Source organism: Callospermophilus lateralis, chromosome X, assembly GCF_048772815.1.
Source record: "Callospermophilus lateralis isolate mCalLat2 chromosome X, mCalLat2.hap1, whole genome shotgun sequence".
Taxonomy (NCBI): domain Eukaryota; kingdom Metazoa; phylum Chordata; class Mammalia; order Rodentia; family Sciuridae; genus Callospermophilus; species Callospermophilus lateralis.
In genome coordinates, this window is record NC_135325.1 from 86,392,523 (window position 1) to 86,536,701 (window position 144,179).

Sequence of the window (144,179 nt, forward strand, 5' to 3'; positions counted from 1 at the left end):
ACTTCTGGTTACATAGGAGGAATTAATGCAATGTTTCAGATTGTTTATCCTGTGTCTCCATGCATCCATCTCATCTTCCCCCACCTCCCACATAGAGGCTGTGCCATTCACTAGCTGTATGACTTTGGGCAAGCTACTTAACCTCTCTGTGCCATAAATGCTTTCATTTTCTGTAAAATGAGGATTTTAATAGAATATTTCTCATATGTTTGTGGAGAGGAGTTAAAGAGTCAAGAGATGTAAAAAGCTTAGAACTATGTCTGGCATCAATTAAGTGCCTTGTAAGTGATAGCTAGCATTATTGGAAACAATTTTTTGTGGTACTGGGGATGGAACCCAGGGCCTCATATATGTTAGGCAAGTGCTCCACTACTGAGTGATACCCCTAGCCCAGATAGCTATCATAATTAATTATTGTGATCATTGCTCCTTCTAGCCAGCTCCTCTTTGGAAACCATTCTGCTTGGAATAGCTAACTGATGGGGTTCTCTGTTAATCCTTTCATGATCTAGTGGAGGTAGTTAAATATTGTTTGTATTCCAACAAGCTTCTCTGTATGAGAAAACCTGAGGACCTGAGCTGTCTACAAAGCTCTAATTAGGCCATTAACTTCTAACCCACTAGGAGGAGAAATGAGATTTAAAAGCAATATTTTCTAGACTAAGTAGGATGATGTTAAGATAACTTCCAAATACCAGAGGGTCATGCATCTTCCTTCCTATGGCCTTTCCAGAGGTTCTTCTCCTTTCACTCCTGGCCCCAATGGCCCTGTCTCCTCATCTGCTCTCTCCATGACTTCTCTCTCAGGAGTATCTTCTCCTGTGGTTGTCTCCAGCCTAAAAGTCCTTTTTTTTTTTAAAAAAAAAAATATTTTTTAGTTGTAGATGAACACATAACTTTATTTAGTTTATTTTTATGTGGTGCTGAGGATGGAACCCAGTGCCTCACACATGCTAGGCAAGTGCCCTGCCACTGAGCCCAGCCCTGGTCCTTTTTTTTTTTACACAAATATTCTATCCCCGGATTTCTGTTCTAGCTTTGTCTTAAAAAAAAAAAAAAAAAAAAACTATTAAAATTGTATGTATTTATTTAAAACATCATGTAATCTAAAACATCATGTATACAACATGTTTTGAAATTGTGTGTGTACACACACATATAGCTAATGAACATATGCATTACTGTTTTAGTTTTCAAACCCATGTCTATATTTTTGTGACAAATGCAATCAATTCTTTTAAAAGTCCAACTGAATTCAGTCACTTTTTGTCACGATGTTCTCTCTCTCTCAAAAAACACTAAAAGTTCTACTATCATGGAGTTGGGGGAAGTCTGAGGATATTTTTGACATTCAAAAGAGGAACCATTGCCCCATGGGATCTGTGGGAACGATGGATTCTGGCTCTCAGTTTTCTTGTCTGTCAAATGGAGGTAAATCATAACTGCCTCATTCGAAGGGCAGGAAACAGAATGTTCCACATTGGGGGTGGGCTGCAGAGTGGTGCTCTTTCCATCCTTGTCGCTATGCTTGGAGGGGCTGCCTTTGAGATCCTATGAGGCAGTAGATTAGAGGGCACAAAGTGAGGTGGCATGCCCAGTCAGGGGATGATTACTGCTACAGGTCTCATTGTTCTTTTTCTTGTTCTGGGTCCAGCAGAACCAGCGAGCCCAGAACCCCAAAGGCCACAAAAGTCCAAGAACAATATGTTTTTTTGGCCTTTCTCCATGCCTAGTCATTTTGTGTGGAAAAACAACAACAAGGACTTGCTTCTATACGTGAACAACAAACATCTGAAGTTCCTCTTATCTAGTCATGTAACCGCTGTGGCCTCAGAAGTCACAGTGTTTGTCTCTGTTTGGTCGGGGTTACCTAGGAAACAAAATTGTTCTCTCTTTACCACTATGTGACTATGGGACATGTTTTTTCCCCTTTTTTGTACAGAAAGGACTTGATGTCCAGAGAGGTTTGGAGTATTGCTGAGTTATTTTCTGGGTTTCCTTTTTTCATCTGTTCATTGTTCAGCTGGAAACCAGGTGTAAACAGTGCACAGATCCCTGATCTTAGTTGGGGGTGGGTGGGTACTGGGAGAACCTGGGCAGGTTGGGCGTGGCTGCCTGGGGGATTCCAGTGCACTAGGCCAAAGTTGGTGAACTTTCAGTAGCTGTGCAATCTGCATGCCGTGATCAAATTTGCAGGTGTAGATGACGAACTTGGCATCATGAGTAGCAGCAATGGAAATGGGTAGGGAAACTGGGATTTGATAGGCCAGCAACCAAGGGTTTGCAAAATACTAAAGGGTCTTGGTGATTGGAAAAGAAAAGGCCATGTGGATGAACCTGACAGGAGAAAAAAAAAAACAAAACACAACGTGACATTTTGATTACATTTAGGCAATGACTGGTGAAAGGGAGGGGGCCAAGAAATCTTGGTTACCTTGAGGTTTATGCTTGAGGAAAATCAAGGAGTGCTGATCAGTCAAGTGGCCAAGGGTTAGGTAGCAGGCTCATGCTACAGGAAGCTCAGATTGAAGGGAGTCACTAATAGGGGTGATGGTCTCCCCTGGGAACACAGTGGACTTACAAAGCTCAGGGACCAGGGTGGGTCCATTTTGAAGCACGATAGAGGAGACACTAAATGCTCATCCACAGCCAATCATAGAAACAGCAAGAAATGGTAGAGAAGTAGGGCCGGGAAATGGTGGTGGGTGATCATGAACCCCAAAAAGAGGTGAAAGAGGGAAGCTGGGGTCAGAAGCTACTCTTCCAACACTGCCTATGCATTTGGTCAATGAATTTTCACAGTGGAGAATCAGGGATTGAAGGATTCTTTCTTTGGGCAGGGTGGGAGAAGCAGGGAACAGCAATGTGGCTTTGTCACCTCCCAATTCCCTGTCTTTTTCTAAGACCCTCTAGCCAAGATCAAATGTCATGTGTGGATTGATATTAAGGAGAATGCACTGTGGTATGGTGATTTTAGAAGGAAATCCAGTCATTATTTATTTGGTTCCTCTCTTCTTGCTCTTTCACACATATATCCTGCTCTTTTCTTTGGGCCCTTCTTGGGGGATATCCTTCCTCCCAAATCACTCCCTGAAGCTGAGTTTGGGTATCAGTAGACACCTGAACACTCACTCTGAAGCTCTAATATGAAAGCTAGACCAGGACAGAGGGACAGCTGGGAGTTTGAGACAAATTTGCATAGCAGCTGTGTTAACTTTGGGCAAGTAAGTCACTTCAACTCACCAAGTCTTAGCTTCCTTACCAACAGTGAGAACATGTCCTTTATATGGAGGCTATGTGGATGACACATGACCATGAACATAGCATAGGCCTGGCCCTTAGGGGTGCTCAAGAAATATTGCTTGATCAGAAAAACAGCCTCCCCCACCCCCACTGGATGAGGGCCTCCATTGCCCTGTCTCTTTATACTCAGTCAGACACCAAGTTTATTTTTAGAAAAAAAAAGAGCAAAGTTTATTGAAACTTCAAGCTACATTTGAAAAATCCAAATCCAAATCCTGGAGACATATATCAGGATAAGGTGTCAGAAAGTGGAAAATTCACTGTCACAGAACCCCTTTGGAAACAAATTTCCTGGGCACATCCCTCAGGCCCCAATGGGATCAAAGTCATTCCCTCATCCACCCCTCATCCACAGCAGGATGCCATCTATCTGTTCAATTGAAAGTGTTCCACCAGAATTAAAAAAAAAAAAAAAAAAAAGTTCTCAAATGACAATGTGAAGTCCAAGCTGATCTTCTCTCAACCCCATTCTATGTAGTCAGCACCAGTGAATGGTGGGTTTGGCATTCGAAAAAGGATTTCACATGTCTTCAGTGGAGAGTTGGGGAAAGAAAGGGTACAGCAGCAAGGCATCTGTGGCCGCATTCTGAGGGCTGGCCCTCCTCTCCCTGCCTTTACTCTTGAGTTTTACTTAATCTAAAGGACAAACTGAATCGACGTGGTAAATGAGCACAGTCAAAGAATTAGCTTTAAGAGATAAGGGACCAGTCAATACTCCCAAAGCTGGTCAGGCCCTTCAACATGTAGGTGTATGTATATATGGATACATCGCTACACTAGGATATAGATCTAGCCCTATAGGTATATATACGCATTTATGGCTATATAGAAAAACTATGCCAATACTAACCAAACAGAACTTTGTAAGCGCTCATCCCAAAGCTGTAATCCCACACAGGGCTGTGCACAAAGCCATGCATTAGACCATATTAACTGACAGAAGGCTGACTTGGCTCAATCTCTCCCATCTGTGCCCCCTGCCTTGGCGAGGCAGGGGAGAAGGGAGAGGTTGCCTCTGCTTAAAACACAAGTGGCTTCTTCATAGAACAGTCATCAGGTGAAGCTGTTGAAGATGTCCATGGAAATGAAAAACAGACCCCTTTATACATTCTGGAGCAAACTGGCATCACATGTCAAACTACCTTTCTCCTTTGCCAGTTGCAGCTAAGTTGCCCAGGCCCTGGGAGCCCCCAGGGCGCAGTGGCATTAGAGGCTCACTGGCTTGGGGTTTTGAAGCCCCATGCAACTCAGCCTCCAGAGACCTGCTCTTTGTCAGGGGTCTGTCACTGGAGTGGACCCAGGTGGCCATGTCCTTGGGACATCTCTTGGCACCAGCTATGCTAGGTGTAAAGTTCTCCACGTGAGATGATGCTTGGGGAGCCAAAAACAAACCGGAAAGAACTAGGTAGAACAGGTTTCGTGGCTCTGCCCACCCTAAGGACAGAGCCACTTACACCGCAGAACCACCGGGGGCTTCAGGTGCTTGTGGGGATTCGGCAGCTGGCTCTTCAGGACTCAGCCGAGACTGGAACTTCTCCAGCTGTTCGGGGCTCGCCAGGGTCTTCAGGAGGGTGTTCTCACGCTCCAGCTGGGAGTTTTTCTCCACCAGCTCTCGGATCTGCTCCTTCAGTATCTCCACCTCCTCTCTCACAGCATACATCAGGTGATTCTTCACCAGATCCTGCCAAGGAGGAAACCACACAAAGAGATTCTTCAGCTACTGAGGCCCCTCTGCAGCACCTTCACCCTGCCACGGGGCTGCCTGCCCTAGCTTTCATGTTACTGCCTTGAGGCCTCCCCTCAGCATGCTGCTCCTGTAGCCCAATTCCTCATAGCTCCTCTCTGAAGCACTTAAACCTTCACACAGGAGTACCGTAGAATTTGGGCCTTGCCAGAGTTGGGAGCCAGGTTTTGAACAAGAAAGATCCACCTTCCTGCAAGTTCCTAAAGATTTTCAAGTCTGGCTGTTGTAGGGACTTTTGGAGTGAGAATTCTACTGGTTGCTGGTTTGCCCAGCTGCTGGTCTAAATCAGGGGTCCACGGGGACCTGCAGCACACCCCATCTTGTCGGTCTCCTTTACAAATCTTCACCAAAGAAATAAAATTGGCTATTTGGGAGTCTCTTCCCCTTCACAGGACCCAGCATACTAGAGTCACAGCTGGCCTGCAACCTGGTTGGACAGGCATTTGCTGGTGTGGGGTGTAGAGATTGCTCCATCCTCTCTGAATTTGATGACTGATTACACTAGGGGTGGGAAAGTGTGTCATTTAGGCTTCAGAGCACAATTAAGGGGCTTCTAATTGTGAGAAGCCCCGAGCCCCTATAGCCATTTTGCTTGCTCAGTGAAGTCTGACCTCTACCTGGTAAGCAGAGGGAGATGGTGTGGGGTGCTTGGCTTTCTATTTCCTCCCAACTTCTGACCCCAGCCCAGTCTCTGCAGAGGCACTGCAGTGCAGTTGCATCCAATGAGCTCTGGCCCCTGCCAATTGCAGGATACAAATACAAGAGTCTCAGCTCCCTGCCCTGCAGCAGCCCAGGAGGGAGCCAGAGGCTGCAGCAAAGCCCTGGGATGAAGGAGGGGGAGGGGAAAGGGAGCCCAGCAAGGGTAGACTGCTGTTACTCTAACCAGACTTTACCAAATGTCTCCAGGGAGGATAGGAATCTGGCTTTGGCTTTCTCAGGCCTTTGGCTAACAGCTTTTGTGCCCACCCCCTCAGTTCTGCCCAGAGTTACATAAGCAGCAGCTAAGTCTGGGGATGGGAATGACGCAGTGATGCCACTCACCATTGCCTGCTCAATCTTGTTGTCTATGGCCACCACGCTGGCTCCGGAGGCACTGTCAAGACAAAAGCAAAGCGACCCGTTACCCTCTCGGTTCCACTCTGAGTACCTGGCAGTTGTGACCAAAGTCTTCCATCTGCCCTGGGTCTTCCTCTCCCCTGCCTCCCTGGCCTGGAGTTCCAGGCAGTTTGGCAGCGGGTCCTTCTCTGGCCCCTGCAGGAAGCTGCACCTCCCCACCCAGGCTAGCTCAGCGCTGCCGCCCTGAGTTCCTTGAGTTCCTACCGACTCGAGCAGCCCGGGTCCTGGGGCCCATGGGCCAGCGTGGCCTGCCCAGGGATACACAAACAATGAGGGCGCCAGGTCTAGGAAGGCCCCCGCCGCAGGCCCAAAAGGTCCCAGGCAAACCTACCGGGCTGAGAACCTAGCTAAGAATTTCTTCTCTGCTCAGAAGCTTCCGGCCTTCTCCCCGGTGGTGCACCCCTGCCTGCCCGCGATCCCTATGCCTCTGGCTGCCTCTGCGGCTGCAGCAGCTGTTTCTCACCGCGCAGCAGCCGCAGGGACGCTCCGACGGCGGATCCCAGCGCGGTGGTGACCCCCCCTTCCTGCGTCCCCTACCCCCGCCCCTTCCCAGGATGCTGCACCACAGGGAACTGGGGCCGGCAGCGCAGGGCTCGCTCAGAGATCCAGCTCCCAGCCCAGCCCAGCCCCCGCCAGCGCCAGGCTGGAGCTGGGGCCAGTCGTTACCTGTTATCCAGCTTAACGGAAACCACATCCCCTCCAAGCAGGGAAGAGAAGAAGGAGATGGAGAAATTGTGCAGCTGATAGACCGCCACCTCCATGGGGGTCTGATACATTTCGGTGTTCATTGCTCAGATTGCCGGGGGAGCTCGGGCAGTGCTTCGGGCCTGCCTGGGCGGGCTGGGCAGCCGCTGGCTGCTGGCAAGCTGTACCGGGCTGGGCTCCGCGCTGGAGTCTGGCCCTGGAGCTAGGAGGGGGGTGAAGGCAGCGGAGCGGACCCAAAGCCAGACAGGCGCTCCAGCTGGAGTTGAAGGGAAGTGCCTGGAGGGGTGTCACCTAGTGTGTCACAAACTCCACTGCCTCCAGTCCAACCCAGACTCAGAGATATTTCGGCTCCTGCTTCTTTATATAGGAGGAGCTGGCTGCGTCACATGGCGTCAGGGGCCATGCAAATGAGTCCTGTACCCGGCTTTGTGGCCCAGTAAAACCACATCCCCTCCCTGAACCTTCGACTGGGACTCTAAACAGTTCAGCACTTTCTTGTGCCAACTGGCATCTCCAAAGAGGACTCTGGAGATTGGTAAAAACCAAACTGGAGCTGTTTTGCAAAGAAATGAGAAACAACAGCCTAACAGGAGGCAGAAAGCACTCAGTAGAGGGCGGTGCTGCTTTTAAAAGCACTTCTCCAGGTGTCAGCCACAGTACCCTGATGGTTTTGCAATGCTCTCATTGTCACACTCCACGCACGCACGCCCACCCTCACCATCAGAAGCCTCACTTTCTCCTTCTGGCTGCTCTCTCAGTCTCCCCCCAGCACATATACTGTGTCACCTGCACACTCACTCTTACTAATGCAGCTGTCCCCTGACTTGGCTACCAGCCTGCTCCAAACTCCAAAACCCATCCGCCCATTTCTTCCTTAGAATTTACAGGTGTGGGAGTATCTACCTGTGTACTGACAGGTTCACAGATTGGTGACATACAAGGAATGCACACAGAGGTTTGCATTAATCTGTTTATGCATGTGTATGGAGGAGAGGGTGTACAAGAGTGGATGAACATGTATGGGGGAGCTGCTAGGTTGGCAATAGAGGAGGTGGAGAAGAGATAGGATATGAGAGAGGGCACAGGAATGACCACAGATACCACTCCTTTTCTCTTCAGTCTTCCCATCTTACTCTGTAAATAAAATACACTCAACATAACCCGGGATCTCTCTCTTTTTTTTTTTAATTGATAACCCAGGATCTCATGTCCCTATTTTTAAAAAGTAAATCTCACCATTATGTATATCTACGAGGCACTAATTTTAAAAATTAAGTAAAGGGAACAGGGTGAGTGTATAAGGGAACAGAGGGAGGGTATAAGGGAGGGAAAAGGGAAGTACTAGGGACTGAATTGGAGCAAATTATATTCCATGCTTGTATAATTATGTCAAAATGAATCCTAATGTTATGTATAACTAAAAGGAAACAATTTTTTGTTACTTTCCTCCACCATATATCAGAATGAACCTCAATATTATGTATAACTATAATGCACAATAAAAACATAAGAAAATTTGTTACTTTCCTATGAAGAGCAAAGGACAAGAAAACTACTATATAAACCACCCAGGAAAACACCTGCCATGTGATGGATCCAGCCATGCATATAGCAGTAGAAGGTATTTCATGGAAAGAGGACTCTGGGCCACAAGGAAAATGATATGATTATTGCCTAATAAGAGTTATATATGTTTCCATCAAAACATATTTTCATTCTTTTCAGCCTCAAACTTAAAAAAAAAAAAAAAAGGCATGGGAGACTTGAGGTATTTCTAGCTCCTTTCGCTCCTACCTAAGTGAGGCCACCTGGTGGACAGAAGCAGAATTACATCTACAAGGGCAACCTAGGCAGGAAAAGGGATAGGTGATGCAACAGCACATGTTATTTATACAAACAGGGGACCACAAGGAGAACACTGGGTTCCACCAAATATACAATAGTTTGGATAAAGTTAAGGCTAGTACCCATAAATCAGTGTTCCACAGGCTGTGGTCCAAAGAAATATCCTAATGCAATCACGCTCCTGGAAAAGTACTGGGCCCTCTTATCAGCAAAGAAGGTAATTATTATTTGCTTCAGGATATTTCTCTTAACCAGGTACCTGGCACCAACACCCTAGCCAAAGCTCCAGCCAAACCCAGTCTGAAGGCCTTGATTGCATCTGGGTTTCCAGTACAGTTATGCCACCAAATAGCCAACATCTCTGGCTATGGCATGGGGCTCCACCTGTGGATTTCAGTGGTGGTAACATGTATACAATGCCCATTATTATTTTCAAAGGTCTAGCCAATAAAACTATCCAAGAAAACCCACTGCCTTAGCCCACTTTTTCCTACTTTAGGTGGGAGATGATCCTCATCAATGTATATTGTTAACTTTAGGACACAGGCTCTCTGAACCTGGTGTTTGCACTAAGCTGTGTGCAGTAGACTGAACAAAGGACAGACTATATTTATAGGTCATCAGAAAAGTTATCCGAGAAAAAAATACTTGAATCAATAGCTTAACTGATATTGGAATTCCCTGAAATATTAATCTGCTCTTTGTGCCACCCAGAGCTTTCTTGGTCCAGGAAGAGTCTGGGTTGATCTTTCATTGCCTTGTTAATTTTTTTCTAAACTATTGTTACCCATCCCAAGATTCCAAGGGAGGGTGAGGTAAAAAGGGGAGAGAAATAAGCTGGGTTGGCCAGGATTGGGAGAACACTGCTGGGAAAACAAGGTATAGGGCAGAAGTAAAACAGCTCTTTTGATGGGTGAGTCCCTTAGGTGAAAACAGAGGCAGAGAAATCCAGGCAGTTTGAAGAGGGACAGGAAAAAGGATTAAGATTACTATCAGAGCTGTGTTTGAATTGTTCACTTATTATACTTCAATTAAAAAACAAGCTGAAGCTGGGCATGATGGTACACGCCTGTAATCCCAGCAGCTTCAGAGGCTGAGGCAGGAGGATCATGAGTTCAAAACCAGCCTCAGCAACGTAGTGAGGCACTCAACTGAGCAAGATCCTGTCTCTAAATAAAATATTAAAAAGAGGCTAGGGATGTGTCCCAGTGGCTAAGTACCTCTGGGTTCAATCCCTGGTTCAAAACCAAAAAACAGAAAAAGCTGAAGCTGGGTGAAGTGGTGCAGGCCTGCAATCCCAGGGACTTGGGGAGGCTGAGGCAGGAGGATTGTAAGTTTGGGGCCAGCCTCAGCAACTTACTGAGATCCTAAGAAACTTAGCAAGACCTTGTCTCAAAATTAAAAAAAAAAAAATAAAAATGACTGGGGGTATAGCTTAGTAGTAAAGTACCCTTTGATTCAATCCCCAATACCAAATAAATAAGAAAAGAAAAAGAAAAACCAAGCTTAATTTGAGACACACTGACCATAATTGCTACAATTAATGGAGCATCAGTTGTAGGCAGACACTGTGCTGGCTGCGCCATCATTTCACTTATGAAGAAACAGGGTCTGAGAGGCTACCTTGCCCAAGGTGGCAGATCTAATAAATTGCAGACAGGTGTAGTGGTGCATGCCTGTAATCTCAGTGACTCAGGAAGCTGGAGACAGGAGGATCACAAGTTTGAGAACAGCCTGGGAAGCTTACCAAGACCCTATCTGATAATAAAAAATAAAAAAGCTGGGATATAGCTCTCTGGTAGAGTATCTCTGGGTTCAATCCCCAGTATCTATTTCTGTCTGTCTCTCACTGTCTGTCTCTCTGTCTCTCTGTCTCTCTGTCTCTCTCTCTCTCTCTCTCTCTCTCTCACACACACACACACACACACACACACACAGAGCTAATAAATTGCAGATATGGGACTTCAGTTCATGTCTTCCTGATCATAGTACACTGTTCATAGTACACCCACTTGTGTAGTATTTTAAACCCACTTGTGTAGTATTTTAAACAAGGAACCATGCTAAGAAGCATCAAGAATTTCCCAAACGGAACATCTTAAGTCAAAACATAAATTATCAGCACAGTGGAGCAGGGAATTGATTTTTTGAATGAGGGGAGACTTGAATGAATGAGTAGAGGCAGTTGGGGGATGGGTTGGAGGTGTCAAAGAGTGGCATGGAGGAAGAAAGGGTGAGGGGCAGGGGAAGTGTCCCTAGGATGCTGGCTGCACTAGTATTTGAGAGGCCAGAGGTTGACTTTGAATTCTGTAAGCACAGATAGTTTTCTGACCAGTTGGGGACTGAAGAATATCTAAACTGTCCCATTGGGCTTTAGAAAAGGCACAAGTTCACTCACATTCATTCAAAAGGCAGTCAAATAGTCCTCAAAGAAAGCTATCTCTCTAGGAAATATTCACCCAAATTCCAGAATGGATATATAGTCTTGGGGAATACCCAGTATTCCAAATAAGGTGTGCAGTCTTGGAATAACAACCACAGTGCAGTCAAACCTCGAGTTCTTTAGGCCCTACTCACGGAACCCTTAACTAATTCATCCCTGCCTTTTTTTTCTTTTCTTTTCTTTTCTTTTTTTTTTGGTGGCAGGGATTGAACCCAGGAGCATTTTACACCGAACCACATCCCCAGCCATTTTGATTTTTGATTTTCAGACAGAGACAGTTGCTTAGGGCCTCTCTAAGTCGCTGAGGCTGGCTTTGAACTTGCAATTTTCCTGCCTCAAACTCCAAATCTTCTGGGATTACAGGCATGTGTTACTGCTCCCAGATACCACCCTCTCTTCTTGCTATGCTCAACTTTTGGGAGAAGATCAACAAGAAAATAAGTTCATATCTGGGATTTAGTTAAAGAAAAAACAAACTTCAAAAAGATGCCTGGTCCCAGTCCAATTAGGGCCAATCTCTAATCCACATATCTACCTTTAATTCTGTTATGTGAGAAATGATCACCCTGAGGCCTTATGATCCTCTATTACTAAAATGACTAGATCCCAGAATCCAATAGAAGATGACAATGGACTTAAATGTCTCTGTACAAAGATTTTCTAACAATAAGAACAAGGGAGATAGAGATAGTTAGTAGGGGTAGGAGGAGGAAGAGGAACCCAAAGTTTTTTTTTTGTTTTTTTTTTTAACCCTTGGCACATCAGAAAATTCCTCTGCCCTTGGCTGTGGTGCACACCTGTAATCCTAGTGGCTGGGGAGGCTGAGGTGGGAGGATCATGAGTTCAAACCCAGTCTCAGCAAAGGTGAGGCACTAAGCAACTCAGTGAGACCCTGACTCTAAATGAAATACAAAAATAGGGCTGGGAATGTGGCTCAATAGTTGAGCACCCCCGAGTTCAATCCCCGGTACCAAAAAAAAAAAAAAAAAATTCCTCTGCCTAGAAGGATGATTTGAAGTTCAAAGCCAGCCTCAGTAACTTAGTGAGGCCCTAAGCAACTTTGCGAGACCTTGTTTCAAAATAAAAATAAAATAAAAAAGGGCTGGGGATGTGGCTCAGTGGTTAAGTGCCCTTCAGTTCAGTATCTGGAACTAAAAAAAAAAAAAAAAGAGAAAAGAAAGAAAATTCCTCTGCCCAGACAGCTGCACTAAACCTTAGAGAGTATAGAAGTTTGTGTTCTACGTGATATCTATTATCCAATCTAATATTTCTGAGTAATGTGCTGATCCTTGAAACTTTAAGTGTCCTTGTGTCCTATGAAGGTGGGCCACATACAGGAAGCAGTGGCCTAGCTTCAATAGCCCTGCAACAGCCAGGCATGGTGGTGCATGCCTGTAATCCCAACAGCTCTGGTGACTGAGGCAGGAGGATTGCAAGTTCAAAGCCAGCCTCAGCAATTTAGTGAAGCTCTAAGCAACTTGGCGAGACCCTGTTTCTAAATAAAATATAAAATAGGGCTGGAGAGGTGGCTCAGTAGTCAAGTGCCCCTGAATTCAATCCCTGGTACCCTCCTGAAAAAAAGGCCTGGGATATGGCTCAATGGTTAAATACCCCTGGGTTTAATCGCTGGTACACTCTCCCCCCTGCAAAAAAAAAAAAAAAAAAAAAAATCAAAAAATCAAAAAATAAACAAACAAAAAATAGCTCTGCAACAGTAACATTCATAAATATTGTCAAACTCTCCTTCTTACATCCCAGAATTTACAACACAGGCTAGATCCAGAGTCAGTGTAGCAAAAAGCGCCTAACTGATGAGCGAGGCCCTTCACTGTCTCTTGGTTCTAGCTTTAATGCCATGGGACTTTGTGACAAAACAGACACTGCTGACTCTCTCTCAGGGGCAACCTTCTAGCGGAGGAGAACATAATGAGGATGGAGCCAACTCCCCCCATTTCAGGAGATTCTAGAAGCCAACTTATTCTCTTTGAGCTGGAAGAAGAGTCTAAGCATCCCTGCTGGTCTCTTCTACTTCAAAAGCCACCTTCTTCAGGACAAGATCTCTTCTAACTCCCGGTTCCCACAGGACAGGGAAAGGGTGATTGGGCAAAGTCTGAGCAGCAGAAGCTTCAGGAAGATTCTCAACATGCTGACAAGGGGTGGCGAGCAGGCTCAGGGAGGGTGCGGTTGGATGGGGGAGGCAGTGAGGAGGAACATCTCACTTCCCCTTTTGTCACATTTGAAGCATTGTGTACCACACAGCCAAAAGGAAATTATTTATAGGCAAGTCTTCCTTATTTTCTAGAGGGAATGTTCCACCCAAGGATTCAGAAACATTGCCAGCAAAATACAGGGTCCTATGTCGAGAAGTGGAAAAAGATACCATGCAAGAGGTGTGGGACAAGCCACAAAGCAAACACTGGGTTAGGAGCTGGAAAAGGAAATACAAAAAGGATATTGAGCCCTACAGAGCACAGTGCTGATGAGACAGGTTGAAAAACACCCCCCACACATCCTGCGGCCCCCTTCCATCTGAGACTATGTCTAATTCTCATTACTTACTTGTCCCTTTTTCTGAAGAGGCTTGGGGAATAAGGAGGCTGAAATGCCATGGTTTAATTTTTCCTTCCTTCTCTCTTCTCTCTTCCCCTCTGGTTCCACTCCAATGTGGGAGACTACAGACAGGAAGGCCACTGCCACTTACATAGTTATTTTGTCTTCATGGAAAATCCCCAAAGTCCAGAAGAAGGGAAGCAAGAAGGAAAGACGATGACAGAGAAAGTGCCTTGTTCTCTGTGGATCATGTGAAGTGCCCTGCATGGACACAGCTGGGAGTTCCGACTTTGTAGGGGGCAAGAAAATGGGGAGGAGGGTATAGAAAGTGATGGGGGATGGGAGGGAGCCCAAGGAGAATCCTCATAGAGAGATGGATACTCTCTTGGAGAAGCAGCTCTAGCAAATGATTTTGGGCACACCCTGGTACTAGATGATGGCAAGAGCAATGAATTGTGCCTTTCAGCTTCCTCCTGGACAGGGTCCCGTGTGAGCTTCACAAACAATCTCTGAGTGACACTAGGATGGCAGGCAGCAGAGCCATACCCTGTTTTAGCAAGAAATTCTACCCCACCCGCCCATATTCAGAGAAACCCAAAACTACTCTTCAAATCATCTTTATTACCCCAACTTTGATGATTTACCATGGTAGGGGGCTGTCCAGGCATCTCATCTGGACTAGAAGTATTAGTGATTTATCCAGGAATTTAGTCAAAAGCTTAGTGGATCTTAAATTTCATGAACCTGTGTCAATTTTTATGCCTGTCTCCTTTCCTCTTATGTGTTTCAGCTGGGAAAATTTACCTCCATAATTTTTCTAAACCTTCTCATTTTTAACCTCCCCATTATCCAGCTACAAGTACAAAACAGATATTCCTAAAAAAGAGGTTTGTAAAATTAACCCTGGTAAATGGAATCACATTCCTTTCTCTTCCCCACACTCATTGTCATTAATATTCAATTCAATTAAGTTGACTGAATACGTATTCAAAGCCCAAGGCACATTTCAGAAAAGCATTAAAAAGTAAACCAGGAATACAAGCCCCGAATTGTGCATCCTTCCAAAATATCCTGAGTTTGTGGCGAGTTCAGAAAGATTTCCCTACTTGTTAGACCTCAGTGAAAGGCTTGCTTCAGGAAAAAAATCTGGGGCTCCAAGGTACACAGTACAGTAGCTTGGAGTTCAGGAGGATTACACCACTCCCATCCCTGAACACTACTTCACTCCAAAAGATGGGGTGTGTTTTTCTTCTTCCCACTGTGTCCTTTGGCCAATGCCTTCCTGACTGGGAGTAAAGCAGCAGTCATGAAGCTTAGGGTTTCTATAGGACCTACACCCAGGGGTGCTTAACCACGGAGCCAATCCTCAGTCCTTTTTATTTTTATTTAGAGTTAGGGTATCACTGACTTGCTTAGAGCCTTGCTAAATTGCTGAGGCTGGCTTTGAACTTTTGACCCCCTACCTCAGCCTCAGAGTTGCTGTGATTATAGGCATGTGCCACTGCACCTGACTCAACACCAATGGTTTGTAAAGCAAGGGAATAAGGTACAGGTGTTTGTTTTCTGAGTTGCCAGCCTGTCCTTCTGAGAAGGGGCTCTTGGCTTTCCTCCTTTGGTCAGCTATCTTACCCTTGTGCCATCTCCTTAGAAGCAGATGATAAAGTTCCTTATCCTTCCTTACAGACCAGTAAGCATTGTCAGGTATGCAAAAAGCCCCCTTCTATGGGCTGGGGATATAGCTCAGTTGGTAGAGTGCTTGCCTCACATGCACAAGGCCCTGGGTTCAATCCCTAGCACCACCACAAAAAAAAAAGAAAGAAAAAAAGCCCCCTTCTCACAGACCACCCTCTGGAAATCCTGGTACACTGCCTTTCTGGGGCTGGGAAAGAAAGTAGCAAAAACATGGCCACTATCCACATTAACTGTTCTGCAGAAGCCCTCTGCCAGCCTATCAACACTGGCAGGGCCTCTTCCCATCCCCTCTGCTCTTCCTATTTCCCACTGGCCAAAATTCTAAGTAATTTTCTCCGGCAGTTGCCAGTTACTTTGAGGAAAGACTTAGGGCTATGGGCAGTGCTTGGAAAAAGCCAGGAGAGTCTTGTCAGGGAGGCAGAGCCAGCAGACAAGGGGCCTGTGGAGAGAGCAGGGGCCCTGAGGTGGAGCACCTGGCTCTCCACTATGGGCCCCACTGTAGAATGTGTGACCTTTTAAGTGGTACAGGTTCACTAAGGAACAAAAGGATGGTTAATAATGCTGGGCCTCTTCAGGGGCTCCAGCTCCTCAGCCACTACGGGTAAGCATTATGAGCATCACAGGGCCCTCATATTGTGCTCTTGAGGCCTTGCTTACCTCACAGTAACACTCTTCATTGTGGGCTCACTTGAGGTGCTCCTTGATCCTGTGTTGCAGTACTCTATGACTTGTGAAGAACAGCTCTGCTGATTGCAAAGGGCCTCTGGCTCTGCAGATTCCCCCCCACCCCTTCCTTGATGAGAGAAGACCGCCCACCTCAGGTGGGGGGCAGGGGGAACACTACTCCCAAAACAGAAAAAAAAAAAAAAAAAGGAGAGAAACAGGGTGAGCTTCTCTCTGGGCAGGGCCCTCCAACCATGGGAACAGCGCCAGGGAACTCAAAAAGAGTAGTGGGCGGGGTTAAGGAAAGCCTCCTGCCTGGTTTAAGAATTGCTGACAAGGAATTACATACACCTTATCAGGAAGAAAGGGAAGCACAAAGCACTCACACATTTATGCAAACACCTTCTCCAGCCTTTCACACAGTCTGATTCTCAGAGATAGTGAGACAGGCCATCATATCTCTTTCTCTCTCTTTTTGCTGTTGCCAGCTTCCCCGTGACCCCAAAGGGGCAGTAATGCCACAAGGTGTGGCAAGATGGCAAGGCAGGATACTTTAGTTTAAGCTAGAGTGTCGAAAGTCATGGCCTCTGCTTTCTGTAACATCCAGAGTTGGCTGCATGTTGTACAGGGGTCATAGGTGGCAAGGTCTTAAAGGGAAACTTGGGGTGGCAATCAGGTGGGCACAAGGAGAACCAGCTTGAACAGTCACACTGCACCCTGGGAACAGGAAGTCCTGGAACTGCAGTTTTCAAAGACGTCAATCATACATTATAATGGACTCTTTTAAATGAGGGAGAATAAAAGACAAGCACCATTTGTACACAATCAATCACATGGATGCCTAAGGCAACCCAGAGACTCCTCCTGAGGACAGTTCTAACTAGAGCCAGTCCTGGAAAAGGTGCCCTCTGTGTCTGGCTACCTCAGAAGTATGATCTCAAGGGTATTGAGAAAAAAAAAATCCCTCTCAGTCAGAGCTGTTTCCCAGACTTGCTACTGAGGTACCTAGAAAGGTCACCACCAAAGTCATGACTTTGAGTTCCAGTGATCTGTCCTGCAATTCTATACACTAAGAGGAAGAAAAGTTTCTTTTTCAATGCAAAAGCCTTGAGAAGGTGCCACATTCAGTCACTAACAGTTCAAGCACTTCAGTATGAATTAAATTATCATATTACTTTCAACAGGGTAGTGAGTGATGAATCAGGGTCAGAAGATAACTGGACACACAGCAAGTAAACCTTGAGAGTGGATTGGGGAGAGAAAGAAATGGATCTGGATGAGATTCTTAAAACTAGAATCACCTGAGAAGGTTTGTACAGGGCTCTAGCTCTAGCAAGTCATGTGGGATGGGTCTGGAGCTGGGGGAGGGTATTTTTCAGGTGATTTCAATATAGCTCTTTTTGCACCAGTCTACAGAACTCCTTTTAAGAATTGCTGACAAGAGGGGGTGGGATGTAGCTCAGTGGTAAAGCACTTGCTTAGCGTGCACAAGGGCTCGGGTTCAATATCCAACAAACCCACCCCCATCCCCTGCAAAGAAGGCCGGGCATGGCAGTGCACACCTGTAATCTCAGCAATTTGGCAGGCTGAGGTAGGATGATTGCAAGTTCGAGGCCAGCCTCAGCAACTTAGTGTAGCCCCTAACTCAAAATAAGAAAAAGGGCTGGAGATGTAGATCAGTGGTAAAGTGCCCCTGGGTTCAATTCTCAGCACCCTACCCCCCCCACACACACAAAGGAACTGCTGACAACAAATACACACACCTCTTCAGGAAGAAAGAGAAGCACAGGGCACAGGGCACAGTCTTTTCATTGAACCTACTCTGATTTATATCCAAATCTTTGGCAAAATTTGCCTCTCTCTTATGACAAACAAATTTCTTCTAAGACACTTCACAGTTGTCAGTGGGAACTCTCCACCTGGGAGGTTGGGGTTTGGGGGCACATCTCAGTAGAAAAGAACCCAGGCCAGAGAACAGAAAGGGGCTAATATTTTTCTTGTGTTTCAGCCCTATCTCCTTCTACAGAAGCCAGCTTTCCTGTAGCCCAGTGACTGTCACCACCCAGTCAAATATGGGTTGATTCCCAGGTTAACTGGAGGGGTGTGACTCATTCCCCATCAGGAACCTGCTGAGGCTGACTACAAACATACCTATCACCACCTGATCCAAGCTTGGAGCTCACCTGCCCCTTCCATGATCACCCCATTCCATGGCTTGTGAGCTTCTCCCTGGCAATGAGGCTGCCTCTACCGCTCACAACTCCCTTCTGCCAAGGGGGATTGAGAAGGGAATTCACTGTTCTTTGTGGTACCATCTGACCTGTGCTTGGGTATTTTATGTTTAAATTACACTGCCTGCTAGGTTTGGGGCTTATAAATAAACAAAGGCTATGCTTCCCTCCAAAGCCTGAACTGCCTAGCTCCCTACCAGCAGCACAGTGACCCTTTTAACCCCTTCTCTCACTCCTTGAGTCAGTTCATGTTGTGGGTAGGGTTGGAAAAAAAAAAGATATTTTGAGTTAGGTCAAAAGCCTGGAAATTCTTACTACCAGCCTAAACTATCATCGCCGAACCATTCCTGATGACATGAATACTAAGCACTGAAGTCACCTTACCAAGTACAAACTTCTTTGAAAAGCCATACATGACTATGAAGATAAAGCACAAAAATGGAAAATTCCAAGTATCAGAGTTGATTATTTTTGAAAAAATCTACTTACAGATGTCTTTATGCCACCAAGTAAAGACCGAAGTGCTCAGGTCTTTGTGGGTGGAAACTTTGTGAGCATGAGAGGCACTAAAGACCTATGGACAGCAGAGCATGGTGGGCCTGACCAGGAAAAGCTTCTTGCCAATGCTCATACACCTTAAAAAATAAGAGGAACACTAGCTCCTATGTCCTGGGATAGGACTCTAACAGCAAACTACCAAATCCTGGTCAACAGTTCTGACATCCTGTTATTTGCTAAAACTAATAATACTGTGGAGTTTGTTGACAGAGTTGCAAAACAGCTAAAGTAAATATGGAAACTGAGGAACAGCCAACTGTAGACAGTTACTAGCTCAGCAGTTGGGAAGAAAGGAGTCTTAGAGATCTTCCTTGGACATCTTGGGGAACCAAGGCCTGAGCACAGTTGGGAGATAACCTAGAGGCATCTGTCATGTCACCAGGTGAGTTCTCTCCAACAATAGGCTGCTGCAATGATGAGTTTGATTCATGTGGCTGATACTGATCCTTCAGACAAATAGTTGTGATAAGGAGAACTGAGAGGGACTCTCCTGATGCATATGTGAAGGGAGGGACTCCTTGAGGACTGCCCTAGCACCCATTCTAGATGAACTTGATCAAGTGAGAATTAAATTAAGTCAGGAGGCCAGAATTCTTTTTCCACATTGGCCATTAACTAGTTGGAGGACTGCACAGAAGCTTCAAAACATCCTACAGGGTTTGATCCTCATCCCTGAAATGAAAATCATGCTCTTTCTCTCCTATAACATATACATACATGCATGGTATACATGTTTATAGATGCTCTAAGTTTTGGAAACATAGGTAATTGCATTTTATGTTTTTAACAGATTAAAGATTATTTTTATGGACCTAGTACCTTTACTTTATTTATTTATTTAATTATTTTTATGTGACGCTGAGGATGGAACCCAGTGCCTCAAACATGCTACACAAGTGCTTTACCACTGAGCCACAATACCAGCACAGATAAAAGATGTTCTTGATGGCATTATATATATTTGGTTTATGTTTCCAAACTTATGGATACCCTGTAGGCGGCATTCTTGAGTTCTTTGGAGAGTGAAAAAGGGCCATATTAATATGATACACTTTGTGATGAGTAAGGGTCCTGATCCCCTAATCACCCCTGGTAAAATGGCTCTCCAAATGTGTAGCACTTTCAAAGCTGTTTGAAAGTCTAACACTTCTAAACTTTTGTCCAGTTGTGATTTTTGTTACCATAGTTTCACAAATTATCCAAACTACCTATGGGGAAGGGTGGTTTGTGGAATTAATGTTAACATGAATCAGTATTTAAATTATTCTTTTGGAGTTCATAGCAATCTTTCCAGTACAAAGGACTTCTAACTTGCACATTTTTTTCTGTACTGGGGATTGAACCCAGGAGTACTCTACCCCTAAGCTATTTCCCCAGCCCTTTTTATATTTTGAGACAAGGCCTCACTAAGTTGCTGAGGCTAGCCTCAAACTTTGAGATCCTCTTGCATCAGCCTCCTGAGTTGCTGGGATTACAGCAACTCAGGTGTGTGCCACCATTGCCTGTCCTGACTTATACAACTTTTTGACCTTGAGAGCCTCTTTGATGGCAAAGTCAGTCATCAGAAGGACCTCTATTGCTTCAGGCACAGCCAGAGAGGCCCATGATTAAAAGTGGGCAACAGGCAACAAAAAGACTCAAGTAAGCATCCATTGGCTTCCTAGATTAGAATATATGTTCTGTGAGAGCAGGGGCTTGTCTTATCTATCATTGTACTCCCATGGCATGGACACAGGGCAAATGTGGTTAATAAATGAAAAAAAAAGAACTGGCTAAGTGTTAAAATTTTGCTAAGAGCCCCAGTGGAGAAGAACTAGGCAAATTCATGTATTAGCGTTTTGTTAACACTTGAATTTGGGAACAGTCATTGTTTGAGAGAAATTCTGCAGTTAAAATACGAAAGACCTGTGAAAATCAAACATACTTGGAAAACCCAAACACAGTTCAATTGAATAAGTGGTCACTAATGACCTGAAAGCAAGGCCCTACCTCTTAAATAAAAGGGATAATTTACCCAGCTATGTGCTCCTGATTCTCCAGTAATGCTGTGACTTTGGTCACTTTCCATCTTTAGCTAAAGGGGCTGGGTCACTTGCGAACAGGTCACACACAGGGAGCAGTAGAGGGTGATAAAGCCCAGGAGCAGGGCAGCCAAGTCTCAGCTGGCACCAATATCAAAGAGGGATTTAGGGCTAGCAGGCCTGATTCTCTGAGTGACAGCCATGTAACTAGAATGATGGGGCAGGGGTGGGGAATGACAAAATAATCCCAGATAAAAATATCCTGATGCTTACCAAGAGAAAGGAAATCCTAATCATTAGTGTCATCCTTGGGTTTGAAATCTTGAGGTGCCCTATTAAAATGAAAGGTCTTTCTCAGAGGGGGAACTATTTAGTTTTTCTCAGGGAAGGAACATGATGACCTCTTCAGCTTGGTCTGAACAGTAGGGGGCTTCTGGGAGAAGTGACTCAGACTTGCTAAATATAGATTGGTGGTGTGCTGGGGGCTTATCACAATGGGTACTTGTTACCTGGCGGCCTTGGGCTTTCTGGTAACATGCAAATACTCCCAAATAGCTGTCAAAAAAACCAAATTGCTTGTGAATGGGCAGCTTTAAGAGTAATAGAGTTTCTGGGGCTGTGGTTGTAGCTCAGTGGTAGAGTGCTTGCCTAGCATATGTGAGGCACTGAGTTCGATTCTCAGCACCACATAAAAATAAATAAATAAATAAATAAAATAAAGGTATTAAAAAAAAGAGTAATAGAATTTATGGCTCCTGAGCACAGTTGGGAGATAACCTAGAGACATCTGTCATGTCACCAGGTGAGTTCTCTCAACAATAGGCTGCTGCAATGATGGGTTTCACCCATGTGGCTGATACTGATCCTTCAGACAAATAGTTGTGATAAGGAGAATTGAGAGGGACTCTCCTGATGCATATGAGAAGGGAGGGACTCCCTGAGGACTGCTCTAGCACCATTCTAGATGAACTTGATCAATTAAGAATTAAATTAAGTCAGGAGGCCAGAATTCTTTTTCCACATTGGCCATTAGCTAGCTGGAAGACTGCATAGAAGGTTTCCAGATCCTCATGACTGAAATGGCAATCATACTATTCCTCTCCTATAACATATACACCATGCAAGGTGATTGCTTTTTCCTTCTCTTCTTGGTAAATAAAAACAAACTGTTATGCTGGGCACAGAGATGGGCAACTATAATCCTGGTAACTTGGGAGGTTGAGGCAGGAGGATCATTTAAGTTTGAGGCTAGCCTCAGCAACTTAATGAGACACTATCTCAAATATTCAAAAGGACTTAGGGTCTGAGTTTGTGTTCAGTGGTAAAGTGCTTGTCTACCATGTGTGAGGCACTGGGTTTGAGCCTCAGCACCACATAAAAAATAAATACATAAAATAAAGTTTAAAAAAAGGGCTCAGGATGTAGCTCAGTGGTAAAGCACCCTTGAGTTCAAACTCAAGTACTGAAAAAAATAAAAATAAAAAGAGCAAGTTGTTATGAAGATGCTGTGCAAAGCAGCAATGCTGCCTTGGCCATGTTGGGGACATTTATCTGCCTGGGAGACCCCATTTGCTTGCTCACCAAAACATCCTTCCTGGATGAGTCCTCCTCAAACTCTACTACCTCATTTATAAGGTGGCATAGCTGAGAAATTGACCCTGGGAAAGTCTATGGCTGAGAGGTTAGATGGATTCTCCTTCCCTGGGGCAATTTCCTTCTACCAAGAGCCTCCGGATAACCTAAAGGAATGAGTCCAGTGAGGGAAATTCCAAGCAGAAGGGCAGGGGAGCTTTGTTTGGCCATTTTCTGCCATTCTCTGTTAGCTGTGGTCTTCTATACCTGTGCACCAGGTGGCCCTGGAAGGAGACATACTCACAATAGAGCTGGTGAGGGCAGCCCTTGTCCCTCATTCTCTCTCCTTCTTGCCCTTGTAAAACTCTGGAAAATCCTCAGCCCTGGGGCTCCCTCTAGCTTGACCAGGTGACAGCCACCTGCCTGACACCAAGCAGAGCTAGCCTCAAGAGGGTGAGGGGAGTAGGACTGGGCATCCCCCCACCCCTGTGGTCCTGTTCTGAGGTGCTGACAGCTGGGAGAGGACCTGAAACCAGTTAGCCTGGGGCTTCCAGCCAGCAGTGTATTTTCATCTTGTTTTGACTGGGACTGACCTCCCCTGTGTAAACACATCCACATCAGGAGGGAGAAAATGTAGAACAGCTTAAAATAGGTGCATGGAATGAATCCCACCCATGAATCACCAGAGCAGGGAATGCCCAGCAGGTGGGCCTCGCTTTAAGCAAAACTGACATATGAAAATCTCCATTTAACAAGAGGGCAAGGATGGATAACTGTGAGGTCTTGACCTTCCACTGGGAGATCTCAAAGCCTCATCTGGTACAAATAACAGCAGCAGCTCCCAAGTACTGAATGTTTAGAGGGCACTTGGCTAAGAATAATATATACATTAGCTTTTTAAATTTTGTCCACAGTCTTAGGAATTAGATATCAGGTTTGAAAGGAAAGTGACCACAACACTCGGAGCAACCAAAAGATCTTTATTGCAGCAGTGCAACAAAGAGAAAGGAAAGAAGGGGGGAGAGAGGGGGGGGGGAGGGAGGGAGGAAGAGGGGAGATGAAGAGGGAGAGAGCAAGAGCAAGAGAGAGACAGCGCACGCAAGAAAGATAAAGAGCAAGAGAGATAGAGCAAGAGAGAGAGCAAGAGAGAGGGGGGCCTGGCAGGAGGGAGTTTTTATACCCCAAATCTAATGGGGCCTCTGGGTCTGCAAGCTGCCTTGTTGGCCCAAGGGGGGGTTAAGTGTTCAGCCTTGAGCAGGGCTGAATGTTCAGACTTGAGCCAAACAGGTGATAAAGGACCAGATAGAGGGACGTTTGAGTGTGTGGGCTATCTTGCAGCCAGCATCTGTTCAGCCTGCCCTGCAGACAACACAGTTCAGCCTGCTCTGCACCCAACAGGGTTATCATCAGGCCATAGTATGGATGAGGAAACTGAGGCACAGAGATGTTCAATGACTTACCTGGGGCTGCACAACTAGTAAGGAGCAGAGGCCAGATGAGAACCCCTGGTCTATGACTCCAAAGTGCTGTCTGTCTCTAGCTGGGTATTGCACTTTGTTTTGAGTTCCAGGCACAACTTCATTCTAGGCAATGACTGGAACTTGCATCATTGTGACTTCTCACTGAATGCCCCTTCACAGCAGCTGCAGCTGAATCTGATGAGTCCTTAGCAGGGTCATGGTAGGGAAGACCTTGGTTGGAAGCTGGCCCTTTCCACTGACTAAAGCAACATCAAGTTAGATAATTTCCCTGAAGAGTGAGCACCCTCTGGAATTCTATGATGGGATTAATCTGCATTTCAATTTAGGGATTGGCAGATTTTTGAAGGGCAGCTTCTTGCCCATTCTTAGGGATGGGCCCTTCAGAAAGGGCAAATAGGTACAAACTACCCAGACATCAGGCTGGAGAAGGGACAAAAGACTCAGTATAATCCAGTATAAGGAAAGACCAAATGTAAACATGTATTTTGAAACAAAATGTCACCCATCACTGTGTCTGTGCAGGACAGGCCTCCAGGCTAAACTGTGAAGTAGGAGCCTGTCTTCAGAACCTTCCTGCTTCCTTTTGGTACCTTCCTCCTACCTGTCCCCTTAGGCAACCAGTGCCCTCCTGTTGTCTGGAGTTTCAGGGGGCCCACTGATGCAGAGGTGGGGGGGTTACTTGCCTCTCCAGCAATGCCCTCTTTAAGTGACACTCCCAGTTTCCCTCCCACAAATCAAATGTATCTGGGCCAGCCCTGAAGCACAGATCGAAGAAATTTGTGTAAATGGCAGGTAATGGCTTAACAGGTTTTCCTTAGTCAGATCACAGGGGCTTTAATCTAAAGGATTCAATCAATGATATAATTTTAGTCATAGGTGGGGGGTGGCAATTGTGGGGGGAGATTGCTTATCAATGCTCTTCAAAGCTTGCCAAGAAGATCACCCTCTACTCTACTGGTATGTCTGATTCTATGTATGGGGTAAATATTACCCTCTTTCACCCATGCTGTATTCTTTTAAGAACACAGAGGAGCTTGGAGTGGTGGTGCACACCTGTAATCCTAGTGGCTCAGGAAGCTGAGGCAGGAGGATTGTGAGTTTAAAGCCAGCCTTAGCAACTTAATGAATCCCTAAGCAACTCAGTGAGACCCTGTCTCTAAGTAAAATATAAAAAAGGGCTGGGGATGTGGCTTAGTGGTTAAGTGCTCCTGGGTTCAATTCCCTGTACCAAAACCAAAAACAAAAATACAGACAAGCCAGGTACAGTGGCACATGCCTGTAATCTCAGCTACTCAGGAAGCTGAGGCAGAAGGATTACAAGATCAAGGCCAGTCTGGGCAACTTAATAAGACCCTGCCTCAAAATAAAAAATAAAAAGGGCTGGGGTGTCACTTAGTAGTAGAGTGCTTGCCTAGCATGTGTGAAGCCATGGGGTTCAATCCCCAGGACTAAAATCAAGGAAAAAAAGAACATAGTGGAAAGAACACTGGAATAGTAATTAGGAAGCCTGGGTTCTGGCCTGCTTTTGCCACTGGCTACCAGAACAACCTTGAAAATCCCCATAAGCATTCTGTCCCTAGTTCCCCCTAATTGTAAGATGAGAAGATTGGGGATGGAAATATATATTTTTTTGGGTGCTTCTTTGAAGAAAGATACAGTTATTCAAACTGAGAGCTTCATGAAGCCAGGAACATGTCTCAAGTGTCTGGTACAGGTATGTTGAATAGCTGAATTGAATGAATGGACAGCAAAAGTGACTTCTAAAGTTGATGCCAGTTTTAATAGGCTCTGCCATGATCTTCTGAGACACAGCTATTTGCAGCTCTATCTCAGAGTCAAGAGGCCTAGGCCAAGGGATAAGTTAGAACTTCAGGCCCTTGTCCTTAGGTCCAGGATGTGTCTGCACCACCAGGTGCAGGGGCACCCTGCAATGGGGAGGGGCAGATTTGAGACCAAAGGCAGAAAGCAAGCTTCCATGAGACCCAGGAGGTTTGCAGGATGCTGGATTGGGGTGGGGGCAAGAGGTTTGTAGGAAGGGCAGGATTGGTCAGGAGGAGGAGCCAGTAACATTTACACAGTTTTCTGTAAAACGGGAAGCCCATATAACAGAGACCTGATGGGTGTCTGGGCTGAGGTAGGAAAAGTGCCGAGTTGCATGGTGACTCAAGGTCAGGAGCTGGAATGGGGCCCAGAGCTCTCAAGCCTCCCCTCACCCCCTTGGGACTGGCCCCTGGCTCCAGGCCAGCTCCATGAATAGCTTCCCCCACCCCCACTCCACCCCTCCACAAGTCCAGCTTCCTTCTCCAGCCACCACCATGGCCCTCCCCCTCCCTGTTCTCCCAAGGCTATATGGAATTCCTTCCCTAACCTCCCTCCAAGGACTTAGCTGGTGTAGTCACCCACTAGAGTTGTCCAACTTCACTTCTGGGTAGAGCTGCCCCCCTTACCAGGGTTGCCCACATTCGCCCTGACATCACTCCTTTCCTCCTTATGCAAAAGGGTGGAGGTTTGCCAGCTTTGGGTCCCTCCCCCTCTTACATACCCCCTGCCATGCTCCATTGCCCAGGCCTTCTCCTAGGAACACTCCCAGATTGTATTCTGAGTTACTGAGACATTCTCTCCTGCCCTCTCTACTCTTGCCTTAAGTAGCACCTTTTGTTTGTTTGGTACCAAGGATTGAGCCCAGGGGTACTTAACCACTGAGCCACATCCCCAGCCCTTGTTTTATATATATTTATATTTTGATACAGGGTCTCTATAAGTTGCTTAGGGCCTTGCTAAGTTACTGAGGCTGGTTTTGAATTTGAGATCCTCCTGCCTCAACTTCCTTGGGTTTCTGGGCAGCAGCACCCTTTCACATTATAAGAGGGCCACAGTTTCAGTTCCCCCACAAAAAATCTCTTAAGAGTAAAGTTGTAGACATTAGTGAGTAGGGAGAGAGAGATTTTTGAGGGCAATGGGCTTTCTTAGCATTCCTGAAATAATGCCATGGAAGGGGTTACCTACTCTGGACATTCATTAGGCCAATTCAGGCCTTCATCTGACCAAAGTTCTGGTCCCATCTCAGCCATTAAAACAGTCTCTAAAACTCTGGGTAAATTACTTAATCTCTCTGTGTCTAAGTTTCTTCATCAGTCAAATGGAGGTAATTATACCTCCCCTACCATGCCAGGGCTGTTAGGAAAATTAGAGACTCTGTGTGTGTGTGTGTGTGTGTGTGTGTGTGTGTGTGTGTGTGTGAGAGAGAGAGAGAGAGAGAGAGAGAGAGAGAGAGAGAGAGGTGGGTGCTTTCCAAATGGCAGAGGGAGGCTTTCCAAATGGCAATCAGGAATTATGATGCCTCTCCCTGCCCTGCTGTTCTTGAAGGACTCATTCAGGTTCTATGGCAGTATATTTACCAAAAATGTCCACATACCCTAGGCCTGCCCCTTTCCTCTCTCCTAACTTGTCTCTTCTCCAGGGCTTGGCCCTTAGCCACATTCGATCTCCTGTGCATCTCCACCCTTCTTTAAGAACATCTCCTGCCCCGCCCTTGTCCTCCCCCCCCCCACCACCCATCCTGCCACCCTCAGGCCTTCCTTCACCATGCAAGGGCCTCCTGCCATGCTCTCTCCCTCTCCAGCTTGTCCATGACCCTCTCCCAGCCCTGACTTCATTCAGGCTCTCCCCATCAAAGCAGTAAAGAGAAAGGGACTCCGGAGGTAATACTGGACTTGACAATTTTCTCCAAAGGCTAAGGACGTTGCAGAATACTCAACATGTGTTCAAGAGACACACCATTGTTTGGTTACATGTTCTGGAGGAGATGTTTGGGGTGGAGTCTGCTTTGGGGGCCCTGAAATCTTGCCAGGTAGACAATTGCCTGCTCCACCTCTAGGTTCTGCAGGCCCTGCCTGTCTACTCTTCCCTCCCATCTTCTCCTTCACCTCTCAACCCAGAAAATGGGCTAGGCCATTTGATCTCTAGGACCTGCATGCTACAGTGTGATTTCAATCCTCCCTGGCCTAGTGCCATTGAGTTTCTCTGATGCCCCCACTTTTCCCTCAGGGAAGAGAGGCTGGGAAGCAGTTTGGGAAACCTTCTAAATATCCCAGCACTGACAATCAGCTCCATCTGCAGAGCCACACCTGAGTATTCACATCTGAAGAAACCTGGTATTCTACCCCAGAATTAAGAGCACTGGGGCTTTGGCCTAGGGGTGGGAGAATGAGGCCCACCATAGCATAGCATGGACCTTTTAGTTCCGCCCTCTGTGCAAGGTGACACCATTCCTCTTGTCTGGAACATCTCTTGGTCTAGAAAATATTAGAGAGGGAGTTTCTCCCAAATTGTGAAGACAAAGCTTTTGCTTTTATCTAAATGCTCCCTCCAGGGCTAGGGATGTAACTCAGTGGTAAAGCATTTGTCTAGCATGCACAAGGCCCTGGGTTTAATCCCCAATAACACAAAAAATAAAAATGTTCCCTTGTGTTGTGTCTCAACCCTCCTCTCTCCAAAGGAGGAAATTAGAAGCAAAAGGTGACCTTGGGTAGGCCTTACCAGGGAACTGGTGACAAAGTGGTAATGCATGGCTTCGTTTTGTTAGCCCCTGCCACCTGTCTCCCTCTTTCTGCTTGCTGCTGGGGCCCTTTACTGGCAGACAGATTGGGGAAAGCTGGGACTTCATCTTAGAAAGAGGCCATCTTAGAAAGCTGCTCTTGTAATGGAGCTAAGGAAGGTGATCTTGGAGGTCCAAGGCTCCACAGATGTACTTTTGGCATGGCAGGACTCTGAAGTCAAAGAGGGAACAGGGAAATGGGAAGCTGGCAAGAAAAGTGGCAAACTGTCATATTTATTACCAGTAGTGGTAATAGTAATAATAATCACAATAATGACAGGTGCCATTTACTGAGAGTTTATTATGTACCAGGAACTGTGCCAAGTATTCTTCATGCATTATTTCAGTTATTCTTCATAACAATGTTATGTTTTTAAAAAATGACATGCCAGATGCCAGACAAGGAAGGAGAAACCCAGGGAAGTTGTGATCAGTTCAAGGTCACACAGTAGGAACTGGGATTTGAGGATTCAGATGACTCTCAGATCATACTCTTCCCCCCTCACCCAGCCTGCACTGCCTGTGCCTTAAGCATGGGCCCTGCCATCAAAGGTCCCATAAGATACCAGAAAGTAGGGTTTGGCCTCCTAAGCCCTTAGAGCTCAGTTTCATGGGATTGTTTTTCCCCTCTAAGGGGCCAACATTACAACTAGGGATTTGTTTAAGATCATACAGAGGCAGAGGTCACATAGCAGACAGACCAACCTTTGCTCTTGGCCCTGACAAGAAATTGTCATGTCACTTCTGGCAAGATGACTCTACGCCTGCATGGACTCTATCTCTGGTCCTGGGCAAGGATCAATAATGTGTCAAATCCAAGAGCATCAAACACTTAGTGGTGGGCCCTTGACCACACTTCCCAATGGAAGAATGTCTGATAGTTTGAAGGTGTTCTAGTTCCCTACATTCCATGTGGGGGTCATTGTTTGGCCAGTCTGTTGGAGCTCTCACCACCTTCCTCAAAATCTTATTTTGAGACCTGCTTAAGATCTCCATGCTGCAGGGTGCAGTAATGCACACCTGTAATTCCAGTGACTTGCGGAGGTTGAGGCAGGAGGATCACAAGTTCAAGACCAAACTTGGCAACTTAGTAAGACTCTGTCTCAAAATAAAAAAATAAAAAAGGACTGGGAGCCAGGTATGGTGGCACATGGCTGTAATCCCAGCAGCTCAGGAGGCTGAGGCAGGAGGATGGCAAGTTCAAAGCCAGCCTCAGCAATGGTGAGTGATCCTGTCTCAAAAAACAACAACAACAAAACAAACAAACAAACAAAAAATCCACAAAATAGGGCTGGGATATAGCTCATTAGTTGAGTGCCCCTGAGTTCAATCTCTGGTATCCCCCCCTAAAATGGAAGGACCAGGGATGTGGCTCAATGGCAAAATACAAAAATTTCCATTCCATGGTGGCTCCTCACCAGCATGCCCTCCAGCCAAGCCTTCTCTCACCAAATATTCATGAATGCCCTTTCTAATCACTACTTTGAAATGACCTTGCCTTGCCTTTTCCTTATCCTCCTTCCTCTCTGTCTCTATAATTGCTCTGAGCATGCCATCCTTCTTTGCTTCTGTCATAAATGCCCGATCCACACTGACTGGCTTCTTCCCTGAACACACAATTCTTCCCTTTGGTTGATTTGGCATCTTCTAGCTTCTTTTTCATTGTGCTTTGTTTTCTCATATATTCAAAGAGATGAAAGGAACCTTAACCTGCCAATCACCATTACCTTCCCCATCTCCAGATGTATCTATTATCCATGTCACACTACTACTTGTTTGCCATGTTTATATCTATTTTCTCCAAATACAAAGTAGTCCAGGTGGCAGGGGGCTAAATCCTTCCTCCCACTTGAATGACGTACACAGGGGAGAAGTTACCTGCCTTTTGTCATATAGCTTATTAGTGATAGAATTGGGAATAAAATCTAGGCCACAAAATCTCCAATCAAGGCCTCACTTGACCAAGACGCAACACACTTCTTTCCCAGTATTCCCCTTCTGTACTGCCTGTAATTTTTCATTTTTGTCCCTTCTTCTCTTTTTCATATTCTTCTCCTTCTTAATGTCTGCATTTTCATAAGTCTGATGGATTTTATTTATTTATTTATTTATTTATTTAGGTACCAGGGATTGAACCCAGATGCACTTAACCACTTAGTCACATCCCTAGTCCTTCTTTTAAATATTTTAGAGATAGGGTCTCACTGAGTTGCTTAGGGTCTTGCTAAATTGCTGAGGCTTGGTTTGAACTTATAATCCTCCTGCCTTAGCCTCCTGAGCCACTGGGAATATAGGTGTGCACCACCTTGCCTGGTCATAGATCTGCTGGATTTTCAAACCTCTCTACCTATCACTTAACAGATGAGAAAACTGAGGCCCAGAGAGGAGAAATTGATGGCCTGAATTCAGATGGCTAGTTCATGTCAGAGCTGGGATGCAAGCCCAAAGTCACCAACTCCTAGTTCAGTGCTCTTTCCACCACTTTCTTCCTACCTGTGTTTTATTTCTCTGGTCATTCTTGATTGAAAAGCCTCCTTCCTCTAACAACTAGGTCCTGGAAAACCTGAGAGTGTATGAGCTCAGGGTCATATAATGTCCCTGGGGAAAGGTAGAAGTTGCTGAGAGGCCTGGAACCACCCACATCCTCCCGCATCCCACATCGGGAGGCCCAGCTTGGCCTTCCAGAGAGTGGTGACTATCAAGTATGTGTTGAGATAAAGCCATAGCCTCTCAGATTCTCAGTTCATGGCCTAGACAGTGGCGTCAGAGTCCAAGCCTGCTGCAAAACGAGGTCAGTTCACTGTCCTCTTGGTGGAAATATTTTGTACAATCAATAGCACTTATAACGTCAACAGACCCTGGGACCTTTCCTCTGTTTGTTTTTCCCTCCTGGGCCACTCTTTCTTACCCACCCTGCTGTGAAGGCACAGACAACACAGTAATCCAGCAAGGGAAGCTGCAAAGTCCAGACTTTTAGAGTTCCTGAACCAACCAGAGACAGGAGGCATACTGAAGTGAGTGATTTGTGAAGACCCTGGCCAAGGCCCTCCCAGTTCCCTCTAGCAATGCTCTTCAGATTCAAGGTGCTCCCTGGCAACTGGCACCTAGTTGGTAACAACCAGGAGCTGCCCAAAGTTCACTAGACATTCTAGAAGCTCAGTCCTGACCCTGCTTTGCCACACAGGTTCTTTTCACTCAGAGAGCAACCCAAAAGCCAATTAGACACCACTATGGGGCCTTCCTGTGCTAGGAAGTGTCTGAGGCTCTCAGACTAGAGTAGATATTGGCCCTTTGCCCAGACATTCTCCCCCTTTGCACACCATGGGTGTATCCCACCTTCCCTCCATGCACACAGAGGGTGACTGCCCCCATGCTGTTTCTTGGATGGTCTCAAACAGGCTTCTTCTTCCTGCCCCTGAACTGGTCCTACCACAGACCTTGGAATCTGCTGTTAAATGTGGTCCTTTATATAAGAATATTATGAGTTCAGTCAAGCCTGGATTCATTTGACAAATATATATTGAGCATCAACTCAGAGTCAGACACTGGTGGCTTCTATTAATGGTGTTTTGTGTGATTGAATGCTACTATGCCCCATGAGTTCCCATTGAGCACCCAGGGCCAGATAAATAGGAGATTTGTTGCTACCAGGCAGAGGAAGTCCAGGAATGATAAGTGAGATGGGTCCTGAGAGTAAGCGTGTGTCATGGTGTGGATCCCTGAACATCAAGGTATTGAGGCATGGGTACCTCATGTTGTAAGCCTTTTTCTTCTATAAAAACTCCTAGGACTAGGGACAAACTTCACATTCCCAGAGAAGTTGTGCTGGGTGGCTGCAAGGGGCAGAAGTGAGAACAATCCCATAGACTTTTATAGCTAATGGTCAACTTTGCTCTCTGCTCTCAGTCTTGGCAGCAGGGATTCCCTGCCTGTTGGTCTCCCAAGCAAATCAAAGGAAAGGCTTTTGGAAGAAGCCACCTTCTTTCTTCTAATATGTCCTCTGGGCACCTAAGCTTGGTTCCATTACTGGTCAAAATGCATCCAAGGCATTTAAAGGCAGTGAGGTAGGTGTTCGGTGAAAAGTTTTCCTGGTTAAACACCCCACCCCCAACTCCCAAGTATATGAACAAGATTTTGCAGCTCATCTTCTAGGCAAGGTCTTGGCCCCGTGCCTGCTCCCCCAACCCTGCCCTCTGGGTGATCTTGCTCAAGGACGCCAAGGGAGTTGGTGGCAGAGGCTGGGAGCAGAGCCCAGGTTTCCTGGATCCTGGCCTGGCACTCTTGCCACCAGACCCTGCTGCCACTCCCTCTGTTTCCTTGCCCTTTGTGCTCAGTCTGCACCCCCTGGAGGCACACGTCCCATACCCCACTAACATTCACTGGCTAGATGTTTCTGTCCAACACCCGTCAGAAGTCTAGCCATATGGGACATAGGGAGTCTGGCTGGCTGTTGCCCATGGGGCCAGGACTAGGGCAGGAGAGGGGGGATAGCCAGCAGCTTTGCTGGGCTGAGACCAGCAAATCTGGATCCCCGAGGCTGTCATTTTACCCAGGGGTCCTAAGGGCGGCCCTTGAGCTTGGCTTACCGGAGCTAGGACTGGGTCACTGTGGGGGCCCCCACCCCCAGTCTTGTTGCTATGACACATGGCTCTACAAGTGCTGAGTGGCATTGTCGGGGCCGGATGCAAATGGCACGCAGCAGGGTCTAGCTGTGAGCCAGTTGGCCAGCTGACATTTCAGGGCCCAAAGAGCTTGTGTGTACTGGACAAGCTGTTTATTGTGGTGTTGGCACTGCCCAGCCCTTCAAACAGCAACAAATGCTCCCAAACTGGGAAAGGAGAGGAAATAAGGAATCAGTCATAGCCAAAGAAGACCTGGAATCTCTTCCCTCTCACCATTTGCTCCCTGCAGCTGACGTGCTGCTGGTGCCAACCATCGGAAGTGCCCCTGTGAGGGAACTGGAGGGGGCAAACCCTACAAACCTCCATTCGTGAAGACCTAGATCACAAATCGTGTCGATACCCACGTCAGCCTCCTTCTGACTGCCCAGTGTTCAGAGGCCACTGCTGATGGCAGGTTGAACAATCTGTATTTGGACTAGGAATGAGAAATCTTGATGCCACAAAGTTTAACATACAGAGGAACTGGCACCCTAAGGCTGCAGGTTCTACATTAACATGCACACACATACAAACACACACACACACACACACACACACACACACACACATCCTCAAGGAGAAGAAGGTCATAAACAGGCCATGAGAGAAGCAGTCCTTTCAAGTTCTAGCCTGGTCTTTTAAGATATACTGAGGGTTGACCACACACTAAGAAAAATGTGGCAAGGACATGTGTGTTAGAGCATGGGGTAGGGAAGAGAGGTGGGACAAAGAAGACCCCAAATAAGGGAAGTCAGGAAATCAGAGTCCAGAGAAGTTGGGGAAGGTGGAACTTTCCAGAAGACATATGGCCCATGCCCAGGAGCCAGTCTGGTGTGTACTATGGTCTGAGAGGAAGCTCTGCTTGGGAAGGATAGATGTAGGAATAAAGGGTTGAGTTGTGCCTGTCTCTTGACTTCTACACCTTGTTCTACTCAGGATTGTGGCTGTTAGGGCTAGACAACCAGAATCACTAAGAGGTTTTCTGAGAGTCCTGGTCAGGATCTCTAGTCTTTCTATGGTTTATCACATAGTCACTCTTATCAGCTCAGTTGTATGTGACAGATACCCTTAACTATCACACAGACACAGGGCTACAATAATGGACTCTAGCAGCTAACAGACATTGTGTGCCTACTTTGTGCCAAACAGTGCTCAAAGCACTTCACATACAATAGGTATGTTATCTCAACTAACCTTCCTCAAATCATGGGATTCATATTATCCGTATCATTATCAAGTTTACAGAGGGGAAATCTGAGGCTCAGAGAAGTGGAACAACTTAAGTATACCATCAGTGATAGGAAGAGGCTGACTAGGGATTCAAATTGAGGTCTCTCTGGCTCCAAAGCCTGTACTCATTATACTTCAGGGCCACCCACATGTGACAAAGTGCATGAGTGCACCCATTTGTACAAGAAGCCTCAGGGAAGGAAGGAAGAGAGTGCTAAGAGGGAAGATCCAAGAGCTCAGCCAGGAGAGAAGAACCACCTGGTAAGAGAGTGGGAGTGAAAGAGAATGAGGGTGGGTAGCAGGGTGCCCACCAGATGCCAGAAGCTAAGATGATCTAAGTTTTTGATCTCACCCCTCTTGGAAATCCCCATAGCAACCAGCATGGTGCCTGCCATGTCATCAGTAGAACTCTGTTAAAGAAGAAATAAGTACTGGGCCTGATGGCACACACCTATAATCCCAGTGACTCGGGAGGCACCACAGTGACAGGAGGACCACAAGTTTGAGGCCAGTCTTGGCAACTTAGTGAGATCCTATCACAAAATAAAAAAATTAAAAAGTGGTAAAGCACCCTGGGTTCAATCTCCAGTACACAAAACAAACAAACAAACAAACAAAAGCAAAATAAGCTCAACATGGCAACCTTGGGGAATACACATGACCAAATTTTGCCTCCCATTCATTGAGACCCAAACTTCAAAGTTTCTCCAAATCCAGATCAGCAGATAATATTTAAGCCCCTGGAACAAGGCAACCCTTGGGGATATAGAGATGAACATAGTAAGGATCCTGCCCTTGACATATGGCCAGGCTCTTAAGGGAAATGTTAGCTTTGCCTAGGCCATCCCCAAGGGGCTGGCTGAGGCAAGGGGTGAAGGTTATTTGTTCAGGGAATAGAAAGAAGCCCTTGGATCTCTTCAGGGATGGGACTGTTGCCTTCAGCTCCTTGAGTCCAGTCCACTGACCTGGGCAGCCTCTGCTGGCCCCATTCTCCATTCCATTGGGTTGCTTCTACAAACATGGTTCAGGGCAGCCTTACAGGGCTGTGCTGGCCACTTTAGCTGGAAAACCAGGAGCCTTAAGTGGATGCAGGCTGGAAGAAGGAATGAAGCCACAGGAGGTCCCCCTTGCCCTTTCTCTCCTCAGTGTCTTGCGGTAGACCTGCCATCCCCAGGAAAGAGAGAACACTTTTCTTCAGAGCTCTCCCCTGTCCCCACATTGTCTCCTCCCCCATTGGGAAGCCCAAGGCTTAGGGAAATGAATCCAAGTAATTAACTAATTAATGAATATGGATGGCAAAGTTGCTGACGTTGCTGGAAAACACCCTGCTGCTGCCAACACACTGCCCAGCCAGGTACCCGCCTCCCATGGTGGGTGACAGGAAGGCTAAGGAGAGACTCTTGGACTGTATCTCCCCAGTGATCCAGTTGCAGCAGAAGTGCCTGAGACCCAGCACCCCTTACTCAATGCCTAGAGCCCAGATTTTGGGCAACATATCCCCTCACAAGGCAGCCTCCCCCATTCAGCTGGGACAACAATTGACTCAACTTATTTAGCATCAAGGGTATTCTCTGTGGTCCAAGGAAGTCTGTCTGTGGGCTCAAGAGATGGATGGATGGAGATAGGAGAAGGGGAGAGAAAAGGAGAAGGAGAGACTGAGAGGCACACACAGCTGGCAAGAGCCCATCTCCAGCTGTTGGGCGGGCTGTTTCCTTTGATAAAGCACTTGGCAGTACTCCCAGTTCTGTAGTTTCTGGCCTGCGAAAGCACACCCGGAGCACGAGCCTGCCTGTGGGAGGACTTCAGCCTTGCTTTGTTTTCTTTCTTTTCTTTTTTCTTTCTCTCTTTCTCTCTTTCCCTCCTTCCCTCCTTCCTTCCCTCCCTCCCTCCCTCCCTCCTTCCTTCCTTCCTTCCTTCCTTCCCTCCTTCCTTCCCTCCCTCCCTCCCTCCTTCCTTCCTTCCTTCCTTCCTTCCTTCCTTCCTTCCTTCCTTCCTTCCAGTTTTCAAAAATGCTCCTCCCCTTCCAAGGAATCTTGTCCCTCCCCCAGACCTGAACAAAGTGAAGTTGTACCTGCAGGTGGTATGGGCTGGGCCACTGGCATCGCCACAGAAAGTCAGTGTCACAGAGCCATGTTTGAGGGCCTGGGATGAGTGTACAGTGAGGCTTCTGTGTTTGTGAGGCCTCTGTGTTTGTGAGCACATGTATGTAAGTGTGTGTGTGTGTGTGTGCATGTGTACATGCACACATGCATGCACATACACACGGATGGGAGAGAGAAAGACAGAATGTGTTCTCAATACTGTGTTTATTTGTCTGAGGTTGTGCTTGTTTGTTGTAGCCAACACTGTCTTCTGTGTGGCACATCATCACTGTTCTGCCTGCTTAGGCTGTTTCCAACTCACTAATGCTTCCCTGGAAAAGGCTGGAAATAGGGGGGAGTCCCAGGATCACATAATCAGATAGAACAACAAGCTCTCCCTTCTTCTAACCCCTTGTCCCATGTATTTATGAAGGCCTTTCTCCCCTCCTTTACTCCCCACCCCCAGAAAAAGAAGAGCCAGGCCTGTGGAAGAACCCGAGTGTATAACGTCTGGGGTCCCCTGCCCAGACTTATTTACAGTTTAATGAAAAGACCCTCCAATCCCACAGTTTGACCAGCTCCCACGGGGCCTCCATGTGAGTTTCCCAGATTCCTGAGGAGAACCTGATCCTACCCTGGGATCAACACTGGCTCTTTGCATCATCCCCGAGAAATCCCCACTCATCAGGAGCCCCAAGAACAGTGTCTGTTCCCACATGGAATCAGCCCCACAACACTGTCTGCCTGCCTGCGAGGGGCTCCACATGACCTCTTGGGGTCAGTGGCAATGTTATTGAAGTAGGGGGCTCCAGAAGCTGAGCTAAAGCAATAGTATTCCCCTGCTAGCCCAGGCTTCCAGGGCCTTGAACCACTGACCTAGTGGACATTCTGCCCTGCCACACCCACCCACAGCCCAAACCAGAGTGGCCCTTAGCCCTAAGCAATGCAAGAAGCCAGTTGGGAAGAAGCAGACACGACGGAAAAACAAACACAGCCTGGGAACTTTGCCCCAGCTTCCAAACTGGAAGTCCTCTAATGTCCCTTACTCCCCCCAAAATGTTTACCTCATAAAAAAAGGGAAGGCACTTAGACCCAGAACAGACATCAGAGCCAGAAGGACACCTTAGGGATTATCTAGTCCAACCCTTTTATCTTACAGATGACAAAACTGAGGCTCATGGTGAAGAAGAGATTTCTAGTTAGCAGAAGAATTGACACTAGAAGTCAGGGCCCTGCCTCAAACACTTCTAGGTCCTGACCATGGTTGGAAGAAAACATGCCGATCCAAGGCCCAAGCCAGAATTTCAGGAACCAAAAGCAGTAGACCCAGCTCCAGAGTTGAGGTGCACAGCATATCCTGGCAAGCTGAGGTTGACCAAGATGTCAGGGTGGGGCTGGGGATACTCTAGACCACTTCATTTGTAAACCAACATGTCTGTTGACACTACTAGGCCAGGTGAGCAGCACACTCTGGGCTTGATGTCAAGCCTGAGTGGAAATGTGGACCCTTGCCCTTTCTTGCCTTGACCATTTCTGGACAATTCCTACTCAGGGCTCAAGCTCTAGAAGAAAGGAGAAGCTCAGCCCTAGTTTTCCACTGGTTGGCAGTGGGAGCAATGTGGGGGCAAACCCAGGTATACAGCCCTTAGTACTCCTTTGGGATTCAGAGCCCACCTTTCTCCTTCCCATGTATTACTCCAGTTGAGGACTATATATGTAGCTGAAAATTACACAGAAAAGGAAGTGGGTGGGTGGGAGTGCCTACCAGCTTTGAAAAGGTGATAAGCCATAGAGAACTTCTTCAACTTTGAGCAAATTCTGGAGTCAGATTATAGGCAGATGGCAAAGTCCACAAGGCTGACCCCAGTATTCCCAGGCCAAAATTAAATCAATTAGGTTTGTGCTCAAGTCAAGGACTGGGCTGCATCAGAGGTCAATGGTACCATTGCCCTGCTCTCTCTGATATGGCCAACCTTCCATTATTGTAAGCTGTCAACCCTTCACTTTGGCCAGTGGGGAAATTTTGCATACTGTTTTCTGAGATATGTTGACCTGGATATCTGGGAGACATTCCATTGAAATAAAGAGCTCAGCATGAAAGAAAACCATGCCAACTTCATGGCTATTTCAGTTTAAACACATGCTATGGAACCCACCCTAGCCACTTCTATTCTCCTTGTTCTTGCTTGGGACTGTGGTGCACATATAAGAGTTAGAACAAGGTCTTCCTTAACCTTCCACTAATGAAGTTCTGTACTGGGATCCTAGACAGCTGTAACTGGCACCTAATTTCACCTAACACAAAAGCCCATCATTTTGGCTCGTACTATTTTGCATCTGCAGACATATACCTTTGTAATTGTCCTTGAGTGACTTTTCTGCATGTATCCCATCTCCCCAACATGACCCATAGATTCAGAAAGGTGGGGAGCAGGCCTTTGCATTTTTTTCTCCCCCCTCCTCCCTCCTCCTGTAGCAACCAGTACAGTGGTGTGGGCAAGAGGATGGTTTCAATAGTGCTTGTTCAACTCACTAACAACAATTGGGGAGGCCAGTATAATTTCTGAATTCATCTGCAAGTGTGGCCAGTGATGACGGAAATTTGCAGCTGGATGTATCCGATGCAGCAAAGAAAGAGCTATTCTTGCAGGGAGGGCCACCCAAAGCCAGCATGTCAGTTGACTTAACCAACCCCTCCCTGTCCCATCTTGATGAAATAACAAATAAGCAGTTGGGACAAGGATGGGTGCCTCACACCAAGCAATGATTAAGCCCAGGAGCTGGACATTCCATTTTCCAGCACTCTGCTTTATTCATCTCTTTGGCAATAGAGCTTTAGGTCGCTCTTTAGGTTTCTTTCCAGAAGTGGCAGTCTATCTGAATTTAGTCATGTGACTACACTGAATCCACAGTGTATTTTTGATAGGAAATAATTTGAAATTAGATGCCTAATCATTAAAGTGCATTAACATATACCTTGTTTGTGAGTTTACCTATGAGAAGTTATAAAGGGACTGTTTTGTTTTGTTTTAGTATGGGGGATTGAACCTAGAGGTACTTTAGCACTGAGCCACATCCCTAGCACTTTATTTTTATTCTACTTTTTAAAATTTTGAGACAGGGTCTCACTAAGTTGCTATGGCTGGCCTCAAATTTGTGATCCTCCTGTCTCATCGGGATTATAGGTGTGCACCACTGTGCCTAGCAAGGGACTGGTTTTGATAATGGCATACATTTATGGATAGGGACCCTGAGTATTTAGGAATCCTTTTCCTAAAATATACTTCAAATCAGAACTGTCTCTAGGTTTTACTTCTTGCCTGCTTTTCCAGCTAATCACAGACTGAATAGCTAAAATTTTTAAATTTCTTAACAGAATCCAAAGGTAGCCTGGAGACACAAATAATAGCTAAAGGCTGAGAATTTAGCTAATATCTCTAAAGACTGAACAACTTATTATTAACCAAGACATTAATTAAGGGTCATGTTTGCACTTCAATTGTCAGCTCCAAACATCTGTTTGTTTAAATGGAGGTCACTCTAGTTTATTACAGTTATAGCCACTGGTGAGATAATCTGCTTAGATTTCACAAGTACATGTGAATTGCCTACCTCAGCTCTTATTTTCACAGAATAAGAGTTCCTTGAAGGCACAGGGTCAGACTAAAGATAACAAATGATTTTCCTTCTGAATAGAACTAAAAACAAGGCTTTAATTAATTCACCAAAATTCAAGGATTGAATATCTATATTACGTTTCTTGATGATGTTAATCTGTCCAAGGGTGACCCGCAGGATTCCCACTGATCCAAGAACAATCTTTAAGCAGACATTTCATTGGCTTGGAGATTGTTTCCCAATTGTTGAGTGCTGCCTTTCCCCCTGGTGTAGTTACCCCCACTTTGTTGGAAGACTGCAAGAGGCCTGGAAGAAAAGGTGCTAAGGGGGATGATAGAGATCATGAAACAGAGAAATGGGGAAACGTGGTAGAAAACATCTCCCTAAGAAGGAGAAAGAAGAGGCAAAGAACTAAGAGGTCTGGGAGTGCAGAAAAGCCAAGATGGTTCTCTCAGGTAGGCCTACAATTTGAAGATAGTCCAGACACATACACCCTCATAGATGGACAGGCAGGCAGGCAGACAGACAGACACATGCTCACACATAGACTCAGGCAGGCAAGCACATATACCTCCTTCACATATACCCTCGCTATCCTGGCTGTCAAGTCTCATACAGGAGTAGACTCAGATGGAGTTACATGCATATATCACTCACACTAGAACACCAACCCTCCCAGATGATATCCTTCTAGCTGTCCCTTCATGAATACAGGTAACTTCCAACATAAATGTTTACCATAAATTTTTCTAACCTTTTGCATATAATGTAAACAGATGTTGCTTTTTACATCCATCCATATTCCTCAAGTCCTGACACAGTATATAGTTACATATACATTCTTTCCCAAAAAAGGCAAAAATAGTCCATGCTTAATAAAATTCTTAGTGCTTTCTTCTTTGATAGACTGGATTTGAAGAAACAAGGGATAGCTAGGTGAATTGGATAAGTACTTTTACTAATGTTACTTAGCATGGCAGAAAAGTCCACAAGGACATTTGAAATCCCTTGCCGAGTTCACTCCCTTGGCCTATAGACAAGACACCAGTGGTAACCTTTAGTGGCTGCCAAAAGCTTCTACAATTCTCTTAGTCTTGCTATGTTAGCTGACCTTTGCAAGGAATCCTGGGTATTTTGAACTAGGAACATTTAGTATAAGAAACAAAGCAAAACAAAAACAAAAATCTTTCCCTGACATTTAAGAACAATATGAAAGTGCCTATCCAAATGAACCTGGCAGGCGTGTGCTATGGCAAGATGGTGAAGAAGAAAAAATTGATTTTAAAGCCCACTTCCCCCCCCCCCAAAAAAAAAGCCACTAGAACTGGAAAAAAGACTTTTAGATTCAACTAGATGGAAGTCATGGGCAAGCTCAGAGGGAGCAGTGAGTCTCCTCCACCCAAGCAGAAAGTAATGCAACATCTAAGCAGTGGGTGCTGTGATCTGCACAGTGTAGTCTGCATAGGAAATCTAGACTCTGGTGAGTTTTTCCCTATGTCCCGCCAGCCTGCCCATTAAAAAGTTCAAATGTGGCTCAGCTGAAAAGCAATCAGATCTGTTATTGACACTGTTTCATTTTGAATAGCACAGAGGACTAAAGGCTTTCTTTACTTAGTTCATTAGTTAGCTAACAAGCATTTTTCAAGCACCTACTGTGCATGAAGCACTGTCCCAGACACTCGGCTCTTGCCGTTGCTGCTCCTGCTATTGAATTTCTGAATACAGACTGTTGCCAGACATCCAATTTTCTGAGTGCTTGCTCTGACAGGGAACAATGACTAATGAACCAAACATCAGGGAGGGCCCTCTGATCTCCAGCACAGAACATGCCCATAAAGGCAGAGTCTAATTTGTTCAGCAAGCAGCTGCCAATTCTTCTGGGATCTTAATTACCTGGAGCAGTTTATAAGGGTGAATCCCCTTGGGAGAGAAACCCTGAACCCTGTCTTTCTCACACCCTATCATACCCCAGGCCCTATAAATGGCTTTAACCCCTAGTCACTGCATATGTATACAAGGTCCAGGCCACATCAGCTTACCAGACAGGCATTCTGGGCACTGCCCATGGGTCTTCTTCACACCCCTGCACATATAGTGCCCCCACCCACATGCACACATACAAACACAAACACAAACACAGAGCAGTGTGTTATAGAGGAAAACTCTCTAGAATGCCAAGTTAGGAGATGCCTCTGCTTTTCTGTGTGACATTGGGCAAGCTTTTTTTGATGTCTCTGGCTTTCTATTTCCTCTCCTAAAAAGTGAAGGGCTAGACTAGATGATCTCTGTTGGCCTTTCCAGTTCTAGAACTTGAAATTCTGCCCCACAAGCTGCTAGAGAGCTGTGTGACAAGATCATGTTTGTGGAGTGGGGATGAGACAAGGTGGGTTAGTGGCCTGTTCCAGAGCCCCATCAACCACTGTCATGAAGAAGAAATCTTTGCTCCCTCCAGTTGGTTCCTTACTGCTTCTGAAATGATTTGCAAACAGGATTGATGGATCCAGGGCACTGTAGGCTCTTCCTCCCTTCTGCCTCATCTCCCCCCTTGTCATTCCTTTCATAACCCTTGTTCCAACTCTTGTTCCTTTTAACCAGCCCTTTAGCTCCCCCAACTAGTCCCCTTTAGCGAGCTCTTCAGAGAAGCCAATGATTAAATGGTCTCAAGAGTCTCTGTGTCTGTAAAATGTAAATAACAGTCCCTGCCCTGGCGGCCTTCACAGGCTTTCCAGAGGATCAAATATGATAAAGTCTGTGAAAGTGCTTTGGAAATTGTCAAGTGCTATGCAAATGTGAGGAATTATTATTAATGATGGGTGGGGAGGCAGCCACATGATGTGAGAAGCAGAGTGCCAATCTGCCTGCTCTCCTCACCATCTTAACTGGATAAAAGTATTGGCATTGTCAGCCAGCCTCAGCCAGAAAGCCCATTGGCAGGGATTGTTATTTGATTAGCATTACCCCCACTGTCCGCTAGCAGAGTTCAAAGCCAGAGGGGAAACAAGAGGTAGGTTAATTTTGATAAGCAGAGAGAAAGACCAAGAGTAGTGGCTTTAAAAAAATTAAGAAACACCTTCTTTTGAACAGAATCTCACATGGAAAATTAAAATTATAAAAGAGACCAAAGCAGGGCTACTTAGGTTGACATTGGGGGAAAGGGCCTAGGTCCCTCTGGCTAGGCTCTCTACTTGCCCTTGAGATCAATCCAGTGGCTCCCTAAGGCTCCAAAGGAGCATACCTATCAATTGGGAGTACAGAGCAGAGCCCTTGCTTAGTACCTGATGCTCTTGGGCATCCAGCCTCAGCCTAGGCACTGGAGGAGGTGGAAGACAGGGCATGGAGAAGAGGGGTGAGAGAATGTTGCAGAAGACAAAAGAGTTGGGTACGACACTTTTTGTCTACTCAGACACTTTGTAGCTTTGTATGGAGTACAGTCCTGCATTCTCAGTCACTGTAGAATGGGGCTGAAGCTTTGGCAATTCAAGTCAGAGGCTTATTAGAAATGTAGACCCAGGTCTGGTGCCGTGGTGCACACCTGTAATCCCAGTGGCTCAGGAGGCTGAGGCAAGAGGATAATGAGTTCAAAGTTAGCCTCAACAAATTATTGCGGCCCTAAGCAATTTAGCAAGACCTCTTGTTAAATAAAATATTTTTTAAAAGGCTGGGGATGTGGCTCAGTGGTTAAGCACCTGTGGGTTCAATCCCTGGTATAAATAAATAACAAATAAATAAACAATTACATAAATGAAAAGAAAGAAAAAAAAAGAAATATAGGCCCAGAAATGGGTTTTAAAAAGCTGTGGACCAAGTGAATGTAAGCGGTATCACTGATTTTACACATACATTTCAGAAGGAAGCAGTTATTCCCTAAGGTCTCCTAAAGCAATGCCTTCCAACCATGGTCCCACCATGAATCCCTGTCATGGTGAGGAGAAAAAAACCAAGAGGAACTGGCCAAACGTCTTTAGGTGGGCTCAGTGGCCAAGCAGGCAGAAACCTGCTACCAGCCCAGAGGCTAAGCCAAAGAAAGTAGTGAAAGTGGCGGAGGAGATGGCAGACTGAGTATGGCAAGGAAAACTGCAAACCCAGCATTACAGGCAAGAGGGATTGGGCCTGACCAGGATGGAAGCCCAGAAACAGGAGACACATAACAAGAAGAAAGAGCTGGAGAATCAGGGGTGGGGAAACAGAATCTCTCTCTCCTGGAGTACTTGGCCCCATTTTCCCATCCTCCCCAACCAAACAGGCTCAGCAACAGGGCACATCTGACTGACTAGGCATAAACTGATCAGATACTGCAGGGACAAGCTGGAGGCTCCAAGACAGATAGGGGTATGTGTGCCCAAAGACTTTCACGAAGCCAAGAGATGGGTGGTAGCTGACTCTTTGAGGCAGATGGAATAGTGTCAGGGATTTTGTTAAAATCCCTGAAACTGGGAGAATATAATAATCATTTAAAAATCACCTTAGAGTAAATTATGCTGGCATCCTAGAAACATCCGGTGCTGGCATTTCTATATTATTAGAGTCACTGACAAAAGCCCAGCATCTTTTCTCTAGGAGACTCTTATTCCACATGTGTCTTCCCCTGATTCCTTTTCCACATGTGGTAGCCTCGAACTGCTTCTCAAATTACCCCGAGGTAGCTGCTACAGAGACATGTTTGCTGTGCCAGGGCTGAGCAGGAAATGGGTAACCCAGAGCAGAGGATCAGCAGCAAAAGTCATTTGTGCTAGAAGGAAACAAGAGCATTTGAAATTCCGGTGTGCTTGGGCGGAGGGGAAGAGGTCGTTATGTCGGCCCAGACAATCTTTGTCCCTGCTTTTCTGGAAGGAGCAGTGGGACCATCTCGGAAAATGTGTTGGATGAGAGAATCACTTGGCTAGGGGTTACTTCCCCTGCGTAAGCCGTGTGAGCACAGTCACCGGGAAGGAGGTGGAGAGAGAGGCTCCTGAGGGGCCTAGAAGGGAACAGAACTCAAGGAGGAAAGAAGAGCAAATGAGCCAAAAATAGATTCAGAGCAGACCCTTCGGAAGGAGTGTAACCCTTGCTCTGTGTACGTGGTAAGAGCTCCTCCCTGCAAGCAAGAATGTTTTTGCTATTACAAGTAATTGACTTACTCTTGTGTTCTCAGATATTTAAAAAGTCAATGGAGTCAGGTATGCATGAGGGAGAATTTTTGGTCTCTTTCCTGCGTCTTCTAAAAGTGTCTACCTGGCTGGCCAGAGGAGTGACCAGAGGCCTAAGCAAGATCCAGCTACCCCCTTCACTGGTTAAACTGGGAACTTTACCTATTCAGGTTTTCCCAGTTCCTTCTATTAAGGTCAACTGCAATATCTCTGTTTAAGCCCATCAGGGATGGCCTTATGCACAGATGGTAATGGTGGCTGCCCACATAGTCTGATTTGAGGAGACAAAGGTCAGAGGGACTATGACCCAAAAGCTCAATTCACTTGCCCTCCACTGAACATATGACTCACTCTGCTTACTCTTTCTGAAGGTCCACGCTTAAGCAGAATTGTGATCTGGGAGGGAAAGCATATTCGGCTACTGTCAGCTGTTCACACCTTACCTGGTGTCATTGTGTCAAGTAGTATTAGCAGAAAGCAAGGCCAGGAAGGCCCTGGTTAACAGGACAGGGGATGAGGGAATTTTGGTACCATCAGCAATATTTCATTCCAGAGTTGACAGCCCTGAGTAGCAGAGGGTTGTTTGAGTGAAGGTAGAACAGAGCAGAAGGGAGAATGGGGGTAGAAGGGAGAAAAGACAGTATCAAAAACAAATACTATGCAGTTCAATGTTTTCTGAGGGATGGGCCTGCTTCTTCTACCTGGGCTGGAAATGATTGTGATTTAGCAACCAAGTTTACAGTAAGGGAGATAAAATCTCTTCTCGACACTGAGACATTTCTCCAGTATTTACACTCAAATCTTCCCATGTCATATAGGGGCCATGTGCTGGTAAGGAGAAACTAGATCTGGAACCTGGGTAGCACTGACTTTCTCTACTGAGCTTCAAGGCCTGGAATGGCCCACCCCTTGCTTCTGTGAAGAGGAGAGGTAAAAATAGTCATTAGAATAAAGAATAGACATGGATTACACAAAAGCTGTGCCTGAAATCCTGGGCTTTTTCTTGTCTATCTCTATCAGTTCAGGTCACAGACCTAAACAGAGTGGGTGCTCCCCAAGACAGCTGGATGCAACTTTTCAGGTGGGGGTACCTTTGCATTAAAGAGATCAGAAGCCACCAAATAATGATAAAATCCTGAAGATGAGTGCTGCTGCCCAGCTTAGATTCCCAGAGACACCACTGGAGTCTAATGAGGTTGCCAAAAGGGCAGGTCTGGCAACCTCACAACAGGGGGAAAGGAACTGGAGCAAAGATTCAGTTCCTGGCACAGCAGAGGGCCCAGAGCCATGATATGCATGGCAGGCTGAAATGCAAAAATCAATTCACAAAGAGGGCAAGAATTAAGACTAGATAGAGCCCAACTAAGTGAGCTGAATGGTTGCTGTGGGCTCTAGGAAATGTAGGAACCCCATCCACTCAAGTTGCCATTAGTGCCAGCCCTGGTGACATGGCATCAGCCACAAGCCTGCTGTGGCTGGCTCAAGGGTCTGGGGTCTGTTCCCTTGGTCTCTAACTGCCAGGCAAAAAGCAGCAAAAGCCCTTCTGTCCTTTCTTCACTGTCCTTCCTTCACCTATTGCTTGGCTGCTGGCAGAATACACCTGGCCAACTCTGCTGTTTTTTTTTTTTTTTTTTTTTTTAAGTGAGTGCTGAGCCAGAGAGGAGAGATGGAGGGAGGAAGGGAAAGAGAAGGGAGCATGGACTTGAGGAAGGGAGGAAGGGCCAGGATGCTGGTCTCCTGAGATACCATGGATTCCCAATGAATACACCACTGACCGTGAAAGGTAGCAGTGCTGCCTCTTCCAATTCTAGCACTTCTGGGAGTCATTTCTCAGCTCACACTTCCCTCCTGTGACAGATACATAAATCCTTAGCTGAAGAGGCTGCCTTGCCCCTTCCTGTCTCAGACATGATTTTCCTCAGACAAATTGCACCATCTCCTGCAGACTCACACAAGCCAGTTGATCAGACCAGGCATAGTGATACAGCCATTGGGCTGTGGTGAGGAGGGCAAAGGGAACTACTGATTTCCTGGGAACTCCTTGGCTCTGCCTCCTCAAGTCAAACTAGGTCCCAGTGGGCAGGCCCCTTAGACTTTTGTGTACAAATCCATGGTGTAAACAACCATATGACACATTCCAAAGATACACAGAAATGGCTTCTTGGTGTTGGAAAATCAACTCCCAAGTGTTTCTGGGTGGCTTTTCTACTTTGCGAAATATCCTTGGCAATGCTTGGTGTCAGTTTAGCTTCTCCTCACATCCAGTTTCTCCTCCTAGTTTCTCTATACTCCAGGGATAAAAGCTCATTTTTCTATCAGCCAAAAAAGGAGGAAGGCAAAACTGCTGAAAGAAATAGGTAGCTATACATGATATCCCCCATATTAATCTTATACTTTTGATTATCTATGACATATATCCTACATTACTGCAGCCACATGAAACTCAAACATACTTGGGTTTGGAATCCATATGTGAGTGGGTAATTGAATTTCACAAGATCTTTCTTTATTTGTGTTTTGCTTAGACTGGTGTTAAAGTGATCTTGTACCCCTGAGTTCCAAGAAACTACCTAGAAAGTATGGGGGGATTTTGTGATTGCCATGGATGATCCACAAAGTAGATAATGAATATAGGGATAATGCAAATGTGATTCTACTCAGATGTAAGAAGGGAATCTGAAATCTGACATAACTTTCCTATATTTACATATGAATACACAACCAGTGAAACTCCATGACATGTACAACCACAAGAATGGGATCCTGATTAGAATAAGTTATACTCCATATATGTATAATATGTCAAAATATGTTCTACTGTCATGTCTATCTAAAGGAACAACAACAAAAAGAATGAGACCCTGTGGATGGGCAGCTAAAAGGCAGAAGCTGCAATGAATTGCTAGCACACAATTTAATATCATTAAGAAATAATCATTATCTTGGATGCTCTAAATAGAAAAAAAGCATGTAGAAACCATGAGGTCATCTTCCTTCTCTATTCCATGATCATCAGCCACTAATGAAACCCTACACAGCTCCAGTTTCCTATAGTATAGCTTGCTGAGGGTGTTAGGACAGGTGACCAGGTCCTCCACTATCCAGTTACTCTTGCTCCTTTCTTAACCTGCTGTCTTACAAATGTGTGTCACTGATCAGAGGTGGGATTGGGATGACTGGCTAAAGGCAAAGCTGTTCATGCTATGCTGTCAGCTTTTATAGAAGATGGAATGAAATCTCTGATGGGAAATTTGGAGAGTATTTAAAGGATGAAGAAACAAAACCTGGTTCAAAGTTTTCTTTAAAAAATAGATTTAGCTAATTTTTTTTTAAAAAAAAAGGTCAATGAGGTAATTAATGACTAAGCATATATGGGAGAGCTGGAAGACTCTAGAGAACTAGGAGGAACAATCTCAGGGAACAGCGGTTGTCAACCATTGGAATGTATGGCCAAAGGACACTGTGCAATTTCCTTTCTTAGAGATGTTTGAAGATTAAACTGTGTGCTAAAGCCAGTTCAAGGGAGTGGACCATATAGGAAAAACACACAATATGTCTTGAAAAATACAACCAAGCCAGAAGGCAGGAGACCAGTCCCATGATGTTCATTACCTGCTGCTTCCCCTCAGAGTTCTCCCTCCTAATTCACTAGGTGAGTCCCAAGAGGAGGCAGGACTAAGAAACATGTTTTCTACTGTGGGCAACAGAAGGAGGAAGTGGACCGAACTGATTTACACTGGCTCATCAAAAACTCTCAGCAGAATTGGGAAGCCTCTTTTACAGTTTGATGTTATGCACATTTCCCATGAAATCTTGTCCCAGTCTGTCTGGAAATAGGTGCACGTCCATGCAAAATTGGTGCAGTGATTTATTTCCTATCCTTCTCCTCTAGTTTTGTTCATTCAGAGAAAGATTGGAACTTCTTGCCTTGCTTCCCAGAAACATCTCCTTAAATTTGAATTGAATATGCCCATGAACAATGCTGAGAAGAAATCAGTGGAGGCTGGTGGGGCGCGGCCCCACTGATTCTCCAGCACCTATTTCCTCATGTCTGACTAAGTGTGGTAGAGACAGTGCCCTCGACCAAGAGAAGGGCCTGCTGCTAATCTGGAGTGTTGAGTGTCAAGGGGCAGAGCAGGACACCAGGGATATAAAAATAGCAGGTTGTTCTTACACTTGGAATAAGGCTGTCAGAGGAGGACTTCAAGCTAGGTACACATGAAAAAGACAATCTCAAACCATACTGTATGACTCCTGTCACTTATCCTCTGGCTCTTCTTGCCCCACCCCTGCTTACACACAATGCAATGGCATGTCCCTAATTCCAGTTATTTGGTCAAGATATTTTCTCTAAATTAACTTTAAGTAGAGTCACCTTTTAAAAATGCCTCATCCTTAGAAATAATATTTTTAAAATCATAGGGTGTATATGCTAGCCACATTTTTCCCTAATACATGTTAAATAAATAAATAGCTATAAAAATAGAAAAACAAAGTTAGTCCACATGCCACCTAAAATCATCTTGCACACCCCAGTGTATGTTTACCACACTCAGCGAAACAGTGCTCTCTGTATAGCATGTGCAGATGGTTCCTGCCACCAACAAGCCCAGCTTTATTTTCTTCTCTAACGTAAAGCTGTCAGAGCTTTAGACTGCCCCAAATGGCCAGGATACCATCCTGAGCCTAGCTCCCTTCCTCTTTCCTTCCAGGGACAGGGTCCTGGCTGTTATTATTTTTCTCCTTTCAGGTGACAGCCCCAGCCAAAGCTGGATTCGGCAATAGAACACTGGGCCCTTATTCCTGGTCAAGTGTTCCTTCCCTCGAGCTATTTCCCCTGCCCAGAATTCCACACTAGACTTCACTTAACTCCGCCAGTGCCCTTGGTGGAGTGGACTTCCTCTGCCTTGGCCCCAGGGGCTGCATAGGCTGGAGTGCTGCAAGCCCACATCAGTAGCCTGCCTGTCTGGCCCTGCGCACACAGAGGCCACACAGAGCACGTGGTACCCTTAGCAGGGAACACCGTATTCCCCCAGGCAGCCAGGGCCACCCCTCCCCTAAGTCTGCTCCCCGGGTGGTCAAAAGACAAAGGAGGCCCGCAGCAGGAACATGAGAGGAGGGGCCAAAGCATTTTGCAAGCAAGAAAGATGTGTGCTGATTTGGTCTGGACTAAACAGATGGACTGTGGATCAACCAGGGAACCAGTTCATACTAGATGCCTTTAAGCCCAGGCAGCATGTCTACTTCCTGGGGATGTTTCAGACAGAATTCCTGTTCAGCTGGGGGGCTGGGGAGTTAAGGTCCTTCAGTACTTTACAACATTTGTTGTTGTTGTTAAACAATAATCTTCTCCATCCTTACTTCCCTGCCCTGCCCCCACCAATCTAACCTAAAAGCTCTTGTGGTCTTTGGACACAAAGTAAGGAGGAGCAGGACTTCTCTAAGGGAGGCTGAATTGAGGCTGTGAGCTCTGCCTCCCTAGCTCCCCTGGGGGTCCATTCACCTCCTAATATGTACCATCTATGTGGAGACACCTTCTAGTTTAGTGGAACTCAGCTTCAAAACCTTTTGGTGAAGAAATGTAAGTAGATTGAGGACTAAAACCCTAAAAACTTTAAAACAACACACGTAGATTCTTATTTGTGACCTTTTTTTGGGGGGGGTGTACTGGGGATTAAACCCAGGGCACTTAACCAATGAGCAATATTCCAGCCCTTTTTATATTTTATTTAGAGACAGGGTCTCACTAAATTGCTTAGGGTCTCCCTATGTTGCTGAGGCTGACTTTGAACTTTTGATCCTCCTACCTCAGCCTCCCTGCCGCTGGATCACAGGTATACACCACTGCACCCAGCTATGACCTTATTTTGAAGTGTAATCTCTATTTGGTGAGAGTGGTGGTATAATCTACCTCTCCTCTTTCTTTTTGTCCTCCTCCAGTCTCTCTCTTCCTCTTCTTTGCTCCCTCAAAGTCACCTCTGCCCTTACCTCTCTTTTCCTCCCTTCTCCACAGTCTCTAAGGTGCAAGAAGACTCTATATCTTGCAGTAATCTTTGAAAACGATTATCCTGTGGAAATATTAAGATCCCTTCCAATCTCAGGAATCTATGATTGATTAAGATTACCTATGTGGCCAGAAATCTGTCAGGAAATTATTGTTGAACAAATAAATGGAACCAAGTAGGGGGGTGGGCAGCAGCAAGGGCACAGTCTGTGTGATAATAAGGGCACTAGGACTGTGGGCAGGTGTCTGAACAGGTGGAGAGAGGTTCCTCTTCTACTCACTGTCTCCACTGTAGTTTCCCTTGCAGTGGAGACACTGGTGGAGATTGGCAGAGGACATCTTAGATGATCTGCCACTTAGGGAGCCCCAAGTATCATGGCTGGCCTGGCAAGAGCTCTTTGGTTAGTGAAACTCCACCTGCTATGGCTTACAGGCATTCATCCTATAACCCAGGGAGGGATAAACACAAAGTTAAAGGAATCTGAATGCAATGTTATGTATCAAACACTAACACCCACCAAGCATATTGGAAGCATATCTGCACACTATTGGTGGGGATAGCCATATATATTGGCCTTCAGATTTCCAAAAGGATCTGAAATGAGTCATGCAGCAGTGGGTCTCATTTCAAGAAAGTAGGTTTTTAAGACAGGTGGTCAGTTTCATCTCTCAGGCTGTCTTTTAGATCTGGCTGTGAACATCTAAAAATCACCCGCATCCCAGCATTCAATTGAGAATTTATGCAAAGACACACATGAAGAACTCAAGAAATGCAATTTGGTTCAGCAACTGCATTTGGGGACTGATGGGGTCACTGGGAGACATTTGGTTGAGGGGTTCATTAGCAACTGCATATTAATGAAATCCCCACACTCTAGTTCTCATCACTAACCTGCTTAAAGTGTATCATCCTTGAATTCTGGAAATCCAAACTAATACTCTGTTCATTAATACTCTGCCTGGATCCCCATTTGAAGCTCATGATTCTTATACATTTATTGCCTTCTTCTTTTTGTTTTTTGTTTGATCTTGTTTACGTGAACCTTTGCCCCCGTAAAACTATTCTGACATTCAGGTGTTCAACAGGTAATTCCAAATTTCTGTGCACCCCATTCCCACACATCAAGATTTTTTAAAAATATATTTTTAGTTGTAGATGGACACAATACCTTTATTTTGTTTATTTAGTTTTTATTTTATGTGGTGCTGGGGATCGAACCCAGTGCCCCATGCATGCTAGGCAAGCACTCTATCATTGAGCCACAACCCCAGCCCACACATCAAGATTTTAGAGGCATAGTGTTCCCAAATGAATATCTGAGTTGGAAGAAACCCTACAGACCATCTTGCCTCTCCCTCCCCCATTTTTAAGGAGGAAAATCAGCCCACAGAAGGGCAGGGAGTTACTTACTCAAGCTCAAGCATCAGATTGGTGGCAAAGTCTGGACTCGAACCCAGATCTTCTGGATCCAAATCTGACCCACTCTCTACCACCTCGAGCTGTAACTCCTCCAGGAACTGTGCCTCCTCCCCAGGCTCTGGGTCTTCCCCGAGCTGGGGCTCCTCAAGGAGCTGGGGCTCCTCCAGCCTTTCCACCTTCATCTCACCGCTGCAGAGGGACACCTTGATTGTCTGGCTGGCTGGGGTTGGTTCTTTCCTCTCTCTTACTTGAATGAGATCTCTCTCTCTCTCTCTCTCTCTCTCTCTCTCTCTCTTTTTCTCTCCCTCCCTCCCTCCCTCTTTCCCTTCTTCCCTCCCTCTTTCCCTTCTTCCCTCCCTCTTTCCCTTCTTCCCTCCCTCCCTTCTTGTAGCTGCCGGGCTAGGGCGGGAGCAATTGAAAACTCTTTCCCAGGCTTTAAAGAAAAAGTGCTCAGGGAACCTCAGGGCCAGCCTGGGCTGGCTCGCCAGTGGAGGCGGGAGGAAGTTCCTGGCCCTGAGTGCCTTCGGGGGCTCCCAGGCTCTGAGTGAAAGCTGGAGCTCCTGGGGCGAGTGCTGCCCTGGGGATCTTCTGCCGAGGCCGGGCCAGCTTCCTAAACTAACTCCCAGACTGAAGGGGAGGGCCGGATCCTCTGGGGGAGCCCAGACAGCAGCTCTGCCAGCCAGCCCCTGTGGTTGGAACTTTCAAAAAGACCAATGTTTCAGCAACTGATTTCTTTTCCAACCCGAACAGCAGGCCTTTCTATCCCCCTCGCATGACTGTGGCTGTGGCATGCAGCCCCAGCCTGAGCAGAAGCAGGATTCCAGGGCTGGGGCTCCACAACACCAAAACCACTGGTCAATTCCATTAAATAAAATCAAATAAAACACTGTTTTTGGCATCAGGTGGGCCTGAAGCTGGTCTCCTGGCATGGAGATGTTGTGTACCTACTGGGATGGGATGTGCACAGCCATGGGAAGTTGGAACACCATTGGATCAGAGAATCAGGAGACATGGTTTCTCTTTCTAGCTGCTCACTAATTGGCTGTTTGGTTTGGGCAGATACAAACCCCACTTTGAGCCTCAGTTTCCTCATCTGTAGTAGGAAGGGTTCAGACCAGATGACTAAGAAAGTTTCTACCAGTTCTGAGCCTCCATGTCTCTGTCAAGGTGCATGCCCAGGCAGCCAACTTTGGGAGGAGAGAAGCTCAGGTCTTGAAGAGGCCTTCCCCACCCGCATTGCCCTTAGAAATCCTTTCCCATTTGCTAGCAATACCAGTAGGACACCCTTATGTGTACATAGGTTTTGATCTTTGGTAAGAACGTAAAAGCTCTTTCCAGTTCACCTCCTTCCCCAGCAGGAGGGAAACACAAAGTGTTCTCAGTCATTTATAACTGAGTGTGAACGCAGAAGGTTCAGAGTGCAAGCATTGATAGGGGAAAGTCTTGCCAAATGGGTTTTCAGGCCTGGGCTGGCTTGAGGCTGGAGAGGGTATGCGATTGACGCAAAAGGGAAGGTGTCAGAGGAGTAAGGATTTAGGGAGAGAGGCAAGCCAGATAAGGTGTTCTGGCACTAAATGTGACTTGCCTAATGATAATCTAAGGATGCTGTATACTTTCTAGAAGTTTCCTCTCACTTAACTTTCCCAGCCACATTGCCATCAATTTCTGGATGAGGAGACTGAGATGCAGAAATGCTATCACTTGCCAAGGCCACTGAGTCTATCAATGGTTGTCCAACAGATGTGAAGCCCCCGTGCTTCATGCTAATGCCCTATGAGCCACTTTGTGGCCCCTCCAGGTCCTTTCAAGGGCAGAGAAGCCCATCGCAGCTCCTCACAAGTACCAGAACCCTTCATCCCTCTGAGAGAGGGACAGGGAAAAACAGTTGGGCCCTACCTCTCTAAGATCCTGACTTGCCAGGACCAGGCTCAAGAGCACCAGATACAACTTGTAGTTAAAATTAGAAGATACCAGCAAAACCTCCCATATTTAAAGAGGAGACTTGAGGACACAGCATTTTGGAGACATGGTCATTTCTAAGGGCCAATTTCAAATGTAATTTTCTGCACATTAGTTCTTTATTCTCTTCATTGACCTCCATCCTGTTCATCTGGCAGGTGATAAGCTCTTCAAAGTCTTCCTGATCTGGACTTTCAGATGATAGGCCATTATGGCCCTTAGAGAATCACTCTGCCTAAATTGAGGCTGCCTGATTTTGGCAGTAAGAAAATTTCCTTGGGGGTTTGCTCCTATCTGACAGGGCTTCAGTCAGCTGGAAGAGTTTCAAAATCTACATATGAGGGCATTAGTAGTTACTGGGCTCAGGTTTCCTTTTCTTGCTACTGATTTTGGGCAAGACTCACTCACAGTGGGTCACATGTAGTGCCCAAGGTATCAATAAAGTGAGTTTTCTTTCACAGATTCTTTAATCCCAGGTGAAGCTCCTTAGCCTATGTTCTCCCAGCTTCCTGCACTTTTCCTTCACTACAATCAATTATCATGATATTGTTATTTGTGAAACTATTATTTGACATCTGTTTATGCCATTGAATTGTAAGTTTCTGGTGGCAGAGATTGCCCATGGTTTGTGTTTCCCATTGTATCCTTTGTGTTTCCCATTGTGTCTAATCTTTGTTGTGTGCATTAAAGAGAAATGTTTTTCCCCACAAGTAGCTGGGGTGAGAAGTCTTACTCTACTGTTTCCAGCATAGGGGTGCTCCCCAAAAATGTTAGAGTAGGGCTTGAGGTGCCCTGTTGAGACAAAGTCTATGGATTCTGGGGAAGACCTAATGAGTTTACTCCATTCCCCCACACCATTCAGAGAAGAGTGCATGCTAGCTTTAATGACTTGCCTCCCAAGGAAATTTCATTGACATTTTTATTATGAAAGTATTTTCATCATCTTTCACACATGTACTTGCCTTTTCCTTATAAGTACTTGTTCCTGACCCTTTTGTTTTCCCAACTGCCTGCCCCTTTCTGTCCATGGTCCTTATAAAACCAGTCCCCTCACTCTTTTATCCAATTATTAATGGCTACTGTCACCATCTTTCCCATATTTTAAAATTACATATAATATTCCTTGGTAATTTTGTCTAGTTTCTCTGAACGCTTGAGTCAGGAAGTTCTTTCTGCTATCTAATCTCAGTTCTTCATGCTACTGTGTAGGCCCATTTCCTCTTGTTCTGTTCCTAGTGTGGCTGGGAAATAGCTAGTCACCCTCTCTGAGTCGTGACTTTTTTTATATTTGAAAATCAACCTCTCTTCTCTCTCTACACCATCCCCATTCCCCACCATGCCCCAGGAACCCTAAATTTTTCTATAATCTTAGTTTCTTTAGCTTTGCCCAACATGTCCCTCAAGCCCAGGCTTACCTCCTCTTGGCTAAACAAGTCCCATTTCCTTTATCTGCACCCATCACAATTAGATTCACTTGGATCATGCTGAGATCTCAGCTCTCACCTGCTTTGCCTGTGTGGGGGTTCCTCAATCAATTTCTCTGCTCTTCTCAGAGTGTAGTCTCCCCTTCCCTTCCATATTCAGGCTCTTTTTCAGCCTGGCCAAATATTTGACATGTGCAGTCCAGAGAATTTGCACATTGGGCCCCAGAAAGGAGTGCAGCCTGAAGTTCTGTGCCCTACTGCTTCTGTCCAATGAGAAACATTCATTGCTCAGAAGGGAGCCCCGAAGGGGAAAGAAAACCCAGCCCACCTCCCCCTTTCTTTTATTCTGAACAGAAAATAATTTATAAAACCAAACTTTCCTCCCCACAGGCTATACCCACTTTATCACTGATCCCCAGGGCCAGCCTTTACACATTTCCATACTGTCACAGACTATTTTTAGCATAGAATGACATTGAATACAAGTTGCCCCATGGGCTTCAAACTTATCTCTTGTCAGAATGTTTTTAGTCCTTTCCCTTTGGACCTGCTGGTTACTTCGGTCCTAGAGATATTTCCAGAGGAGAGAGAGCTACCTACTCGGCATGACTTGATGGATCCCTTAGAAAGTCCTCTGTCTGAAAGTGTCTTCTCTAGTCTGGGTTTGATGATCAAAATTTCAGCATTAGAGATTCATTTCTTTAGTTCAGATATCACTTCCTTAGGAAATCTCTTTGCTATATTCTTTGACAACGATTATTCCTTTTCCCTCTTGGCACTTAGTTTGTGACTATACATTCATTAATGGGACCATTTGGTTAGTGACTATTTCCTCCACTCCACAACCATTCTAAGATGGCTTAAACCACACCTTTTGTACACTTCCTATCGTATCCCCAGTGCCTAACACTGAGCCTGGCACATGGAAAATGTGTAATGAATATTTGTTGTTGATTGAAACTGATATTGAACCTGAATATGAATTCTGTAGACCACTTGTAAGAAAGGATTATGGGCACGTGAATCCAAGACACTAACTGAGGGAGAGGATACCAGACAGCAAAGATGGAACACTTTAACCTTAGACAGCACACTCTTTCCCTAATTTACCTGAAGTAGTCCCTTTTGCTACCCTACCTCCCTCCCACTCCCTGCAAGCTTGAGTTTTCCCACTTTTCTTAGCCCTACCTCAGGAACTTCACTTAGAGGGCATCAGGGAATAAGGGTTTGACCAAGTTGCAATCAAGACTAAAAGAACATCCTATGGGACCACCAGCACCCCCGCCCCCCAAGCATCCTGACATTGCCATACTTCTGTTATCCACCTCAGAAGGGGCCTTGCAGAAACTGAGGACAGAGATGCACAGACATGAAGCCACAGTATCTTCTGGAGTGCCCACCTTTAACTATACCCCCAAGCTCATCTTCTCCTGGTTCCAAGGAACTTTCTTCCTGTTCCCAGGCCCTGAAGACCTCCATTTATGCAGGAAAAGCCCAGGTTCCTGAGGAGAGGATATAGAGTAAATCTGCCCCAAGGCAGAGAGGACATCGAGGAAGAGGACTGGTTCTCTTGTTCCTGAAGCTTGGTGACATTGGGTTCATCCCAGAAAGAATCAAAAGTGTTCCCACCCCAGGCCAGCACCTTCCTACCAGGAATCCTGCTGGACTGGAAAGATTCTTCTCCCCTCTCCCAACCAGAAAGTCTCTCAGCCAGCTAGTCAGCCAGCCAGCTGCTTCCCACCTGCCAAAGCCAACCCATTCTTTAAGGCTCTGCTGGAAGCCGCCGCCATAAAGAGACTCTCCCTTCCTAGTTTGCTTTGGCACCGCCCAAGTTCCACTAAGCTTAAGGTCTTTCCCTCAAGAAGAAGGAGCCCCAACTTGGCTCTCAGAGACCTGTGGCTGCTCCAGTGCTCTGTTCCCCATGGGCCTTGGGTGCAGCTGCTCCACTCCCCTCAGCTACACCCTCAGCTCCTCACACTCTCATCTAGCCTCTGATGTTCCCAGGGTCCTCTAGAGTGCTTAGCACGGTAGGTAGGTATTCAATAGATCCACGGTCAGCGCTCCATAAATAGCAGACCCTTGGTCAATAAATGATGGATTGATTAATTGAAGTGTTTGGTGGCTCAGTACAAGGCCAAATGAGGTGCTGCCATCATTCATTTCTCTGTGCATCTGGCTAGGAAGACTAAGTTGCCTAAAAACTGAGCAGTTCTTTTTCTTATTCTTTCTTTTCTCTTGTTTTTTTTTCCTTCTCCTCCTCCTTCTCCTTTTTTCCCTGCAAATTGACTATGATGAACCAAAAGGGCAAAGGGACAGGGAGAAGTAAGGTGCTAGAGCCTAGGAGGACTCCCCAAAGGGAAAATTCTGTACCTCTATCTCAGAGACTTGGGGTGCCCAGCTCTCTTAAGTCCTGGGATGGTGATCTTGAGCTTGTTCAAGGACTCAGGAGTTGGGCTACAAACTATATCTACTGATAATTACCAAATCACTTTTTTTTTTGCTTTTTACTATCTTCTCCTTTTTTTCTCTCTTTCTCAGACTACAGAGCAGTGTCCCCACCTACCCTCATGGTGTTAGCCACTTATGGAAACATAGCAGAACAGGCTAGGGCAAAGACAAGAGCTTAGTCACAAGCTTTGAGCCCAGTGGGATATTTGATGGGAATATTGTGTGTTGTAGATAGTCAGATTAGTTTATTAGAGAAATATGTCAGAGACTCCAGTAATCCTGGCTTCATGGGGGCCTCAGCTGCATCAAGCTGGTGACGTAACTGTGAATAGGAAAAGCTAAGAATCATTGTGAATTCCAATCGGCCTTGGGACTTTGAGATTCATGACGAATGGATTTGGAATTGGCTGCTGGTGCAGAATTGAACCCAAGGCCTCACACATACTAGGCAAGTACTCTACCACTGACCTTTATCCCCAGCCCCTTGAAGTGCCTTCCTTTAAACAGGCTGTTCTAACTTCCAGTAAACCCTTCCACCTGCTGTCAGTCATCCTGGGGTCCCTAAAACAGTACCTGAATCAACAAACAAAAGGAAGAGGGACTCCACAGACCTGTTCTGGGGCCCCTCCATGCACTAGGCTGGCTCTTTAGTGGTGCACTATTGGGTCAAAGAAGAGCACCTACCAACCCCACAATAAAAATGCCTCAAGCCAAACTAAGTCCACTCTAGTTCACCAGTATGCTTATATTTGTTGCTCAATGGGGGCTGAGGAGCTCACCTTTGCTGTCTGGCACTTATTCTGAGCAGATTGTTTGCCTGACAATGGGGATAGTAGGCTTTTCCTTGGAAAGTATGAGCTCCACATAGACCCTCAGCAGGCTTCTGACTGCCTGGCCTCAGGGAAGCCAGCCACTGAGCAAGCAGAAGCTTGATGCCTCAGTAACCTGGCTGTTACATAAGGCACTGCGTGTGAGATATGAGTCAGGGCCCTCAGGCTGATATAGGCTAGGAGCAAGGCTAAATGGCAGCCTTGAAGGAGGGGTTTCTGTGGGAGGGTGAGCCAGGAAGGAGCTACTGGAGCCACTTTCCTTCCTCTCATTTCTTACTCCCTTCTTCTTCAGGGCTAGCTGGAACCAATCACATGCCTAGATAGCACTGAACAGTGGCAATACAGGCAGACCCCTAAACTGTGAGCAGCTGCTCTCCATCTCTCCTGAAGAGAAGACACGAGGAAGTGGATTAAATACTAAGGCTGTTTTGTGAGAAAATTCTTCCTTCAAGGAAGGATGGGGAATGTCCCTGTGATGCTTTGTCTATAGGCTGGGGCCTGATTTCAAGCTGGACCTATTTGAGGAAAGCAGCTCCCAGGAGAGGAAGGCTGATAGCATGCCTGGGTCATCACTGACCAAGCCTGCTTCTAGCTTTTTTTCCCCCTTGGGCTGGCATCTGCACAGTGGGAAGCTTCCCATTCATTCTCCTATGTTGGGTGGGATCTTATACCTCCTAGATGGATTCCGGAAGTTCGACAGCTACTTGGGGGCAGGGATTTCTAGCTGGAAGGTCCAAGCAAACTTGCCTTGTCTACTGATAAGATTTACTCCTTCCTGAAAAGTTTGCTTTCTGCTCTTAAAGACCACACTTTATTCCCACTCCAACTCCTTAGCTAAGCCGGATTTTGGCATGGGAGACAGTGGCATCCAGAAGCCATTTTCTCCATGCTGAGTCATCATCAACCTAGGTTTCTCTAAAGCTAGGCTCTCTCCTTCTGGCTTTCCCAGGGCTCCTGTTAGCCCATGGGGTTCTTTGGAGGGTTTGTCTGAGAAAGTTGTGGCATTACAGTGAAGCCCTAACCCTGTCCCATAACTGTAGGCAATGGGACAGCACAATATGTCCTGGGCCATTATTGCTCTCTTCATCTAAAAGGGACATCTTTCATCTTTCTGACCCCTATGGTCATGAAATGCTCTCCTCCCTCGAGTACACTGAGCACACAAAGTGCCCCACCAAATGAGCCCAAGCTTTAGTCTCATTCGGCACATTGGTTTCTTCAGGGCTCAAGAGGCTATTGCATGACACAAACCAATTTGTTATGTAAACCCAGCCAACCATGGCAGATTATGGCTTTGCAGTTATCTTGAGAGATGCCTTACATAAGAGGAGAAAGTTCGAGTAGCAGCAGAATCACGATGAGCAAATAATGCAACTGCCACTACCAGGTGCAAACACAGTGGCCTTGGTTCTCTCAACCAACCCAGCAGGTGGGGGCAAGTATTCTGCTGGGCTCCATCACTCAGGGGGCCTGGAGACCCTGGCAGCCTTGGCCAGACACATCAATCTCCATTTACCCAGACTCTTCAGGGCCAGGTCTGGAAAGAAGCCAACACTCCACCTGGAATTGAGAGCTTGTCAGTTTATCTGGAAGTGTAAATATAAGCAGGAGTGTAAAACCTTCTCTTCAGTCAGGGAAGAAAAATAAGGTCACCATGGAAAGTGTTATTTTCTAAGTTTTTGGCTCATAGGGTCCACTCTGGGCTAAACTGAGGAGTAGATGAAGTTCATGTTCTGTTCTTACCACCTTTCTTTATGAATCTTCTAGCCAGGCCTCTTGAGCTCTTGTACTGCCCAGGGCCCCATGCTGCAGCCTACCCAAGCTAGGCCTTTCATGGTCTCCAGCTGTCGCCCTACCTCTCTTCTCTAAATTTTGCTCTCCCGTGTTCCATTCCCAAAGAACCCTACTCCCAGTGAGCTGGTACCCTATCTGAAATTCTGAAAAAAAAAATCACACAAAGTAGTTAATGGCCAGTCATGGTGTTCCATGTTTCTTTTTAAAATGTATACCAGATCCTGGCCATTCATGAGAGATGCACACTAAAACTTTTTACCAGTCCCTGACTCATGAATATTCTGAAAGATTATCATTTCCCCAGCTGGCACCATCACTTCATGAAACTTGTAGGTTCCCTTTCATTGTCATCGCTAGTACCAGCAGATGACTCAGGGTGGGGGTATTCTTCCCAAGGAAACAGACATTTCTTCATTTCACTGAGAGTTATTACATATGTGTAGGCCGACTATGAGCAGAGGACCAAAAGTTGCATCAAAAGTGACATTGCTGGGCAACATCACTCTATACCTAAAAGAATTGAAAACGGTGACTGGAACACATACTTGTACACCAGTGTTCATATCAACATTCTTTTTTTTGGAGGGGACATGGTGGATTGAACCCAGGGGTGCTTTGCCAATATGCTACATCCCCAGATCTTTTTATATTACGTTTTTGACTGGGTCTCACTAAGTTGCTGAGGTTGGCCTTAAACTTGCTATCTTCCTGCCTTAGCTTCCTGAGTTGCTAGGATTACAGACCTATGCCACCATGGCTGGCCGTAGTAGCAATCTTCACAATAGCTAAAAGGTAAAAACAACCAAAAAGTGCTCACTGATGGATAAATGGATAAACAAAATGCATTATATCCACACAATGGAATATTAATTGGTCTTAAAAAGCATGTTACATGCTACAACATGGAAGAACCTTGAAAACATCATGCTGAGTCAAAGAAGCAAGACACAAAGGCCATATATTGTATTACTCCACTTATGTGAAATATCTACAATAGGAAAATTCATACAGACTGAAGGTAAAATAGAGGTTTCCAGGGACTGGGAGGAAAGGGGAATTGGTTTTCATTTTAATGGGTACAGAGGTATGTTGGATGATAAGAAGATTCTGGAAATGGTGATGGTTGTACAACACTGTGGATGTACCTGATGCCACTGAACTGTAAAATTAAACATTATTAAAATGGCAAATTTTATATTATATATGTACATACACATATATATAAATTATTGTCTATAATATGTATGCAGTAGTAATGTATAGTGGTTATATATACTTAATATATACATAAGTATAATATATATATTAAAGACAATATGTACATATATAACACACACCCAGATATAACAGTAGGTGCTATAGGGTATCAGACTCATCAACAACAAAAAGGACTGCCCCCACCATCCTAGCCTCCTAGCATATGCACTTCCACGTTGCCTTAGGAAAAGGAGAATTTCTTAGACATTGGGGTTCACATGAGGAATCCAAATCATGAATGTTAAGTTTGTTAAGTTTGCAAAGGCATTTGTGTTTTCAAAAGAAACTGTCCCTTAATCCAAGAGTGCCTATTCTTTGTCAGACCACTAGACGCTCAGGAAATAGTTATTTTAAATTACCTTGGGCTAAAGAGGACTTTTGAAGCTTGATACCAAAACTAAAAATCACAAAGGCAAAGAATGACAGGCTTAACCACATAGAAACCCAAAACCTCTCTATGGCAAAGAATTCCATCCTCGAAATCAAATGGTAAATTAGTTGACAAAGGGTTGCAATCTCTAATTCAGGGTTTCTCACGGTGTGGTCCACATACAACTGACGCTATGGGAGAGGAGTTTTAGATAGTGTGGGTACAGAGAACTGAATCTTAAATAGTATGAATGTATGCACTATAGCAAGCAGCCCCTCATATCACACCACATAAGTGGCTACTTTCTCAGAATCCAGGTCCGGGAATATGTGTTATGAAATTATTAGTATCTGTGGAGAGAGTGGGGATGGAACCCAGGGACACTCTAGCACTGAGCTACACCTCCAGCCTTTTAAAAATATTTTGAGCTGGGCACAGTGTTACATGCCTGTAATCCCGATTGCAAATTTAAGGCCAGCCTTAATGAGACCCTGTCTCAAAATAAAAAAATAAAAAGGGCTTGGGATGTAGCTCAGTGATACAGCACCCCTGAGTTCAATCCCTAGAAAAACACACACACATATTTTGAGACAGGGTCTCATTAAGTTGCTTTAGACTGGCCTCAAACTTACAAACCTCCTGCATCAGCCTCTTAAATTGCCAGGATTACAGGCACGCAACAATGTGTCCAGCTTCAAATTGTTAATTTTAAGACTCAATTAAAGCACAAATATTCTTATGTAAAATTTTCTTGAAAGCCTAATCTCTAAATTTATTTCTTTCCCCATGCTACTATATATTAGCATTATAGGGAATATTAAATAAATTAGCACACATAAAGCAACCAGAAATATATGCTACCTTTTAAGAAATATTTTTAGCAGTAGATGGACACAATAACTTTATTTATTTTTGTGTGGTGCTGAGGATCAAACCCAGTGTCCCCCATGTGTTAGGCAAGCATTCTACCACTGAGCCACAACCCCAACTCAAGATATGCTATTATTATTATTATTATTATTTTAGCATCTATGTGTGAGAACCAGTTGGTGCTAGGTCAGAAGCTTAAAGATAGAATACTAAGACTTCAGGAACTGAAGGGAAATTCATGTACATAATATTTTAGATTACACTGGGGAAGGATTCTCTGGGATCGAAGGCAGAATGGAGTTGATTTTAAAGTTTTGGGTAAAATCCTAGAAATAAATTTGAGGTTACAATAACAACAATCACAACAGCAGACTATTGCCAAACCTCTCATTCTAGCTTGGTATATCACATCGGTGGAAGAATTAAAGTTCTTGAAATTTCAAATTAGCAAGGGTTTTCATGTGTTTATGCTACATTTAAACTGGAATTTACAGCTAGGCCTGGAGGGGGGCACATATCTGTAATACTGGTGGCTCTGGAGGCTGAGGCAGGAGGATCACAGATTTAAGGCCAGCCTGAGTAATTTATGGAGACCTTGTCTCAAAATAAAATAAAATAAGCCAGGCACGATGTCACACACCTGTAATCCCAGCAACTCTGGAGGCTGAGGCAGGAGGATTACAAATTCAAAGCCAGATTCAGCAATTTAGTGAGACCCTCAGAAACACAGCCCCTTTCTCAAAATAAAAAATAGAAAGGTCTGGAGTATGGGTTAGTGGTTAAGCATTTCTGGTACCAAAAAAAAAAAAAAAAAGAATAAATAAGGAATGCATTAGTTGAAAACTTCAGTTGTTCCCAGCTTATTTTGTCTCCCTCCTAAGTTTTCCAGCAGTAGAAGCATACTCAAATCACAAGGTAAAATCCCCTAATAATAGGGTAACCAACTGTCCCAGTTTTCCTAGATTTGTCCCAGTGGGATCAATGAAAGTCCTGTGTTCCAGGACCAAGACTGTTGGTCCCCTTACCCAACAAGGACATGTTGCCCATTTGGAAAAGTTGTGTGCTCACATTTACCTCTTCTTCATAGACCCATCTTTAGTGTTTTAACAAAGTCTCTAGTGTTAGTTTATTAAGTTTTTTTTTTAAATTGTACACAATACCTTTATTTCACTTATTTATTTTTATGTGGTGCTGAGGATCAAACCCAGGATTTTGCACATGTGAGGCAAGCACTCTACTGCTGAGCCACAACCCCAGCCTGAGCTTATTCTTCTTTAGTGTTTTTTGTACTGGAGATTGAACTCAGGGCCACTTGACCACTGAGCCACATCCCCAGCCCTATTTTGTATTTTATTTAGAGATAGGGTCTCACTGAGTTACTTAGCACCTCGATTTTGCTGAGGCTGGCTTTGAACTCATGATCCTCCTGCCTCAGCCTCCAAAGCTGCTGGGATTACAGGCATGTGCACCCAGCTTCTTTAGTGTTCTTAACAATTCTTTCTTCATAGACAGCACATAGACCCTAGAATTCATGCTCTCAGTCACAGTCTAGGTTCTACTCTTCATTGTGAAGCACTGGGCAAGTTACTTAATTTTTCTGAGTCTCAATTTTGTTCTTTTTAAACATATTTTGTTTTAGCTGTAGTTGGACACAATACCTTACTTTATTTTTATGTGGTGCTGAAGATCAAACCCAGCACCCTGCACATGCTAGGCAAGCGTTCTACCGCTGAGCCACAACCCCAGCCTTCACTTTGTTCTTTATAGAATGAAATAATAGTGACCATTTCATTGGGTTGGTATAAATATTAACTGAAATTATGCAGATATGATATTTAGTACACATTATAAAATATGAAATAAACATTAGCTATTAAACCTTTATAGTTGTTAGTTACATAATAAAAGACTGAGGGAATGGTGTTTAAAATACACATCTTCCACCCAATAGTATAGAGGCACCATTTACAGACCAAAAGGCTATATACCCATTACCACAGATTTATATGTGTATACACAGAAGCGTCTATCAGGACTTCTACCAGGGTACTAGAGGCATTGCATGTGGTGTTAAAAAATGGGGAAAAAAAGAACAACCATATTTAAACTTTAATAAGGATTTTCCAGGACAAATTTAAAGTTGTAAAATCTTCACATGGGACTGCACCAACAATTAAGTAGTCACTTCCCCACAAAAAAAAAAAAAAAAAAAAAAAAAAAAAAAAAAAACAACCACTTTATTAAGTACAGGCTGTATAAGTAGAAGCTGAGGGAATCCAAGTGAGTCAAATACAGCCCTACCTGCAAATTTCTTACACTCTTTTGTTCCAAGGAAACCAAGGGCTAAGCTGGGAAGCAGGGACAGGTCAAAGGAGACAAACAAGATATAAATCAGGAGTGTGCCCTGCCCTCTTCCTAAGAATGCGGGAGCCCTCATAGCAAGGGAATAGGCTATGGGATGAGGGATGTGGAGCATACTTTCTCCAGCAGGACAGGCAGTCTTGAAAGTTGGCTAAGGAAAAAGACACTGAAACAGGAACCTGAAATGTCTAATCACGAAAAGGAACAGGAGTGAAAATGGCAGCTGAAGTATGGTGATAGAAACCCAGGGAATGAAATGAAGTAATAAAGGAAATGTTCACTTAGGAGAAGACTGTCCAATCCAGACATTGGAAAAGCCTCATGACTAGAAATAATGGTCTCCTGGTTTGCTAATGAGCATGTCATTCTGGGCAAAGCCTAAACTGAATTCAGTCCTCACCCCACCCCCATTTCTTTCCAGTGCTGGGGATGGAACTCAGGGTCTCTTGAATGCTAGGCATGTTCTCTACCACTAAGCTATACCCCCAGCCCAGTATCTGTGCTGTCCTAGTTGTCAAGAAAAATGAGAGAGAGACTATAAGATTGTTACCACAGGACCCTGCCATTCAATCCTCAAACTCAAGGATGACTGACAACTTGCTGGTTTGCTCCTCATCAGTTTAGGCCACTGAGTTGCTCTGTTTCCAGGAGACAGGGTGCTCAGGTGCACCTTCCTAATAGTTCACTCTCCTTTCTCAACGAGCACCATCAACACCTCCCCTCTTCCCCAACTTGTAGCATTTCCAGGTTTTACCAAGAATCAAACATCAATAATGTGGATAACAAAGGAGGTCTTTCCATTCAAGAAACCCAAACAACCAGGACACACTGAGGTGTGGCACAGGTGAAAATTTTGATCCTCAGGCTCCCAACTTCACACCTTGCTCACTTAAATTCAATCCTCCTAGGCCCAGAACCAGAGGAAGTGCCCCCTTTCATGCTTTACCAAAGCCCTGGAGGGGCAGTTTCTCTCCCAGCTGAAAGAACACAAATGCTGCAGACACAATTCCAGGTTTCTGCACCACCCCTCCCCCTCTGCCACTCTCCAACAGAGATGAGTGGATCCTTAGGAGCCAGTTAGGGATTTTGCTCTGCAGGGTTTCAACGTCTGTGGAATGAATATACTTGCAGTAATCTTTCACCAGAAATGAAGATTCTCTCAAAACCTGTTCCATCCATGGCCTGGTTTATTTTAGAAAATGAGATAATTTGACACCTAAAGTGAAATAATAGATGACAAAGGGCTTGAATGGCATCACAAATGCCTGAGAAACACAACTTGTTACAGTGATACTAACGAAGTTGGCAGCCTTGCTTGTCCCCCTCTGGAACCATTGGGAATAGAGTGAGGGAGAGATGATGGTGGATTTGTCTTGGGACAGGGGAGGCAAAACTGATCTTAGCATTAAGTGAGGGTCGCTCCTGCCTTTCTCTATTGTTTTTTAAAATTTCTCCTTTCAGCCTCACAGGCACCCAAGCATTTTGTGAGTGCTCAGTATTTCTTATCACTTTGTCTGTGCACACCACCTACCCATGACCTAGAACCTCAGAGCTAGAAGGAGCCTTAGAGACCAGAGAGGTAAGGCAACTTGTTCAGGCTCATACAGAAAGGTAGAACCATAACTTGTACTACCATCCAGTCTCGCACAACAGGGATGGCTTTCACTTACATAACCTGTGTCATTGAGCAAGAATAAAATTCATCCCTGTACATACACACACAGCCTGCCACTAAGAATGCCAAACCCATGGCAAGGTTTCCTAAAGTTGCCTTCCTTGTCTTGAAATTAGCTCAGTTGTATTGGGAGTGGGAACAGGAACAGGAAAGACAGTGGAATGAACCTCACATAACTTTCCTAAGTATATATATGAATACAGCATAGTGAATCTCAACATTGTGTACGTCTACAAGACTGGAATCATAATTAGAATACCATATACTCCATGTTTGTATAAATATGACAAAATAGACTCTCCTGTCATGTATAAATAAAAGAACAAATACAAATTTTAAAAAAAATGACCTCAGTTGTTAAGTCATTGTTACCAGATCATCTCAGATTGGGGGACAACAGCTGCCTTGGGTATGCCCACTGTGTTTCTCTCCTCTCCTCTCTCTTCCTTTCCTCCCCAACAGGATTTCTAGAAAGTCTAACCTACCCTCTCAAACACTGCTTGCATGGATATGGATTCATCCACCTTACTGCCACATGCAATTCTTGAGGCACTCAAGGAGATGTCCTAGGGTGCTCTCTGGGGTTCCTTTTGCCTACATTTGGAATCAAAGGCTGTGATCCATGGAGGGGGTGGAGTCCCCCCATCCAGAGTGTCAAGAAAACCTAACCTGTCTCTGGTTTTTCTTATTCCCAACTGTCCACCTTCTGCCACCAGCTGCAGCCTAATTTGTCTTGACATTTTGCTTGTCCTCACTGCCAGTTAGGGCCACTCAGTCATTTAAAAGCCCTTGCAGTTTCAATCCAAGCTTGTACATTTAGAAATGGGCTTTTGGGTAGGGTAGAACTCATATACCAAGAGGACCTCACAGCAGAATGTCCTAAGGGGTCTGCGGAAATGTATGCACTTGTGAAAATGGGTACTGAGAGCTCTCTCCATACCTATGGGGTCTGCAGACCTTCTGGGCCCCAGAGATGTCCTGGTGAGCCTTTGTAGGCCCCTTCAAAATATTCGCACCTGCCAGTCCTCCCCTGAGTTCTGTGGGATTCCAAATAGCCTCAAAGTCCAGTTACCAAAGCCAGTGAGCCTGATCTCCCCCGTGCCCCTAATGAACTTCCTGATTGCCCCTTTTGTCAGAGGTGAAGGTCCAGCAGAGGCTGGTGTGAACCTGGATTCGCACCCACCCGTGTGCCCAGCCACCCACCTGTGGAAGAAGAGCAGGATGGAGAGCATGGTTTGGTCGATGTTGCGGTTGCAGATGCCCTCATTAATCAGGTAGCAGGGGTCCCGCAGCACTGGCTCTAGCGAATCCTGCCGCATTATGCTGTTGAGCTTGTCAGTGTTGAGGTTCTCAAAGATTAGCTTCTCCTGCAACTGCCGAAAGTTGCTCACTGTAGGGCTGCCCGGGTTGTTGTTCTCCCCGCTACTGTCGCGCTGGAGCCCGCTCCGGTGGGCCAGGTCCAGGCAGCAGTTGCAGCAATCGAGGCCGACAGGTGAACGGCAGTCGGTCTTGGACTGGGCCATCTTCTCAGGCTCGGGGGCCGCCTGGCCTTGGAGGTCAGGGGCGGCTGGCAGGTGCGCGCCCTCCGGGCTGGCCTTAGGGGACTCCAGGGTGCCTGGAAAAGAAAAGCTGTGAGGAGAAGAGTTGGAAATTAGCGCCCAAAGCCAGCCACCCTAGGCTCGGCCCCCTTCTGGTTGTAACTGCTAGGGGTGCGAATAGAAACAGCTGGACAAACAGCTCTGAGCGGATCCTTCGGGCTCACTTCCTCCTCCTCCTCCTCCTCCTCCTCCTCCTCCTCTAGTGGCCGGGGCCGCCCCCTCTGAGGTGCCACACACGGGCCCCAGCGCAGTCCCAAGTTTCCCAAGTGTGAGCAGGGCTCGGGGCGGACCTGTGGCGGCAGGAAGGGCGGGCAACAGGGCAAGAGGGAGAACCGGGGCGCGCCCTCGCTCCCTCCCTCCTTGCTCCCTCCCACCCTGGCTCACAGGCTCTCAGGCTCTTGGGCTCTCTTGGGCTGTGCTGGCTGAGCGGTGGCAGGAGCGGAGAAAGCGAGCGAGCGAGCCAGCCGCACGCCTTGGAGTCAGCACCCGGCTATGACAGCATGTAAATGACCCCAGCTGGGCCGGCGGAGCACGCTCCGCCGTCGCTTCCCTGGCAGGCGCTAGCTCCAGGTCGGGCTCAGTCTGGCCCCCTCGCCCCGCCCCGCCCTCACCCTAGCGCCCACGCAGCCGCTCGCACTCCTATGGAACCCGTTCCGGCTCTCCCTTTCTCCGAGCGCCTAGCGCCTCGATTCGGGCTCCCTCAACGCTCATGGCGCATCCTCCGCCAGAAATCTGCCAGCACTCCTTCTAGAGCGCCGCGCCTCCCCTGTCACCCCGCCTAGCGGGTCTGGAGCTTGGCGGGAGGGCAAATGTTTCTAGTCCCACCGCGGAGGAGTCCCCCTACAGGAGAAACGCCGCGTTTGGGAGCCCCCGCGTGTCGTGGCTTTCAACCGTCGCTCTCCACAAACCCTATTTGGGGGGTGCGGAGAACAGGTCGTCTCTGCAGAGTCAGAGAGCGCCAGACACACGTCAGGGATACTCAATAAATGTCTTAAGCCAAACTCAAAGAAGCACGGTCAAACTCGTCCTCAGTTTCTGTCCCTTTCTTCTCACTTCACTTGTCTTCTCCCCCACCCCCCTTACTCTCTCCCCTCTCTCCTGAATCCTATTTGAATAACCTCTCCTGTTTTTCTGGAACGCCAGCTGGCTAGCGGACTTACCTCTGCTCTAACCCTTCTCCCTCTCCACAGTCACATACTTTCTTTGAACCTTCCACGCTTTCCAGTTTTTCGCTAATTTTTCTCTTTTAGTTTTTCTTTATCTGTTTGTTTCCTCTATCTCCCTTCCAACCCCAGTTCCTCTCTTTCCCGTCTCTCTCATTTCTTTTTCTCCACTTTTCTCCACTTCTACATTTCCCCTTTCCTCTTTTTTCTCTTTCTGAATTATTTCAGCTCCCTTAATTTCCCCCTCACTTCCTTGACTTCAGCACCCCCTCTTTCCTCTCATTTATCTCCCTCTGTTTTGTAAACTTGCTCTCCTCAATCTTTTCTCACTCCTACCTGCCACCTTGGAAAATCTCCGGCCTTCTTACCCTTTTCAGAGATGTGGTGATTAAATGTTCACGGGCCTGAGGGGCACTGGGGAAGCAATGCGTTCGGAAACTGCCGGCGGAGGGATCTGAGAGGATGAATCCAGTGCTGAGGTACAGTGAAAGGGCAGATATGTGGAGAGGGGGCAGTCTGGTGCCCTGGGTCATACCCCAGCTTTGTGAGATGTAGGGATGTGCTGGGTGGGCAAGTGGTAGGCTTCTAAGGTGTCTCAGGACTTGGAGACTTGAAATATATTGAACGTGTAAGATTCAAAAATTACTGGTTCCTGGAAAAATTAAAAAATATTCGCAATGTTCAGTTTCCATATAAAACTCAAATAGATTTCAATTTCAGTCCCACTCCCCACCCCCTTTCCACTCGATTCATTCACAAGCCCATGACTTTTGAAATAAAGCAGTATATACTGCCATCTTGTGCTCTAGACATGAAATAGTCTATGTCTTCGTCACCAAGTTAGATGTTTGGCAGACGCCAGGGGTGCCTCCTGGTGGAATCCACAGTGCTTTGGTTCTCAGTAACAGACATTGGAGGAGGAGGAAGAGGTGGAGGAGGAGGCAGAGCTCCTGCACCAAGAGAGTGCCCAGCCCAGCCCGCCATTGCAAATCTGTAGACAGGGACCCCAGTCAGGGTCAGAACCATATCTTTTTGTAGTAGCTGCAGATTGGATTTCATGGATTTGAATTTTCTTCCAGGTGCCATAACCTACACCTGTGATTAAGAGCAAACGGTGGTCAATAAATTAATTCCTGTTCCTAAAGCCCTGTGAGTCTTATTTGGAGTCCCCAAATTTAGGGAAATAAGAATGGGGAAGGTGTACTCTGTATAGTGGCCAGAAAACCAAAAACAATGTATACCTCTGCTCCTGATAGGATTCTAAGGTCAGGGATGATTGATGGTCACTGACAAGACCAGCAGAACTGAGTATGATCCCTGTGTTCTTCTCACAGACTGCTAAGAAGTCTCCATTTCTTCCCTCAAAAGCCAATCCTTTAGATGAATTATTTTCCCTTTTTCTTCTTCCTTGTCTTTTTTTTTTTTTTAATGTTCTTGGGTAAAAGCCAGAGGAAGTAGTAGAATATGAAATTTCATCTGCATTGTGTAGACTTTTAGCCTACTGAATTTTTAAAAAAGTATTTATTTTCTAGTTATAGGTGGACACAATATCTTTATTTTTATGTGGTGCTGAGGATCAAATATGCTTCACACATGCTAAGCGAGTGCTCTATCTTTGAGCCACACCCCAGCCCCCTGGATTTTTTTTTAAGAGAGAGAGAGAGAGAGAATTTTAATATTTATTTTTTTTTAGTTTTCGATGGACACAACATCTTTGTTTGTATGTAGTAGCTGAGGATCGAACCCGGGCCGCACACATGCCAGGTGAGCGCGCTACCACATGAGCCACATCCCCAGCCCCTGAATTTTTTAAATTATTGTTTTTTAGTTGTAGTTGGATACAATACCTTTATTTTATTTATTTATTTTATGTGGTGCTGAGGATTGAACCCAGGGCCTTGCCAGTGCTAGGTGAGTGCTCTACCACTGAGCCACAACCCCAGCCCCCTGAATTGTTTTTTAATTACAGTGTTTATGATTTTTCCTCTTGTTTATAATTATTTTATGTTAAATGTTATAACAAAATATATTAGATCCATAAATGTTTACTTAAATTGTGTTTTGAGAACTGCTAGACCTTTTGCTTCTAATATTTGCCTGAGTCCTCTTATCTTTGTGCATAACCTTGGGAAAAGGCCCCAGTAGAAGTATTTACTTCTTGGCATTTGGCACCATTAAATTCAAGATTTTGTCCCCTTGACATTTTCCTTGTTGTGGTCCTTGTTCTCAAGCAGCATTGTTAATAATTCAGTACAGCTTTGCATACCATATCTAGGCTGATCAAGAAAAAATATAATAGAGATATAGAAAAATCTAGATAGTTCAGAGATAAAGTTCAGAGAACTGTCATGTGTTTGCATACAAGTCCAGCTCATATTGACATACTGCATACCTCTGCAAGGGAATGCTGACTGGGCAGGGCCACCTGGCTCCCCTCTGTGGAACCTTGCTTTGCTGACATATATTGTGTTAAATGGAAAAACTCCAAGCAGAAAAATGTTATTGCATAAACTCAGAAAGCAGAGAGAGAACTCACTTCTAGAAAGAGCTAGTGGCTTTCTGAGTGGAACAGAGAGGGAATAGCAGGAGTACCTCCTTTCACGCTTGCCCTGTGCCAGGTACTATGTTAGTGGGAATTCAGACACAGCCTTAGACCCCAAAGAATTTGTGGTATAACTGAAAGAACACATTCATAGACAAAATTCATAGGCAAAAAGAATAAGGACTGGGAGCCAGGCGTGGTGGTACACACCTGTAATCCCAGAGACTTGGGAGGCTGAAGCAGGAGGATCTTGAGTTCAAAGTCAGCCTCAACAACAGTGTGGCTCAGTGGTCAATTGTCCCTGAGTTCAATCCCCAGTAAACCCCCTAAAAAAGAATAAGGACTGGAGATGTAGCTCAGTAGAGTACTTGCCTAGCATGCATAAGGACTTAGGTTCTATCCCCAGCACCGCAAAAAAGAGAAAATAAATTAAAAATATATGTGTGTGTGTGTGTGTGTGTGTGTGTGTGTGTGTGTGTGTATATATATATATAAAATTTATTGAATCCCTATTGTGTGCCAGGCACTTACATATATTGTCTCATTTACTCTTCACAACAATGCTATGAATTAGGTATTATGATTCCAGGGATGACATGGGCTTGGGAAACATAAAGAAGCTCTCAGGTAACAAAGAGTAAGTGGTGAAATCTGGATTTCAACCCATAACTTTCTGTCTTTGGAGCTTGTGCCTTTACCCTTTAGGTGACATTTTAAATGATGGATTTATCAAACATTTACAAAGTGTAGCATCTATTTTAACAAGATCACATATTCAAAAAAAATCCATGTAATCAATGATTTACTAATATGTTTAAAGATTTTCATTTGTACTGTAGAGAACCAAGAAGGAAATTGACACCACAAGCATAATAGCTGAATTTTTGTTAACCTACCATGTGCCAGGCACTGTGCTAAGTGGTTTGCACGACATCGTGCCATTAAATTATCACAACAGCCCTGTGAGTTAGATACTATCATCATCCCCATTAATACACAAGGAAACTGAGATTCAGAGAGGGCATATAGCATGTCTAGAGGATATGTAGCTGCCCTTTAAGCATTTACCAATAGTTAGGTTTAAAACAAGGCACACAAGTGATTTTTAGGCAAGTTTGTTTCTATATCACTGATCCTCAATTTTGTTAGCCTTTTTTTTTTGAATAGGGGATTGAAAACAGGGGCACTTAAACACTGAGCCACATCCCCTGCCCCCCCTTTTAAATTTTCTTTAATTTATTTTTTGGTGTAGATGGACACAACACAATGCCTTTATTTTTATGTGGTGCTGAGGATTGAACTTGAGTCCCGCTAGTGCTAGGCGAGCGCTCTACTGCTGAGCCACAATCCCAGCCCCAGCCCCCACCTTTAAATTTTTTTTTCCGTAGTTGTAGATGGACAGCATGCCTTTATTTTATTTGTTAATTTTTATGTGGTGCTGAGGATCAAACCCAGTGCCTCACTCATGTTAGGCAAGTGCTCTGCCACTGAGCTACAACCCCAGCCCTCCCCAGCCTCTTTTTTGTATTTTTTTTTAGAGACAGAGCCTCACTAAGTTTCTTGAGACTTGCTAAATTGCTCAGGCTGGCTTTAAATTTGCAATCCTCCTGCTGTAGCCTCTCAAGCCACTGGGATTACAGGTATGAACCACCATACCCAGCTATTAGGCTTTCTTAACTGGGTGAATGAGATTAACTTTCTCAAACACTTTCAAAAGTGCTCATCACAGATTTGTAGACTGTTAAAGCTGGCAAAGTTATAAAATCTAGATGAGTGGTTCATAATCCTTCTTTTGTGCCTTGGGCCTTTTTGACATATAGGGAAGTTTATGGATCCTTTCTCAGAATAATGGTTTTAAATAACACAAAATAAAATATTTAGTTTTACAGAAGAAAGCAATTACATTGAAGTGTAGTTATCAAAATATAGAAACAAGAAAATTGTGGCATAGTTACATAAGTGCTTATTATTAATACAGTAAATAGCAAGATTTAGAGGCAGCTTTGATAACCATGGTAACTTCAAAGTAACAAGTGTACTTATTAATATATTTTAAAATACTGGTATTAACGATATTATGTCATAAAGCTGTTAGTGATTTCTATTGATGGCAAAGTCACAGGTACTTTTAATATTACTGTGATCTGTTATCTGCATTTTTAATTGAAGGAAAATAAATTTCACTTACAGTATGGTGAAAATAATGATGTAATATTTTTCCATCTAAGTTCATTTGTTCCCTGAAATTTTAAGAGTCCCCATTTTAGACCAGTCCCTTAAAATATTAATAATAATAGCTCACATGAATACACCTTTGCTATATGCCAAGTATTGTGCTAAAGCCTTTACAATGATTTTCCATTTATTCCTAAGGAAGCTGTCTGTGAGGCAGCCTTGTTTTATAGCTTTCAGAGATATGAAATGTCTTCCAAGGTTACAGCTGGCAAATGGAAGAGATGAGACTTGACCCTAAGTCAGTGTGATTTTAAGCCCCACCCTTGCTCTTAACCAAACTTCAGACATTTAGATTGGCACTGGAATGGTTATATTAGAACCACCCGGGAAGGTTATTTTGAAAACCCAGGTATTTTGGACCCTGTGTTAGTTTATTAGGACTGCCATAACAAACTACCACAGACTGGATTATGTAAAAAAAATTATGTTTTTATAGTTCCAGAAGCTAAAAGTCCAAGATCAAGATGCCGGTAGAGCAAGTTTCTATTGAGGCCTCTCTCTTTGGCTTGTAGATGTCTGTCTTTTGTGTTTTCACATGGTCTCCTGTCTGTATGTCTATGTCCATTCTTCTTCTTGTAAGGACATAATCATATTTACTAGGGCCCCACCCTAATGAGCTCATTTTAACTGAATTGACTCTTTAAAGACCATCTCTAAATATAGTCACATTCTGAGGTACTTGGGGGTTAGGATTTCAAAATATTAATTTTGGGGGTGAGGACACCATTTATAAGTTATCCCATATTAGACCCCAACCACAAGAATTCTGAGTCAGTACGTTTGGGGTAGGGATCAAGGAACTATATTTTTAAACACTCCCCCAGGTGATTCTGACATATAGCCAGGTTTGGGAGCTATAACGTCCCCAACCACAAGTTTCTTTTAAAAATTATACATATTTAAAGCATATAGTGTGAAGTTTTGATGTACACATACATAGAATAGAGTTATGCTAACACATCCATCTCTTCACATAGTTACCTTCCTTTGTGTGCATGGTGAGAAGTATACAATACAGTTTTATTAACTATAGTCACCATTCTACAAAACTGAAGTTTTTTACACTTTGACCAACATCTCCCCTTTCCCCCACTCCACTTCCCACTGGTAACCACCATGCTACTCTTTGCTTCTATGAATTCACCTTTTTTAGATTCAACATATAAGCAAGATCGTGTGGTATTTTTATTGTTGTATCTGGATTATTTTACTTAGCATAGTATTATTGGGGTTCATCCATGTTGTCTTAAGTGGCAGGATTTCCTCATTTTAAAAGGCTGGATGATATTCCATTTTGTGTATACACACACAGAACATTTTTTTCTATCCATTAATGGACAAGCAGATAATTTTTGCAAGCTTTCTTAGCCCAGTCCTTGAGCATGATGAATGTTCAATACTTTTTTGGTAATAGTGGGTATTGAACCCAGGGTGCTCTAACACTGAGTTATATCCCTAGACCTTTTCTTCCTTCCTTCCTTCCTTCCTTCCTTCCTTCCTTCCTTCCTTCCTTCCTTCCTTTCTTTTTTAAAAATATTGAGACAAGGTCTTGCTAAATTGCTGAGGCTGACATTGAACTTGTGATCTTCCTGTCTCAGCTCCCAAGTAGTTGGGATTATAGGCATGTGCCATCACACCAGCAGTAAATGTTTGTTGAGTGATTGACCAAAGGAAAATAAAATGTGGAGATGGGCAAGTGGAGGAAAATTTTTAAGTTGTCCATGGGGGCCATCAAATAAAAAATAAGTCAAAGATCTCAAATAGAATAAAAACCTCTGCAGATGGAAGGCTGAACCAGATGGTCTCAATGTCCAACCTTCTTCTTTTCATGTTTTCTTAATACAGTTCTTTTTAAAATTTTTTTATTTGTTCTAATTAGTTGTACTTAACAGTAGAATGCATTTGATACACTTTTATACATAAATGGAGTATAACTTCTCATTCTTCTGGTTGTACATGATATAGAGTTACACCAGTCATGTAGTCATATATGCATATAGGGTAATAATGTCTGATTCATTTTACTCTCCTTCCTACCCCTATGCTCCCTCCCCTCCCTTCACCCTCTATACCTAATCTAAAGTAACTCTGTTCTTCCCTATGAACCACCACCCCTTATTGTGGATTAACATCTGCATATCAGAGAAAACATTTGGCCTTTGACTTTTCTTTAGATACAAAAATGACAGGGGGCCAGGGTTGTGGCTCAGGGGTAGAGCGCTTGCCTAGCATGTGTGAGGCACTGGGTTTGATATCCAGCACCACATAAAAATAAACAAATAAAATAAAGGTATTGAGTACATCTACACTAAAAAATATATATTAAAAAATGACAGGGTACAAACTTACTAGGAACGGATTTAAATGGGATAGAGTTAATGAGAAAACAAGGGTAAAATTTTTGTACATAAAGGATATATACATTTTTGTGATTGTGAATTTATTTCTATGTGGAGCTTTGGCTGAGAGTGGATATTGTATATGTGGGGGATGGTTTGAGGGGGAATTGTATGGAGGACATGTAAATGAGCAGTTGTAATAGGTTTCTTCATCTCTATCGAGGCCCACTTTCTCTTCATTTTCCTAATGGGGATCAATAAATGGTTACCATTATGATATTTTAAAAATGACAAACATAACAGTACTAGTAGCAGCAGTATTAATCATGTTCTTATCTTTAAGAATCTCTACATTTTCTAGATCTTCCTTTTTTCTTCTCATTTTCTCCCTCTTCCTCCTGTTCTCAAGGAAAAGTAGACTCTGGAGAAGTCACAAAGTCTCAGAGAGGTCAGTCCTCATATAGCCCACAAGCCTAGATCTTCTATAAACACGATTTTATTTTAACTAAAGTTGGGGTTTTCATTCTTCTACCAAATCTGAGATTTTAGCCAGGCATGATGGAGCACACCTGTAATCCCATTTCTGGAGGCTGAGGCAGGAGGATTACAAATTCAAAGCCAGCCTCAGCATTGTAGTCCTAAGCAACTCAGAAAGACCCTGGGGGTCTGGAGATGTGGCTTAAGCGGTAACGAACTGGCCTGGCATGCGTGTGGCCCAGGTTCAATCCTCAGTACCACATACAAACAAAGATGTTGTGTCCACCAAAAAATAAAAATAAATATTAAAACTCTCTCTCTCTCTCTAAAAAAAAAAAGGGGGGGGTTGCTGGGGATGTGGCTAGTGGTTAAGCATCCCTGAATTCAATCCCTGGTACACAAAACAAAAACCAAACAACAACAGCAGCAGCAAAAAACCCTGAGATTTTACTCTATTCAGAATTCACACATTTTTCTGTTGCTTAAATTAAAATAGATCCTCCTGGGCTGGGGTTGTGGTTCAGTGGTAGAACGCTTGCCTGGCATGTGTGAGGCCCTGGATTCAATCCTCAGCACCACATGTAAATAAATAAAACAAAAGATCCATTAACAAATAGAAAAAATAAATAAATACATAAAAAATAAAATAGATCCCCCTGTGGAGGGATTCCACTTAAAGTGTTGATAGTGCTTACCTCCAGGGAAGGGAGGAATGAGGTGTCCAAGGAAAAGAGTGAAGGAGGGGGACTTTCTAGTTTTCACATTTGCTAAAAAATTAACATGTTTTACTGTAAAAAAATTAAAAAAATATTTTTTAGTGAAGATGGACACAATACCTTTATTTGTTTGTTTATTTTTATGTGGTGCTCGGGATCAAACCCAGTGCCTCATGCATGCTAGGCATGCACTGAGCCCCCAACCCCAGCACAAATATATATATATATATAATAAATATATATATATATTTATTATACAAGTAACAAAGATTGAGACTAGGGCTGTAGCTCAGTGGCAGAGCACTTGCCTAGCATGAGTGGAGGCACTGGGTTCGATCCTTAGCATCACATAGAAATACACAAATAAAATAAAGGCATTCTGTCCATCTACAACTACCAAATTTTTTTTTTCAAAAACTAACAAAGATCATTTTAAAAAATTGATGATGCGGGAAGATGTGATGAAGTTTTATGACTTACCCACAATTCTGCCACCCAAGAGCAGGTTTCATCTCAGTTTTCCCCTTTTTATATGTGCCTATTCATGGTACAGACATAAGAGCACAGAGAAAATTACTTACCCCTCTGCTTCAGGTAATCATTGTTGACATCCTGGTGCCTATAGTTCCAGCTCTCTTTTTCTTCTCTGTAGATTATGTAGAAGCCACTCCTTTGGTGACAAAGTGCTGAGACTCCACCAGTAGGTTAGCAAAACTCAAGTCACCTCAGAGCTTCAACTCCAATGCCTGGGGCTGATGCAAGAGACCATACTATATCTGCCTTTTGTTAAGTACAGGATGAGTGCCTGGAACTGTGCACTCCCTTTGATAGATACTGCAAGAGTGAGGAGACAGGCTGTTAGAATAAGCTGCTTGAAGAAGCAGCCTACACATTTGGAGACTTGGGATAGCTGGGTCCCTAAAGGCTCAGAGCTCATATCCCCACAGAGACTTCCAAGGACAGGATTCAGAAAAAGTTTTCTTTTGTGTTTTTCTTATTTTAGTTCTCCTTTTATTTATTTATTTTCTCTAGCTTTATTTTGGTATGATTGACAAATAAAAATTGTTATGTAACGTGTACAAAGTGATGTTTTGATATACATGTTCCTTGTGAAATGATTACCATAATCAAGTGAATTAATACATCTACCAGGTTCTCTCTTTATAGAACTAACTATGGAGGTCATATGTTGTTGCATGGTAATAATTAAAGAGTTCCCTCTTCTGGAGTAAACAGTCCAGTTGTGTGTGTGTGTGTGTGTGTGTGTGTGTAGTGTGTGTGTGTGTGTGTGTGTGTAGTGTGTGGTGTGTGTGTGTGTGTATGTGTGTGTGTTAGGGGTGGGAGTACCATCAAATAAACAATCACATTATCTCTCTCTCTCTCTCTCTCTCTCTCTCTCTCTCTCTCTATATATATATATATATATATATATATATATATATATATATATATTGTGAAAGACAGAAGCACAGGATGCTGGAAGAAAGAACACATACCCAACCTAGGCTCACCTAACTCATACTGGAAGGGTCAGGAAGGCTTCCTGGAAGAGATTATGACTTGAATTGAGCCTTAAAGGATGAATTGAGAAGGCCATAGTGTTTACCTTAGCCAATTTTCTAGTGCCTAGTTGGCATTCACCTAATAAGATGATGGATGTGTAACACTTAATGTTAGAATATAGTAAGTGTTCAATAAATGGTAGATGTCATTATCACTTGACCTTTTCAAACAACTTCAATAACAATTTCTGTTTGCTATGAGGAATAAATGAGACAGTGCGTGATATGTAAAGTACTCAATATAGTTCTTGGCATATGATCATTGCACAACAAATGGTGGCAGTTGATCGTGTCGTCACTGCTATTATTATTTTTAGGTTCTATGGGACTGAGATGAAATCTTGTCTCTAACCTTCTGGGTTGTCTGACTCTGCAGTTGATTGTATTACATTATTTCAGATATGATGTCTCCAAGCATGCATACGTTTGGAGCTTTTCCTGATGATGATCTCTGTCCCTGACCACCAGTTCCACCAATACTAGACACATGGTATGCTCAAGTTCTAGTCTCCAAAAGCATATGGAAAATAAAGCAGGTGATAATGGAAGAAGTGGAGCAGAACTCTGGTTGTCTCCAAAAATATCTTTGGTACAGCGAAGGCACGACTGCTTTTCTCATCAGTGCAGTCTCTATATTGCAAAGCTGAAGAAAGTTGGTAGAAGTGAATCAGGAGCTATCTCCATTTTTCTTGGGCAGTTTAACTATTCTGATCAAAGGGTAGAGTTCTATGTAGACCATAAGTATGCTCCTAAATCTAACCCCATCTCCCATGACAGTTGGCCCAAATGCCTTCCCCACTAGCAATTGGTGGTTATTCCCCCCCAAGTTCCCTAAGCTAGTGCATATTTTAATGTTTTTGCAGATCTCTGTGGATATTTTAATGGGAACTTATAATGTTGCCATAATAACCCAGAGTTCCCTTGGACACAGTTGATCCTCTTGCTAATGACTTCCATAAGAAGGCACAAAAATCCTTTTCTTTTTCCTCCTCCTCCTTCTCCTCCTCCTCTTTTTCATCATCATCTTCTTCTTCTTCCTCCTCCTCCTCCTCCTCCCTCTCCTCCTCCTCCTCCTCCTTCTTCTTCTTCCTCTTTTTTTTTTTTTTTTTTGTACCAGGATTGAACCCGGAGGTGCTTAACCAATGAGCCACATCCCCAGGCCCCTTTTTATTTTTTATTTTGAGACAGGGTCTCACTAAATTGTTTACAGACCTGCTAAGTTGCTGAGGCTGGCCTTAAACTTATGATCCTCCTGAATCACTGGGTTACAGGCATGCACTACTGTCCTGGCCATCCTTTGCTTTTTCGTGGTCTTTTGGTTCTAACTTTCCATATCTCTCCATCCTGGGGACCTTGTCTTCATTGGTCATCTTATTTTATCTTCCCTTTTGTGTATAAAAAACTATGTTGTACTTTTTGACACCATGATTCCTTTAGGAAAAGGGAGGAGGTTATTATGTTTGGGATCTGGAATGATTTACAAAGTCTCATGTTTTGAAGACTTGGTCCTTAATGCAGCAATGTTCAGAGGTTGAGATTTTAGGAAATAATTGAATCATGAGGGTTCTAATCTCATCAGTGGATTAATCCTTTTGATAGGTTAATAATTTGAATGGAGTGCTGGGAGGTGGTAGAAATTATAGGTAGCTGGGGCATGGTTGGAGGAAGTCTGTCACTGGGAGTGTGTCCTGGAATGTTATTTCTTGTCTATGGTCCCTTGCTTCCCCTCTCTCTGCTTCCCATCTGCCACGAACTGAGTAATTTTCTTTTGCCATGCCCTTCCACCATAATATTCTGCCTCACCTTAGGCCCAAAGGAATAGAGTCAGCTTACCAGGATCTGAAATCATGAGCCAATATAAGCCTTTCCTTCTTTAAGTTGCACTTATTTTAGTCAATGCAATGGAAAGCTAACAGAGAGGTTAAAGGCACAGGGAAGTTGGCTGAATTTGGGGATGGGGTGTCAGTGTGTGTGGATAAATAGGATGGGAAATACTGCTTACTATCTTCCTTTCTGAGCTGAGAATCAAGGCAAACTGCAGAGAGTGAGGCAGGAGGAGGGTGACCATCTTGGAGAGTTAGCTTGTAAAGGCCATGATATTGCTCGTAGATCCCAAGATACTGATTAGTAGCTCCTGACATAATATAGTAGAAAAATGGTTTGTGTTGTCATTGTTGCTGTTTTTTAATATCCTTCCCAAGGTATATCTCCTTTCCTGTATTAGCTTTCTAAATCTTGATACTGTGCACTCAGATTGATCTCTCTGCCCTGCTTTCCACTTCTTGTACTATTTCTCATTTGCCTTTCAGCCACCTCTGGAATTCTGGACTTGGTTTATCTAGTCTTTTGTGACCACTCCATATGTTGTCACACAGGCAGTCTCTAACCTTAGAGACAGGCTGAGTTTTCAAAGTTCATTCTGAAGTCAATTGTTTGGAAGGTGACATGCATTTTTCCATAGGAGAAAAAAAAATGTTATAAGTGGAATTACATTTCCAGGCCAACCCACAGACGTTTATTTTTTAGTTTTAATGTACTAGAAGCATGGGTCATTTGCAATGAAAAAGTAGGAAATCTTGTAATTCAGCAGAAACCAGAAGCAAATCCAATGGAATAAGAAATATTTTAGCTTGAATCCTGGCACTGTCATCAAGGAGGTAGAATCAGATGAAGTAGAAAGGGATTTCTGGAAGCTCTTCAGAAAAAAAAAACTTACAGGAATTTTGGAAGACTTTTAGGGGATCATAACATAGTTCTTCAATATTTCTAATTTCACATCAAAACTATTTTGTTTTGTTTTGTTTTGTTTGTTACCAGGGATTGAACCTAGGGGCATTCAACCACTGAATCCCATCCCCAGAGCATTTTGTTTTTATATTTTATTAGAGACAGGGTCTCACTGAGTTTTTGGAGGCCTCACTAAGTTGTTGAGGCTGGCTTTGAACTCTCAATCCTCATGCCTAAGCCTCCTGAGCTGCTGGGATTATAGGTGTGCATCACCATGCCCAGAAAAACTAATGTTTTTTTTTTTTTTTTTTTTAATAATAATCACTACCAGGGCTGGGGTTGTGGCTCAGTGGTAGAGTGCTTGCTAGCATATGTGAGGCACTGGGTTTGATTCTCAGCACCACATATAAATAAATAAAGCTCCATCAACAACTAATAAAATAATTAAAAAAATAATAACCAGTACCATATACTGAGTACCTACATTGTGACAGGTACTGTGCTAAGCAGTTTGCATAACTTTTCCTCATTTTATCTTCACAATAGTATTATGAAGAAAATATTATAATGGCCTTCATTTTTCAGATGAAGAGACTAAGGTTCAGAAAAGCCAAAAAGATTGAAAAAAGCCTCAGAGATGGCACACAAATAATACATCAGATCAAGTCAATGATTTCCCATTACCCAAACTCGTGCTTTAGAATGTGTATGTGGCCACCCTTTTCTTTACCTGAGTATTTTAGGAGCCCTACTGTTAGGGTTATTATCTGTGATTAGAGTTGTTTGCTAGCTCAGTAGGGAAAAAAATTAGAAAACAAGAGAGGTGGAGCAAAGGGAAAGAAAGAGGAGGAAATTAGAGTTTTGCTAGGCAAAAGCTCAAGTAAGAAACCACATATGACAGTGCTTCTCGAACTGAACTGTGCAGACAAATCACCCAATGCTTGTTAAAAGGCAGATTATCAGTGAGCAGGTCTGGGGAAGGGCCTAAGATCCTAAATTTCTAACAAGCTCTCTGGTGATGTTACTCCTATTAGTGCAAATACAACACTTTGAATGGCAGGGCCATATAGTGCAAATAATAAATATCCATGAATGCCTGCCTCTTAATTCAATTGAAATCAGCTTCTACACAAAACAGTCACTTATTCTCTTTTCCTCTGCAAGCTACTCCAGGTCACTGTCTCTGCTTTGGATCTGCTAGTCTGTTTCAGTTTATGTTCAACTGCTCACTTAAATACAACTGTTAAATATGTATGAGCATCTTCTCCCACTCTGAGCTCCAAGAAGGAGCATTAATTTCTCTTGGCACAAGCTAGATCTCTAGCCAAGGGGTTCCAGGCTGCAACAGCTGCTTTTAGCTCTCTCTCTACTACTAGGATCCCTCTGACAAAAATATAATGCATGTAACACTACTATCCCAGCTCTTTCTAATTTCCTTCCTCAGAAGAGGAAGAACTACTGGCTTCCTATTAAGCAAGCAACAGTCTGGCTTTTTAGAGTCCAAAATCTTATTCCCTCCACATAGTTGAAACAATACAGGCATTAGTTTAAGGCAGACATTGAAAAGGTTCTTTGCAGAATCCTCTGGCCAATTCCAGAAGCCCAGTAAAATTTGTTTCCTGGAAAGTTATTTGCTTTTTCTTGCCACTTCTCTCCTTCCTCCCCTTAGGATTTTGATTGTGATCATTTTGAGCTACTTTTCATTTTTTTCCTATTTTTAGAGTCTATGACTAATTCTTGCCCAATAGCAAGAGTCAGGAAGGACCTTCTATTTTAGCCAAGCTCTACTTTTTTTTGGTAGGAAATTGTCTTTCACAATATCTACAAATTTGCTTGATGATCTGTGGGTCCTGACAACTGGATTGCTTTTCCATTTTCTCTTTAACCATTGGCGTGGTTAGCCTTGGGGGGCGCCTTTCTGACACCATTAGTGGATAGGTGTTTAATCAGCCTTGAATAGACTAGGTAAGTTCACATTTCATCACTGGATGAATTAAAAACTGTTCTGAAAAAAATTGTAATCTTCTCCTATAACTTCTATCCATTAATCTTACTTTTATCACATGGGGCAGAAATAGCCCATCAAATGTTTCATAAAATCTGTCATATCCTCCTTTAATCATCTCTTAGCTAGACTAAATATACCCAATTCCTAATCAGTTCTTGGTTATTCCTTCATTCCTTCTATATTTTTCAGGATCTTATACATGCTAGGCAAGCATTTTACCATTGAGCTATTCCCTCACCCTTTGGTGATTTTGTGACTCTTCTCTAGAAGCACTATGGCTTGCAAATATTCACTTTCAAATATGTCCCCTAGAAATGGACACACTGCCCCCTATTATGACTTGACAAGTACTGAGTAATTTGGGGACTGTTACTTCCTATGATCTTCTTAAGCAATTTCATAATTGTTATAGCTTAAAAAAGAGTAAGTCTCTTCTTCATATTTATTGAACACTTGCTTTGGGTCAGGTACCTAATATCTACCAAATAACCAACCTATCAAAAATTTCAATGGTAGAGGTTCTCTGTTCTTTCTTATCATGTGGGGCCAGGGAATGGCACAGCCACTCTCTTCTGATCCTTTCCACTGCCCTCTGCTGCTCTCCAGTTCTTTTACATGTGAGTACCTCACTACCTCATTTATAGTTTCCCTCTGTACTCCAATTCTGACCACCATTTTAAGTGAATTTACTTTTCTTTAGATGACCCAGGTATAAGCTATATCTTTTCAATCATTTTCACCTCCACTCCACTTCATCATCATCTTTCCATTTTCCACTTTATTCTAAGCAGATGACCTTACCTCTTATTTCATTATAAAAATATAAGCCATCAGATGCTAATGCTAATTTTTCTGCTCTCACCTTGCCCTGCCACATAGCTTCATCCCTAAATGTCCTAGCCTCTTTTTGTTGTCTTGAAGGAATAAACATAGCTCTTTAGTTCAAAGCTAATCCATCTACCTGTGCTTTGGAGCCCATGATCTCCCACCTCCTTGGGGAACTTTCTTTATCAGCAATCCCATTTCTCATCTGTCTTTCAACCACTTGACCTTTTTCTGGTTACTTCCCATCAGTATTTAGATATATTCAAATTTCCTTTCTTTAAAAACAAGCAAACAAACACAACTTTCCTTCAAGCGTATCTCCAACTGGCACTTGCCCTATTTGTCTTCTTCCATGACCATGGAAGATTTTCTAAAGTGTAGATATATGTTTCATCTCCTCATCTCTTCTTCAAAACTCAGCCCAACTCCAGTTTTTCTGACCAACTGTTATACATGAGAAAAAGCAATGACATCCTATTTGCCAAATCCAATGAACAATTTTAAGTCTTTATATTACTGGCAGTCTCTCTGCTGTGTGGAACATAATTGATTGCTCTCATTCTACTTCTGTCCTCATGCCTCTCTTAAAACTGTCTACTCCTTGGCTTTGGTGATTCTGTACCTTTCCTGATTTTCCTCATTCCTCTATGATTACTCCTTCTCATGCTCCTTTGTGGACCCTTCCTTTGCTACCCCTTAAATGACAGTCTTTTCCAGGATTTTAAAAATCATTCTATACCTTTTCCCTAGATAAACTCATCCATCTCTATGGTTTTGTCAACCATGCTATTAATCTCTAAATCTTTATCCGTAGCCTGAGATCTCCCTTAAGCTTTAGGGCCTGTATACTAAATTAGTACTAGACATGTAAAATATGGTACATCCCATAAGTAACCTCAGACCAAACTCAGTATGTCCCAAATTCATCTTCTTTACTCAAACCCAGCCCTTCACCCTTATCTACCTCACTGCCAACATTTTGGTGACTTAAATCTCTATCCACACAGTTGTCCAGGCCTGAAACTTGCGAGTTCTCCTAATTTTTTCATTCAATCAAACATTGAGACCTGTTAAGTCTGTCTTCTTAATATCTACATGATATGTCTCTTCCTGAAGTTATTACAACATATTAGTCCTGGCTTTCCATTATCTCTTTTTTGAACAATTCAAATAATTTCTTAACTGGTCTCCCTGCTTCTTGGCCTACTCCACTTTAGTTCTTCCTCCATATTGGTGCTAGAATGAGTTTAATCTAATGTGACTCCAATCACACCACTCCTGCTTTAAGCCCTATCATGGTTCCCCACTTCTTATTAGTAGAGTTCAAACTGCTCACTGGGACTAACAAGGCCCCTCACAACCTAACTCTGCCTACACTTTCAATCTTATCTCCTGCTATCCTTTCTTATTTTCATGCCCAAATGATTCAAGCTGGACACCCCATAGTGCCTCTGTCCTTCAAACATACTGTTGATGTGCTGATAATGATCCCTTGTCCTATAGCCATACCCTTTCTTGGCTTTCAAACTTGGATTCAATATGTCTGGATAGATTCACAAGAAACTAACATAGTGATTTGCCTCTGTAGAGAACTGAGTATCTGGGGAACAGGAGTGGAAGAGTTAATTTGGTTAGCATTTTGTACTTTGTACCAAAAATCTGAATTAGCTTCTCAGCATGTACAAGGCCCTCTGTATTCAGATACAAGCACAAAGGGGGAAAAAGAAAGAAAAAGGAAAAAACTATGAGTTATCTATCCAAAAATATATATATTTTTAAAAAAGGTTCAAGGATCACATCCTATAGAAAGTTCTCTTCTCCTTAATCTCTTCCTCTATAGTTTTGCATTCCCTTCTGTGTACTTCCTTTGGGCCCATTATATGCTTTTATGATTAAAATAATCACATTTTATTATAATTGACCTTTTAAGTTGTCTTTCTTCTGAGATTGTGATGAATTATTTGATGGAATGGGTTGGATCTTATACTTATTGCCTCAGAATATACCACAGTGCCCCATACATGTTTATGGAATGAATGAAGAAATGAGTAAAGAAATGTTAATATACGGGATGCCCCAATTGTAAAATAGAGCTCCCAAGCTTGACTCTTTTCATATCTACCGCACTCCATCCTTTTTGCATGCATTTAGCCTAAAACAATAATTTATACTTATAATTGTTGAGTATTATCACATTGTCATTTTGGGCTCAGCCTCCTCCATGACTACATAGATCAGTTCAAAGTCCCTCCTACCTTTGTGTCGTTGGTAGATTTGAGATATATTTATATTTCCTATTCTGAGTCATTGAATCAGAATAATTGGTATAAGATCTACCATTTATTGAACACCTACAGTGTATCAAGCTTTTACATTTGATTTTGTCATGGCATTTGCTTCAAGGTAGGTATTTTGATCCCCAGTTTATAGAGGAGGAAATTGAAAAAAGTATAAGTGCCTTGCCCAGGATCACATTGCTAGTAAGTGGTGACACTGAAATTTGAACCAAGGTCTTTTGACTTCAAAATTCATTCTTGAATCAGGCATGGTGGCACAGGCCTATTGTCCCTGTGATACAGGAGGCTAAGGCAGGAGGATCACAAGTTTGAGGTCAGCCTCAGCAACTAAGCAAGACCCTGTCTCAAATAAAAAAAAAATTAGGGCTGGGATGTAGCTCATTGGAAGGTGCTTCTGGTTCAAACTCAAGTACAAAAAAAAAAAAAAAAGTGCTGGCAATGAAACTCAGTGACCAAGTTCTGCTGCATTCAATCCCCAGTATGCACACCCTAAATTCATCCTTGATTCATAATACCACACTGATTGTAAGGGGCCTGCTTACTGCTTGACTGCCATTCAAGAGGTTCTCCAAGGTTGGCATGCATCCCTTGGTGCCTAGTGCTCACTGCTCTTCAAAGAAGCCATTTCCATCTTTGGACTGCACAGACCATTTAGAAAACTCTTATTTGTATTATGTAAAAGTTATAAATGAACCAAACAAGATATGACCAGGAACAGGGCCTTTTGGCTGTCTTCTATAACTTCCCTTCCAGTCTGACCAAAACATTCTTTTACTCCTTTGTCTACAGTGATTCAACTAGTTACAGGCTCATCTCAACAAACAGTGTAAGTGTCCAGTTTATATTTTTCTATTTCATCTTCAAGGAAATTATAAGAAACTTTGTCCAATGCATGGATGAAATGAAATACCCTATAACTATCACATTCTCTGATCTGCCAATCTAGCAACCAGATCAAAAAAAGGAAATGAAGTCTGGGAGGGATATTTGTTTTTTAGCAGGGCAATTTGTCAATGACTCAAAGTAATGAGTTTCCAGTGACATATTTTCAGACATCATTGAAAGGCTGTCAGGAAGATGATTTTTTTTTGAGGGGGGCAGTGGGCTTCCTACTGTTCTTCAAATGACATCTAAATAGACAGGGCCTCCCACTTTTATTGTTTTGAATTGTACATCACTCTTTGCTCCTGTTTATTTATTTTAGGTTTCCATTTCAATTTTTTTTTTGCTTGTATTAGTCTCGGGTGTTTTGCCCTACCACATCTTTTCTCTCCCTAATTTATTTCCTAAACTCCTATATTTCCTGCCCCCAAAATGTACGTGCACATGTGCACACACACCCCACATCCTCTGCTAAGCAGTGTCTGAACCCTTCTTCTACAAGCATTCTCTGTTGTTCCCAACTTGGGCTAACTATTACTCCTCCTGTGTGAGATAGTGGGAAGTGTAGACAATGTCTGTCACAAAGCGGATACTCAATAAATATTAGTTTCCTTTTCTCCTACCTCCACAAATAGCTCTCAAATAGTACTAATCACACTATGTTGTATTTTATTGTCTGATATCACTCAGTTATGAACTCATTCATTCATTTGTTTGTTCATTCAACAGATATTTGTTGCTTATCTACTGTGTTTAGAAGTCATATCATGTTGGTATCTGGGATTCTATGATTTCCAAAATATTGCTTTTCACTCTTTCTTTGTATTTCTGTATTCACAGCACCTAGCATAATGTTTGGTAAATAGAGTACTCATTAAATGTGTGTTAAGGGAATGCACTTCCTCAGCAGTTTCTTTAATTGTAGTCCTTATATTACTTGTGGCTGGATTACTGAGGGTTGTAGGTTAATTCCCAGGTCCCTCTCCAAATCTACTGAATCAGAATCTCTTAAGGGTGGGCTGAACGAATCTGCATTTACACTTAGTTCTGTGTTTCCTTCACCCTAAAATCTGGGAGCCATTGCAAAATAGGAGAGGGAAAAGAAACTAATGTCTATTTTTGAAAAGTGTTGCAAAACCAATTGAATAATTTTTAGTGCTTCTGTCTTCTGTAAGAAAAATTAGTAAAGGGAGAAAATGGCATTAGTTGAAATTCTCTAAAAAGATTTTAAAAATAGACTTGGAATAGTCAACTAATTAAATGCAAGACTTTCTAAAATTGAAGATGAGTAAGTGGAATTATTGATAATAAAATCTAATCTTAATTTAGGCCAAATTTATTTATGATACCAGAGAGTTTTCATTTTTACAGAGCTATATAACAGTAATATATATATATATATATATATATATATATATATATATATATAAAACAGTATTATATAACAGCATTATATTTTGATTCCCATATTGTGGACTTGGATTGCAAATTATCACTATATGTCCCAACAGTATTTGTGCTTTGACACTGATCATAAATGTGATTTACCTAATGCCTAGTCCTTATTCAAGGATAGTAATGCTCATTTTCCATGAAAATTTGATCCATTTTCCTGTTTTATGCCATAATTTCCAAGAGCTCAGTTTTATTAAAAGTGCTCTTTGGTAACAGATTAAGTATATAAGATTTAAGTCAACCAAAGATAAACAGACTCTATGTAGACTCTTTCAGGAAGATTTTAAAAGTGGGATTTCATGATCATCTTCTTGGGCCTGGAACTGCTCATTTTTAGTTTGCCTTGACATGGTCAAGAGCTCATGGTCAAGAGCTGAGGTATCCTTGCATTTGGATATGAATTAAATATCCACAAATTTGTACTTTCATTTCCCTTCTTATAATTTCCTTTTTGTTTTTAATTTTAACAAACTCAGGCTGCAGTGGTGGTATCACTGTTTCCAAGGGGGACTGAAAACTGCTATTTACACTCTGTCCACTCAATACCATGTCCAGTGACTTGAGATTTCTGAATAATGTCTCCTTTCTGGAACTGAGTGATTACCAGGACCAGCAGTTCAGTGATGATAATGTTGAGTATGAAAAATTACTGAAAGAGAACTCTACACTGTATATGGGGAATCTTTCATTTCATACAGAGCCAATATATGAGCTCTTTAATGGATATAATGATATCAAGAATGTATTTATGGGGCTGGGGTTGTAGCCCAGTGGTAGAGCGCTTGCCTGACTTGTGTGAGGCACTGGGTTTGATCCTGAACACCACATAAAAATAAATAAAATAAAGGTATTGTGTCCATCTACAACTAAAAAAAAAATTTTAAGAAGAGTATATTTATGGGACTGGATAGAACAAAGCATCTTGTGGTTTCTGTTTTGTACAATACCATAACAGAGCTGATGTTGAAAATGCCATGCAATTCCTAAATGGGACTTGCCTAAATGACCATATCATTGGTACAGACTGGGATCTCAGTTATTTAGAGGGTAGACAGTGTAGCAAGGGCCAATCTGGGGGCCAGGTAATAGATGATTTTCTTGAAGACTTTGATGTTGGTGGGGGACACTTTGGAAAAAAGGTTCAGGCCCACAACAGGAGAGGAATACACTAGAGAAAACTTTGCAGCTCAATTTTTTAAAATCAATTAAAGAACAATATCAGCTGTAGAAATAGCCCATTCCACAACAAGTTTAAATTATTTTACTTGATGAGCAGAAACCCTTGTGATGTAGTTTTTCTCTCTGAAAATTTATTAAATGACACAAAATAAACAGAATCCTTTTGTTCCCACCTTTTTTGGGTGTGTGCGTGTGTGTATTTGTGCACTGTGCTGGGGATTAAACCCATGGGCACTTTACTCCTGAGTTACATTCTCAGACCTTTTTTAAAATTTTTTTCTTTTTTGAGACAGGATCTCACTAAATTGCTGAGGCTGGCCTTGAACTTGTGGTCCTCATGTCTCAGCCTCCAAAGTTGTTGAGATTACAAACAAGCACCTCTGTGGCCTGCCCATCTTAATTTTGTAGGTGATTGACAAATTGCCAGTTTACCAGTTTGACTGCTAAACTGGTCAAAAGTGAAGTGTTCTTCAGGAACGAATTAGGTATATTAGATCTGTGTCCTATAAAGTCCAACTTCTCTTCTAGGAAGACTGCAGTTGAATTTTATGAACACATTCCTGGGGCCCCAAATGATCATTTTTTAAAGTGCATATAAAATAAAGTCAAATAAATGAAAAATTTAAAAAATTATCAAAGTAACACAAGAATATTACTTTAAACCATAAAATGTCTGGAAGAGTTTATGATGAAATGAAACTCCTCCTGCTCTTCTTTTTCATATCTTAGGCCTATTAACTTTTTTTTGGTACCAGGGATTGAACCTAGGAGCACTCAACCACTGAGCCACACCCCCAGCCCTTTTTGTATTTTATTTAGAGACAGAGTCTTTCTAAGTTGCTTAGGGTCTTGCTAAATTGCTGAGGCTGGCTTTGAACTCACAATCCTCCTGCCTCAGCCTCCCTAGCTGCTGGAATTAGAGGCATGTTCTAGGAACTTAAGCCTGTTCCTTATGCAATAACTTAATTTTTAAGCAGTTGTTTTGTTTGTTTTTTGGTTTTTCATCCATATCACTAAATAGCATGACTGCTTATTTATTTTAATTTGAAACATTATCTATTGAATTCCTGCCATCATAATGGGGATTTAGGTCACTTCTTACTTCAGTTTGCACTTTTGTAATCTGCATCCTCTCAGTATAGTTTACAACACTTTACATATCTTTTCTATTATTAATTAGTGTAGTCTAGATTATACTGCAGTAACAAATAACCCCTCAAATCTTACTGGTATAACATCACTAAGAGCTATTCCTCCTACTACATTTCCATTGTTAAATACCTGAGGTCTTTGTATCATGTCATGATCATCCTCCCTTTTGGGTCCCAGGATGATATTATAATCACTAAGGGGATGGTGGTAGAAGGAAATTCAGTGGCAAAGCATGAGCTGGCTCTTTGAGCTTCCTCCCAGAAATGATATATGTCACTTTTTGCTCACATTTCAGTTCTCAAAATATATTACCAAAACTGACTTTGAGGGAGTGAGGGGGTGGGGAAGTTTCTCCTGGGAGAGGCCCCAAATACAATAGACATTCTTGTATTTTAATGTAGGTACACCTCCATTTTTGTTCTACCACATAGTACTCTCCACTTTGTAAGATGAAGATGTTAATTCCCCTTAGCCTGTATTTCATCTTTCCTCTACCCTTTCTACTTCCCAGCTTCTTTCATTGTACTTTCGATTTTTACTTTTAATAATTAAGTTGTCCATGCTCTGTCTTTAATTCCAAATGGTTAAAATTAGTAAGGAATATTTTGTTATTGTGACTGTGTAAATACTATTCTTTAAAAAGCCAAGGAAAATCCAACAATTGTATTTTTCTTGAAATTGTTCATCTTTTTCTATTTTTTAAGGGTGGTGGTTGTTTACTTATTTATTTTCATAGTCATAGTTGGACATAGCACCTTTATTTATTTCTATGAGGTGCTGAGGATCGAACCAAGTGCCTTGCATGTGCTAGGCAAGTGCTCTAGCACTGAGCTACAACCCCAGCCCTTTTGTCTATTTTTTACACTATTAGTCTTTATTGCATCCCTTAATTTTCTGCAAATTTCTGTTAAAATCAAGTTTTCTATTTCCCTACTCTTTTCCTGTAATCTGTCTGTCCTTATGCTCCAATCTGGGTTTTTTTACACTATTCATATTAAGATCAGATAGTTCTTTGTTGTGAGGGGCTGTCCTGTGCTTTATGTTTAGTGGCATTCTTGACCTGTTATATCCATTAAATATAGTATCACACATGCACACAAATGTATGCACAAGCATGCACATGCACACACACACTCCAACTCTGACAACCAAAAATGTCTTCAGACATTACCAATTGTTCTTGGTGGCAAAACCACCATTGATTGAGAACTCCTATTCTAAGACAATAGTTGCCATCCAAGGACTTTTTTTTCACTATTGCCCTGGGTCTGATTGACCATATCATAGATTTTGTATTTCTCTCTTCTGTGGTTTACTCCTTTGCTTGCTGGAACACATTTTTAAGGAACCAAGGCAAAACATGTGGCAAATTGATTTTTATGAGTCATCTTTATTCTTCCCAACACTTTCTTGATAGTTTGAATTGGTGTAGAATTCTAGATGACAATAATTTCCATCAGGAGTGTTAAGTCCCTTGTGCTCTAACATCCAATACCTGTCAGGTTTTTAAGTCTTGCTTTTTCTCTGTCAGAAACCTTGGGTTTTCTCTTTATTATTGGTGTCCTGATGTTTCACAACAATGTTTATACAGTTGTACTTTGTTTTGTTTTAATTTACTATGATGGGCTTTCAAGGGGAACTTTCAATCTAGAGATTTGTACCTATTTTTAGAAATTCATTTGTATTATTTATTTGTTATTGTTTCCTCACCCTCCATCTCCTCTGTTATTTTGTAATCCCCATTAGCTGGATGTTGGGCCTCCTGGATTAATTCTCTAGTTTTCATGGGTTTAGCTATGTAAAGCATTATGGTAATCCCCTCCCTCTTGCTGGTGATTGGTTTAGTAGTAAAGACTTAAACTAATCAGAGATTGGCAATCCTGTGATGATAGTTATTATGTTCAGGGATAGATAACAAGCAATGGGAATCCAAGTGAGACTGAAATAAAAGATTTTTTACTTTATGCTTGAAGGAGAGGCATGTGATGTGAACAGGTATACATACAGTGATTACTATAAGCAGCTTTCTTATAATCATAGGAGAAACTAGCCCTAAGATGAATGGGACACTTCAAATGGTGAAAAGAGGGATCAAATATCCCCATGTCCTTCATGAGATAATTCAACTGCTGACTAACTGTATAGCATACATTATATCTGGATGTCTTATTATGTAAGGAAATACATTATATTTTATTGTTTAAGCCATCTTGTGGCAGGATATTCTGTTGACATGGCATCTAAAAGCAATCTGATCCCAAAGTTCACACATTTTTGCCTTTAGTTTCATCCTTGTTGTAAAGGAATTGAATCAATGCCTCATAAATTCAAGCATGTATTTCCAGGGTTTGTGATCTTCTGGAAAATTGGGTAAAATCACCTTCTTATTTTTGACTCCTTTACCTTGTAACCTGATGTCATCCTCTCTGGTCAGTAACTTTATTTCCTGAATCAGGAAGGAAAGGGAATGTCCATTTTTATGGAGTGATTATGTGCTAGGCACTTGTGATAATTAATCTGGGTTGCCAATCTGATTGGATTGAGATACTTTAAGATTCAGAGACTTCTGGGTGTTCATTGAGAGTGTTTCCAGAGATGATTTGGCTTGTGGGACAGCAAACTGAAGGGGGAAGACCTGCACTGAACCTGGGTGTCTCAGTTCCATAGGCCTGGGCCCTGGATGAAAAACACGTGGAAGAAGAAAGAAGCCAAGTGCAGACATAGCTCAATTCTTGATTGGGTACTTGGATTCCTCCTGTGATCACCAGAGGATATTGAACTTTAGGTCCTTCACTCTGCCGAAGTGGATTGTGACCATCAATTCTCCAGGGAGTTTCTAGGCCTTCAATCCTGGACTGGAACTGCATTATTGTTCCTTCTTCTGAAGCTCCAACTTCTTGGACTGAGCAACCCCCTTGGTTTCTCCAGTCCTCCAGCCTTCAGACAGCCATTGTGGGACTATCTGACTTCAGGTCCTATAAACTAATCTAATAAGTGCCCTTTTCATAATCATTCTCATATATATATATATGAATGTGTGTATATATATATATATATATATATATATATATATATATCTCATATATATAAATGTGTGTGTATATATATATATCTCATACATATATATATGAATGTGTGTGTATATATATATAAATGTGTGTATATTATATATATATCTATATCCTGTTGGTTCTGTTCCTCTAGAGAACTCTGACATACAGAATTTGGTACCAGGAGTGACTTCTGGAGTTGTTAGGATTCAAGATCCTTCTCCAGCTGGTAGTATGGAGAATACAGATAGCCCATGCTGTGAACTATTTAAAGAGATATGCCAAGTAAATGTTTTTGATGATCCCAATTCACCATTTGAGAGAGGCACAGGAGTTTAGTGACTCTAAACATTATACTTTTGAACATTTCAGGAAAACCAAGGAAAATAGTAATGTTGAACAGTTACTTCTGGTTTCACAGGACAAAGCAACAAAGGAGAAGGATGAACTTAGAGATTCACCTTCTAGCTCCATATTGTCACAACCAATCTTAAATATTCTCATTGTTCTCTAAATGAGAACCTTTTCTCCTGCAGCCATAGGGCTCAGGTTGCTGAAAACCAGACACCAACCCTCATCCTGTGATTGGCTGAACTGGGAGGCAAGTTTAACTCTCAGCCTCAAAGGATGTCTGTAGTTAATGTGAGGATATTGCTTGGGAAAGAATGGGATCCTGTAAATTGGGATGGAGACATGTGGTAGGAGGACCCTGAAGAAGCTGGAGACATTGAACACCTATGTTCCAATGTTTCTTTTTTTCTTTGCCCAAGGAAGTAGCCTCCCCACTTTTACTAACAGAAGGAACATCCCCATCCATATCCTGTGTGGTATTGAACTCTCCACCTCTCCATGAGGGAAGGAATCCTACATTGCCTGTGGAAACAGTAATGACCTCCTATGAATGAAGGGGAGGTTAGGTCTCCTTGAGGATGGACCGTGGTACAATACCAAAGGCTTTCACTGTTAATCTTTCCCCCCATGCTTCCCAAAGAGACCTATGGCTTTTTACCAGGATGACTGTGCATTGGGGAAAAGGCAATGATTGGACCTTTTGGGGACTACTAGACATTAGCTCTGAATTGACATTGATTCTGGGAGATCCAAAACATCACTATGGCCCTCCAGTCAAAGTAGGGACTTATGAAGATCAGTTGATCAATGGAATTTTGGCTAAGATATGACAGTTGGTCCAGGGGTTCTCTGAAAACTCATCCTGTGGCTATTTTCTCAGTCCCACAATGCATAATTCTGGTACATGTAATTAGCTTGGTAGAACCCCCACATTGGTTCTCTGAGTAGTGGAGTGAGGGCTATTATTGTGGGAAAGGCCAAATGGAAGCCATTAGAGTTGTCTCTACCTGTGAAAATAGTAAATAAAAAATTGCATTCCTGGAGGGATTGCAGAGGTTAGTGCCACCATCAAGGACTTGAAAGATGCAGGGATGGTGGTCCCCACCACATTCCCATTTAAATCTCCTATTTGACCTGTGAAGAAGAGAGATGGATCTTGGAGGATGATAGTTGATTATCAAAAGCTTAATCAGGTGGTGACTCAATTGTGGCTACTGTACCAGATGTGGTTTCTTTGCTTGAGCAGATTAACACATTTCCTGGTATCTAATATGTGGCTATTGATTTGGATTTTTTTCCATACCTATTCATACCCACCCCCAGAATCAATTTGCTTTCAGCTGGCAAGACTAGCAATACACCTTCACTGACCTACCTCTAGGATGTATCCATGTCTCCAGTTATGACAGCCCTGTGTCATAACTTAGTTCATAAGGACTCTGGTCACTTTTCTGTTCTACAAGTTATCACACTGATACATTACACTGATGACATTATGCTGATTTAACAAGGTGATCAAGAGGAAGCAAGTACTCTGGACTTATTAGTAAACCAGCTGCATGTTAAAAGATGGGAAATAAACCAACTAAAATTAAAAGACCTTCTACCTCAGTGAAATTTCTAGAAGTCCAGTGGTGTAGGGCCTGATGAGATATCCCCCCCTTTTTTTGTACTGGGGTTTTAATCCAAGGATGCCTAACCACTGAACTACCTCCCCAGCATTTTTGTTTACTTTATTTTGAGACAGAGGCTCATTGAGTTGCTTAGGGCCTAACTAATTTGCTGAGGCTGGCTTTGAACTTGCAATCCTTCTGCCTCATCCTCCACAGCCACTGGGATTACAGGTGTATACCACTCTATCCAGCTGAGATATCCCTTCTAAGGTAAAGGATAAGTTATTATATCTGGCCCCTCCTTCAAACAAGAAAGAAGTACAATGCCTGGTGAATCTATTTAGATTTTTGGAGGCAACACATTCCTCACTTGGTTGTTTTATTTTGGCCCATCTTCCAAGTGACTTGAAAGGTTACTAGTTTTGAGTGGGCCCAGAGCAGAAGAAGGCTCTACAACAGGTCCAGACTGCTGTGAAGCCTGCTCTGTCACTTGGGTAATATGATCCAGCAGGTCCAATGGTATTTGAGGTGTCAGTGACAGATAGGGATGTTGTCTGGATCCTTTGGCAGGCCCTTATAGGTGAATCACAGAGGAGACCACTGGGAGTTTGGAGCAAGGCCATATCATCTGCAAACCACTGTCTGAGTTCTTGGCCTGAAACTAGACCTTTGTGAAAACTGAATAATCAACCATGGGCCACCACCAAGTTACTATGCAACCTGAGCTGTCCATCATGAACTAGGTGCTATCTGATCCACAGGGTCCTAAAGTTAGGCCTGCATAACAGCAATATTCTTTCAAATGGAAGTGGCACATACATGATTGGGCCCAGGAGTGTCCTGAAGGCATGAATAAGTTGCATGAAGAAGTGGCCCAATGGCCAAGGTTCCTACTCTTGCTACAATACCTTTTGTTCCCCAGCTTGAGCCTATGGCTTCATGAGCTGTACCTTATGATTAGTTGATAGAGGAAGAGAAAACTAGGGCCTAATTTACAGATGGTTCTGTACATTAGTGAGTACCATTGGAAAGTGAATGGCTCCAGCACAACAGCAACTTTCTGGGACATCCTTGAACATGAAAGGAAAACTTCAGTGTGCAGAGAGCTTCAGGCAGTGCAGCTGGTTGTACATTTCACATGGAAGGAAAAATGGCCAGATGTGTGACTGTATACTTATTCATGGGCTGTAACCAGTAGTTTGACAGGATGGTTAGGAGCCTGGAAAGAATATGATTGGAAAATTGGTGGAAAAAAATTGGGGAAGAGGTGTGTGGATGGACCTCTCCAAATGGGCAAAGAATGCGAAGATATTTTTGTCCCATGTAGATGTTCACCAAAAGATGACATTAGCAGAAGAGGACTTTAATAATGAAGTAGATAGGGCAAATTGGTCTGTGGATAACAGTCAACCTCTTTTTTTTAGCCACCCCTGTCATTGCCCAATGGGCTCATGAACAATATGACCATGATGGCAGGAATGCAGTTTATGCCTGGGCTCGGTAACATGGACTTCCACTCAGCAAGATTGATCTGCAGCCATTCCTGGGTGTCCAGTATGCCAGCATCAGAGTCTAGCCCAAAGCCCCAAATATGGTATCCTTGCCTGGGGTGATGAGCCAGTGACTTGGTGGCAGTTTGATCCATCTTGTAAGGGGCAGTAGTTCACCCTTACTGAAATAGATATTTGTTCTGTGTATAAACTTGTCTTCCTTGCATGTGATGCTTCTGCCAAAACTACCATCCATGGATTTACAGAATGCCTTATTTGTTGTCTGTCATGGTATGCCATGCAGCATTGTTCCCGACCAAGAAACTTATTTCACAGGAAAAGAAGTGTGGTATTGGGCTCATGCTCACGGAATTCACTGGTCTTATCATGTTTCTGAAGCAGCCGAGTTGATAGTACAGTGGAATGACCTTTTGAAGATGCAGTTACAGTGCCAGCTAGGTGGCAATTTCTGGCAGGGCTGGGGCAAGGTTCTCCAGAAGGCTGAATGTGCCTTGAACCTATATAATACTGCTATATAATACTGTTTCTCCTGTAGCCAGGATTCATGGGTTCAGAAATTAAGGGGTGGAAAGAGGAACAGTATCACTCACCATTACTCCTAGTGTCCCACTATCAAAATTTTTGCTTCTTGTTTTTGCAGATTTATGCTATCCTGGCCTAGAAGTCTTGTTTCTAAAGGGGACAATGCCCCTACCAGGAGGCACAATGATTCCAAGGAATTTGAAGTTAAGATTTCCCTCTGGCTACTTAGGGCTTCTCATGCCTCTTAAGTCAACAGGCTAAAAAAGGAATTAGTGTGTTGGCAGGGGTGAGTGAGCCAGATTACCAGGGGCAAATTGGACTGTGATTCCACAATGGAACTAAGGAAAAGTATGTGTATATTGCTGGAACTCCCTTAGGGTGTCTCTTAGCATTACCTCCTAGCATTAAGGTCAGTGAGAAACTATAGCAACCAAATGTCTCAGATCCTTCAGGAATGAAGGTGTGGGTTACCCCTCCAGGTAGATAACCAAGACTTGCTGAGGTGCTTCTTGAAGGCAGAAAGAATACAGAATGGGTAATTGAAGAAGGTAGTTATAAATACCAACAATAGCCACATGACCAGTTACGGAAATGAGATTATAATTGTCATGAGTTCTTTCTTTCCTATTTTGTTAAGAATATGTTTGTGCATGTATGTATATGTATTATAAGCAACCATGTCTGTTTCCTTTCCTCTCTTATTCCTTTATCTTATAATAATATTAATTGACTTAATGTGAATGCTAAAAGTCATGTTAAATCTACTTTCTAGTATTTAAATTGTGGGATGTCAGAAGAATAAACACTACCCAAAACCTTTGCTGCCTATTCTGGGGAAGAAATTAGTGCAATTTTGGTTGTACAAAGGATAGTTATATCATGTTAGGTGAAATCATGACCTTGTTGTTGTGTTTATTTGGAGACTAAGTATGATTTAAAAAGGTATTTGGGTGTCAGGTTAACAAGGGGTGGATTTGTGATGGTTAATATATATTATCAACCTGATTGAATTAAGAGATGCTTTAAGATTCAGAGACTTCTGGGTATGTCAATGAGGGTGCTTCCAGAGATGACTGGCATGTGTGATAACAAACTGAGTGGAGAGACATACCCAGAATATGGGTGGCACAGTCCAATAAGCTGAAGTCTGGATGGAAAAATGGTGGAAGATGGAAGAAACCAGTGCAGATGAAGCTCAATTCTTCTTGAGTGGGTGTTTGGATTGCTGCTGCAGTTGCCCAAGGATGATTCTTTTGAGGCTCCAGTTTCTTGGACTGAGTAGCTAACTGGTTCCTCCAGCTCTTATCTACAGATGGCCATTGTGGTATTCTCTGGCTTCAGATCCTGTAAGCCAATCTAATCATATATATATATATATATATATATATATATCACAACACATATATGTCACACACACACACACACACACACACACACACACACACACACCCTGTTCACCCTGTTGGTTCTGTTCCTCTAGAGAACCCTGACAAATACAGCACTTTATATTTAGAACACATTTATTCTTAACAATAATCCTGTGTCCATTTCCTAGGTGAGGAAACTGAGGATCAAAGAGGTAAAATAATTTGCTCAAGGGCATCAACTAGTAAGTGGCAGAGCTGGGATTCAAACCAAGAGAGTCATTAAGCTGATGCCCTTAATTTGGGTACTTTATTATCTCTTTACCTTTCTCTCAGGCCACTAACTCTTAAAACCTTCTGCGAGTTTCTTTTTTCTCAGGGAATAATTCGACTACATCACACTGGAGCTCTCTCTTTCTCCAGTAATCTTTCTGGCTTGACTTGCAGGATCTCTTAGATCTCACATCTACTGCCACCTAGCCATAGCTATTTTTACATTTAGGGAGAAGGAAGACCATCTGACAGTATTTCTGGCCAATTTAGCTTACTCTGCATACGGCAATAGAGTTTACCAAATTTTCAGCATCTCCCTTCTGCAACTTCCCTTAAATAGAAAAAGAAAATTTAAAGTCATTGGAGTAAAATTTGTTTTCATTACAGGGTACTTTTGGAAGGAAATTTTGAAGTATAACTCAGCTATTCTTCCTAGTGGCTTCCCACTTGGATTGGTCCCAAGGATGTCTTCCTAGACTCCGAAAATGCTTTTATGAATTTCTTCTGAATGATACTTTTGGTTAAATAAAAGATTTTTTTTTTTTTACTGTGTGGTTGGAAAACTCCTCTAGTAGCTCTTACAATATGTTCCTCAATATCATGCTGAATGCATCAATAGATTAAAGGATAAAACCCACACAATCATCTTAATAGACTCGGAAAAAAAACATTTGAAAAAATGCACTACCCCTTTCCTTATTAAAAGAAACTCTCAGAAAACTAGGAATAGAAGAGAATGTCCTCACCCTGATAAAGGGTATCTATGAAAACCCCATAGCTAACATCATCAGTGATGAAATATAAAAAATTTTCCCTTGATATCAGGAACAAGACATTTCTATTCAACATTGTCCTACAGGTTCTAGCTAGAGCAATTAGGTAAGAAAATGAAATAAAAGACATTCAGATTGGAAAAGAATAAATAAAATTTTAAATTATCTTTATTTACAGGTGACATGATTATTTATAGATAAAACCCTAAGGAATCCCCCAAAAGAACTATTGGGATTAATAGTTCCACAAAAATTGCAGTATGCAAGATAAATATACCCAAATCAATTGTGTTCTAAATACAATTAATAAAAAAATTCCAAAGAGAAATTAAGAAGGCAATTCCATTTACAATAGCATCAAAAAAATGAACTACTTAGGAATGAATTTACAAAAAGAAGTGCTAAACTTATACTCTGAAAACTATAAAACCTTGTTGACAGAAACAAAAGAAGACTTAAATAAATGGAAATATATTCCATATTCATGGATTGAAAGATTTAATGATTTAATATTCATGGATTTAATAAGATTTAATAAGAGGGTAATTGATCTATAGATTCAATGCAATTCCTATAAAAATTCCAGCTGACTTTTTTTGTAGACAAGATGATCTCAAAATTCATATGGAAATGCAGCAGTTAGAATAGCCAAAACAATAATGAAAGAGAAGAACAAAGTTGGAGGACACACACTTCCTGATTTCAAAACTTACTACGATGTTACAATATACAAGACAGCATGGTACTGGCATAATCATAAACATGGAAATCAATGGGATATAATTAACAATCCAGAATAACCTTTCCATTTATAGTCAACTAAGTTTTTTAGTTGTAGATGGACATAATAACTTTGTTTTTTAAATTTATTTTTATGTGGTGCTGAGGATTGAACCAAGTGCCTCACACATGCTAAGCAAGTGCTCTACTACTGAGCTACAGCCCTAGCCACAGTCACTTAATTTTTGACAAGGCCATTCAATGGGTAAAAGAATAGCTTTTGATACAAATATGCACAATTGGATGTATACATAATGGGTGAAAGGACATATATATGTGAAAGAATGAAATTGGACCCCCTACTTCATACCATATACTTAACTGAAAATGGATCAAAGATCTAAATGTAAGAGCCAGCACTATGAGACTCTTGGAAGAAAATAATAGGCATACATTTTTAGATATGGATTTTTAGCAATGGATTTTTAGATATGACACCAAAAGCAAGTCAACCAAAGGAAAAAGAAATAACTTGGATATTATCAAAATTAAAAATCATATCTGATAAGAAACTGTATATATCCGTATCTATAATATTTAAAGAACTCCTATAATTCAATAATAAAAAGATAAACCAATTTAGAAAGTGAGCATCCAGGCACAGTGGTACACACCTATACTCTCAGGTACTCAGAAGGCTGAGGCAGGAGGATCACAAGTTTGAGGCTAGCCTGGGCAAAATAAAAAATAAAGAGGATTGGGAGATGTACTTAAGTGATAGAGTGCCTCTAAGTTAAATCTCCAGTATCAATCAATATATATATATATATATATATATATATATATATATATTATATATATATTGGGCAAAATATCTGAATAGGTGTTCCTTCAAAGAAGAGATACCCATGATGAATGAATACATGTTTCAGTCAGCTTTTTTGCTGCTGTGACTAAAGGACCTGATCAGCACAATTATAGAGGAGGACTCATGGTGTCAGAGGTCTTAGTCCATAGAAGGCTGGCTCCATTTCTCAGGGCTCAGGATGAGGCTGAACATTATGGTGGAGTGTGTAGCAGAGGGAAGCAGCAGACATCATGGTGATCAAGAAGCAGAGAGACTCCACTCATCAGATACAAATATATACCCCAAAGCCACACCCCAATTCCCACCTCCCCCAGCCACACCCTACCACTTCTGCTACTACTCATTTAATCCCTATCAGGGGATTAACTCACTGATTAGATTAAACTCTTACAACTCAACCATTTCTCCTCTGAATCTTCTTGCATTGTTTCACATCCAAACCATAACAGCACATAAAAAGATGTTCAACATTGTTAACCATTCAGGGAAACTGAAATCAAACCCAAAATGAGATACAGTCAGGATGACTGTAACCAAAATGTCAGATAACAAAGGTTGGTGTAGATGTAGAGAAATTGTAACTTTCATACATTGCTGATGGGAATGTAAAGTAATGCAACCACTTTGAAAACACTCTAAATGGTCCTTAAGAAGTCAAACATGGAGGACCATATGACCTAACAATTCTACTATCAGAATACATTCATGAGAAATGAAAACATGTTCATACAAAAACTTGTACTCCCAATGTTCACAGTGCTATAATTCATTATAGCCCCAAAGTAGGAACAACCCAAATGTCCATATATTGATTATGGATAAACAAATTATGATATACCCATACAATAAAATATTATTCAGTTAAAAAGAAATTAAATACTGATACATGTTACTAAATGAGTGAATTTTTATTAGTTCTTTTTAGTTATTCATGACAGTAGAATTTTGAAAACACAATGCTAAGTGAATGAACCCAAACTACAAAGGGCCATAGGTGGTGTGATTTCACATATATGAAATATTCAGAGTAAGTAAATTCATATAGACAAAAAGAAGATTAATAATTTACAGGAGCAGGTGGTGGGATGAGGATTTGGGGAAAAGTGACCACTAATGAGTATGAAGTTTCTTTTTGGAATGGTGGAAATGGTATTTAAATCCATGCAAATAAGTTCACCCACTGAGAGAACATAGAGTGAAGACAGGGTATGGGGTAGTTCACTGAACAATGCAATTTTTTTAAAAAAAAAGTAAAGGAAGGATGGCAGAGGTTAGTAAAGATGAATGAGAAATAGCTAAGAAGTTAGGAGGAAAACCATGGGATTATAGTGTCATGACAGACAACTAGGAAGTGTATTTCAAAATGGAAGGCGTGCTGAATGCTATTGAGAACATGAGTAAAATGAGGACAGATAAGTGCTCATTAGATTTAGCAAAATGTAGGTCATTGACAACAACAGTTGTTTGGATGAAATGGTTGGGGTGGTGGGCTGATTATAATGGATTGGGGACTGAATGGGAAGGCAGGAATTCCAGACAGCATATTTACACAACTCTGTATATGAGAAGTTGGCTATAAAGGGGATAGGATAAGTGGAATGGAAGTTGGAGGTTCATATATGATCAAGGGAGAGTGTTTATTTTTTAAGATCACCAGTATTAGGACATGCTTGAACTCTGAAGGAAACTGCCCAAGGTGAGTAGGGGAGTGGGAGGGAGAGGGAGAGGGAGAGGCAGAGGACTGCAAAAAGAGAAAGGAGCTAATTAAAGGTGCATATTCCTCAAAGAGAATAAATGGAATGGGATTCATAGCATAATGGAGAGACTATTTACTTTCTTGTGGTATAATTTTATGAACTTAAAGTGAAAGTAATCAGCTAAATTGTGTAATATCCCCCTGAACTATTCAGTATCTTGGGTGCATGCCCCAAGAAGGCAGATGGCAGAGGATTAGAGTTTTGCCAGGAGAATAAAGTGAAGGAGAGATGGGCAAGGTAGCTGAGTGTACTTGCAAAGATGAAACATGCATTCAAGTTAGAGATGAAGTGAGGAGGGAGGCTGATGGACAGTGAGAAAAGTAAATGACAATGGATTTGAGGTCTTAGGAAGGCTGTGGGTTGTTGGTGTGTGTGTGTGTGTGTGTATTGGTAGTGAGGGTAAGTCATAGATGAGTGGGATATTCCAAGTAAAAATTGCAGAGGTGATAGAATTTTTGTGATGATGAGATACAGGCTGTTACCACGGGAGTAAGTGGCTGAGTTGGAGTTGAGAAAAATATCATGAGAATTGAATACATCAAGGAACTGATAATTGGTATTTCATCCATATGAATACTGAAGCATTAACTTTGTGGAGTAGGAGGTAAAGCCATCACCAAAAGAGTGAGTTAACCAGTGTGTTCGCTCTTTCACAAACAAGTCAGTCTTTTTTGAGGTTAGTCAACAGGCTAAATTTTATTAATTGTAATTTGAAAATTTCTTATCTTCTTTGTCCAAAAATATCAATGTTTAGAAATATAGCCATTTTAAAATCTTTTCAGGTGTGACATTTAGGAATCTATAAAGACCTTATTCTTTCAAAGCACTTAATAATACTCACAAACAAGCCAGTTTTTGCATTTGGGTTTTAACTTCCTTGAAACTCAGCTGGACCCTACACAATACTAGATAACTCAACATTTTCCCAGTTGATTTCCTCTCCCATTTTTCAGAACAGTTATTTTGAATACATACTATTTTACAAATAAAGTACTTCACCATATCTCTCATCACACTTCTTAGATGACTTTGCCACTTACTCTATGAATAGGACTTCAAGAGGGAAATCTCTCTAACTTCTTACATATAAATTTATCTACATACACATAGTTTCTTGTTTTTTTTTCTTATCCTAAGTGGGAAATCTATACATTCTACTAAGGCTAATGCTCCATCGATGTTCCTACTGCCAATAATGACTCCTATATCTTTACCCTCTTTCTACTTGATAGTTCCCTTGAGACTATAAACAAGCCCAAATGTCTCCCACCTATACAATAGGCAACATCTGCAACAACTACCACAACTGGACTTCTTTTCAGTCAAAATTGTTGAAAGAATTTGAAAAGTAAAGCAAAACTGATTGAGAAGTTGCTGTTTTCACTTCAAATCATTTGTTTGCTCTTTTATTTTGGCATAATTTTAGATTCACAGAAAAGTTACAAGAAGAGTAGAAGAAAGACACCATTTACCCTTCTTCCAGATTCCCAAAATGCTAATATTTATCACATTTTTACCACATTTGTCTCTTCCTTCCTCTCCCTACACACACACACACACACACACACACACACACACATGCGTGCACACACACACACACACACATATACTTACGTATTTTCTCATTACTTCTCAGACTTTAATGTACTAGTTTAAGTATTCACTGATGATTCTTGCCTGATTCAGCTATTATTCTGATGGAGGCCAAATGGTGTTTTATTTTTATTCCATCATTTCTCCTATGTTGATTATTACTGTAAAGATGAACTTTCCCTTCTTTCTCATTTGTTTATAGCAGTGTGGACTCACAGATTCTTATATTATTCAAAGAGTTAGCATCTTTTATCATGATTATTTTAATGCTTCAGATTTCCAGATTTGGTCAGTGGAAGTCTCTTCATGCTGGCATTGTGTCTATTTGTCCATTTGACATTCCCTCATTATTTCTGCATGCAGTATTACTTTCTTACATAAAAACAATATTCTAGGCTTATATTGTATTTCTCTTACCCCAGCCATGAAACCATCCATTTCTTTAATAAGTACTATTTCTTTCAGTGGAGAATAGCATTTAGCAACCAAAGTCTGGATACCTGCTTATTATTATTATTTTTTCATCAGGCGTTGGACCCAAGGGTGCTTAACTACTAAGCCACATCCCCAGCCTTCTTTACTTTTTATTTAAAGACAGGGTCTTGCTAAGTTACTTAGGGTCTTACTAATTTGCTGAAGCTGGTTTTGAACTCACGATCCTTTTGCCTCACTCTCCTGAGCCACTGGGATTACAGGTGTGCACCACAGCACCCAGCTTACCTGCTGTACTTGTTGCATGCAGAAACTGTCAGTGGATAGAGATAACATCTCTAATCAGCAGCTTGGGTACAGGTCCCAAGAAGGCAGATGGCAGAGTTTATCTAGGATTGAAGTTTTGTCAGTAGCGTAAAAGTGAAGGAGAGATGGGCAAGGGAGCTGAGTATAGTTGCAATGATGGAATGTACAGTCAAGTTAGGAGTGAAGTCAGTAGGGAGGCTGATGGGCAGTAAGAAAAGTAATAGGGAATTTCTTTTTGTAATTTCTAGATCCAAATGCCACTCTTTGGTCTTGATCTTCCTCAACTTTTCCTCTGTGTTTGACTCTATGGACACTCTTCCTATTATAATTATTATTATTATTATTATTATTGTTGTTGTTGTTGTTGTTGTTGTTGTTTGGGGATTAAACCCAACATCACTCTACCATGGAGATACACTCTCAGTACTTTTAATTTTTTCCACATTTTATTGGTGCATTATAGTTGTACATAATTGTACATACAATTGTACATAATTAATCCCAATGATATGGATTTGTTGTTCCATAATAATATATGCACACAATATAACAATATAAGTTAGCCAATATCATTGCCTAGTATTTCCCTTTTCCCTTCCCTCCTCCTTCCCCCTGGTCTGTTTCCTCTATTCTGATGATCTCCCTTCAATTTTTATGAAATCATGTCCACCTTTCTTTTCCTTTTCCAAAATGCTAGATTATCCAGGTTGTCCTCAAACTTGTTGATCCTTCTCCTGTCTCAGCCTCCCGAGTAGTTGGGATTACAGGTAGATGCCACCACACCAGACCCGATTCTCCTTCTTGAAGCATTCTACTTATTGAGGCAGACATAATAATCCCCCCCACAAGATGTCCATATTTGAATTCCTGAAATTTGTGAATATATTGCTTTATGTGGAAGAACAGACTTTGTAGATCTGATTGAGTTAAGGATCTTGAGATGGGGAAATCATCCTGGATTATTTGGGTGGACTTAATGTAATCACAAGGATCTTTATAAGAGGGAGGCAGAAGAACAGTCAGAGAAGGGGATGTGATGGCAGAAATAGAGAGAGTGAAGGAGATATAAGTATAATATGCTGCTGGTTTTGATGAAGGAGGAAGGGTCCAAGGAGCTAGAAGCTGGCAAAGGCAAGAAAACAAATTATTTCCTAGACGTCAGAAAGGGTCAGTCCTGCTGAAACCTTGACTTTCACTCAGACTAGTTTTAGATTCCCTATCTTCAGGAGTGTGAGCTAATAAATTTGTGTTGTTTTAAGCTTCTAAATTTGTGATGATTGGATACAGCAGCAATAAGAAACTAATATGCTTCACTCCATGATACTCTACCATCCTTCTTTTCCTACCTTTCTGGCTGCTCATTGTCTACCTCCTTCTGAGGCCCCTCTTCATCCACCATTCCTTAAATGTTAATGTTACCCAGGCTTCTGTCTTTAGCCCTACCCTCAACTTTCCTTGGAGCCTTTTCTGCTCTCTCAATTCCAATTCACATGCTCATGATATCTACATCTGGGTATTCAGTGCTCATCTCTCTCCTGAGTAATCCACACACATATCCATTTATCTACTCAACAATTTCACTGGATTGTTTCATAGACTCTTTCAATTCTGCAAGTCCAAAACTAATCTCATTATCCTTCTCCTATTCCCCCATTCCCATTTCCCTTCAAAGTTTCCTTCTTCTTCTGCATTCCCTACCACCATCCCCTTTACCCAACCAGAATTCTGAATAATGTCTATATCCCTTGGAGTGTCATGCAGAGTGTTTGTGATCTAGCCTCTGACTACTTGATCAACTTCTCTTCATTTCACTCCACACTCAGCCTATGTGTCTAGAATATTATCACATCATGGAAGCTGCTACATTTCCTCTGGCCTTTTTGCAATTTTGTGCTATCTTTCTGAAATGCCTTCTTGCCCCCAGATAACTCCTAGACTGCTCTCAAGACTCCTCTTTCCCTGACTATCCTCTTGCCACTTCCACTGCTGATTATGACCTTATTGTACATGTTCTGTAGCAGTTTGTATTTATCATATCTCAGGACTTTATCAAATTTTGAATTTGTCTATTTAGCCCCTACTAGATTTTGGGCTCCTTGAGGAAAGGGACTCAATTTATATTGAAATATTAAATTCTAGAATAATGAGTTAGGTTTATATAAGGTACCCATGGAAATCCATCGAGTTGCTTTCTAGTCACAAGTTTTTATCTTATTGTATTATATGTTTATACATTTAAAATCATTTGAAATAAAATATAAAGTTGATGTATTAATTGTCATATAGTTTTTAGATATTTTTAATCCTCTAATTCTGTACATCTGGACTGCATTTTCATTACTTAAAATTTGTATTTCCTAAAAAAAAATTGTATTTCCTTAGAATGAAAGTTGAAGTCTCACCTAAAAGACTGTCTTCAGTGAACAGGTAAGCAATTTTCTATAGAGTTGCACATTGTTAGAGTCTGTAAACAAGTCTGGATGGCGCCTGGAAAAATGCCAGAGGGAGTGGTTTGTAAAGTAACAAAAGCGAGCCATTAAGTGTGGAGATTCCTGATTGGTTGACTGCTGTATCTAGTTTATGCTAATTAAGATAAGCTGTGCAAAATGTACAAATACCTCTGTTATCCTACAATAAAGGGCTCCTATTCCTGCTGCATCAACGTACACAAGTCATTCGTCACCCCCCCGGCAGCACATAACTGAGTTTTCATTCTTTCCTGCAAATAAATCAGAAATTAGAGACTCTAAGGGTTGAAAAAGATCTTTATATATCTCATTTTCCAGTGATTCTCAACCCGGATATCTCATCTCAGGGATCCTGTAAATATGCAGATTCTAAGATCTTGCCCCAGAGGTACAATACAGTACAATCTTAGGTCAGTATTTCTAAAGTTCTCCTCAGTAAATTCAGATGAACAATCAATTTTTAGAACCTTTAATCTGGTCTACTGATCCTTCCAGGGCTTAAATACTCTGGATACCAGTAAACAGCATATACATTTTTTTTTTCAAAATTGATTATGTAGACTAATTTATAGGAAGTGTCTTTACAATACTGCCTTCCTTGTATCTATTTTTTATTTAGGTCTTCTTACATGCTATGATTAAATTAGATGAGATAATGCTTTAAAAAATCTCAAACATCAGTGGGCAGTGGCATATGCCTGTAATTCTAGTGGCTCAGGAGGCTAAGGCAGGAGGATCAAGAGTTCAAAGCCAGCCTCAGTAACTTAGTAAGGTGCTGCTTTAAGCAGCTCAGTGAGACCCTGTATCTATTTTTTTTTTTTATTCAAAACATTACAAAGATTTCAGAATCACATCGGACCCTGTATCTAAATAAAATACAAAATAGGGCTGGGATGTGGCTCAGTGGTCAAGTGCCCCTGAGTTCAATCCTTAGTATCTACCCCCACAAATCTCAAACATACACAGAAAGGATGTTATAAATGAATTTCCACATATCCATCATTCCTGTTTCAATAATAACCAACATGTGGACAATCTTCTTTTATCTGCAAACCAACTCATCTCTTCTTCCTCTAAATTATTTTAAAACAAATCCTAGGCATCCATATGATTTTCTCCAGGAATACTGAAGTGGTAATTCTAAAAGATAAGTTGTCTCTTCCTCTGCCTTTTTCTGTCCCTCTCTCATTATAATCAATAGACTATTCTTTCACCTAAAAATTAGCATGAAATCATTAATATAATCAAATATCCAATCAGCTTTCAAAATACCCAATTGTGTCATAAGCATCTTTTAGAAGTTGGTTTGTTCAGATTAGGATGAGGTTTTTAGTTGTACTGTTAATACTAGTATTATCATTACGTTCTCTGCCAAACAAACCTCTATCCTATACATTGACCTTCAGTGATGGGGAGCTTGCTGACTTCCATGGCAGCTCATTTTAATCTTTGGATAGCCTGACTATGAAGTTCCCATTTGATTTAAAGTATTTCTGTCTCCCTATGTCTCCCATCTATTGGGTCTTACACAAAACCAATCTGCTCTACCTGCTCCATGACAGGCTGTATTGGTTTCCTGTGGCTGCCATAACAAAGTATCACAAACTGTGTGGTTGAAAACAACAGAAATGTATTGTCTCACAGTTCTGGAGTTTGCAAATCTGCAATTAAGGTGTTGACAAGACTATGTTCCCTCTGAAGGTTCTAGGGGAGAATCTTTCCTTTTCTCTTCCAGATTTTTTTGGTGGGGGCTCCTTGTTCCTTGGCTTGTGGCAGTGTAATCCAATCTTTGACTATCTTCACATGACTATCTTCCTTCTATGTTTGTGCTCAAATTTCCCTGTTCTCATAAAAACACCAGTTTTATCAGAGTAAGGGCTCACTTTATTACAATGTGACTTCATCTTAGTCAAACACATCTTCAAAGAGATCTTTCTCAAGTGAGGTCACATTCTGAAGTTCTGGGGGTTAGGACTTCAACAATCTTTTGGGGGCACACAATTCAAAGAGTAATATAGCTATTCAAAACTTGAAGAGAACCATCAAATCCCTCAGTCTTACCTTATCCTGATTAAACTTTCTCTAATCCTTCAACCATTTCTCAAACTTGGATTTAATTTTTCGAAACCTTTGGTATTTATTGGATAATCCAACTTACTTTGCCAGTTGAAAAGTTGTTTATGTGTAGTTTGACCATGCAGAATAGATCCACAGTATCTCTTTGCTGGTTCCTCATACACTATTTCTATTTCTGCAGTCCAAATTTGAATTACTACACTTCTATATCTTTTTTCCTCTATCTCCCTCACCTTACCCCAAGTTATGTGTCCTTCTTCTGTTTGATTATTTATTTATTTGTTTGTTCAGTTATTTATTTATTTATTTTTGGTACTGAAATTTGAACCCAGGGATGCTTTAACTACTGAGCTACATACCAAGTCATTTTTATTTTTTATTTTGAGATATATTCTCACTAAGCTGATCAGTGCCTCACTCAGTTTTTGAGGAACTTGTGATCCTCCTGCCTCATCCTCTCAGGCCACTGAGATTACCAGTGTGTGCCACCATGCCCAGGTCTTTTACTTTTCCTCCTTTGTAATCACTCTTACTACACTATGTAATAATTGTGTAAAAATAATTAAGGATGTCATGAGTCAACTTAATGAGACAATAGTGTGTTGTGGCCATAAAATAGGTGATTTATCAAACAGTCATTTAATTCTTACTATGTGCCAGGCACTGTAAATGGTGCCAAGGGTACAACTTTGGATAAGACATAGTCCCTGCCTTTGAGTAGCTCATAATCTAATGAGGGATGTGAGCAGACAGGATAAATACAGTCAAATGAGAGCTGTGGTAAAGGCCAGTTCAGGATGCCTTGAAAATACAGAAGAAAGCCATCTAACCCAGCCCAATATGGAACCTATTAAAGGAAGCCTTGTTTGAGGAGATGATGTCTAGGCTGAGTCTGAGAGGATGACAAAAAGTCAGCCAGGCAAAAGGGAGTCAATAGTGGGGGAGTGGGGGGGCTGGGGATGTGGCTCAAGTGGTAGCGTGCTCACCTAGCATGCATGAGGCACTGGGTTCGATTCTCAGCACCACATAAAAATAAAATAAAGATGTTGTTTCCACCTAAAACTAAAAAATAGATATTTTAAAAAAAATAGTGGGGGAGTGGGCACAAAAACAGAGGCCACAGTATGAAGGAATACATAAAATGGAGAATTGTAATGTTGCAAGCAGTTTGGAATTGTTGAAACATTAGCTGTGAGACAGCAGTTGGCAAGTTTCAGGAGATTGGTATGGTCTTTGACGTAATTTGAACTCCATTCTGGTAGGAAATGGGGTGTTACATGATCAGATTTTCACTTTAAAAGGCTAATTCTGGTGACTGTGTGGGGAACTAAATAGGGGAAGAACTGGAGGCAGAGAGAGTGGCTAACAGTTGGTTATAACTAATAGGTGTATGATGAGTTGAGAAATATTTGAGAAGTAGAATCACTAAGATTGGGTCAATTGGGGCTGTGGATATGGCTCAAGTGGTAGCTCGCTCGCTTGGCATGCGGTTCGATCCTCAGTACCACATACAAACAAAGATGTTGTGTCTGCTGAAAACTAAAAAATAAAATAAATAAAACTCTCTCTCTCTCTCTCTCTCTCTCTCTCTCTCTTAAAAAAAAGATTGGGTCAATGTTTACTAATGGGTGGAATGAGAGTAGTAAGAAGGCAAAAATGACTTTCAAATTTCTAGCATGGGGATGAGAGGGTGATGCTGTTAATTGAGGCAGAGGACATAGGAAAAGGAATAAATTTGGTGAAAAGATATTGAGTTTGGTTTTGGACATGTTAAATTTGAGGTGCCTGTGCAATTTTTTAGGCCTGCAATACACTTTTGGCCTGGAGATGGAGACTGTGGTGTCATCAGGATGAAGGTAAAAGTGGAAACAATGACAGAAGATGGAACCACCTAAGATAATTTGAAAAGTGGGAAGAGCCAAGGGCTGAGGACAGAATTCTTCTCAATACCCACATTTTAGGGGCTGTCAGAGAAGGGAAAAGAGGAGGATCATATAAGGGACAAAGTAAGAATAGTAAGGTATGCAGGGAACTAGGAAACCAAAAAATGTCATGGAAACAACAACAAAAAAAGTAAACTAGCTGGGGCTGTGGCTCAGTGGCAGTGCACTTGCCTAGCATGTGTGAGGCACTGGGTTTGATTCTCAGAACCACATATAAATAAATAAAAATAAATAAATAAAGGTCTATCAACAACTAATATATATTTTTAAAAAAGTAAACTACCATTAAATGGTATGGGAAGTTCCAGTAAAATAAGTGTTTCTGAAAAGAAAACTTTGGATTTTAGCAAAGTGATGCTTTGCTAAAATCCAAAGAAATGCAAAACTTTATTCCCCTTTCTTTGTTCTAAATGTTAGCTTCACCATTCTTTGTTCTATTAGCCTAATCAAAGAAGGAAATAGGGTTGATCTGACTTACTCTTAGTGAATACTGTGTTACTAATCAGTGTTTTGGAATTTTTATTAAATTGACAAATGTGTATTGATCACTTATTTTGTGCCAAACATTGTTCTAGGCTCTGTTCTAGTGTCCTCAGTAAGCAAAACTGACAGGATTTTTGCTGTTACGGAGCTTGTCATTGAGATATAACATTGCATAATGCTTATGAGCTTTGATCTAAATTCTGGAAAATCACTGGAAAAGCTATGTGACCATGGATAAATTAATTAATCTCTCAGCCTTCATTTCCTCATCTATAAAATTAGGAGATTATGGATTATTGTCATGAGGTTATTAGTGACATTTAAAGAGTTAATTTATATAAAGTGCTTAGAACAATGCTAAGCACACAAAAAGATCTTAGTAAATGTTATTGTGTTTTGTGTGTATGTGCGTGCGTGTGCATGTGCGTGCGTGTTCACGCACGTGTGTAGAAGTGGGGATAAGCCAATGAGTAAGAAAATACCAGTTGGTAATAGGTGCAGTGGAGATCATTAAAATGGGAATATTTCAAAGCAAGTAAAGCAAATGTGTAGTTACTTTAGATTGGGTGGTGTAATCCAAAACAATGCTGTTTGAGTTGAATTCTGAACAAAAAAGAATCCTGGCAGTGCTTACTCCAAATTCAACAACTTTACCCCTTGAGCTAAATCTGGCTCACAACCTGATTTTGAAAATAAAGTTTTATTGTTTATGTATTGTCTATAGCTGTTTCTGCACTCAATGACAGAGATGAATAATTGGGACAGAGATCATATGGCCCAAAAAGTCTGAAATACTTATCACTGGTTTCTTACAGAAAAAGTTCAGTAGTCTCTGCTCCAGTAGAGGGAACAGAAAGAAATACTCAAATGAATAAGAGGACTAGTGGTGTGAACCTTGTCTCAAAACAAGTCCATTGATCCTTACTTTTCAGAATCCACCTTCCTCCTTTTGAAACCTGCCCATCTGTAGTTTTTGAATCTTTTATTGATATTTCTCTCATTTGTTTGCTTTCTCAAGGAGCATTGACAGTGGTTCATTGATCTTGTTTGCAGGTTCTTAGTAGCCTCAAGGTAATTCATTCAGGCTAGAATATTTGAACTAATTTAGTACTCTCCCTCCACTGTAGGCCAGTACCCTCCTAACAGATCAATATCAACAGCATGCAATATCTCCACCCGTTGCTTTATTTTAAACTTGCATCACACTGTATTTCCTCACATAAATGTCTTTGAATTGGAATTTATTGTCATGGACCTAAAGTTAACTCTCATTAATATCTGTGATACAGACATACACATATGTACACACACATCTATCTCTATCACACATGTACACACATATGTGATATCTATGGCAGTGTTTCCAAACTATATTTTGAGAGATGCTTGAACCCTGTGAGACATTAATAAGTGAATAGAATATAAATATTCCATGGCCAACTGTGTTTGAGAAATGCTAAACGCAGTTAAAATAGGTTTCATTTCTGGAAGGACTTCTTAGAACCTTTATATTCTAATGTGTGCTGTGAGTCTCTGAGAGAGAAGGAGAGAGCTTCAGTCTGCAGCATTTCCTAAGCATGTTTGATCATTTTTTTTCTCAGAATATTAGTTAATATCTTGAGGGATGCTACTGCTTCTTTATCCAGTTTAAGAATTGCTGGCATATAGGCAATTGAGGTACTAAGTTATGCATCTGTCCTTCCACCATGAAACTGCTATGAATGCACTGATCTTCTAAGATCTCCTTTCCATGCAATGTTCTCATTGCAGATTGAAGGTGGGAGTAAATTCATGTCAGACTTACTCAGATCATCTTTGCACCAAACTCTTTCCTGTTTATTGCTATTCATTCAGAAAATGTTAGTATCCACTGTGATCTAGGTACTTTTCTAGGTGTTGGAGATATACCTGTGATAGATACAGACAAGTCTCTTGCTCTCATGCAATGTGTATTCTTGTGTGTGCATTCATGCATGTATGGGGGCATATAGTAAACATATTTATGTATGTTTACATTAATTTTAGCTAGTGATAAGTTCCCTGGAGAAACAGAATGGGATACTATACTAGAGAATATAATGTAGACAGGGTACATTGGATATGATGGTGAGAGGAGGCTTCTCAATGAAGTGACGAATAATCTGAGAGAAGGCACTAGGCAGTCATGTGAATAGTAGAAGGAAGAGCATTCGAGCAGAAGGAAAAGAGCATGCAAATATTCTGGGATGGCTAAGGGCATTGTGTAGTTTCAGAGGTGTCAGAAGGCCAGTGTATTTGGATTGTAGTGAGTAAGGGTAAGAGTAGAACAGAATGAGGTTGAAGAGATAGGCAGGGCTAGCTAATGCCAGGTCCTGTAGACCAACTTAAGTATTTTGAATTTTATTCTAATGACAAAGAACATTGAAGGGTTTGAAGCTGGGAACAGGTGTCAAATGATCATTTTGAAAAGATAACACTGGCTGCATTACTGATTGTAATTAGAAGTGGGGACGCCAAAATATGGCTTGGTCATAGATTGAATGAATATTGGGCATTGCAGCAAGGGAGGTGTAAGGATGACATCCCAGTGTCTGGCTTAAGTAGTTGGGTGGTGCCATTAACTGAGATGAGGAGGAGTAGAAACTAAGAGCTCTCTTGTGTCTACATTAAGTTAGTGGTGGCTATGAGACAGCCAGGTGGAGATGTAAAATATTTAGGTGGATATGCAAGTCTGGATCTAGGGGCGAGATCAGAGATGGAAAGATAAAATGGAGATCCATCAGCATATGTATTGTACTTAAAATTTTGAGATTAGAGGAGGTCAACTAGGGAGTGAGTGTCAATGGAGAAGGGCGCCAAGGTCTGAGCCCTGGGGCATGGCAACCTTCAGAAGTAGAAAAGCAGGAGGAGGAAGCCACAGAACCTGAGGAACAGGCAGTGAGATGGGAGGAAAACCAGGAAGATGTGGTTTCATGGAAGACAGGTGTGACTCTGGTTAGAAAGCATGGCCAGCATAAAGGTTTTAGGCTTAGTTCTAAAGTCACATTAAAACTCCAGAAAAATATTTATCAATGCAACATAGTTACAAAACATACAACATATATATTGTAACAAGCACTATTTGGGTAAGTTACAAAATTGATAATAGCAATAGCAGAATATAAATCAAAGGAGAATAAAGAGTACCAGGGGCATGCCATTTCTCCATACTGGGAACATATTTATTTTAAACCACTCTCTCTTAAGCTGCCTGCATAGGCTATTCACAACCAGAGTTTTAGAACAATGTCCTATTGATGAGTCCATGCCAAAAGTGCTTTTCTTCTTACCATTTTATTAAGAGTCCCCTGGTTAGAAAAGCCTTTCTTTGGTCAACCTCTGGATTTCAGACAACTAGCTGCTTCTTTTGAGAGCAGTATGAAGGTCCTCTTCTGCAGAAGCATGGATTCTGTTGCACAACAGAATCACCCTTCTGTGAATTTTCCTCCTAGAACAGACTGGGCTCTGTGCTTCTCTCAGTAGAAAGTATCTGGAGCCGTTCCTCCCTGCTCCACATTCTTAGCTGGGAAAAATAGCCCATAAGCTATCCCTTTCATACTGTGGGCCTGTGGTGTGGTAAGTCTGCCTCAGATTAATTCAATTAAACACCTCAAGCTGAATCGGTCAAATGTCCTGTTTTTTTTTTTTTTTTTCCCCATGGGCCAGATTTATTTTGTTAATAGGATCAACATATGTTCTATACAAAGGTAACCATTAAATAATTATAAACAAATAATTTCATCACATACTCTCAGCCAATTTTGCATCTCCTGCCAGATACAAAACATTTACTTTAATAAATTTACAGTGAGTAATTTACATAAAACCACTGAAAGTGAGGATATTTTCAAAGCAGCTGCTTATGTGCTGTGATTAGCAAAAATCTCCCCACCCCCCATTCCCACCCACACACACTATTAGTCATTCCTTTGAATTAATACATTGAAGGCCTCTGTTAAAATTAAAATATTATCTACTAATAGAGAGACAAATGAAGCTATTAACATTTAGCTCAAATTAGTTGGTTGAATTCTTAATAATTAGCAAGATTCTTTGTGAACAGAACCCAGAAGTGGTTAAGTTTTGAGGAGGAAAAGGAAAAGTCCAGAACATGGGCTGCTGCTGGGAAGGGAAGATGGAGTTGGGGAGCTGCTAATAGAGCTCTGGTGAGCCAGGGGCTATTTTAAAAGCCCTGAAAGCTCAGGTGGAAGGGAGATTGCTAAAACGTGAAGGATAGGATAATTTCTAAAGGATGAGAAAGTCCATTAAAAGCAAATATCCTTTATTGTCAGTTCTGTCAAGAGCTAGTTACCTTTTACTGGGAATGTCACTGATGAAAGTGGTCACTTCTTCACATTTTAGAAAATTATCTAGCTCTCTGTGGAAAGCATAGCAGGTGAGATCGAAGGATTCTCAAGGAACTTCTGACTCAATTGGGGGTTCAATTTGGTTTTTGGAGACATACCTTAACATTTTGTTTGAAAATGACTAAAGACAATCTCACTGCACAATATCTAATTATGAAATGAATAAAATCAAACACCAACCTCAGTTCCAGGATCACACTGTTTGTAAGGTGCTCCCATCTCCTGAAATGTACAGATATTTGTTTTTTAATGCAGATAGAATAGTCTGTACTTGTTCTGTGAACTTCCTCTTTCTTTTTATTTTTTATTTATTTTATTGTGATAAAATATATATAACACACAATTTACCATTCTAATCATTTTTCAGTGTGCCATTTAGTGGCATTAAGTCCACTCACAATGCTGTGTAACATACTATTTCCAGAATTTTTCATCATCCCAGACAGAAACTCTATGCTTTAAACAATAATTCCTTAGTTCCCCTTCCCATTAACCCCTGGTAACCTCCATTCTACTTTCTATCTCTTTGCTCCTTGCTCTTTTAAATGGCTTTTGAAAAGGCAATTCATGACCATTACAAAAAATTAAAATAGTACAAAACAGCATATACAATGTTAACTCTTTTGGGTTTGATTTTCCAACCTATGCTTCACCTCCAGGCTATCAGTGTAATCAGTTTCTTGGGTAGCTTTACAGATGAGTGTCTATGTATGCATACACAGACATATACCTCTTCCTTTTTTACACGAGTACTAACAAATCATGCATAGTTGTTGTTGTTCTCCTCCTCCTCCTTCTCCTTCTCCTTTTTCTTTTTTGGTACCGGAGATTAAATTTAGAGGTACTCAACCACTGAGCCACATCCCCAGTCCCTACCCGCTTTTGGTACTGGAGATTGAATTCAGGGATACTTGACCACTGAGCCCCATCCTCAGCCCTATTTTGTATTTTATTTAGAGATAGGGTCTCACTGAGTTGTTTAGCACCTTGCTAAGTTTCTAAGGCTGGCTTTGAACTCTCCATCCTCCTGCCTCAGCCTCCCAAACTGCTGGGATTACAAGTGTGCCATTGTGTCTGGCAATGCATGCATAGTTCTTTGCTGTTTTTATTTAACAAAATCATATATACTCTAATATATATACACATCCAATGTATGCATATGCATATATATGATTGTTTTTAGCAACTACATAATTAATTTATCTGCTCTGTTATGGTGAGATCAACAGACTTCTCACCCATTAACATTTTTTTGTAGCACTAGGGATTGAGCCCAGGGTATTGCATGTGCTAGGCAAATGTTCTACTATTGAACTATTTTGAGATACCCTAACCAAGTTGCCCAGGCTGGCCTCCATCTTGGGATGCTCCTGCCTTGGTCACCTGAGTAGCTGGGATACAGGTGTGCACCACCATATCCAGCCTGACTCATTAACTTTTAAAAAAGCAATTAACTTTTTTTCTTGAGGCAAAACCCACATAACATAAAATTTACCCTTTGAACAATTTCCAAGTACACAGTACAATATTGTCAAGTGCATGCATATTGTGCAACAAATCATCAGAACTGCCCCCATCCTGCATGACTGAAACTCTACACTCATCAAACAACAATTTTCATGCCCCCACGCCCTAGCCTCTGGCAACCACCATTCTAATTTCTGTTTATATGAGTCTGATTTATTTTATCTATTTTAGACTCCTCATATGAGTAGAATTATTCAATATTTGTCTTTTTTGATTGGCTTATTTAATGTAGCATAAAGTTCATCCATATTGTAACATGTGACAGGATTTCCTTCTTTTTAAAGGCTGAATAGTATTCCATGGCATGTATATATCAGATTTTCCTTATGCATTAATCTGTTGACGAACACTTAGATGATTTTCATTTCTTCGATATTTTGAATAGTACTGAAATAAACATGGGAGTGAAGATGTCGCTTCTATTTTAGAGAAGGATCCATGTGCTGCTGAGAAGAAAGTGTATTCAGTCAAGATGTCTCTTCTATATACAGATTTCATTTCTTTTGGGTACATACTCAGAAGTGGATTTGCTGGATCATATGGTAATTTTATTTTTAACTTTTTGAGGAGACTCCATATTGTTTTCTATAGTGGCTACACCAATTTAAAATCCCTTACATAGTGACTGCACCATTTTTCAACAGTGTGCAAAGGTTCCAATTTCTCTACAACCTTGTCAGCATTTATTATTTTCACTTTTTAATATAATGGCCATCCTAATAGGAGTGAGATGACATCTCATTGTGATTAGTGATGTTGAACATCTTATCACATACTTGTTGGCCATTCATTTTTCTTTTTTGGAAAAAATGTCTATCGTTTGCCAATTTTTAGTGGTTTTGATTGAGTTCTAGAAGTTCTTTATATATTCTGAATACTAATTCCTTATCAAATATTTGGTTTGCAAATATTTTCTGCAATTCTGTAGGTTGCCTTTTCACTCTGTTGATTGTGTTCTTTGTTGTACAGATGTTTTTAAGTTGCATGTAGTCCTATTGTTTATTTTTTGCTTTGTTGCCTGTTTTTTGATGTGACTCATTAACTTTTACTTCTCCTTGGGCTGGACTTTCATCAGGGTAGCTTGGTTGTGATTTTTGCCTTTGTTTCCACCTCAGTGCTCTCCAGCACATTGTTTAACAGGGGTGTTGGCTGAATACTATTGGTTCCCTGACAGGCTACACCCAGAGCTACCTTAATTTTTCTGGACTTGTTCCCGTACACAATAATGGAAGGCTTAACTGAGAGGAACTGTTTCCTCCCATTTTATGGCTTCTTTTCCCTTCTCACCTTTTGCTCCTTATTAGAAATAGTCTTTTCTGGGGCTTCCTCCTCCTTTCCTCTCTCATTCACCTTCTGAGTGGGGCGGTGGTCTCTGAGCCAATGAAAGGTCAGCAGACAGGCCGACTCCAGACCAATGGGAGGCTCCGGGGTTCCAAATGGACCAATCAGCTTTTTAGGGATATTGTATACCTGGATAGCTAGCATCTGCCCCATTGTCCTCCTTGTAATGACCCTCTTGTTTTCCTCATCAAGGATTTGAAGATGCAAAAAACTCCCCTACCCACACACACACTCTCTGATAGCTTTAATACATCTGCATAACTTCTGCCCAAGGCCAATGTTACTACAGAGCCATTCTCCCTTTGTAAAAAGAAAGAGGGGTTGGGTTTCCTTCAATTGTCTGCCCTTTTCTGTCTCCTCCACTATTTTTGTTTTACTCTGTAGTTAACTTTGCATAGAGGAGCTTCATCGGGAGGACCTGTTCGGTGGACCCAGATACTCTCTTCTCATTGGCGGGTGCAACGGCCTTTTCCTTGTTCTAACCTGGGGGTTTGTGGGGCGAGGGGGCTGGTGGGTGGGAGAAGAGTTTGGCCATAGTCTTCCTTCTTCATTTCACACACATTCTGCGCTCTTCCCCTCTGTCTCTGTTTCTCTCTCTTTCTCTCTCTTTCTCTCTCTCTCAAACACACACACACACACACACACACACATACACACACACACACACACACACACACACGCCCGCTCGGGCCCCTCTCTGTGTGTCTTCGTTCAAGATGACAGGGCGCTGGAGAAAAGGCTGCTGGAATCAGCTGGTAGGTACAGTAGTAACCCGAACCCCACCCACCCTCTGTCTTTGCTTGCTCAGGTTTCTCCGGTCACTCCTGCCAGGGGAGAAAACATGTAAACGCGTCTCAAGAGGAGGGGCTGGGGGAGCTGGGAGTGGCGGTGGCGGTGGAAGGTGAGCCCAGGAAGGTGGCCCAGCGCCCCTTCTGCCGGGGCCCCTCCCAGTGCTCCCTTGGGGTGTCAGTCTCAGCCCTGTATGCTCCCACTCCACCCCCCTTTTCGAAGGGATTGCCTTTTTTTTTTTTTTCCCTCTGCGGCGGCGGAAATGACAGTGGTGCTGCTGTAGTGTCATGGTGCTGCCCCTGGACTGAGGGGCGAAAACTCTTAAGTTTAGCTCGGGAGATCCAGCAGTGGTAGCGTCACTATTGCCGTGCAGTCCCCTGCGGGGCGCGCAGGCTGGCGGATTCTGCTGGCTGCGCGGCGGCGGCAGCTGAGCGGAGGCAGCGAAGGCGAAGGCGAAGGCGGGCGGCGGCCTAGAGTGGTGGTGGCGGCGGCAGCGACGGCGGCCCGGGAGCTCGCGCCAGAGCCCGAGCCAGCTTGCTGCGGAGGCAGGCGGGCGCCCGGCGCTCTTGAGCGCGCGTAGGAGATGGCTGGCACACGGCAACGCTATGGGTAAAATGCGCCCCCTCGCCGCGGCCCTGGGGGTCCAGTGTAGCCGTCCGCGCAAAGCTCGGCCCCGGTTCCGGCTACTCCTCAGGTGCCACTGGGGCCCGGAGCTGGGCAAGGTCTCCCGGGTCAGCAGAAAGGGGTGACGGGGCCCGTGAAGCCCGGGCCGGCAGCAACAGGGACCCTGGCCTGTCTCTGGCTCCTGCCGCTGCCCTCCTGGGACGGTGTTAGCACTCCTGGGTGCCGGGCGGGGGTGGCTGGAGGCCTCCCCAGGGCCGGGTGGTGCGGGGCAGAGCAGTTGAGCAGCTCTCCCCGGCGCCTGAGCATAAGTCTGGGAAAGGGCACTGCTGCCTTCCCACGCTCCCGCGGCCAGTAGCCTCTTCAGCCCGGGCGGCGCCCCTGGGTCGGCCGTCTGACGAGCGGTGCTGGCGCAGCAGCCTGTGATGCTGCGGACACCCTGTCGGCGGGGAGGCCTGGCGAAACTTAATCCTTTTCTAGCCAGGGGAGCGATCCTCGAGTCTCCGTCTGGGTGGTTCCTTATTTCTGGCCTAGCTGTGAAACCAGCTCTGTGGGGGAGAGGGAAAACTTACATATGTCCACAGGACAGACTGCGTCTGAACCGGGGGAAGGTGGGGATTTCCATTTCTGGCTTGTGAGAATTAAGTAAATAACGGCAGAGTAGATTTACAGAAACATTACTGGTGATGGTCCGGTTTAGGTTACTTAGCACTTCGTGTGCAACACACTATTTTCAGAGGCATTTCTTCTTAGAGCCACAAATTTGGGGTCCTGGGTTCATTGGGCTTTCCTCTCTCTTTCTCTCTCTCCCCCCTCTCCCCTCCCCTCTCCTCTTCTCTTCTTCCTCCTCACTCTCTCCTCTTCCTATCTCTCTTTCTTCCGCTTCTTGTTCCTGTCCCTCTCTGTCTCCCCCACCCATTTTCAAGATCATTCACTTTATTCCTGCCTTGTAACACCTACTTACTCACCCAAACCTCCCACCAGAGCCCCTCATCCCCAGCCTTTCTCCATCATCCTGTGCACTCCCAGCCATACAGCTTCTTGATTCTCAACCACGTTGCCTTTTTTGAGGATTTCTGATTGTGGGATGGGTGGATGGTTATGGTTGCATGTCTTTGAGGAGGAACCCTTATGAAAGAATGTCTTGAAAGCAGCAAATAGATAAGTACAGTATGGGGATTAATACATGTGATTCTTAAGTTGGGCCTTTAACCTCATTCTTTTACATCCCTATACTCCAATCAGTCTCTCTGGCAATGTTTCCAATAAAAGGGGGTTGCCAATTTTGGAGTTCCCTTCCTCTACTTCTCTTCTGTTTGGGAGTAGTTTTGCTTTACCCCAGGTGATTACCGCCCATACACCCCTCTATCTATTGACCTGTCCACTCACACTGCCCTGAGGGAGAGACAGTCTTTGCTATTTTTATATATTCCTGCCCAATTAACTTAATACAGATATATAATGTGAATTAGATTTCTCCTGATTGTTCCTCACAACTTGATTTATGTGGTTGAAATACAGGTCTAGGAGCCAAGAAGATCAGAGAGTTCATCCCAAATCCAATGTTGCATTGGCTTATGGCCTTAGGACATTCCTATGACCTTTTTTTCATAGTTGGTTACTTGTATAAAAGGCACAATATTGTGTACTGGGTATTGTGAGTCTTGGCTTGGTCCTTTGAAGATGAAAGGATTCTATAAATCCTCAGTATTCTACTTCTCAAAGAAAGCACTTCATTTACCTTTTATGGGGTTAGTGGACTGACTGAGTATAAGTAGGAACCCTAGTTTACCAAAATATTAATTTACCATTATTAGTTCCCTGGGACTCAAATCTATCATTGTACTTAGGTACTAAGTCTGTTTTTCCCAATGAATGTACAACTGTATGAAAACATACCTACAAGTAGGCATACAGAGTAATGGTGAGGATTTTAAGTCGAGTCTTGCATCACATCTAATGTACTCTAACCCAAAAATCTGAGTCAGACTCATTCAAAAACAACCTCACCCATTTTTAGCCCATATGGGGGCAGTTAGCTAATTTCTAATGAAAAGTGGCATAAATAATTTTAGGCCTTGCTATATTAACATGATTAGCATCTGGCAGCAGTGAGTCAACGATATTTATTAAGCACCTATAATGTGCAGGGTCCTCTGTTGACTGAACTAACTATTTGGCCCAGTATTTTGCCCTCAGCTCATTCCAGGCTAGATTTCATACTTGTAGCTCCAGCATTAGGACGGGGAAGTGCTGTTCAGGGTAGGGGCATAGAGCTAGGTATGTAAAGGGCTGGTCATGTTTCTTCTGTTAATCTCAAGACTGCTAAAATTCTCATTTAGCATGTTGCACCTTGTAAGGCCACCTCCAGGAAATACTGTTGCAAATCAGTGACTTGGTTGCTTCATAAGCATATCATCTGAACAGTGCAAATTGATTTAAATGAAATTGGTTTAGTTAATCCCTTGTCTAAGAACAGGGCAACTTGCTTCAACTTGCAGAACTTAAAGTAGTGCCAGTGGAGTCTCATAATTGCATCCAAATATTGCTCTGGGTAGTGAGCCTGTCCATTCCCCCATCCCTCCTCCCATAAAATCTGCTGAAATCACAGCAATTGAGAAGGGAACTATAGAAGGAATATGTCTTTATCACTCAGAAAAACTCATTGACTTGATGAAGAGGAGAGAATGCTGTGTGTTCATTCAGTCCCTTAGAATTCAAATTTTCTCTTTTTGAATAGTGACATAGATATGCCCTAAAAAGGGTGAAAACAGGGCTGAGGTGCAGTCTCTGTCTCAAATGGCTGTTCTTGGAAGTACCTGCTTGGTCATGTGTGTGTATGTCATCTATTTTTTTTTAAAGAGAGAGTGAGAGAGAGAGGGAGAGAGAGAGAGAATTTTTTAATATTTATTTTTTAGTTTTCGGCGGACACAACATCTTTGTTTGTATGTGGTGCTGAGGATCGAACCCGGGCCGCACGCATGCCAGGCGAGCGTGCTACCGCTTGAGCCACATCCCCAGCCCCTCATCTAATTTTTATGGATCTTGATAACTCCCTAGCTGTTATGCCCTGGAACTGGGCTCTTGGGTTCTGGGTCTTAGGTCCTTTGCTGCTAAGCTGTAAGAGGCACAAGGGTGCTCCATTTCCATTTAGCATTAAATTTTTGTCCTCTCTTCTGTGCAAAAGAGAAAAAAATGAGGCTTTGTGTTCATGAAGTGCCTCCTTACTTAAGCTGGGTTTCTTGATTTGGAGAATTGCATCATCTAAATATGAAGTGTAACATGTTCATACTAGATATCCCATAATTCAGGAGAGTTTGAAACGCTTCACTTTTTCATGATTGAAAATTTGATATGAAGGTTGTATTGCACAAAGATTGATATTTCAGGTCTCTCAAAAAGCATTGTGTTCATTGCTGAGCAGTTTAAAAAAGAGACTAGAGAAGTGTTTCTCAATCAGTGTGTTAGGTCACATTAACGAATCAGAAGATCAGACAAGTGGCATTGAGACAAGAAATTCCAACTCTAGTTATGTGCAAATAGCTATTCCCTTTTCAGTTCCCTCTTCCTCTGATAATTGGTATTTGCATCCACTTTCATTTATTAAAAATCTTCTTAGAGTTTTTTATGGGCTCTAGAGGTTTGTGGCTCTTCCTGACTGTTACTCTTTTCATATTCCCCTTCTTTGTAACCATAAGCAGATATAATGTTTTTGTTAGTCTTTTTTAGTTAGTTTTTGTTAAATTATATATGCTGATAAGACTACTAGATGATATAAGCTGTTTAAAGTATGGGTGATGGAGGGATTTTGAATAATGTGTCAACACCCAATCACTCCCTTCTTCATGTAGAGTTCACCTGAATACACACTAGGATGTTGGTTCAGGCTAACTGGATTGGCAAAGTATCATTTGTAAAGAGTTATCCTACTTGGGTTCTTGTCTCCTTGCAATGCTCTGACTGCCTAACCTTGGCCTTTGTTTCAGCCTCTTTCCTGCAGGTCAGCCTCTTCTGTCTCTGGAGTATCTTGAAACCAGATGATCTGATAACAAACACGTTATATAATCTAAAATCCTCCAGAAATATAAAAATCCCAGTATTTGCAATTTGTCCTGATAGAATCATAATGCAGAGGCATGGCAAACAATGTTAATTCAGGACAGTGAAATGTCTGAATATATACAGCCCAGAGGTAGAAAAATGGTTTATGGTCCAGAATCTTCTATCACTTTGTCTATAGCCCTTTGTTAAGTGTTGCTAGGATCCATGTGGTTCCCAGGAGAATAGAAGCTTGATTTCAAGTAGGCCTCTGTTCTCTGTCTCTTGTTTCTGACCTGAACTTGGGGTCCTCGCAGCCTAACATTCAACAGCAGATCTTACATTCATATATATTGCAAAATTTATTCTGTAAAAATAGAGATGACTGGTCCATCCAGGTGGACTGCTGAACTTAAAAAAAAATCACAAATATTTCATTGGGAAACAGGCTGAGAAAAATAGTCCTGGAATAGATGAAAAGCTGTACTGATAGCAGTAGGTAAATTAAGTTTGTTCTCCATTTGTTCTTCAACCTTCTAACCTTGCCAGTGTAATCTGCATTAAGATAAAGGCGTTATGAATTATACTTAGGATTCCTGTCAATTATCATGTGTTACCTTGGCAAATCCGTTTCTTGGTTACTTAGATTAATCTTTTGCATTTGCAGCAGATTCAGGACTATTAGTTCTGCTATTTCCATATTATTTTAATGTTTATGGTGACTATATTATATAAAATACCAAATGGTTGGATTTAATTATTGAAAGGAAAATATCATTAAATCCATATACTATAAAATATTAAGTAGGCTTTAATAACCTATTAGACAGGAACTGGCTGTGGTTTTCTCTGCCAGTCAGTAATCAACCTCCAGTCCTGAGCTCTCCCTGTGTGTCGTGAGAGCTTAAGAGAACAGAAATAGTGTTTTTTCCTTGGGGGGGGTGTGTGTGATGATCCTAGCCTAAAGGGAATAAGAAATACCACAGACTCATGCCTTCCAACAATCTTGTGGGGAAGTGTGATTATCCTCCATTATGACAATCATGTGTTTGGGATGAATTTCCAAACATTTTCAGCTTGTAAAAAAATAACATGTTTTATGTGTATCCTCTATGAAGTGTATGATGAGAATATTTATATTTGTCAAACAGGTTAATTATTTTCTTTTATCCTCATCTGATCCTCACAAGAGCCTGTGAGATGCATAGGACAAGTATTTTTAATCCAATAGATATGGAAACTGTGGCCCAAAGAGATGAAATGACTTCCTTTGAATGGTTCTGCTAACTAGGTTTAGATTCCGGACTACAACCAGACTCTATTTGGATGATCAAATAAAATACTGGCTTTGAAATTTGAAAACTATAAAATGTAAGGTAACTATTCTTATGAATTACAATTACTTAATACCTAGCCCTCTCTTTTTGGGTTTCTTTTTTCTTTTTCTTTTGTCCTTATCCTCTATGGTAAGAATTCTACACATTGTTTGCATAGAATTTGAACTTCAAAGGGTCCTTTGCTAATCATAGTGTCCTGGGATTTGGTTGTCTTCTTTTTTTTCAGTTGAAAAAGGTGTCCTCCTTAGTTTATACTCACTCGGGACTCCTCTCTTCTTCAGTTGTCCGCTGGAACATTCATTGTTACTTCCTTGAGATACAACAGGCAAAACCATTCACTGTAATTCAGCACCTTTACTTAGCCAAGGGAAAGTCATGCATTTTGTTCATTTTTAGTTCCCTTGATGATGATGTCCATCACTTGTTAGCCTTTCTAGTTAAAACTAGAAATAATAAATAAGATTGTGTTAATATTAGCTAATTTACAATAATCCAAGTTATCTTTCCTATTCATCAACAAATAGCAGGAGCTCTATAATAATAAGATGTCAGAGATGGAAAGCATCTTAAAGATATTATCTGATGATTCTAGTACAACTTAAACAATATATTACCATGGAGGAAACATTAGACTAAGCCATGACTCATCTTCTTCTCATTCCCCTACAGTTTCTAATATTTTAAGGAAGAAGTCATGGGAGATTAATGTTGATATTCTGAACAACATTTATTTTATATTAATTTATTTTTAAATAAAACCTTACAACTCATGTCAATTCTTAATCTACAGTCCAGAGGTCAGGCTTGGTTTGATATTCATGGATTTTTTGTGAAGGAAAAAAGATAGTGGCTCCTCAGGTAGGTTGGTAGGTAGGTAGGTAGGTAGTGAGAGCCCAGAACCATGCTCTGCAGAATAGAAGATGAAAACTAGATGACGTATTAGCTGCTAGAATAAGTGGACATTTAAGTATGTTCAGATAACATTTTAAGTAATAGAACTCTGCCAAGTGCAAATCAGAGTTATCTAGATGCTGTATTTAGAGGGCTATGCTAAAATCAATCTTTCATCTTGTAAGGGTAGAATGCATTGTTTTTTTCTGAAATTTTAAATTTTATATTGAGAAGAGTAAAATCATTCATTTGCCTTAAGGAATAACCAAAAATATGAATGATAAATTGGCAACTTCAGATTACCCAATTAATAATAGATACATATGTATATATTGCATTTACAATAAATTACAATATACATACATACACACAGACTCATGTGCTGTGTAATGATGCTTCAGGCAATGACAAACTGCTAATATTACAGTGGTCCCATAAGATATCTGTCACCTAGTGATGTCCTGCTCATCGAAACTCCTCTTTTGTGTTTCTACCCAGGCACAGAACTTTCTGATAACTCATTGATGAGTTTATTCTCATTAGGTTTTTTTTTCATGGATTTTAGCCTAAAGAAGAGAGCAGGATAAAGATAAACCATACAGAAACAATTTTAAATAGAACAAGGGCAAATACATAAACAAATATATTTGACTACACAGCAGTAACTCAATGATTTGGAAGCAAATTAATCCAGTTATATGCACATGGGCATTTGCTTCTTAACCCACTATGCATTTGCATTCTGTATATAGGATACTATAAAAACTTAAATTGAGTTAAAGTTTGCTGCTCAATTTAACTTTTTATGGATGTACTACATACAGGACACTAGGACATATACCAAATGGTCCTACCCTCCCAGGCATTTCCTTAATTTTTATGACAAACCATTGCGTTTTCTGGAATAAGTTTCACGATTACTTGTCATCAGGTTGCACCCTATCAGGTCCTGTCGTTGTCCTTAGCATACCCTTTAATTCCTCACAGATCACTGATGTGAAATCTGTTTGAAATTGCAACACTATGTGTTTGTTTTGTTTTTGTCATACCACTTCCTTCTAAAATTATGTTGTGATGATAGGAGTAAAATGTTTTTCAGGAGCTACTTGAATATTTTTAACTGAATTAAAATTGTGAGTTGAGAATTTTCTGACACCTGTTGATCATTAACAATATCTCAGGGCATTGCAAAACTTAGATAGGGAATCACTGACCTAGAAAAATAATCAAAAGAAGTAAGCAATCCAGTAGAGTTCGTAAATACTATGTAATTACACAGTTCCAGTATAATACAGTGGTTAATTATTTCCACTCTGGAGTCAGACAGATTTGGATTTGAATCTCTCTTTTTTAAAAATTGAGCTACAATTTACACACCAAAATATTCACCATTTTAAAGTGTTTAATTCACTGATTTTTAGTATATTAAAAATGTGCAACCATCACCACTATATAATTAATTACAGAACATTTTCCTCATCCCAGAAAGAAATTGTACCTGTTAGTTATCATTCCCCTCCCCCTTTCCTGACCCTTAACAACCACTAATCCACTTTCTATTCCTATGGGTTTACCTATTCTGGTCATTTCACATTAAGGGAATCATACAATACACATGGCCTTTGTGTCTGGCTTCTTTCACTCTGAATAATGTTTTCAAGGGTCAATCCATGTTGTAGCAAGTATCAGTACTTCATTCCTTTCACAGTCAAGTCATATTCTATTATATGTATAACCATATTTTCTTTATCTGTTCATCTCTTAATGGACTTTTGGGTTGTTTTCATTTTGGCTACCATGAATACTGCTACTATGTACATTTTGTGTACAAATTTTTCAATGAGTACATTATATTTCCAATTCTTTTAGGTATATTTCTTGGAGTGTAATTTCTGGGTCTTATGATAACTGTTTAACATTTTGAGGAACTGCTGAACTATTTTCCAAAGCAGCTGCACCACTTTACATCCCAACCAGCAATGTATAAGGTCTCTAATTTATTCACATTCTGACTGACTATTTTCTGGTTTTGGCTTGTTTGTTGACAGCCTTCTTGGTGTATGTGAAGTAGTATTACAGTGTGGCATTGATTTGCATTTCTCTAATGGCTAATGATGTCGCGCATGTCTTCATGTGTGTTTTGGCTATTTGTATATCATCTTTGAAGGAATGTGTACTCAAACCCTTTGCCTATTTTTAAATTGGGCCATTTGTCTTTGTCTTTTTTATTGTTGAGTTATAAGTTTTCTGTGTTTCTAGATGCCAGATTCCTATCAGATATGATTTGCAAATATTTTCTCCTATTCTGTGAGTTGTCTTTTCACTATATTGATGGTTCTGTTGGCAGCCCTAGAGTTTTAAATTATGATGAAATACCATTTATTTATATTTTATTTGGTTGTTTGTGCTTTTGGTATCATTTAAGAAGCTGTTGTGGGCTGGGGTTGTGGCTCAGAGGTAGAGCACTCTCCTGGTATGTGCAAGGCCCTGGGTTTGATCCTCAGCACCACATAAAAATAAATAAAATAAAGATATTTTTAAAAAGCTGTTGCCTAATCTAAGTTCATGAAAATGTATACTTTCCTTCCAAAAATTTTATTGTTTCAGCCCTTACTTTTCCATTTTGAATTAATTTTATATATGTTATGAGGTAGGGCTCCAGCTTCATCCTTTTGCTTGTGGAGATCCAATTGTCCAAGGACACATTTGTTGAGAAGATTCTTCTTTGTGTATTGAATGACCTTGAACCTCTTATTAAAAGTAAGTTGGCCATAAATATATAAGTTTATTTCTGGAGTTTTCTCCATAAGTTTGAATATTAGCATTACTATTTGCAAACAAGTATGACCTTGGACAAATTATTTTCTTGTAATAATATTACCACCTTTTAGAAAATTGGGAAAGCTAATTGAGATAATGTATGTAAAAGTGTTTTGATAATCATGGAGGTATAGAAAAATAGAACAGTTGAAAGGATGCTGAATCACTAATAGTAACCAGAGCAAGGAGACCTCATAAATGAGAGTTTATGCATATAAATAAATGTTTGAAGAAGTTAATAAAAGTATCCAGTTCCCCACCATTGGCTAAAGTAATTACTATATGATAATAAAATAGAACAAAATAGAAAAATTACTTACAATAAGCAACAGATTGTAACCATTCTACATTGTTCTTCAAGAGCTGAAATCAGTTAAGTTTGGTTACTTTGAGCCCTGTGCTGCTTGAGTTTTCTGTCAAGGACTCTTAAGAATCCTTTGAAAGTTGTGGACAAGGGGCTGGGGATGTGGCTCAGTGGTAAAGTGCCTTTGGGTAAAGTATGAAAAAAAAAAAAAAAGAACAAGTATTTTTGACCTTACTCAAGGTAATCCTGACCCATTGCACATTTTCCCATGCTCAGTTTCATAGTGAGTTTCAATGGTCACGCTGATTTGGGAACACGTTTTAGGGCTTCAGGCAAAATAGGAGAACTTTCCCTCTGTGTAGAATAACTCTTCTAAGACAGGAAAACTGTGGCACTCTGGTAGATTTTATATAGGTTTCAGCCATAAATGTGCTTTCCCCAGTGCTTCTGATCAACCCAGGTAGCTTCCAACACAGACGCTGAGGAATGCAGACATGCAGCCCTGGAAGATAGTAGTAGAAGTGTAGTGTGAAGTGGAGATGGCCCTAGAGCAAAGAGATATGATTCTGGAAGTGATCAGAATGAAGGAGACAGATTTGGAAGGACAGAGAGTCAAAAATAGAAGTAGAAACCTGCTCTTTATAATACTTTTATAAATAGTCAAGATAAAATACAGTGAAGAAGTGAGATGATTGAAATTAAGGTGTAAAGAGCACAGGTATTGGCATTAGATTGACCTGTGACTGGGTATTATGTTCCCAGTTGATTTACTTAATAACCCTGAGCTCCACTTTCCTAACTATATGCTGAAGATAATAATAATACCTTCCTCACAGGTTTTGTGAAAGAATTCAATGAAATAATGTGTGTAAAATGCTTAACATTGTACTCAGAATACAGGAGGTACTCAATAAATGCTAAATCCCTTCTTACTGCTACTTTAAGGAATACTTTATTAACAACTATTGAATACCTAGTTTGTGGAGGTGTCATGCTGTGAATAAAAATATGAAATCATTGATGTCCTGAAAGAGCAGAGAGAGTTCACTAGAGATACAGATATGTAAATGAAATAAAACAGAATGTTCTGGACATCACCAGTAGTTGAAGTTATAAATGTAAATGAGAGAACTCCTAGGTTTATAGGCTTGATATTTACCAGGCAGCGATAATTGGAAAAGGAGCTGATATTTTTTTCAAGGATAGTGGGGGAACACAAGTTCATTTATGGACATGTTGAATTTGAGCATCTAAATGAAATAAGGTGGAGCTATCTCAGCAATATTTCTGCCTTGAGCGGAAATTGGAATCTTTCTTTTCTGAAACCTTTTCCAGTTCTAAGATTCTGTTATATATGTGCATATCTTAATTTTTCATCTCTGTAAATGCATGCTGTTAGGTTTTATAAGCTATAAAATACTGACCAACAATTTTCAAGTACTTACAGATTGTAAAATAAAAATACATGTCTCAGGTTTTAGTTTTCAGTTTTCTTTAGTACACATGTGCTAGGCATGCACTCTAACACTGAGCTACATCCCTAGATCCACATCTCACATTTCCTTTGAAAAGTGGTTACACACCTTTGAACCTATTAAACTAACTGAGAGTGGTTGCTTTACAAAGAGTCTTCCCTTTTATACCCCACTTTCCTATTTTTAACTAGATTTTCATTATCTAGCTAGTTCAGTGCACTTAAAAGATCTGATTTAGAAACAGCCTTTGGGTGTACATCTATTGTACATATGCACTAGCTTTAATTGTACTCAGTATTTATGCATCCTGTGAGAGGTATGCAGATATCACTGATAAATATCTGAGTGGAATAAAAAATTCAAGCCCCCATGAGGTTTTGAATGATGATAGTGTGATGATGAACAAAAGCTCAAAATCAAAAGATGCCTTTTTCTTTCCTATACTAATAGGATTAACAATTTCAGTCAATTAAAGATGTTTTATATTTTTCCTTATTTAAAGCTAACTTTGAATATTTATGTGTGTGGATTTTAATTAATGGAAGATACATTACAATAAGATCTGTATAGCTCAGAAATACCTGTAGGAGAATGGAGAGACTGAGAGCCTAACCAGGTTGTTAGTTTCATGTCAGTTGGGTGATTTCTTTTACTCTCTGATGCACACTAAAATGAAAGTCCCCAGATCTGAAAATTTCTGGCTGCTCATCTGGCTAAGTTCTATCTTGATCTTGATTTGCATCTGGTTATGTTTTAGGAAGTATTAAAAGACATATGGGAGATAAGCTTCATAACACACTTTTGCTAGTTCAGTGGTGTTTAAAAATAAAATCAAACTGAAGCCACAAGGTAGTATGACTATCATTGATCAGCAACTATTGCTGAATATGTCAAAATTTAAAGTTCATTCCCATTTGACTTGATGGGTTTTCTGAAGGTGAGGAAAGAAAGCAAAAGTGAGAATTCTCATTTTTTGTTTCTACCAACTCAGTTTACTAGAAATGGGATGTAACAGACATTTCCATGTGTGATAATAGGAAGTAATTCAAGTTCACACTCTGAAGAAGAACTTATTATCCTGCACTGAGAACCACATTTTTCTAAAGTTATCTCTCCTTTTTCATGCAGGCTCTCAGAATGGAATCATTTCAGGAAGTAGAGAGTTAGCTTGAAATATGGGCTTGTTTTCTTTCCACTGGATGTGAAATAGGAGTAGCCCTTATATCTTTCCTTGAAGTGAAATAGAGAACAATACTGGAGAATAGAGATTAAGAATTTTGCAGGGCCTTCAACTCATCATAGCCCTGGAGAAGAGATGTCAGTGGAGAATATGTGAGAGAATGATCATGCCAATATTTTGAGCTGGAATGGTAATGTTAATCAGAAAACCAGAGGTGGCCACTTGGCTCATTTATTAGTGCAAGAGGATAAATGCAGGCATTTGTCAAAAACAAGGTTTGAAGAGGGAAGAAAGGTTTCCTGATTAATTCCCAAATTACTTTCCTATTGCTCAAGCATCCTGGGTAGTCCAGCATGTAAAGTCTCGATTGGCTAGAATATAATTTTGCAATATCCACTTTTCCTTTGGAAATACTTAATGACTCTTGCTTTGTATTCCTTACAGGTGAAAGCCCAGCCTCTGTGGTTCTTAATGCCTCAGCAGGATTATTTTCACTAAAGATGGAAACACTGGAGTCTGAATTGACCTGTCCAATCTGCCTCGAGTTATTTGAAGACCCCCTTCTGCTCCCTTGTGCTCACAGTCTGTGCTTCAGCTGTGCCCATCGCATCTTGGTCTCAAGCTGCAGCTCCGGTGAATCCATTGAACCCATTACTGCTTTCCAGTGTCCCACGTGCAGGTATGTTATCTCACTGAACCACCGGGGCCTGGATGGCCTCAAGAGGAATGTGACCCTGCAGAACATTATTGATCGCTTCCAGAAGGCTTCAGTCAGTGGGCCCAATTCCCCAAGTGAGAGCCGCCGGGAAAGGACATATAGGCCCAGTTCCGCCATGTCTAGTGAGCGAATTGCTTGCCAATTTTGTGAGCAGGACCCGCCAAGGGATGCAGTGAAAACATGTATCACCTGTGAGGTCTCCTACTGTGACCGTTGCCTAAGGGCCACACACCCCAACAAGAAACCTTTCACCAGCCATCGCCTGGTGGAACCAGTGCCAGACACACATCTTCGAGGGATCACCTGCCTGGACCATGAGAATGAGAAAGTGAATATGTACTGTGTATCTGATGACCAATTGATCTGTGCCTTATGCAAACTGGTGGGTCGTCACCGAGACCATCAGGTCGCCTCACTGAATGATCGATTTGAGAAACTCAAGGTAAGGGATCTGGAAAATATTCCTTACATGACTTTGACTCTTAACACATAGTTATACAGTTAGCAAGTTCCCTAATAAAATGAGTCACTTTTCCTATAGACAACTGGGTGATCTCCAAGTTGTTCTCATGAGCAATAACCTCACCTGCACGCTTTCATATACTTCTGGATAATTCTAGGGGAGTTAGCCCATGGCTCACTCCACCAGTAGTCCATACAGAGAACCAGCACCCTCTCTCCTCTGTCAGTGGCATATTGCACATTGCATATCTTTGCTATGATCTTTCTACTTCTTCTTTTAAGTATGTGAGTGCCTGTGTAGGTGTACTACAATAAGCATATGCACTGATTTGCATGTTTGGGTGTGTCTCTGTGTAGGTGTGGGTGGAGGTGTCTGAGTGTATCTATATAGATGAGAGATTTTTTGTGGAGGAAGTTAGCATATGTTTGTGTTTGCATGTTCAGTGCAGTAAAGAAACAAAAGTATTGGGGCTGGGATGTGGCTCAAGCGGTAGCGCGCTCGCCTGGCTTGCGTGTGGCCCAGGTTCGATCCTCAGCACCACATACAAACAATGATGTTGTGTCCGCCGAAAACTAAAAAATAAATATTAAAAATTCTCTCTCTCTCTCTCTCTCTCTCTTAAAAAAAAGAAACAAAAGTATGCTATTGGCCATTACAAATTGTCATTAAGCACTTAACACTGGTAATTCTAAACCTGCCTTAAGAATTTAAAAAAAAGCTCAAAACAAACAACAAAAAATTTTAATGTACCACAAAATTAGGAGGGATAATCAAAGACCTATACTAGCAATTTCAACTAAATGCAATAAATATTTAATTCAGTATTGAATTTTGTGCCAGTGCTTGTTATTGTGGGCTACAGACTGAAGCACTTGTTTGCAGTACCCACCTGGGAAGTTCCAAGTCTTTCATTTGTGTTCAGTGGACAGTGGACAGTTTTCTGGAGTTGTAGAATCTGAAGTTTATGTGCAAGTCAAAGTTCCTATTTTTTTAAGTCCTCCTACCTCACATTGATGCTAACAAATGTCAGATGTTGGGAAATGTTAAGGTCTGTAAACAAGTCAGGATGGCGCCTGGCATTTTGCCAGAGGGAGCGGTTTGTGAGGTGGCACCAGCGAGCCATTAAGTGTGGAGATTCCTTATTGGTTGACTGCTGTATCTAGTTTATGTTAATTAAGATAAGCTGTGTGGAATGTATATATACCCCTCCTGTCCTACAATAAACGGCTCCCACTCCTGCTGTATCAATCTACACAAGTTGCTCGTCACCCCCCGGTTATTTTACTGCAGCCGGACTGTGGCAAGACGTATTGTTTTATTTCCATTGCCTGCTATGTGGTATAATTTTTCTTAAGAAGGAAGCTACAAAACAAAGATTCCATAAAACTAAAATCTTTAAATGGATAGTACTATTATTACCTCAAAATAGGACCTAAGTACAGAGGCCAAGCTAGAATAAAGAGCTAGATAGGGGCTAGGTGTGGTGGCACATGCCTGTAATCCCAGTTGCTTGGGAGACTGAGGCAGGAGGATCTTGAATTCAAAGCCAGTCTCAACAATTTAGCGAGGCACTACACAACTCAGTGAGACCATGTCTCTAAATAAAATACAGAAAAGGGGTGGGAGTGTGTCTCAGTGGTTAAGTACACCAGAGTTCAATCCCCAGTACCAAAAAATGAAAAAATAAATAAATAAAGAAAGAACTAGATAGCATGTAAGGAGAGCAAGAAGGGAGTGAATATTTTCTTCCTTCCATGTTCTGGAAAATTCTTTCAAACTTATGTAAAATATATAATGTTGATGAGGGTAGCAGTAATCAGAACAGGACACTTTTTCCCTTCTGTAATTTGTTGTAATTAATATTGAGAGTGGTCACACTGATAATGGTTTGTGCCAATTCAGGTTATTATTTATATCTAATGTATATAAAATTCAATGTTTATCATTTGATTTCACTCAAGGTGATACTCTCATTCATATCAAGGCAACAGAGGGGGATTATCTAATTGACTTCAATCCTTAGAATCATAAAATTTTAGTCCTTATAACTGGTCTAGCCAAAACCTTACACTTTAAAGCTGCATAAACTGAGTCTTTGAAAGTTTAAGGGATTTGGCCAAAGTCACAGAATTGTTTAGTAGTAGGAGAGCTGCAACTAAATCTCAGTGTCTAGATCAAATTGACAATTTTTTCCATTGTAGCCTTCTGCCACTTTGTTTTGGATGTATGTTCATGAAATGTGATTTGAAACTTAACTTTATGCTCTAGCAACTGCACATTTCATGGGTCACAGATAAATGATTAGCAGCATCAAAGAAAGGGCATATTATATAAACTTACAACTTCATAGTGGTGATAGATGGCGGTGGGATTGTAGGAAGAATGGGGGATTTGGAGAGGATGGAACAATCTCTGCCAAATATTTGCAGGTGTTAGGACTATAATAAGGCATTGGCCTTGAGAAATTTTCTAAACAAATATCCGTATCCATATGTACAGTTGAGATAACAAAAAGACTGGAGAGAGTAAGCCTGTATCTACTGAACACCAACTATTTGAAAACATATGAAAACATTGGATGATTGATTAGACATTTGGCATCATACAGCTATATAACTCTTGTCTCAAGGGATAGAGGAAACATGAAAGTATTTATCAAAAGATGCTTCAGTCTGTGACTAGTCAGTAATTTTTAGAGAAAGAAAGAGCAGATTTTTAATAGTTCCCCTTTCGTTTTTTAGGAAATGTGCAGAAAATTCTGATTATAAATTAAGTGGAAACTATTTTTGCTCATTTTTGGACAGAGAGTGGAAACATATGAATCATTCCCAACTGTGTGGTTTGTTATGTTGTCTGGAACATCTTGGACTTTGGGGAGGAGAAGGAGGTGCTGCTTTGTGTGTGTGTGTGTGTGTGTGTGTGTGTGTGCGTGCGCGCCCACATGAGTATGGTGGGGTCATTTTTGTTTGGTGCCAAGTGGAAAATGATATTAGTTCCCCACATTAAGCAGAGAGCAGTTCTGATTTTTAGTGTCATATATACTCACTTCTTTGGGTTAAATTTAAATTAGAGAAGCATTAAGGATTATCCTCTTAATCTGCTTGATTCCTCCCCAACGAGAAAAGAAGAAAGCTGGCTAGCAAAAGCTGTGGGGGAGACTGTCTGAGCATATTCCCCTGGCCCTGAGAGGGGCAGGGAAGTCCTGTAAGAGGAGAGAAGGAGAAGACTGATTTTATTTATTTATATCTCAAAGAGGTTGACTTTCTGTCCTGTAACTAATACAGTGTTTATTTTTACTTTTCAACTCTGGAACTTCATTTTTAGTGTTTATAACTAACTTTTATGTACTAACCTCTCTGATTAAGATTACTTGTTTCTAATATTTGCTTGTTCAGCAAAGTACAAACAAACCATTATGTTATAGATGAAAGGTTAGAATAACCAGAAGCTGGCTTGTCTTCTTAACATATACTCAAAATGAATTAGAAAGCTTGGGGATACTTACATAGTATCAGGATCTTATTTAGTTGTCTAGTCTGCCTAAAAGATTGAGATGCAGGACACACATCCTTCAAAAGGCTATCAGTGGTTCAATTAATTCTTCAATTTCAAAGGATACTTGTGTTCTTGATAGTTGTGAGGCCTACAAGAGTAATTATTTTGTTCACTGCTTCTCTTGCTTCTCACTTACTAGTCCCAATATATATCTTAGTTCATGATATGTGCTGCATTTGTATAAAACTATTTTACATTCCAGAATTTTCATCATCCCATGAGTTTCTCCCCTTATCAAAGATTGATATTATAACAATGATTGCTGACTTTATAAAAAGTGGTCAAATGTTGGTGGCTCTCTATTGCTGATAGACCTCAACTTGATACTCTGTCCTATACAACTTGGTTTCCATGCTGCTCATTTATCATTTCCCATTAGTACTCTGAAACATTCTACCTTCATTTACCCTCTTGTCTCTTAAACATCCCATTATCTTTTCTCATTCTTAACTTTTGCTAGTGCTATTCCCTTGGCCTGCTTAGGAATTATACCTATTTTTAGTGCTCAATTAAAACCCTGAAAGTCCACTCCAACGTACCACAGGTACATCCATAAATTCATTGAGATCAGTTTCTTTAGTATCTTCCTTAGTGCTTAGCACACATAGTATGCTTTTGAAATACAAATGAATTGTCACCTTAATGGATTTGCAGGAAGTATACCATTTTCTGTAGCTTGCTTTGGTTCTCATCTTAGTGGATATAAATTGGTCTTGCCACTATGAATACTTTTGAGATCTGAAAAGTCTCCTGTGAACTACTGACAATCTTCAAAACCAGAGTGTTAGCAAAAGTATAGCATGTCCTTAATTTTAAATGCCTATTCATTTTGATTGCTGGATTTTCCAACTGCCTAACCCTATGGTGACATCTGTATAAATCAGATGTGATTATTATAATTCTCTTTGCGAATGATGTCTTCACATTTCCATGCCCACAGCCTGCCAAAACTATAGCTGATGAAAACTAGGGGGAATAGAGGAATTTCCTGAAAGGAATAAACAAGCACATTTTCTTTTTCTCATTACATTTCCACAAACTCATTACTACAAATAATTCTTAAATGAAGTTACGTTTACATATTAGGGATCTCATTGTTATAAAATATTACCTGGCACTGGAGTAAGCATTTTGCCAGTGGGAAATACACACACACACACACACACACACACACACACACACACAAAGAGATTCCAAGACAGAGAGAACCAAAGATTGCCAGACAAAGAAAAAGGAGATATGAGACTTGGAGAATGTTCAAAGGAAAGCCACAACAGGAGTTAAAAGGTTGGAAAATATGATATTCTAGAATCTTATCACAGTTGATTACTTGTCGTTCTTCCTACTCAGTTGCTCTGTCATCCACTTATCCATTCTCACTCAGCTGCCACCTTCTCCCAGTTGTCCACTCACCCACTTGACACTCACTTCTGTTGACAAAGACAGATACCCTCTCAACTTATATATCAGTGGGCATTTGACTATTTCTGAACCAGTATGAGTAGAAGATAAAAGTAAGGAAGAAAAGTATCTTTATGAGAGATCAGCTTGAAAGAGGATATATTTCTATGCATACATATACATCATTTTATATGCATGTGTGTATTCTTGCATGAATGAGAGCCTGAGAATGACTCTGTGGCTGTGTATCCTTGTTTCTTTTTGGGGTGTGTGGCCCATAGTGGTCATGGCACACGTGTGTGGATGGGAATAGGCCCAATATCTGTCAAGGGGTTTCTCAGTTAAACCAACTAATGGTCATAAAGTCATTATTTCTTGTAGATTTGGCTTCTTTGCTGTCTCTAACTATTCAAGATTTGCTCCCCATTACATATAATATGTATAAATCTGTACATGTTCCCTGTAACTATATGGGTAAAAATGCATTTTATTTTATCTCTTCTCAAATAGTGTTCTAAGACTACTTTGATTCTTTGTTCCTTTTCCTCCATGATTTATATAGATTTATCTGGCTTTATACTAACTTAATATTAATAGAATCCTGTGTTGAAAGATGTTTTCTGTTTTTTTTTTGGGGGGGGATCAAGTTTAACAAGTACAATACTCCTATCATTTGTGCTCTTATCTTTCTGTTTTTGTTATTTGTTTTGTACTAAGTCTTCTCTTCATCAACATCTGAAAGGTGCTAATGATCATTAGTTTGAGAATAATTTTGAAATGTTGACTCAGATTGTTTTGGGGTTGATAAAAATCCTGTTTTTTTGAGGGGGCAAAGAAACATATTACAGAAAAATAATACAGGTGAGGAAAGATTAAGGAAACAAGAATTATTAAACTCAAAGCAATGGGGTTTGAAGGGAAAATGTGATAGTGACCTTTAAGTTCATGAAAGGTTGAAATAATGAAGTAACACCTTGTTCTTTGTCATTCCTAGATAGAACAGCTCTGAAAGATAGAGTGCTTGCCTAGTATGCACAAGGTCATAGGTTAAATCCCCAGTACCTAATAAAAGATGGAATAGTTAATAACCTAAATTATAGCATCAGAGATTTAGGCTAGGGATTCATTCACTCTTTTAACAATTAATGAATACTTGAAATTTACTGAATGCTTTGGACATCGTGGTAGGAGCTGGGGACACAGAAAGACATAGTCCCTACCAAGAAGGGTCTTTGAGTTTAGTAGGGGAAACAGACAAGTAAATGGAAAGTTCTAATTCAGAATGGTGAATGCCATGACAGAGATTTTCTTTCACAAAATGCTCTGAGGCACAGAGGATAATTCAAGGCAAGAATGTCATCAAGTCAAAAACAGAGAATCATGAATGAATTTGTTAAGAGTAGAAGTCCTGGGCTGGGGTTGTGGCTCAGTGGTAGAGTGCTCACCTAGCATGTGCAAGGCACTAGGTTCAATCCTCATCACCATATAAAAATAAGTAAATTAAAAAAGGCATTGTGTCCAACTAAAACTAAAAAATATTTTAAAAAGAGTAGAAGTCTCAAACTAGAGAGAGTCTGTGAAGAAAGAATTGACAGGACTTGGCATATAACTGTAGTGGTTATAGATGATGGGGAGAAAGAAATTTAGAAAAGATTTTTTGAGTTGCAAATATCCTGAATAATTATATTACTCAAGGCATTATCCTGGCATTGAGAACAGAAATGGGGAAATTAGGAAAAGGCAACAGTTTGGGTTGAATGTTTTAACTTTAGGTTTGAATTTGATGTGATTGTGGGTCATTCACCTTTAACTTGTTCATCAGAATTTACTAGACATCTACTAGATTCCAGTCACTAGGAGAGGTTTTGGGGTTGCAGTGATTAATGACAGGATAGTCTCATCCCTGGTGGAGCTCTCAGTTTAGTGTGGGGAGACAGACAAGTAAGGTCATAGTTATAAGACCGTGTAGACATAGGGAGTTGTGAGGGAGCATAGGAGGGGCAATAAGAGATTTGGGGTAAGTTTTTACATCCCCTCCAATCAGGGGATGTGGTGGACTCAGGGAAGGGAATGTTCTAGTACAGAGAAAAGAATGTGTTAAAACATCTGGAAATAGAGAAGCATGGAGTAAGTATGGAGTGCTCTTAGAAAGGAAAAGGTAAGTGTCCTAGATGGAATTGAAATTCAGGCCTTTCCAGTGGCAGAAAAGTCCAGGCTAGAGAAATAGATTGGAGTGGCTTCAGCATGGAGGTATATTTGTGCAATGGTGAGCCAAGTGGGGGCCAAGAATTTAGCCTTGCAACATACTCATGTTCTAGAAATGAAGGAAAAACAGTTGAAAGAGAAAGGAAAGGATGTGCATGAGAGGCTGGCACAAAAGAGGAAGAGTGCAAGTGGAATACAATCCTGAGGCCTTTAGGAAAGT

General features: G+C 42.0%; 3 protein-coding genes across 10 annotated transcripts in view; 2 read left to right on the forward strand and 1 right to left on the reverse strand.

Moving 5' to 3' along the window:
* Positions 1-3,445: 3,445 nt before the first annotated feature.
* Positions 3,446-69,955, reverse strand: Tsc22d3 (TSC22 domain family member 3). 6 transcript variants are annotated; one of them, XM_077106870.1, is made up of 4 exons: positions 69,859-69,955; positions 68,853-69,264; positions 6,089-6,140; positions 3,446-4,984 (listed from the first exon to the last, which is right to left on the reverse strand). In XM_077106870.1, exons 2-4 carry the CDS (start codon positions 69,170-69,172, stop codon positions 4,754-4,756), a joined length of 603 nt encoding a protein of 200 aa, XP_076962985.1. In that variant the 5' UTR covers positions 69,173-69,264; positions 69,859-69,955; the 3' UTR covers positions 3,446-4,753. The 6 variants fall into 6 exon arrangements, with proteins under 6 accessions (XP_076962985.1, XP_076962986.1, XP_076962987.1 ...); XM_077106871.1 differs by lacking the exon at positions 69,859-69,955 and adding an exon at positions 69,632-69,727; XM_077106872.1 differs by lacking the exon at positions 69,859-69,955 and adding an exon at positions 69,538-69,561.
* Positions 69,956-91,022: 21,067 nt separating this feature from the next.
* Positions 91,023-123,531, forward strand: Ncbp2l (nuclear cap binding protein subunit 2 like). The gene is given in 3 exon segments (XM_077106475.1): positions 91,023-91,248; positions 91,394-91,614; positions 123,283-123,531. Coding segments are annotated over 3 exon segments (696 nt in total).
* Positions 122,859-144,179, forward strand: part of Mid2 (midline 2) — a 95,743-nt gene continuing 74,422 nt past the window's right edge. Inside the window, exons 1-2 of one of the 3 annotated variants that reach the window (XM_077106863.1) lie at positions 122,859-122,917; positions 136,062-136,777. In XM_077106863.1, the coding sequence (XP_076962978.1) occupies positions 136,118-136,777 (660 nt within the window). In that variant the 5' untranslated portion in view covers positions 122,859-122,917; positions 136,062-136,117. Of the gene's footprint in view, positions 122,918-123,230; positions 123,561-132,585; positions 132,599-136,061; positions 136,778-144,179 lie in introns of those variants that run through there. The other 2 variants (XM_077106862.1, XM_077106864.1) reach the window with 2 other exon arrangements.

What these genes read in the sequence shown, in the direction of transcription:
- Tsc22d3 (XM_077106870.1), bottom strand. Translation starts at nt 69,172, where the DNA reads ATGGCCCAGTCCAAGACCGACTGCCGTTCACCTGTCGGCCTCGATTGC. An exon ending in ATCCTGCTCTTCTTCCACAG is followed by an intron (nt 6,141 to 68,852) that starts GTGGGTGGCTGG and finishes TTGTCTTGACAG; the next exon opens with TGCCTCCGGAGCCAGCGTGG. An exon ending in ACAAGATTGAGCAGGCAATG is followed by an intron (nt 4,985 to 6,088) that starts GTGAGTGGCATC and finishes CCTCCTTGGCAG; the next exon opens with GATCTGGTGAAGAATCACCT.